This window comes from Mixophyes fleayi, chromosome 2, assembly GCF_038048845.1.
Source record: "Mixophyes fleayi isolate aMixFle1 chromosome 2, aMixFle1.hap1, whole genome shotgun sequence".
Lineage (NCBI taxonomy): Eukaryota > Metazoa > Chordata > Amphibia > Anura > Limnodynastidae > Mixophyes > Mixophyes fleayi.
Window position 1 is genome coordinate 284,462,265 of NC_134403.1, and position 144,179 is coordinate 284,606,443.

The window sequence follows — 144,179 nt, forward strand, 5'->3', positions numbered from 1 at the left end:
AGTGTCCATTTTATCACATTTATTTCTATCAGTTTGAATCATTAATTACTTTTTATATTTCGCTATTAGTACATTTTAACTTCAAATTATTAAAGGAGTATCTTAACAGAATTAGGAATTATTAAACCAATTTATCTTTAGACCAATGGAGTGCCCCATGTGATCATTTCTTTTTTTCTGTCCTACTTTATCCTATGCATGTTTTTTGTTAGCAAGCGCAGTACAAATTTGTGTCTTTTACAATACACGGAACTGAACAACACAATACCTTCAGAATTTCACTGCAATGTATTGATTAGGCGCTCTTCTGGGTAAATTATACCTCACTTCTTATTCTCTTTAAAGAATAAAACAATTCATATATTCATTGCTAAAAAAACAGAGAACAGCCGCCCTCTTATGGAATAGTTTGTCCTATATCCAAAATGGTGAAGACAATTCACAAGAAAAAAAAGGGGGACAAAGAAAAGTGTGAATGTGAATGTGAAATAAGGTTGAGAAAGGAATGATAAGATCTTTTAGTTCTTTAGCCACTTATACTTCAATAAATTCTAGGCTCTTTATGCCCACAATTCACTGATGTAGTTCAAAGTGCAAGTGAGTTTAAAGACGGACATTTCTTGAATGCAAAGCAATATTCCAGCTAATTGCCAACCACTGGTAACCAACCTTCCAATTCCTCCTTTAGTGTGAAATGAAAATCACTCCTCCTGCTGGCTCCTTTTTAATCAGTCCCCTAAAAGTGAGCAGGATATTCTTACCTGCAGGTCCTTTTGTAGCAATACTCTGGCCAGAGATTATCTCTAACATTCAATGCTTGCAGACTCTTGTGGCAATATCCGCTCACCTTTGTAAATAAGGACCGTACGGAGATACAAATAAAACTCTTTTAGTTACAGCTGTGGGGGTATTGAGGTGGTAATAAGTCCATCCAGAAATCAAACTTTAAAAACCGCAAATGAAGCATAAAACCTCCTCTCCACTGCAAAAATGTGGTTTCCTCAAAGAGTTTTATTTGTAACTGTAATAAATGCTTCTGCAGGGAATAAAAGACTGGAAATCTGCGCGGTACAGCAAACTTACGATTGGGCTGCTTCCAAGCTCACTCCGCTATCTCTAAGTTCCACTGATGCCGGAAAACAGACAACATGACGTTTCCTGCACTTAAAGAGGCCTAGGTCTGACCAAGGTTCCTCTAGATCCAATAGATTCCATGTCTGGTGAACTGCCAGTACCAGATCACCAATGCCCTGACTCCCTGATGGTTCAGCCACCTTTCAAATTATTTTCCGGTTTCATGAATCCTCAATCTATAAATGAGAGGAGCTTTGTGGACCTAGAACAAGACTGGTAAGTTTTATATAATAGTTGATGCTGAATTGTTTGGATTTAGGTTCTTTTCATCATGTATATATACATACACACCCATTCACATATGGCTCAGCGTATACTATGTATTTTAGAACACCTAGGTACAAAATGTGTTTATGTGGCACAATGTTTACTCCGAAATAATAGCATACATACATCCACTTGGAAGTTTTTCCCTTGTCTGACATATAACAAGGTAATGATTTGCCCCCATGACCTGCCACCTGTCTAGTAATAAAGGCAGAAGGTAGCAGCCACACCCAGGGATAACTGAGAGAAGGTGTGATTTGTTTGTTTTTTCAGAAAAGGAAAAATAATTTTCTTAGAGGATACTGTTTTGTCTATGACATACACCACAGTACCTCCCAACCATATAAATATGTATATATACACACATGCACATAAGTTCCAGCCTATACTCCTATAGAGACGCTAGGTACAGAAATTGTGATTTATGTGGCACAATGTTTACTCCAAACAACAGCTTACATATAACCACTATAACAATACTGTTTACAGTGTGAAACAAATTATAAAAAAAAGGTACTTAGCCCTTCTGTTGGCCAAGAACCAGTTCAAACGATTGGAGAGGTGAAGCCTGTCTCTGAATTACAGCCTTTTCTCCAGTCCTGACTGCAGATACGTTCCTCCCTTGTATTTCCAGGGTTGGAACATACCAACTTGTTGCAACAGGGAGCTTTTTTTCAATCGCTCCCTCTCCTCTCAGGCAGCGTGAGCATACAGGCCAAATGCGGACTTTTGCTAGCATAATCCCACTGGCCACTTATCTATAGCTATAGTTTTTCCAATAGCAGCTGCTCCGTTTTTGGTCCGAGCCAAGTGCCCCCCTCCAATGCAGCAGGGACTTGGTATATCCAAAATTGCGCCCGGCACACAGACGCAGCGCTCACTGCCAAAAGGTAGCGCCAGTGTCTGAACAGCCCAGGGTAACAGCAATCTCCTTAATCGGTGCTGTTACCTGAAACATCCCTCCAGAAGCCTCTTCTTGTCCATGGCTGCTGCGCTCCAGTATACGAAGCTGAAAAACCTACATAAGCTGTGTATGTGCTGCTTGTAGCACATACACCTTCTAAAAAGGTAATAAGTAATATTTAAAAAAGAAATGGCTGCAGCACAGCATGCCAGAGGTCCTACTCCTCTGGCACTCAACCATAGACTGAAGTTCACACAGGGTTGCAGAGGGGATATAGCCTGTCAGCAGGAAAGTTAACTATTTGAGTTCCTACTCCAAGTTCCCACATACAACCCATGGTAAGCAGGCCCGCCACGAGGAGGTAAGAGAAAGTAAAACAAAAAAATGTAGAGCTAAAAAAATACACTTCTGTCCCAAAACCACAGTCCAAAGATCTCTCGGACACCAATTAATAAAATAATTAATCACATTTATTTATAAAAATAGAAATCCCACATTAAATAAACCAATAGTATAGAAGTTGAGTACTAGGAACTCTTGGAAATAGAACTAACATGTGTTATTTCATCAATTAAGAGACTTATTGATTAAATATCAAAAAGACATTGTACACAATAAAATGTCATTGTTTCTACTATTCTGTGGTTCCACAGTTGTGGAGTAGTCTTAATTGATAAATCTATAATACATTCCTTATCTCATATGATGTTGCTGCAAAAATTATGATTCCAATCAGTAGATCCAAATAGGATATCAAAATCATGTATTGGTAAATTGTTAAATGATTCCAATAGAATTTTGTATAGTCACATTCTTTTACTGAATATCATAACTTATACCTTTTGTATGTTTAATATTTGTATATTTTAGAGTAGTGGTTCCTAAACTTTTGCAGTTCGCGGCACCCCTCCAAAATAATTACTGAGCAGTCCTGTTTTAGAAGTTGTTGGGTCAAAAAAATGTAATAAGTATTTAGGTCAGGACAGAAATACTTATTTAGTTGTATGCAAAAAATGCCCCCTCTGCATCCAGACACACTGCCCCCTCTCACGCTGTCCCCCTCTTCTGCGGCCAGCCAGAGAAAAAAACATACCAAAACAAAAACTTACCAATCTACGCGGCATTCAGTGACAAGCTGCGTGAGAGGGGAGAATGCTGGGTACCGGCGCCGCGCGGATTGGTAAGTTTTTGTTTTGTTTGTTTTTTCTCTGGCTTGCCCGCGGCACCCCTGGGAGCCGCGGCGCACACTTTGGGAACAGCTGTTTTAGAGTGATCTCAAGCAAGAAACACTACGCAAAAAGGTGTACACCATCATGTTAACAAAGAACAACACTTATGCAGCAGAGCATGCCTATAGATACAGATGATTTCAGGATCCATTCTGGCCATGTGCCTTTCAATTATGTTAGATTCAAATGACTGAACACAGGGAAAAGGGAATCTTAAAGCTAAACAATTTTTCTTACAAAATGGGTATGCTTCCACCTTTGCAGATTAGATGCCCCTACAAAGCTGTGATTGTCAGCTGTTATTCTAAAAGGGACTGAAACCTGATAGCTTGAATTTGTCAGTCTAAGCCAGGTTATCATTCTGGATTTTACAGTACTGCTAAATAAGAATTGATTAAACAAGTTGACTGTTCCTTTTATATTAATTCACAAACTGCAAAGAACTTAGGGTAAAAAAAAAAAAAAATATCAGGAGACTAATAGGGGTACTTCATAAAGTTCTCCATAAAATAAGGTACCACTGACTGATTGAAGTTTCTTTACATCTGAAGAACTGATGCTTCTAAACGCAGAAGACTACTTAGCCTAAAATACAAGTTGCATACAATAAAACAGCTTGTAGTAATATTCACAAACTTGCAGGTGCTTATCCCAACATAAAATTTGTGATTAAAATTGTGATTGTATGTGATTAATGTTAATGTGATTAGTTCATTAGCCAGAATTTGTCTAATTATTTATATATCAGTAATTCATTTATTTTTTATTATTGTTTACTTATTATTTTTTTTATATGAATTATTTTATAATGTTATATTAGCATTCAGATTTTTATACTCACATGAGGGTTTATTATGTCTATTTGTCTTTTTCTGTCAATGATTGATAAATTAATAATTGAAAGGTTGACCCCTAGCCATCAGTATGTAATACTTAAATACTCTGATAGGAGATTATCACTTTATTATATTTATTATGTTATGTTCATCTTTTTGCTACCAATAAATATTGTCCTCTGCGATCACTGTGGTTCCAAAGCACATAGGTTTTATTCGCAAAGTATATTAAAAAGCAAAGTTTGGTAAGCATATGCCTGCTAGTTACATCACAGAGATATACAGTTACAGTTGTAAGGTCTTCATTCATAGGTCAAAGGTTCTTGCACTCTCAGGTACTCAACGTGGCATTGGTGAATTCCTCTGGTCATTGTTCTTCAAACTGCCAGATGGTCATTCCTCAGGTTCCCGCCACTAGATTTGCATAAATTGGTTTTTATGACACCTGTGTACTGGTTATTTGGTGTATGAAATATTGATATTATTTATAACTAGCGTTCACGAGGTGTGAACGCTACACAAGTAACACCAGAAACTTTTTCATAAAATTGTGAGCAGATTGATACCAAACTCAATGTAATTCAGCTGTCAGAAGCATTATTTAGCTTTCAACCCACATTATAATTTATATGAAAAAGATTGTAGACTACATTTTACTAATAAATAAATGTGGATTGGAACCTTAATAAATGTGGATTATTTACAAGTATAAGTGCGAATATAAAGGTGTTATTAATCCGTGCGATTGTATCATAACACGTGGCGTACTAATCGCACGGTAAAATAATATTAAATTGGTTTACTTTATCCAATTTTTGACTTTCACAAGCCACCCTTTGAAAATATACCCATCACTCTCACCCTAAGAATTTATTGCAGGATCTCAGCAGTATGTTTCATTTTTCTGTAATGTATGTCCCCCTTAGTATGACCACACTGTCTGTGGATATCAGTGAGGTTATCATAAAAGAGAGTCACAATCCTAGAAATTATTTTCTTTTCTTTTTTTCTACAGAACATATACCTTTGGAGCCCGGAGTTAACCTTTAGTATGCCCTTCACCCACATATGTAATACATTATCTGGAAGGATATAAGGTACTATAAAACATGTGACATAAATATAGAATATTCTACTAAACTTCTTCATGCCTAGCAAATCCATCTGTCTGAAGCATATCTTATAACTTATGACATTTAAATAATACATTTTTCACCGATAACGTCATCCTATGTCTGTTAACATAATCTTATTTATGATCCTCCTTCAACCTTTCTAATTAAATGCACTCTTAATAATATCAACGTGTTTTTCATTAACATTTGTGGGTTGGGCTATTGTCTGTTGATTCTGTCATATCTTCCAATATTCACGTTTCTTTGTACGTGAAATGGTGATCGACCTGCCGAATATTGGGAAAATTCAAAGTAAGGGACCGAGCTGTATTACCTTTCCCCTACTGGCCTTCCACCCCATAATTCAAGTACCTCAAAAATATTTAGTGGAAAGAGAACTAGTCCTCCTTAATTTAGTCTCTGAGGCACGTGAGAGCACAACCAGCACTCAGTTTGGTCTAAAACCTTTACCCACCAAAAATTAAACATTTTCATGGATGCCCGCTCAAGTCCAAATTATTACTGGACTGCCATCGCTGGATGCACCTTTCTTCAACTATGGGGTCAAAGTACTTACAGACATAATACTCCTCACACTGTCTCCGAGATCCAAGGTTAGCAAAACTATTCTTTATCCCTGAATTGAATAGTGTAATTGGCTGGACCGATTGTGCAACCAACTTCTCATTCATCCTCATCGCTACTTGAACCAGCCTCCACCATCTGTTCACCATTGAAAGAATTGACTGTCCTGGAAAGAGAATAAGATGACACACCAGAAAGGGAAAACAGGAAAACCGCTGCTCCATGCTGGATAACAGTCTTTGCAAAGTCCTTGGCTCAGGTGTTATTAATTGCAATCTTGGATCTCCCGGCAGATACACGAGTGTCACTCTCGGCTGTAATTTGAACCTTACCTGGGTGTTGACTCCTTTGCAGCCTTTCACTGACATTGTTGTAAGTTCTCAAATGTCAATAATACGTTAATAATAATACGTTATGTAGAGGCTTCAAATATCGTTGTTCCTATAAGAAGGCAACAAGGTTGAATTTTCTTTGCATCATAAGTCGATAACCTTGTAGCCGATTATACATCATCACTTCCATCTTGATTGAAGAGTTCTTTTAAACATAACTCAATCTCTTTATCTGTGTTCAGTTCTGAGTCCTTTGGTTCCTTTAAGCTGGGGTCTTTGACCTGTTTGCAATGGGAGCTGTGGATCCAAGTGCCTTTCTTTGCAACCTTTACAGCAGCATCAGTCGTTAATAGAACTTGTCTTTAGTAGGACCATCCCATCGATCTGTAAGGGAACCAGAGTGTAAGAAATTTCTTACCATAACATAGTCTCTAGGTTGTATCTTCTGTGCAAGAGCTGCTTCTGGTTGAATGTCTTTGTTCAAGTGTTCTTCTGGGCCTTCTGAAGCTTCTGCAACTGTTCAGACAACTGTATGACATATTGAGCAGTTAGATCATGATGCAGCTTGAAGTTAGTCTGTAGATTAATAACGTATCTTGGCTGAAGTCTAATAACAGTTCATATGGAGAGCGATTAAGAAGAGGTTTAGAGGTGATTCTAATACCTTGATAAACTAAAGAAGTGCCATTCCTGTTTCTTTAATAAGCTTAGTTATTCTTTAATTACTCCATTTATTATTTCATCTTATTTTGAAGCCCCCCAGGATGTGTGCTTTTATCAGACCCAGACCAATCCAGGGTGCCAGACAATGCACTAAAAAGAGGCATTATAATTCACAGCAAAAAGCAAGTTCACTGAACTTTGAATCCAATTCCCCAAAAATTATAATATAGTTAGGTGGGTTGTGTACCATTGTCCAGGCGTGAAAAGCCCGACAGTACTTACCCCAGCAGGAGGAAACCGAAGAGCTGCTCTCCGACTGACTGAAATGACTGACTATACCATGTACCTTGTACACGCATTGCCTCCTTAAATTATTACCCGAACAAGTCGGATCACATTGAGTCTCTTCAATGTGATGTCAGCAACCGCTGCCGGTTTCTTCAGGGGCCTCAATTGAGAAAAGTCACCCTTGTAAGCGGTCATTCATTTCAGTCAGTCGGCGAGAAGCTCTTCGGTTTCTTCCTGCCGGTGTAAACATTGTCGTGTTTACTACAGCCGGAAAATGGTACCCAACCCGATCTAATACTAGCATAGTCACCATGGTGTCTGTGATCCGCCTTGCAACTGAGTGACAGCTTTCATACTTGTTTTCTCTTGCAAAGGATTGTATAACAGTCAATTGTTGTAAACTACTAGTAGTCTTCTTCTTGGTCTGCTTCTGGGATGAAGATTCACAGCCAGCAGCAGCAGTGGGGCCAACGCTCAAGAATTCATCTGAGGAATCCAGGATAGTGGAGGAGTCATCTAGCCTTAGCAACTTGGTTGCAGCACGATCGCTACTGAGGATATTGATGAGGACGGTGTTGTGGGTATAGATTGCAGGCGTCGGGATCTAGCTGAGAGAAGGGACCTAGCTGATGATGGACTGCGTGTTATTTTTTTTTAGCATAAGTTTATTTTCCCAACAGCTTGCCATGAACTTGCTTCAAGTGGCATAACATGGATGAGGTTTCTAGATGGTTATGGTCACTACTGCTACTGACTGTGACTTTACAAACACTACAAATGGCTAGACAACTGTTGTCAGGATTTGGGTAAAAAATAATTCCACACATAAGAGGTGGATTTTTTGGTCTTATGCCCAGGCATGACAATGGCCTTCTTCTTATCACGCGCAAGAACTGCTTCCACTGGTGCAGGACTTAAACAACATCTTCCTCATCAACATACTCATTAGCGTCAGCTACACAAATATCCCGTTCATTCTGTTGCAATTCCAAAGTGGCATCCTCACTTTGTGCATCACTGGTTACACTTGGGCTGTTCATGCACACATTTGCAAAAATGCTGAAAGGGGCCTTCTTTATGGGTACACTATCCGAAAGGTCAGGATTACACATAACACTCGTGGATAGACTCTCCTCACGGAATTGTGTCATTTCTGAATCTGAACATACATTTTCCTCTAATGCCTTTTTTCTTCCAGCTCAGCTTTTACACGTAAAAGTATTTGGACGCCACTTTTGGAGTCCAAATGACAAGGTCTTGCTTGGTCATGACTGACCTTACAAGAAGATGTCTCAGTGACAGTTGCAGAACTAGCACTCAGAGAAAGGCGAAGGCCTCATTCTTTTTTTGCCACTGCGTGTGTAGAATGGCATGTTGGCAATTGTATTTTTTTTCTGCAGATAACTTTGCCTGGATTACAGGTCTTTTTTTCTTGACCAAGGTAAAAAGGTGTTTTTTTTTACATTTTAGTTTCCCCAACTTAAAAACACTATGCAAATTAACATTGGCTTTAGCAGATGACGTAGAGAGATTACCATCATCATGACTGGTGCCAGCAGCTGCATGGTGCTCCTGGTCTTCTGTGAATAACACAATACAATGTGATTGCAGATTAAGAACAACACTGCCAACCCTTTTATTTCTATTTCAGCAATGACAATTAGCAATGGCGCTCTCCTGAATGTCACTGAAGACTGCTACCCCTCATCTTTATTTGCTACCTATGACGCTGTCCAACTGCACTAGAGACTGCCAAGAACTGTGCTACCCCTTCTGTGTCCCTTTTGTGAAATGGCGCTGAATCACCGTGGAGGGCAATACTTCTAGAATCCAAATCTCGCGAGATCCGAGATCAGATGACATAACAATGACGTTCTGCCTTGTTTCCAATTCCGAGGGCACGCAAAAGTACCGAGACGTCTCGGCTCAGTACTCGGATCTGCTAAGTTCGTGTGTGTTCGGTTCTCGGGGGAACCGAGCCTAAGCATCTTTAGTTTTTACCTTGTATGATGTGTCCTCCATCCTTTGTTGAGAAACAGAAATCCGTAGGTTTGCTAACAACCCCTTAGCTGATACGTCTGTATGTATCGTATGAAATAAAGAGTCTCTGATGTGATAACTTGTGCTTTGGAACCACAGCAATTTGCAAAACATATTAAAGGGCAAATTATTGCATGCATACGTTTGCGAGGTCGGCACAGACAAGCTTCTATTAGAACGCTCTGGTTTCCAAAGCCAGAGATGAACAATTTATACACTGTACAGTCATAAAAAGCAGTGACATAAAGATACAGTACTAAGGTACACATCCATAGGTTGATGGGTTATGACGGTCATTGCCTCTTGAGGTGGAGGTATCATCTTTCCATGTGTGGCCAGGTGTCCTTCCTCAGGCTCCTCTATAGTTATATCTACTGTTCGTAATGTGACAATGCTTCATAAATGCTACCGGAAACGTTCTCATGCGATCACAAACAGAATGAGATCAAATGCAATGCAATTAACATGTTGGAAATATTAGCTTCTTCACCACATTATATTTTATATTAACTGAAAGATTAAACTTATTTACATGTTGATACATTATGACTCAGTTGCGTATTAATTGCTAGGGATTACCTGATTGGCAAATTGTTTTTATCCCCAACTTTGGGGACCAAAGGAAATATGAGGTTCAAATATTGTCCATAATTTTTGAAGAATAAAAAAAAAAATTGCTAATATGTCCTACAGTGACAAGAAGGTGTAAGGCAGAGTAGTACTACTAGTGACTTTCACTCAAGGTCAGAAGCCTGCCATAACCACTGCTTCTAATGGATTTAATGTAGTGGCGTTCAGTACAAATCATAACATTTACAAATACAGACTGCAAGTTTTCAGTGTGGTGCCAGCTTAATATCCCATCAAGTGATCTCTTTCACACTCCCTCCCTGATTAAATCAGTTAAGCCCACTTCTCCTAAAAGCATAATAATTTCTTATTTTTATAGTACTATAGAGGAAAGATAATGTTCCTACTATCATCTCTAAATATAATGCCCATTATAAAAACTACTAGTCCTTGCTGGACTTATTAGTTTAATGGGTGAGGTTTACGTGCATGTTATCATTTTGCACAGTGTGTCACTATTGTTAATTTAAAAGGACCACTCACCTTAAATGTGAATTGCTTTAGACACCTACTTCAACAATTATGTTCTAATTTTAAGAAGTCTATTAGAACTGTAGATATATGGAGTGGATTAGCACAAGATGTTAATTAGGATAACAAATGGAGTCTCAGAATTTATTATTGGGAGGGGGGTGGAAGGGGGCACGTTTGTAAAATCAGCAATACATTTTACTGAGAAACACAGAAGTGACATTGGCACATTGACACCTGAAGTGCAAGTTCGAGAAAGGAAGAGTTGAGCACCAAGTAAACGTTATGGCAATAAAGTCAACCTACTTTAGTGAAAATCACAGTAGACCCACATTTGTAAGCGCTTATAAAAGGCGTAGGAATATGATGTCAAGAAATCCCCAAAAAATAAAAAAATAACGGGATTTATTCTTACGATAAATCTTTTTCTCCGAGTCCATCTGGGGGACACTCCTTGACCATGGGGTTGAGTCGGGGGGAGGAGTCTGGCACCCAAAGAGTTAACTTTTTTCAGCTGACAGCATATCACCCCCGCTAATTCCCACATACCTCAGTTTGATTACAAAAGCCATTAGGAAGATAGGCCAACCAAGACACACCACTCAGAGGGGGGAGTGGAGACAAAAAAACAACGAAAAGTTGGGGGGGGGGGGGAAATCGGAGTGTTCCCCAGATGGACTCAGAGAAAAAGATTTATCGTAAGTATAAATCCCGTTTTTTCTTTCATCCATCTGGGGGACACTCCTTAACCATGGGGACTTACAAAAGCAATCCTTCTGAAGGGTGGGAGCGCTCTGATCTCCTTGCATGCAGAACACTACGGACAAAAGAGGCGTCCCCAGACGCAAATATATTAAATTGGTAGAATTTCGTAAAGGTATGGACCGAGGACCAGGTGGCTGCTCTGCACAGCTGGTCCGCCGTGGCTCCATTACGAGCCGCCCAAGACGCCTCAACCAACCGGGTAGAATGGGCAACAATACGTTTCGGCACAGGGAGATTAATACTTTGGACATAAGCCTCCCTGATAGTCAGGGTAAGCCATCTGGCAATAGTTTGCTTAGATGCTGGCCATCCCCGTTTGGAATAGTCAAACAACACAAATAGAGACTGTCTTACGTATCTTTGCAGATCTCTTAACATATATACGTAATACCCTCACTACGTCCAAATATTTGTCTTTGTTCTTCTGTTTGGTTCTTGTCCAGCAACCACCAGCTGAGAACCTACCTCCTCTACTGGTACCTCGAGCACGGGAATGCTCCTCTGGGATGGGACCCTGCCCAGGGTAAGGTCGCGAAAGATGTCACCATCTTTCCCAGCAGCTTCAAAGACCTGGCTACTGACAGCCTCTTGTCTGACAGGATCCTGCCTGTCCACTCCATCTAGGACCTCAACTTGTCCTGTGGAGACAACCTTCTGCTGAGTACCAAGTCCCTCCCTAGTCTCAAGAAACTCATTCTTAGACAAGGGATTCTCTGTGACCCTTTCAGACTCTAGAAGTTCGGTCATAGACTGAACAACTCGTCTAGCCTTAGCACCCTGAATGGGTGTGACTAAAACCTTTTCCCTTACTGGAAATTCTAAGCCTGTATAGCTTCGTCTGAACGAAGCAAATCGACAGCCCTGAGCTCTTTCTGATTTGACAGAAACCAGCGAGGTAATTTTTTCCAAAACCTGAAGTGAGCTGGTCCCATGAATTCTATCACGATATTCTGGACCTACTCGTCTACCGAGGACCCTGTCTGCTGCCGGGCAAACCCAAGCAGCCGTCCTCCCACCCCACCCTCTGGAACCAGAGAAGGGTGGTAGTCATGCCACTGGTCTATCCGGCAGCTTGGCGGAAGCAGCTCTCCACGCCACAGGGGCAAAGGATGACCTTCCCCTACGGGACTGTCTCCTAGATTCCACGGCCCCTGGATCGGTAGTCTGGCCTCTGCCAGACCCGCCCCCGTAAGGAGGCTGTCTGAAGAACGAAACCTGGGCCTAGCCCTAGGTCTTGGAGTATTTACAAGCAAGGACGTCTTCTTGCCCCCTGAAGCCTGTGAAATCAAAGAGTCTAATTCTGGACCAAATAACTTCCCACCCGTATACAGGATGGATTCTAATGATCGTTTAGACTCTGAATCCGCATTCCAAGCCCTTAACCATAACGCCCTTCTAGCTACTACAGCTGTAGCTGAAATAGATGAAGCTATGGAGGCCGAATTATGGGCCGCTTCATACACATAGCCTGCTGCCTCCCTTAGCTGCATGGCCAGAGGCAGTAAATCTGAATCCTGCAAGGCAGACTAACTGCCCTGCCCAGACTTTCATGGCCCTAGCTACACAGGTAGAGGACAATGCTGGCCTGAGGCTAATACCGGCGGCCAAGAAGATAGACTTCAGCAGGAATTCTAATTTCTTGTCAGTCGCGTCCTGTAAGGTCGCTGACCCGGGTACAGGTAGTGTAGTCTGATGACCAATCTCGCCACAGGTGTATCTACCTTTGCCACCTGTTCCCAACGGGTCATATCCTCCTCCTGAAGGGGATACAATACACCAAACCTCCTTGGCATAGAGAACCTTTTATCTGGATATTTCCAAGAGGCCTCTACAGTATCCCTCAACTCAACTGAGGGAGGGAACCTGACCACCTGCTTAGAAGCCTTCTTAAAGAGGGAGCGGTCCAAAGACTTTGTCTCCTCTACTTCAGCAAACCCCAGGGTCTGACGAACTGCTCTTACCAGATCGTCCATACCCTGGTGCCTAGTTTCCTTCTGACTCTATAATGGATACATCTGAATCGTCCAACAATTCCCCCTCCTCCTCTGAGGAACTCTCAGAGTCTGACACTGACCACAGCGCTTTAGCGGTTTGTCTACGTCTTTTAACACTACGCTCGTGTCTGGGGTTCTCCAGTAGATGGGTAAGCCGGTCCAGGCTTTTAGCCACCGCTGACCAACCCACCTCTCCCATCTGGGAAACCCCCGGGAGGGCTGGGGAGGGAAATACACCGACCCCTGGGGAAAATGACTCATCTGTCATTCCTACTGTTATACCCTGAGAAACCACAGATGTAGCTGGGATCTCAACTGGTTTAGAGAACAGATTTACAAGGGTATTAACTCCCTGTGTTAAGGCAGCCACCCACTCAGGAGGATCTACCATTATGGTGGAGGTGTCTATAGGCTGTTTCACAGGAGCCACAGTGCAGGCTGCACAGAGCCCCCCCTGATCCAGCCGTTCACTTGTTAGTTTAACATTACATTTTGAACAGACATTATGTTTGGTACGTGTTGTTTTGCTTTTATCTGCCATCACAAGATAAGAAAAACTAAATCACGTTTCAAAATTCACAAACACTTCTCCAATTTATCAGAAAATACAGATTAGGTTATATTAACATATCATAGTATTTCTGATTATAAATAAGACAGGCTTGGAGAACTTTATAGTTTTCTCATAAACAACAGTTCTCTCAACACATCATTGTCTTATAATATACATGTCTACATATGCACACACATACACAGAAGAAAATAAAAGTGATACTCAGCGGGGAAGATATGTGTCAACAGTGCACTGCTCTTCAAATGACTGCTGCAACTGTCCTCCTTTTGAAGCTTGGCGCCAAAAAGGGATCTTCCATGTGCTCTCTCAGCGGGGGAGGGGAAGAGGTGTTTCTCAACACATTCCCCTACCACTGGAATCTTCTTCTGTGTCTCTGCTAACAGTGATTTCCCCAATCTACTTAGGTGAAATCCTGTTGCTTTATCTTTCTCACATTTTGCTACCACACCGCAAAAATACAGGTACATATTTATCTATGAACCAGTCAAAAGATAGCATTTCTGTTCCTTTTCCTCTATAGAGTATAAGGTATAATTTTTTTAGTCAAGCTGAAAGGCTGCAGCAGGTTTTTCAGTAGTGACTGCAATTAGCACAGAACACCTGGGCCCATTTAGCATTACATTTGGAACAGACAATATGTTTGGCACGCCCAAACACTTCCACAACCTTTATCAGAAAATACAGACTAGGTTATTTAACAGATCATAGTATTTCTGATTAAATAAGACAGGTTTGAAGAACTTTATAGTTTTCCTTAAACACAGTTCTCTCAACACCTCATAGTCTTATAATACACATGCATATACAGAAGAAACAAAGTGATACTTAGCGTGGAAGATGTGTGTCAACAGTGCACATTGCTTTTAGGATACGGATAACGAATCATTCTTAAGAAACAGAGGACCAGAGTCTGTTTTACAACAAAAAAAACAGTAAGACTGAAGACCTGGGCAAAAAAAACAAAAACAAACATTTTTTTCACTTATTTTTAAATAAAGAAACAATACAATTGACTTGTGTATGTAGTATACTTAAAAGGGAATTAGTAAAAGGGGGTGTAGCCTAAAATTGTGGAGCACATAAAATGCAGCAGTGTGTTTAGTCATTGATCAAAATGTGATAACAATACTTCTTGCGCTCAGTTACTCTTTTCATTAAACAGTCTGACAGTGCTTGGTTTCTAGTAACAGGTCCTTCCACATCAAAATCAACATAGGGTTTCAAACTGACCGTTTCAGATTAAAATTGATTTTCAATACAGCCATTTTTTAAAAAAACATCTTCAAAACTTGTTCATAATGTTTTTCATAAATCCCCAAAGTTTTACTTTGGGATCATCTGCTACAGAGAATTCACTTTGGACTGTATTAAAATAATAAAAATGAGAACTATCAAGGCCGATTCATTACTTCTATTTTTTTTCTCCTTAAACAATCTCTTTAATGTATATTATGTACGATGACAGCATGAGAATACTGAAATATTTAAAACATTTTTGATAATTTAATATCTGTCACATTTTAAGAATGTTTACTACTTATCACCACCATTTGGTGGTGCTGCTTTGAATGGATGGTGCTACTTGATGGGTTGGAACTGGCTGAAGGCTTCATTTGATTTTTAGCATTTCCATTTCAGAAAGGGTGTACATTCGACCTGTTGGACTTAACGGATTCATCTTACACAGATCATCTACCACAGCAATCTATAAAACATCTGGCTCCCCTGGGTATGATAAATATGGTGATTGACTAGCTGGATGGAGAAATGTCACTTTCACTTCATTGATGTTTTCATCTTTCTCCAGAATAAATGTGAGCCACTATTTGTTGTCATAGACAGCAGTTACGTACCCTCTGGTGTCAGCAAGTGGGAGCTGATACTACATCTTGAGGAACTGAACAACGACCCTCTTGCTTTTATCAAAGTCTCCCAAGTTGTTTTCTGCAGCTGACACAAACGTTTGGAATTTCAGAATATAATTTACACATCCATTCTGAAACAATTCTCACCCCCTTATTAGAAGCGTGATTACCCTTTTTAAATGGGTTGAAATAATAAATGTACCTGTCAATTTTTTCCCCATCTTTATACTTCTTTACTTTTCTAAAACAATTTAAAACACGACAAACAGGCTTGGACTGGGCCGATGGGGAGTCGGGGGAAATAATTCTCATGAGACTCTGCTGAGAGGTAAGAGGAGCATGTGCAGAGCTCTGACTGGAGGAGTCCATCACATGCTTTTCTGACCTCTGGAGATCAGCTGCAGCCTCATGGGAATTATTTCCCCGACTCCCCCACAGCCCAGTCCAAGCCTGCTGTGGTATTTAAATTGGTTTAGAGCTGTGCCTTCTCTTCTCTGCCTGGCTGGTTGACTGAAGCTTCTTCTTGTGAGTAGTGTTGCTCCCAGTATGCTGTCTATCTCCCTCCCAGCACCTCTTCAAGTTGCTGTTCCTCCCCGCTCCCAGCACACATTCTCCCAGTCCGATACTCCACAGTAATTAAACACTCACTTTTTCAAATGTGATACAAATGATCCAAGGTCAGGTAACGTTTGGGTGGGATTAAATTAGTGAAGGGGCTTTTCTTCACTAATTAAAGCCCACCCAAACCTAACCTGTCCCTGTAAAAGGCAGACCTATTCCAACACAACTGAAGCATCTTTCCATGTAGAGTACATTTCTACTTAAGTTTACACACCTGTACAGAAATGGAAGCAGGCGGTCTCTGTAAAATCTAGTCCTCAAACACACCTGAAGAGGAACGTGCAATCCTCTACTGAACTGAACTGGAAAAAATATTGTTTTGTTGGTTCTCTCAGATGAATAGTGCTCAATAAAAACAATTTTCATTAATCACTCAAAACTGAAAAGCTCTTGTAGCAGATGATCCCAAAATAAAACTCTGGGGATTGATTTATTAACAGTACAAACAATTTGAAAGGTTTTTCAAAAATTTTAAAAATATGGCTGAGAAAATGTTTACATTTTTATTGAAACATAATGCGGCGTTATATATCATATGGAAGCCCATAAAAAGAAATGTAAAATGAGACCTTGCCCAATTCGTTAGCTCAAGCAGGTGAACTACAATTAAAATTTTAAAAAAATGTTAAAAGCAGGTTTTAAGGCGTATAACTTCAACACCAGTGCACATAGTCTAAGATTTGGGGGTTTTCTTTACACCAATAACAGCATTTATTGTAACAAATTTAATTGAATTTAGAGAATGTAAGGTAGAATGTTCTCTAAAATTGTGTTGCTTTGATGTGAAATGACCCTAAACAAACTGTAAGCAGCCTGTGATTAGTTAAGTCCATTTCTGCTTTCCTAGTACTCAATAGGGGAGTAAAATGAACAGTTATCACTAGAGGAAGCTTCAGGTTAGAAGCTGTCTATGCAAGCTGAGATTCTAGATGTGTCCATCAAAATAAAGATAAATCCTAGTTTTTAATCATATGGACAATAACCTTAACTGTGATAACCAAACAAAAGACTAAATAGAAGCTAACTTTGGATTTTTTGCCTGTGTCTTATATGAGCCTCTTAGCCATGCTGCCACAGAGCTATACAAATTGTGGGACTTAATAAAATTTCAGATAAATACATTGGAAGAAATTTATGAAAAATAAGCGCACAGGGAACCTGTGGTGCTGCCTTCAGCATCCAATGCTCAGGGAAACTAGTTTTTCGGTGCACTAGTGTTAATGTCCCCAATAAAAAACATGTTTTTTAATTGCAGTTATGTTTCCATAAATATCCTCCAAATTCAGAAGATTCTTCCCTCTCCACTAGTTTTTTGCCATCATTTTTTAGATAATGCCATATTTTGCAGTCACTATACCAACCAACCACCATACTGTTTTATGAAGGACATTTGTTTGTGGACCAAAGCATTTCCTTCAAGCTGAACACAAAATGTTATTGCAGGATTAATGAACAAATATACCACAAAAGGTCAAAGCTGTACCACGAATAGCGAAAAGTTGCAAATTATACATTGTTTTTAAAGTAGATATAATTAATGGAATTTACAAACCTCTCATCCTAAAGATTTGCTGTTTCTTAAAAAGTTTATGATATTGAGTTGACTTATTTACACTGACATGCTAAATAAAATTATTGTTCCCGATAAGTCGTTTTAGTGACTTAAAAGTATTTTATTATTTTTTTAATAGGCTTCTTAAGTTTATAAATCTATTAGCACACAGCACAGCCATAGAAATATGTTAACAGAAACACTTAAAGGAAATTAAATTAGTTCATTTTGGATGTAAAAGTTAGATTTTATTGAACTATGCCAACTTATCAAGTATATTACTAAACTGACTTTCATGTTAGAAATACATTCTTAATTTGTTTGAATTCCTAAATGAAAAATTGTTAGAACACAAGTTGTGAATTCCTCTCATTGTATTTAATATAAAATAAACGTAACATCATGTAGCATACCTTTAACGTGACAATACAACCTGTTGTAACAATATTTAATTGTTAAATATGCAGTATTGTTTTGATATTACAAATGGTATTAAACTTTCAAGCATCACCACAATGAATTTAATGTCATACTGTGTTACACTCCCAGGAGGCAAGTAATGTGTCTATATGTGGATAAAACACCATTACATCGCCACCCTCTGCTACCCTCCCTAATATGGATTTTTTTTTTAAAAAAAGGCCATACTATACTTTTTTTACTCTATTGACTGCCTTCCTCTCAATCAAAATGGATAAAGGTGCACATTGTTGTACGTTAAAAAAAAACAAAAAAACAAGACGAGTGGAGGTTTGAGCACCATGTGGACGAAATTTGCAGCCAGTGGAGCTCAGAGGTCATGCAAGAAATTTTAGGATGAGTGATGCGTAGGCGGGGTGGTCATATTGGGATGAGTAATGCGTAGGCGGGGTGGTCATATTGGGATGAGTAATGCGTAGGCGGGGTGGTCATATTGGGATGAGTGATGCGTAGGAGTGGGTTGTCATATTGGGATGAGCGATGCATTGAGGAGGTGGTCATATTGGGATGAGTAATGCATTGAGGAGGTGGTCATATTGGGATGAGTAATGCATTGAGGAGGTGGTCATATTGGGATGAGTAATGCATTGAGGAGGTGGTCATATTGGGATGAGTAATGCATTGAGGAGGTGGTCATATTGGGATGAGTAATGCATTGACGAGGTGGTCATATTGGGATGAGTAATGCATTGACGAGGTGGTCATATTGGGATGAGTAATGCATTGACGAGGTGGTCATATTGGGATGAGTAATGCATTGACGAGGTGGTCATATTGGGATGAGTAATGCATTGACGAGGTGGTCATATTGGGATGAGTAATGCATTGACGAGGTGGTCATATTGGGATGAGTAATGCATTGACGAGGTGGTCAGTGATTCTGTATATATACACATTTTGGTTGCTAAAGGATGTTTTAATTCAAGTGTATATTTCTAATTCCATGTTATTTTATAAATAAAAAAACACGTACTGGTTATTACAGTGCTGCCATCTTGTATTTGAGTTTTGAACAGCTCAAGTTAGTTTATTATGTTGAAATATTGAGGATGCAATATTCATTTTAACAGCAATGTACCTTACAAATGTAATGAGCAAATTTTTGGGGAACATTTAAATTACACTGGGTTGGAGATTTGTTCTTAGCAGCATCTTTTTTTCTGTAAAATGGAAATGTCTATTTGATTTGATTGTAATTGTACCTTCTGGAGGAAATATATAGGCTTGGTTGGTTAAAGTAAAATGGTTAGTATTTGTTTTTCATGTCTCATCCATTCTTACATGATTTCCAACATGTCTGTTATTCAAAAAGATGTTAATGGTGGCCCTAAATCGTAGAGACCTGGTCTAAAGGACCAATATGCAAGTACTAGGGACCAATTCTGTAGGGTTTCTGTTCTCAAAATTATTTGGGGTTTTATTTCAGGAATTAGTTTTCAATGGAATGGGGATCGTAAATACTGTTGCCACCTCTTCCATACATGTGTGGCATGTGCATTACCTACCCCCTCTAGCCTCTTTTGTTTGGTGGTTTTTAATCAGGTAATTATAGAGATGAACAGAGAATATAATAAGCAAAAGGCGCTTAGTGTTTTTAGTATATACCACCGAAGTTGTGACAATTCAAACCCAGTATAAATACATATACACCATAAACAAATGTAAATATAATGAAACATACAATTTTATACAGCAGGCAGCTCCTTTGATTTAGCACTCATTTGCAAGTGCCCAAGTATTTCTAAAAAACAAAAGTAGAAGTGCCACACATAGTGTATTAAATAAATAAAAAATATAAAAGTTCTCAGTGAAACGGCAAGTGAATTAGCCTCGTACCAAAGAACAAATAAACAGCTTATCTGTAATTGAAATTCCAGACCTCTGTATAATAGAGATCCTCTGATGCACGATCTTTATAACTCCTGATATTGAAAAGGCTAAAGGACTCAGAAATAAACCATTATGGCGCAGTATGCCTAAACAAGGCTAAATTCCAATTCTTGTCAGTGGGTAATCTCATAAAATCATAGACAAGATGGATCCATACTAAAAAATGTATTAACAAAAGGTAAAAAATGCGCTCGTACATAATGTATAACAAATAAAGGCTTATCTGTAGATTTCCCGGATGCTAAACAAGGATCCCTCAAATCCACCTGGCCAGGGTAGGTATGGTCACCCACAGGAAAGGAACAGAAACTACTTATCCCCCTCGACGCGTTTTGTCAATTGACTTTATCAAGAGGGTCCAGGATATGCAGATACCGCATATCCTGAATTTCAATCACAGATAAGCTGTTTATTATTTGTTCTTTGGTACGAGGCTAATTCATTTGCCGTTTCACTGAGAACTTTATATTTTTTATTTAATACACTATGTGTGGCGCTGCTACTTTTGTTTTTTAATTATAGAGATGATTTTAGCATAACATTATTTTTATTTCTTTTAAATTTTATTAAAAAAATTACTTTTGGTCCTGTGTTGAAGGGCTTGGGAAGAAGGACACTGCAATCAGTTCTGAATAATGTAGTTTAGGAGACAATTAGTTTTTTTTATCATTTGATGTTTTAATGGTCTATACTAGATATTTATTTTAGGTACTATTCTTACCATGTACCTGGGTATACCCATCACTTGCATAGAAGGGACACAGTGAATAAAATGAAACAGCCAACACAGGCTAATTTGCCTATCTGCCCAGCAACCAGATCTTTGTCAGATATTACAACATATGTTTAACGCTTGGTACACACTACAGGTTTTTACCCCATTATTGGGTCAATCACACCTTAGGTCAAATATTGCATTAGTTTGTACACTCCAACGATCATGTTTCACCATACCAAAGCACATCATATCGTTTGATTTGATCTTATAAATGGACTAAAAATCTCTAACAGATAGAACAATGTTGCTTCAATATTGTGGTGTGTACGCACTCGGCAGTGTAGGCAGATCTCTATAGCGTTTACAGAGTCACAATCTTTTCAGCAGATGGTTATAAGAGATAAAGAGCACAGATCTGAAGCCAAATCTTGTAAAACTTGTTTAGTGTGTACACATGAACCGGCATGCTGATCAGGATTTTGTCATTGGTAAAATCTTTAACGATTTCTCATCGGCAGAAATTTTGTGTAGTGTGTACCCAAGCCTAAGTGTGGCCAGATCTGTTCAAACTCAGCCCAAACCAAAAAGGATACTTAGCACGGTCAGACTGCATGCAGAGTCTGATGAGGTCATCGCCCAACCACATGGGCGATAAATATCTCAGATCCTGATCAGATAATTGTCAAAATTTTCGACCTACGCACACTGCATGAATTGATATAAATGCACTTAGGGCATGGACAAGAGCTTTTATTTTAAAACCAGTTATGTGCCATTTTGAAGCAGAGAAAACACATTGACAAAAGTACACCAATGAGTGTTTCATGTTAGAGAGCAAACTATATTTTAGAGAAAATTTACTGTGTCAAAATTTTAGCACTGGGTAAAGTAAAATTCTAACAGGAATTGTATTTATTTTATTTTTAATATATTATAGCTTTCTCAAATGGCCCCACTATCTAGAATTTGGGGTTTGGCCTGCAGTTGATAACACATTACACCTGAAGATGTTTTGGGATTTTATACTGCTTCTATTATACAATATAGCATATAACTCTTAGCAATTACACCCAATGAACTTAGAGAGAGACAAATAACCAGACTTTACAACAGTTTTTTGACACTACATTTTCCAGCAATTAGAACATTATTTTAATCCGCACCAGGCAGTAAAAACTGCATTTTAAACAAATGTCATATGGGCCTTTAACAAAACAAAAGTGCAAGTTGTCTTATGTAAAAGAACCACTAGGAACATTCACTAATATATACACAAACGGTTCACAAACTTATTAGAACAAAATACATTTGAGATAAAGCTAGGGCCATAGGGGAAGTTTATTTTTCTATGCACACTTGACTCCCTGTCTACCTAAAAAGACACTTCATGAATTGACAGATAACAGAGAAATAGATTTCACTTAGTCATATAGCAAATGTAAATATAAAATAGTGAATATAAGAATTTATTGAAAAAGGTTATGTTATCTCACCTTCCACTGGGGATATAAAAATCTATTTTGTAATGGATCAAAACCTGCCCCACCTCGTCTCTAAAGCGGTGCTAAAGATATAAAGAGTTAAATTGTCAACCATTCTGCATATTTTAGCTTGTTTCAACAGTGGAATTTGGCCTTAGTCAGCAACAGGCAACCTGAAACACTTCACGGACTGCATGTTCGGCTCCCTACCCCTCAAAAGGGCCGTACATTCATTCATTTAATATCAGCAATAAGTTAAACCAATAGATTTAATACAAGAAAGACACCTACCTGTAATAAGATATCAGCAGGTATTTTAAACAAGTGGTACAAGATATAACAAATCTGACAAAGCAGGATGGAACTGGGGCCAGATGTGAAGGTCTGTTGTCCATCACTGCCATAATTGTTTAGTACTACCTCAGCCACACAGCAGTATTAATTACACCAGCTCTATTAATTATTACTATAAATAGACCTCAAATTCTGTTGCTGAAATTCTGCACCTCTCAAAAGTTTTTTCTCAATCTTAACTTCCTGCATTGGCTGGGGCATCACTGTGCTAGCATACATACTTAGTGAAAAGGAATATATAACTGTCTTGCACCATATTAAATGGTGAAAAAAAAGTTAACTTACCTTCAACAAAAAAAAAAAAAAAACAAGAACAAAAACTATAAACCATAAAAATGAAGAAATCCTGTGAATTTCATAAATATATGTAAACATTTCCCTAACCAGAGCTTATTCTGACATCTAAAATTGGATTACCTGAATGGAAGGACACCCCCCCCCTACAGAATGAAAGTTTTTTTGTGCATAGGAAAACCATTTCCCCCATAGAACATATGTAAATATGATGACTTATGAAAAGAAATGGAAAACCTTTACATTTATCATTAAACAATAGTTTCAGAAGATGAGAACATGAACACCACCATAGAGAAGTTTGACATGGACACAACATTGTAAAACTGTCAAATAAAAGTTGATTGGGTAAGCTGCATCAGCTATCTCATAGGCTTCCATTCGATAACCTTACCCAATGTTTACTTTCAAATGCCTTTAGGTGGTGGTCCTCATGAAGCAGTAAGTATTTCTCCTTAGGATCTCTTGTATAGAAAACTTCTTCTACCAACTGTACTAATTGGGGGCATGAAGGGTCAATGACTAAACTGTTGTTGAGCTCTGTGTAAAACATTAATGGGCGCTCAACTGCTATTGTGCAACCATGATCAGTAAGGGAAAGGAGGGCATAAGTGAGGGTTGCTTAAAACGATTAAAGGATTTATTGGGTTTCTTCTAGCAGACATTTGACCATTAAGTGGTTTTGTAAGGTTCTGCAGTAGTAGTAAGCTCTGCATCAAAAACATCTTTAAGAACACACGCAATCATTAAAAACAACTCTGAAAAGGCTGTTGTCCAGAGACAGTTAGATTCTATGTACAAGTAAGACACAGTGAGCATAGCAAAATTATACATTTGCTAAACTAATTAAAAAGGTTAAGGAAGACAAAGTAATTTTGTAATTCTCTCAAATGCACTAACAGTTTCCATCTATTACTCGATTGGTGTTAAAATATGATAAAATCAAGAATATTTAACCAGTAACTTAATTTATTTTTCCTTGCCTTGGATGCAAGACAACAGCAATAGTTGACAATCTGTTGTCTGTAATAATGCAATTTGAATTTACGAACACTTATTAGCTTCCTCATATATACATAGCAAAAGTTAATGTTTTTATGATCCAAGTTAAACTGTTTCCTCCACAAAATATATATCTATATATCAGAACTTTGAAGGATAACGCACTCAGCTAATCACTCAAGTTTAAAAAAATAAAATAAAAAATGGAAATGGAGAATGATTAAAAATTAACCATTCAAAAACAATCTAAAACCTGTACCATGTTTCTTCACTGTTCCAGAATTTGAGCTACAAAGCAGCCCGATGAGTAGAGGAGAAAGTGTTACAGTAAACACCATGTACTGGTCCAATCTTCAAGAAAGAAATAGATTAACAAGCAACAACAACCACCGAGTCCACATATAGTTCTGTACAAAGAATGGTTGAGAATACCAAACCAAAAGGAATTGTCCTCAACATTTCACAAATTCTAACCGAGATTACGAATAAACTGTTCTTTGAGACAGTTCAATCAAGCCTCAAATAAAAAAAAATAAAAAAAAAAGCAAAAAAACAAAAAGAAAACAGAAAAACCTAAACAAAAGTGACAATATGTCTCCTCCATTTGTCTTCTTTAAAAGAATGTTCGTCTCTTCTGTACAAACATTAGTTGGTCTAATACTGTCTAAAAGCTGCCAGCTTCTCCTTGACGGTAGCTGGTGTAGGCGAGAAGATATTCCAGGAACACTTAAATAAGTACTTCTTTAAAGTTAGTTTTTTTTTTCTACAGAAAAGTGTAAAGTTCAGGGCAATCATATCACTTTATATGCACTGGCTTCTCATCTGACTTTAGACGTTTTCTTCGAGGCTGTACAAAATCCTCATCTGAATCCTCTGTTATTTCAGCATCATCGTCCTCTGGTTCAAATTCTGCCAATGGTTGGAAGGTTCGGTCAGGGTAGATTTCTGGAAGTTTGTCCTCAAAGTATAATGCAACAGCTTTTCCTGCTTGGGCCACTTCGGAGTCATTCTGTTGGACAAAGAAAAGAGAATTCACCTGAGGTTATGCATAGACTTCAGTCAAGTTTGCATGGTTTGGAAAGCTTACCTGCAGATTAATTTCTTGTGTTTCTGCATAAACTTGAACAACTTTCATCATCTAAAAAGGACACCAAAGTCAAAAAAGTGAAAATCATTTAATCTAAGTTTTATATTTAGGGTTTCACTACAAAACAAGGCCATAACACAGTAAAAAAAAATAGTTATGACCAGACTGCAATTTAAAAATCTAAGCTGAATTTTAAATAAAATACAGTTCCTGAATATGGCAGTAATACAATATGGTAGACTGAATTCACAGTCCATCTAAAAAATTATAGCATTCTATGCTGCCATGTCATGGGTTTTACTTTCAATAAAGTAATTTTTTTAAAAATACAACTGCACTTTGTTTGGGGGTATATATGACAGCAGTCAGCAATGAACAGATTAAGTTACATGGTATACCGACCACCTCAGCAGATGGGTTTAAAAAACAAAAATAAACATTAGAATAAAATAAAAAAATTACTTAACATCTTAAAAGGTATACGCAACAGTGCAGTCTGAGATTGACAGTGGCCGTCCCATTCACTTTAATAGAAGTGTTAAGGAATGCCAGCTTTTGCTAATTCAGCAAAGTAGGCCAAAAAGGAGCCAGTCGATGTAACCCTAAGGAGAACATTTCTGTTCTATTTCTAAAAATATGACCCCAAAAATATAATAAAAAAATAAAATAGAATGCAGAATTAGTGGGAATTTCAGGTCTTAAAAGGGACAATTCCACTTTATACAAAAAAGAAAAAAGTAAAAGATTACCCACACCCTGCACTTAACATTGTGGTTTCCAAGGCAGGGAATTCCAACCATCAAATGCAACATATTAGCAGATTAGTGTTACAAGTTGCCTATAACCCTCAAATCCCATTATACCAAATTCAGGATATCAGAGGTGGAGACTGGGGAAAGAGCAATACACAGCTAATGCTACATGGGTGCTTTCTGTGCCTACATATTTTAGCCTAGAGAACTCTGTACTCGTAAAATTAGAGATGTACAGCGTTTGATATTTCACAGAGATCAAATTTTGTGGCACAACAGGTCATTTCACAGAGGTGGGAAATTCTGACAAACCAGTTCCTGAAGAATTTAAGGTCTATGAAGAGAGCTGGGAGGACTTAATTTTGCTCCATGGTGTGAAGAGTCTGCCAGCAAAATGTGCAAAACCTTGCAGCCAAATGTGGTATGAAGAGTATACCAAACAATTTGAAAAATTCTGCCCATACCAACATATAAGCAAAATATACAAATTGTAGAAACTGCCAATGTGACACCAGTATTAGTCACAAGCTATGAATATGTGCACAGAACAGAAACATTTCCACAAGCAAAATCGGTATTTTCACTTTCTGAAACATCTACTAAGTGAGGATTATTATTTTCAGTAGTATGCAGTATTCAAGCTAGAACTTCCATGTCAGACACCAATTAGATTCCACCGTTTTAGGATTTATGCAAAGGGCGTTCATAGGGTACCAGCAACTGCGTTTAAACAGACTTCTTTATGTGCACCATTATTGTGGGTACTTAACGGATTTATTTATTTATGTAAACAGATAAATAGCCTACAACAATGTAAGGTATTGTTTCCAGATGGAGCAGATATTAGAGGGTTGGTAGGATTTTGGAATGGAGCATTTTGACTTCTGGTCATATTGTTTCATGTACTTGATGACCGTTACTGCTTATGCCTTAGCTAAACTGTTTGGTTATGATAATCAATGATATGATGTATAAAAAGATCACAAAGAAATGGTATGAAGGAAGACTTGAATAGACAAATATGTGTCTAGGATCATGCATATAATCAACAATATTTATATGCATGCTAGATAATAGGGAATCCGAACACTTCAACAATACAGAAAATATGAGCAAATAACTGGTGGATAAGGGTATTTATAAACATCAAAAACATTCACTACGTCTCGAGTCATTTTATAAATATATAGGGACATTATTTCTTGGTAATAAACAAAATTAATTTGGACAGTATTTTTGTAAATTTTGCATACAAAATTATCAATTTATTAGGATGATATGTTTTCTCATTACTTATGCGCTTAGTCTAGGTATTAAAATATTAATTTTCATATCAGGCCTTTTCTCGCACGTATTATATGTATTTTATGTTTATTATTCTATATGTAATTCCATTATGGATGCAACACTTAAATGTAAAATGGGAATTAGAATGCCTGTTCTGAAAAAAATGCATTACATTGTATTTCAACCACATGTAAAGAATACCAGATGAATAAATGAAGCAATTTTCTGCTTAATGATGCCACTCGAACATTACATTTACAGCAAATGAATATGGAGTGACAGATTTGTGGTGGCCACTGGCTTTAACAATAATCATCTTAAATGTACATATTATTTGCAATTTAGAAAATAAATAAATGACAAGCAAAATGTGAGTGAAAAGCAGAGGAAACAAGCAAATGGAAATGCCATCACATGCAGTGAACTCTGCTGAGAAAAGAACAGCAATCAAATACATAAAGTTAAAAAGACCAACATACTTCGTTGAACCTTTCACAGTTCTTAAATATTAGCCTGACATCTGCAACAAAGTCTTCAGGTGTCTGGTAGTGTTGAGAATGTTTCTTCTGTAGTTTCTTCTTCACTGTGGACAGATCCATGGGCTTCTTAATTATTTTGTAGTAATTTGGTATCTGTAATTGAAAACACACATTCTGTTGGAACATTTTTTTTTTTTAATAAGGGTCCAATAAGCTACGTCTGTTAGCTTGCATTTGGTTTTGCCAAAACTGATAAATATATGTTTAATAAAGAATCCGAAGGTTGGTTATTGATATTTTCAAAATGTGGAAACTATTTTAAACTTCCAGTGAACTAAAGTAGCCACAAATATTTAGTTAGGGCAATTAAAAAAAAAAAAAAAAAAAAAAAAGTTTACTAACCCTATTTTTAGAAACGTTCTTTAATATTTATAATAGATAAAAATGAAAGTAAAAACTACTTTCCTGTGTTTATAACAAAGCTATAAATTATCCATACATAATATGCAATTGATCTTTAAGTTATAGCTATATTGTCATCTGTCTGCATGGAAAATAAATTTCCCCTTGTAGCTGGGAATAACCACTGTATTTAGCTATGTAGTTTTCTAAACTATGAATAATATCGGTACTTTAATTGAAAAAAAAAAAAAAAATAGGATTTGAAATATTCTGCAGTGTCCTGACACGAAAATTATATACATTAGAGAAGTGTTCAATTAAAAGCCAGAACTGAAGACATTTGATTTGCAGCACCACTATATACCTGAATTTGCATCGCAAGCCAATATGATGGGATTTACGTACTGAAGTTGTGAAGAAAACACCAACAACTAAAAGTAGCCAAATGAAAGCCTTCCCATAGTATATATAAATCTTACCGAGGCAGGAACTGGTTCTTGAAACTCGATGCTCAGCTCATGGCAGTAGAGATATAGGAGAAGGCGCTCACATTTCTTAACAAAAGAAAAACAAAACCTTTGAAATGTCATAGCTCAAACCAAGCTGCATCACTTGACTGCTGATATACCACTTGTCTGGTCTCAATAATACAGTAAGATACACATTGAATACAAAGCAATAAAAGTTTTGTGGGGTTTTTTGCCTTCTTTTTACCGTTACTTTTTTTTTTACTTTTACTACTGTGCACAAGGACCAGGTTCCACTCTTATGACTACACTTTGGCTCCATCTGTGTTTTGTAAGCAACCAACTGGTCTTCGAGTTGGTGAATGAAAAAAACCAAAATTGGTTTACAAAAAAAAACCCCACCATGAAATGATGGTAACATTGGATAACAATTTGCATCGTAAAATATTTTATATATGTACTAGGAAAGGCACCTCAGTCACTGTATGGTGTAAATCTGTATCTGAAAGCATTCAAAAACTATTAACACAAAGATGTATCCAAGAAAAAAATTTACACAGTTAAAGACCTATAAATGTCACATGATTGAGGTGCTGGAGGTTAAACCATTATTAGCTGCTTGTTGCGCACACTGTACATTATCACCTTTTCTAGCCCATACAGTTCCCCAATTCATGCAAACAATTTTTGTTGCAGTGAAGGGGTTGCAGGTGCACATATTAAACACAAATGGTTTATTATTAGAGAGTATATAGATATCTCATTAGATAATTGAATGCTGAAAAGCACACTGCAGATTAAAGTGTGCATATTGTCATATACAAATATTGCAGCCACTAAAAGTGCGCTTCGCCATGAGAAAAGTTAAATTGTTTAGGCAAGGGAACAAAAAAAAAAATAAAAAAATGGATTTCAATATAAGCAACAGTTGTATATACATTTTTTTTTGTAATGTGGTGGAAAATAAGCACGAGGAAATAGACATGCAGGTGATAATTCCCCAGGGATTCTGATGGATCAATAACTAAGTGTCACTAATCCATTTTAAAGGGCAACCAACACAAAGAAGAAATATTAATGCATGGAAAAGGGCACACCTTGAGATAACTATTTTATTGGTTGTGCATACTTTCATAAAACATTTTCATCATCTTTTCCAGTTTTCTTCTAAATTATTGCTTTAGTAATAAAATCACTGAAAACAAAGTATATACTCCAATTTAGAAATTAAATCAAGAGCAATTTTGCTAAGAAATTGAAGGGCATTACATTGACAAAGTCAGAATACTTAACTATGCAGAGCCATATGGGAATGTACATTATGACAGCTAATGTACGGAATCTGGAAATAATTAGAAAGTGAGTGCTCCTGCCCATCAGATTACTATGGTTACAGAACATTTTCTGCACCAGTGTTTAGAACTCTGCCATAATGTGCTTAGAGGATTATTCATGTTAAGGATAATTGACAAATTATACCACCATTTTGCTGACCATTTACAGATAGCATATATAATAGAGATTTAATGGCTGCTGCACACATACCATTTGGTCCACAGGACTTAAGCCTTGTACGGTTTTCCCTTTCTTACTGTGTTGAGAGTTATCACAATCATATTCAACTTCTGGTTTGTTCAGATCTCTACAGAATGTACAGATCCATTCACCACTGATTAGAATGAAAAAAAAAAAAAGAAAGAAAAAAAAAAAGTATTAATGTGATATTATTTAGAAGACTGGATATTAGGTCTTTACTATTTCTAACAGAAACCATCATGTGCAATAAGAAATCTGAAGTCCCTACCAATGGCAAGAGAGGAGACCTAGTGTAATCTTATAACACTTCTATTCTTGTTTCAAAATTTCAGTCTGCAGCTCCCTTTTAAATTGCTCCATCCACACATCAAGAAACACAAGAGGCACATACGACACAAGTAAAAATTAAAAACAAAAATTTTAATATATTAGTCACACGCAGCTGCATATAAAATATACTAGTAAAACAAGAATCCAGGTTACCAGTCTGAAAGCTAACAATGTGTTAGTAAACATCAGATCAATAGCTTCTGTGTGCTTTGAGCAGATCAGTATTACAGTTATAATGGTGTGCCCCTACACACCATTGTGATGTACTAATAATTTTAAAATAAAGTCATGAAAACAAGTCTGTACATGCAGTTTTAGGCATTAGCATTGAGGTTAGTGACAATATTTCTCTGCACATAATGTAAAAAATTAGCTCCAGGCACAGATTGGTCAGCTCCTATGAACAGTGCAAGCAACATTCACAAATAGTAGTCCAATAAATAAGTAAACAGAGGTGGCAAGTAGTCACAAAATTCACCTTGACCAACAGAACAAAGACTGATTGTTCATTGTGTCAGTGAAGGCTTTATTTATTTTTTTCACTTTGTAGACACTCGGAGTTAAACCCAATAAAAAAAATATGTTATACCTTGGGAAACTAAGCAGTGTTGGTACATGACACGTGAGGTGAAACACTTTTGGGCACTTTTCACAACACAAGAGGTCTCCTCCATTTTGGCACACAGCACACCAATCCTCATTTGGATCATCATCTTTGTTTGTCCCATCACCTCCACCTCTTGGCGACCGATGCACAGAGCTACGGACAGGGGATTTTCCATTTACAAGGCTCCCATGTGATGACCGCTCACAACTTCTGTTTGTGCTGTTTGGCTCACTCTTTACATGATTTTCCAGATTGGCCAAGGCTTCCAGATCACTTTCAAGGTGCAAGGTGGTGGTGAGCGGCGGAGTCAGACTGCTCTCTGGACTGCTTAGCTAAAGAAAAATTAGTTAATACTAGAGACATTATATACAAATACATTTTCACATACAAATATATAGCTGTGGTCTTAAAATGGCATTCCAAACTCTTAGCTACTCAGATATAGTTAGGAATCATGTTAGAAAGTAGAAACAGCTTGTACTGGATACTTATTTGTGAATTATATAGTGCCTAACAGAGCCTAATATAACTAGCAATGCTGGCAAGCCGCAACTTAAGGCCTGCCATAGAAGTACTGTATGCTATCTTTGCATGATAAGCTTACACATTACAAAACACATGTATTGAGTACACTTTAGTTTTGGTTTACCATGCATGCGCTTCGTCGTCCATCCTCAGCCTTCTCTTGCTTAACAGTTCCTGAGAAGCTACACACATCATCTTCTGTCCCAGGCTCTTGCTTAACCTTTACAGGATCTGATTTGAAAGCATTTCTATCAATTGTTCTACCACTTGAGCCACAACTATAAATTTGGAAGAAAAAAAAAAAAGTTAACCAACAATATTTACACAATGCCATCCAAGTTGACCACCAGCAAACCAATAAAACCTAAACAGCAGAGGGATAGATCTATAAGCATGCCACTAAAGTGCATTAAATCAAGTTTATATAATAAAGAAAGCCAATCCTGGGAAATGTCATGGCTTGTAGTTTAGTTTGCGCAATTACAGACCTGCTAAATGTATTGTAAGCACTCAAGTGAAAACTATTGTATTACAGTTAGCCTTCCTATGAGCAATGTACAAATTAGACACTGCGAAAAACAAAATGGACACAATCTCTTTCCAAATACACCCCCCCCCCCCCACACTCTTCTGTAAGCAAATATGGAATAAGTAAAATTAAGACATCAAGGAAGAAAGGGGAATTTAAGTGCAAATAATGGACCAAAGTATGTATCCAGCTTTTTGTCACAGGCTTTTGAAGGCCAAAAAAATAATAAAACTCCAATCAGAACAAAGACCACAAACTGGACAGTAGATTGTATAAAGAGTTAATCCAGAAATGATAGGCACAATATAAGCAAAGTGTGTCCTCACCTTCCTCTACTGCCTGTGCTTGATGTACTGGGAGGCCTCACTGGTGTATGCGAGTTGGATAAACCTGAGAATGGGAGGCAGAACACATTCTATGAAATATATAATATTTGCCATTAAAAACTCTTAAAATTTCTATTTTATTGCTTGAATTTTAGAATAGCATCCAGCAGATACTGCTTAATGTATCCAAAAAGTAATAAACTAAATCCCTTTTTGAAGGGCACACTATTTTGGACATAATCAGCAAGCCACCATCGGCCATAACACAAAGTGTCAGTAAAAATGACAGACCTACGTGTTTCAAATACATTGGTTATACAGTAACAACACTTTTTGCAGCAACACATTTACTCTGCATAGCTGTTTTTAACAATAGCAAAGCAGTGGAAAAGGAAATTAAAGTTATATGGAATAAAACCTACTTTTCTGCAGAGGGTGGCAATACAAATAATACAGATCTATTGTGGTGGGAACTGCACAACTCTGAAATGGACTTAAAATTGACAAAGAAAAAAATAACTAGCTATCAACAATGCATCAGAACACATCCTGGTTCAGCTCAGAGTAAGGACATTTATGTGTGTTCCCTCTGTCCCCAAAGTAAACGAGTGAGAGCTAAAAAATTTCTCTGTTCAAGGGGGAAAAAAATAAAAATCTTGTTTTGCTGAATTATCCAGTTGCTCTTTGAACCTTCCTGTCTACATGTGACAATTCTTCTAAGCAGTCTATCTTCACCAATACACCCAACACAGGAATCCCCGAATCACTAGAAATTTCTCACCATAAATAAATGGAAAAGCATTTTTATTGACACTGTCTCCAAGGCAAAAAGGCTCCCCCATCTTTTGACGTGTGGACTGACAATATGAGTCAGCCTTCAAGCTCACCTGCTACAAAGGTTGCATATGAAGCTTAAGCCAGCTGCTGGTATGGCTACCAACATTCCCTGGAACCTGCATATGAAGGAGATTGTGGAATGTCCCTCAAAAGCCTGCAGCTTTAACTCCTGTATTTTCTACTCTGACTGAAAGTTTTTTACCCCCAGGAAAGTTTTGAGGATGTGCTGTAATTTATAATAAAGTCCAGTAATTCTAGATAGCAGTTTACTGTTATGATACTGGAACAACTCCACCAAGTTTTCTTTCATCAGCCAATTGTTGAATGACATACTTTGGGGTGGCTTCCAAATCATTCCTGTTGGTGTAAATTACTGGCAAGGCTGATCGAAAGAGTGATTGGCAGGCATGAGTTAATCTGAACCTGAAATGCATACTTTCTTGGAACTCTATGTACCCACTTGCAGTGAATTTTTGGCATCCACAAATCTTGAGGCATTTATGGGATAAATAGGACAGACTTGGTCTCCTTATCAACAAGGTCAGGAGAAAAATACATCAGAATTGGATTTTTTTTCTGCTTGTGGGGTATATAACATTTGACTATTATTGATTGAACAGTCTTCCTCTACCACAAGTATTTTGGGATCTAAGGCTGTTCTCTATTATTTTGACATCTAACAACATTTTACCTGTTAAATGCAACCATCGCTCCCTCCTGGCGCAAATAATGCTTCTTTGGCAGACTGTCAATCAATGTTCAGTTCATTATCTTCCACATAAAGTATAAGTGACAGAAAACCTGCTTCCCATTGATTTGGCCACAGGTTCCTTGCATAATGCAAAGGAGACCTTCCATCACCAATATTACTTATAATGAGGCATCACACAGGTAATCAATACTCTGTATCAAAAATTTGCATGAATACAAGTTGTAAATCCCTCAGGACAGTCTGATACATGGCAAGTCCATTCATTTTCCTGGATCGTTTTGCATTTGGTTCACACATGAGGACATTCAACAACATTTCTTAAGTCAGGTCTTTGCATAGGGCATTTCAAAACTCAATCTCTTCTTTTTTGTGTGTTTAGGGCAGTTGTGATGCATGATACGCATACTTAATGGACACATGCTTTGAAGCATAAAAAAGTACCTCAACATTAATCTCCTAGAGGAATTGCTGGTACCCTTCAGAATCTGTGCTTTTCAAGGTTGTGACCCAATTAGAACCAAAGGCTGCAAAGCAACCACAAATCATAATATGCACACAGGCAGGTTCCTTTAGATAAGAGGTGGGCAAACCAGTCCTCAAGGGTCATCAACAGTTCATGTTTTTAGGATTTCTGTCTGTAGAAACAGCTGGGATAATTACTGACCCAGCCAAATAGATTAACTCAGCTGTGCATGATTAAAGAAATCCTAAAAACATGAACTGTTGATGGCCCTTGAGGACTGGTTTGCCCACCTCTGCTTTAGATGGAGGACTGTTAGTGTGCTTTTCCAAAAATAGGGCAACATTTTTAAAGAGGAAGTTTCAGGTTGGCCAAATATTTTTAAATTAAGGGATGTGATAAATGCGTTTTATTTTGTTTCTAACTAAATGGAAAACAATTCTTATTAAACCTTGAATACAGTGGTTCTAATCTTCCGTTGAAATCAGTAACATACAAATATCAGCCACAGCCTTATTTGGGTGCTTTTACGAGACGTTAGTCTCTTTAAAAGGGATACTAACCTTGAAATGATTATTTTACTTATATTGTATACAGACAAGTAAATGTGAAAATACAACGTTTAATGTACTATGGAGAGACATTTCGGTGAGACAAAAACCAGGCAGATGGTAATGTACACATTCTGACAAGGGTTTGCTTTGCTTTCAATATTTCCCTCAGTGTCCAGAAGTATTAACGCTCTGTAAAATACAATATGGACTTCTGTTGGAACGCTCATTAAGTACATAATACAGATTGAGATGCGTTCATGAATGTGCTACTAACGCTCTGTTAAACAGAGAACAAAGTACAAGGTTTTGACTGCTTTTAACCTACACTGTTGTGCTACCAAGTATACAAGCCTTTAGATTGTTAAAGTGCCCAGTTACCAATAACTAAACACTGAGGGTCTGCGAGAAAAGCAATATACAACTCAAAATTTCAAAGTAGATACAAAATCTTAAAATCCCATTGAAATGTCCATCAATAAAGTATTTACCAGTTGATCCAGGTGACATAGCAGATGGTCCCGGGGAAGGGTTCATAGTGCTTGTTGGCTGTGGGAGCTGATGACCAATTGAAATGTACCTACTTAGTATGTTGTCTAAATTACTTGAACCAGCATCTTCCAGCTACAAGAGAACAAATATGCATAAGAGGTTTGGGTTCCTTATAAGATGCAAACAATTTAAAGTTACAGTACATACAGTTAATGTATTTACAAACGAATACTACACATAAAAGTTTATGATAATGCGGATGTTATTTTTAAATAAAAGACTTCAGAATTCTTTGCTGCTGACAAAGAGAAAAAATAATTAAAGGATAGGATCAAGAACAAATATTTATCGTAAAAAGGAATAAAGTTTAAGGCCATGAATGTGTATTTTCTCAAACATGGGTACAAAAGACGAAAATGGTAAAATAAAATTGCACAAATGATTTTGCTAAACATGAAGGAGAGATTTCATGTATAAAGAAATTTTAAGGGAAACTAAATTTCCCATGCTAAGTGGGGGAAAGCACAAAAAGGTAGGACAATGAGATTTATATCTGCAAGTAGCGCTGTAACTATAAAACAAACAGATTATGTTAATGCAGTGCTTAAAAAAAAAATATATGTTTGAATTTCTTTGTATATAACAAGTGCATAAGAGGAAGGGTCATTTTATCAAGAATTGATTTACACGTTAAAAAACAGTTTTTAGATGCTAATTAGATGTTAAATGAAAGCTAGTCATTTTAAATGCAAGTATATGAAAAACAATTCAGCAGCATTAACTCTAGTACTGCAAAGCATAAAATTAGGAGCAACAATGTTCTGCAGTACTGGAGTTAAATCTGTGACTTTACCAAACAAAGGATTTTATGGACTATTGTGAACCTCTGAAAGTGACAGAGATTCCATAACGTGCAACAAATTATGGCTATTATGATTCAACTTTACAAGGTTATCTTGGACTGAACAAGTATCCTCAGAGCAAATACATAAACAAACACAGAGTCACATACGGCAAATTAATAAAAAAAATAAGGGGGTGAGGCAGAGAAATTGTGTTAGCGCTGCATATATATATCTATATATATCTATATATATCTATATATCTATATCTATATCTCTAAGTGAAGAGTTAAATTACAGCTTCATTGCTCTTTAAATGTCTCTTCTAGATCATGACCAGACCATAGAAGTTCAAATAAAGGTGACTGCTCTGTATGGAGAGAAGTCGGTCCAGTGTTTAAGGACCTCAAGGCTGATGACAGAGCATGGGTGGGGAAAAGGAGGAGAACATGTTCAACTTTCTGCCATCAATGACCCATTGGCAAAATGTATGTGTGCATAGCCTCAGCATCTCTTCATAGAGATCAATGAACTCCATGAGAGCTTGTCTCTCTAATAAAATGCATGTAAGCCTCAGTCCACAGTCAAAAATGGGAAAGACTGTAAATAGCACCCATGGACATAGCTTTATGATGGAATTCCCTAGGAACTACAGTTCTAATGCTAGACCCCAATCCATACAGATAAATTAGGAGTGAGCTATACCAGCTATGCTAAGCAAACATTTCTTATTGTCCATTTAATATGAATGCCACACATCCACTTATAGGTGGTAACTACGGAAAATAATGTCAAATACCTAAATGGCATGTATAAGTAATATTACATATGCACAAGTAAAAAAATCATGTTTGCACTAGCAAATCACCCACCGGCTAAAAATAGAAATCTCTTTTTTGGCTTGGATGGAGGTAAAACTATTTGATGCATTTCATGTTCATAGCCATGCTGTAATTACAGGTATTTGTCATCTGCTGATGTAAAAGCCTTCATTAAATCTGATGTGAAACTATCCCAACAGATAGATGCAATTACATTTTAACCACATACATGTCAAGACAACTCCATAGGCGTATCTAAATACTTGGAAAGGGTGTATCTTCAATTATATAAAAGAACTCAAGAAACATAGTAGGATCAGAAAAGCAACGAAAACGGACAACTACAATGTTCTGTCTTTCTGAAAAGTATAGCTTCTCACTTGTGAAAATATAGAAGAAAAATAAGAAACCAAGACACCCACTAAAACAGGCACAGTAAACACATTTCACTGCAGAGGTTTGCGATGCACTATATGAGTTACAGACCGCGAAAGGTTTAGTTCCTAAAGTATAAAACAAATTGGAGAAACACTGATAACTCTTTCAGTTCAGAGATATTTGTTTAAAAATAGAAATTCCAGAATTAAGCATCAATATGGTCGGTTTCTTTTGGTAAAAGGGAATGAACCAGAAATATGCAATAATACTTATGTTGCACCTTAAATGTATGGTAAATTAGTTCCTGAAAAGTGGAAGGAATTATTCCTACATTTTCAATATTCAACCATATGGAATAATCCCGAGCCTGTAGAACACATCTGGCAAAGCAATTGTATAGTTCATGTAAGCTTCAAACACCCACAGACACAAACCTGTATTCCAAGAGCAACAAACTGTACTATTAACAGTCCCTTAATGCACACCACTCAGAGCAATTGTATACACAATAGCTGAGGATTTCCTATTTCAGGGACACATTTTATTTGTCTCCGTGACCATATTGCATGAACCAGTATATACCAGTAAAGCGACATGTTTTGATGTTGCAATATAAAAGAGTTCACTGTTTTCAGAAATAGCTGATTGAGTCAATAGATGCCACACATTCATCAAAAAGGTTGAAAAAAATAAATATTGAAGACATGGATATTAGACTGGTGCACAAACCTGGATGGGTGGGATGTCTGGCAGAGAGGGAAGGTTCTCTGGGTTTGTTACAGATGGAATTAACTCTATAGAAGTAACAGATGGACTTGTTGGGCCTCTATTTGCATTTGCCATGGATGCTGTGGTAGGACTAGTTGGATTAATTGTATTATTGTGGATTGAGACGACTGGAAATGGACCAGCATGCCCAGGGTTTGAATGATGCTAAAGGAAAAAGAAAAGAAATTAAAGTATGTTTTGCAGACATCCAATATAAGGATCACCACACCATAAACAGTTTACTCTAGCAATCCAGAGAATGAAAACAAATATTTTTCAAACAAGATATTTTAGTTTATTGAAGAGCTTTTTATATGCACTCACACAAAAGGAAATGCTGTATGCCTCAGTCTGGCATAAATATGCTACATTCCATATAAGTAAAGAAAGCAGCAGCAGTCTTAACCCAAAGCCAACCAACCATGTATACATGGCAACATTTCATATATCAATCTAGAGACAGAGCTCTTATGTACTGTGATCTGCTGACACTAACAGCAGCTCCAACATGGCTGCCATTTCTCCCCACATCAACACCTGGCCACATTAATATATAAAACCTGGTCAGCGTGTATTACAGATCTGTTGGATTTAAAAACAGAATGGCATCCTGGCTGGTTTACAAAGCAATAGGTACAGTTCGATTGTTTGATGGACAGCTGTGCAGATGAGAAAGTGGTTGAACAGGTGAATATTCAAAACAAGGAGTCCATATAATTACTGCCGAGTAAAATTTAAACCAGGCCTGTCCAACCTGCGGCCTTCCTGATGTTGTGAAACTACAAGTCCCAGCATAACCTTCCAGCTATCAACAGGTTGTCTACTGGCAAAGCATGCTGGGGCTTGTAGTTTCACAACACCTGGAGGGCCGCAGGTTGGACAGGCCTGATTTAAACCTTCAGCAAAAAATCCCACTGTGTAAAGATGAACATTTTGCACATTTCATTAATATGCTGCTTGTGTCTAGACAACTTTTATTTTTCTTTGCAGGGTTCAATTTTAAGGTTTGCAGCCAGATAGATAGATAGATATAGATATATATATATATATATATATATATATATAGATATATAGATATATATATATATATATATATATATAAAAATACATGTTTTGTCTTAGCACATCAATGTTCCATAGGACTGAAAAACCATCCTCATAGAAGTATTCATGAAAAGCCGGCTGACTATATGTTTCTATATAAAAAAAATGAAGCTCATCAGCATGATGTCTATATTTTCTTCTTTATCCAAACAAATTTGTACAAGTAGACACACATTTACATGTGTCTAATTCTAATGAACTTGCTGTCTTTTTATTCTTACAGATTTTGGGGCAATGTACCATTACAAAATTATCCACAAACAGGAGTTTACATCAATGTGTTGTATAAAATATTGTCAAGATATTTTGGGACCAAGTCAAATTGTAACTTTTGCCACAAACACAGATTAAATGAGAAAAGAACCTACAGTGATGCTGGAAATTTAGAGTGAGTTTCTAATTTACAAACCTCATCTGGATACATGGACTTAAATGGAAGCGACAGTCCCTCATCGAAATTATTTTCTTTTTAGCCCTAACTGGCTAAGTAGAGCACACAAATGTGTGTATACCACCAAATAAATTGGCAAATATTTTAGAAAGAACAATGAAAATCAGAATGCTAACCTACTTATAACTGTTTGATTAAAAATAAAATGTTGATTATACCAAGACAACTGTCAAGTGTAAACAAAAATAATGTATTCACCTGTCTTTGGAGATGAGGTTGCATCATTGAGTACTGAGGTCCATTGTGACGAGGTACACCTGGCATACGATTGGCATTCTGAGCTGCATTCTGTGCCATTCTCATTTGATGCGCTTGAAAAGGTACGCAGTTCATATTATTTCTCTGCATGCTTTGCATGCTGATTAACCTTGGAGGCTGCAAAAGGTTTCAACCTCTGGTTAGTACTGTCACATAATATGTTACAGTGCTTAAAGGTTGGCAATTCCAACCGAATAGCAAACTACCGTTGTAAAACAAATTTATCAAAAAATATTATTAAAATGTTCATCTCTCTCTCTCTCACTTGACACAATGTAAAGAAACAAGACACCTGGATTCTAATTATGTACTGGATATCCTGGATATACCTAGTGAACCTTTCCAGAAATATATTCCTCAAGATATTCATAACCTGTCAGGCCATCATGCAATTCATACAGTCTTTCTACAGGATATAACACTCTGGTACAAGTAATACACTGATAATTGACTCATTCAACAGCAACCACTATTGTAAATGGTCGAAAAACTGTAGAAGCCCTGTCCTTTAGCTGCTGACAAAACAACCATAAGACAGACCTGTTAGAAACTTAAGGACGTAAAAATTTATTTTAGCAGGGATTCTTACATTATTCTTACCAAAAACATTTTCGCAGGTGATCCTTATTTACTAGGTAAACTAACGAACTGCCTCAGTCACACTTGACCTGACAATGCAGTTACCATTTTTTGCACATTTAAACTCTAACATGTATTGATAATGTTATTTACAAAACATTTGCTGCACTTCTTTGCAAAAAGATTTTAAATAAAACATTATAAAACAGCAAACTGCATTTGTAATAAGAAAATAAGTGTTTCACAAAATTTGTATGCAAAACTTGGTAAAAAGTCAATTCAACTTTCAATTGGAAGAAAGAGCACGATCAAACTTCTTTAAAATCTATGGTGAAATCATTAGTGTACAAGTTCTGTTCTCTAAAACAATTTAGAGATGACATAACTAAGGAACTTTAATTAGTAATATATTAAATTCAATAGTAGTATACTACAAAACATTAGCCAATGTAACTTATTTAAAGAAATGTGTCATAACTTGCCATTGTAGTCTTTGGGACAAACCCTTCTCTCCATTGTACTTGCCTGTTGATGCATTGCTTGAGGGCCAGATGGCCTTTGATGCGGTCCAGGTGGTTGGACCATCCTCATTTGCTGGAGCTGCTGGTGTTTCTGAGCATACACCTGCTGTTGCATATGCTGGAGTCTGAGTTGTGCTAGGTTAATTTGTGCAGGGGCTTTATTTACATGGTTTGTTGCCTGGGGAACTTGACCAACCACCACATTGGGCGCATATGCAGTAGTTGGCTTATTTTCAACAATAAGATTACCTGTAAGAAACAAAAAGGATAACTCAAGTAAGGGCTAGCTGGAAATTGGGATCATTACAGAGGCAGAAATACTAGAAAAATTATGCATATAAAATATCAGAATACTCTACTTTACATCATATAATAGAAACAATGACACCATTCTACAAACTGCAATAATATAAAATAATTAATTTTTTTCTTTTTAAGAGGTGCACAATCTGTGTTAGAGCACAGCAGGTGGGGTCCCAGAATCTGCTGTCACCCAATTCAAAGCTATTTAACACAAGGATGAACACCATAGTTCTAGCCTTAATGCATCTTAGTTATAAGGCATTTTCTGGTATGAAGTCCAAGGGGTATATTTATTAAACTGCGGGTTTGAAAAAGTGGAGATGTTGCCTATAACTACAAATCAGATTCTAGCTGTCATTTTGCAGACTAAGTAAATAAGTAGAATCTACTTGCTATAGGCAACATCTCCATTTTTTTCAAACCCTAAGTCTTCATACTGTAGAAAACAGTAGTATACATTTTCATCAATTCGTCTACAAGAAACTATGACTACATGAAATTTACTGTCTGTAATGGTTTCAGCATGTAGTTAAATCAGAAATGTATTGCAACACAAGTTTTTGCAACTTTTTTTCTCCATTATATATAAAATTATCCTTCTAGAGTCACAACTAACAACATTGCAAGTACTTGTCATTTTCACCAAAACCAATACTACATTGTAATGGCAATACTAGATAGACCATCTCACATGTAAATGTTCAATTAACTTGACTTTAACATTGTGCAAACTAAATTTCCATCTCATTGAATTAAGCCGCAATGTGTGGTTGCTGTCCTAAATACACCATTTCTATGACTAAGGAAACCTCTCAGCTAATAAGAAACAGGCAAGACAATACCCTGTAAACAAGCCATCCCCGCTTTGCTAGTGTGCAGCTCCTCCACCAGGTGAGGTCATACCTTCTCACCGCCACACGCTGTATAAGCGTAGGATTAAGAAGAAGCATAGCAGGCTCAGGCAGGGAGCCACACATCTCAATATACAGTATATCAACATGTAAACTTAGTGGTATTTATTATTAGAAGTAAAACAACTCCCGAGATGTTTTAAGGATCCAGTTATCATTTGGAGTAATGTATGTTGAAGGGGGATTCTGTGTCATCACAAACCGCATCCTTGGTTTTTCTCCTTGAGGATGAAGTGTGCAGTCTCCTATCTATATTAACATAGTTTACCCACTATTTGATTGATAGCATTTTTATATGCAGTCTCCTGTATATCGATTGATCCCATTTTCACATTTACAAAGTTTTCTTCTAGCAAACAATGGCCGAGAAAAATCCCCATTCAGAGAGATGCATTTACTATTGAGAGAAATAGTATTTAATCAGACCGTCGGATGGACATCAGATGGCCCTTCATAATTTCCAGCTCCAGGTCCCTGCACACAACTACATTTTTCTAGAACTGGCTAAAAACACACATTCAACTTTAGCAACACTTCTTTAATACATTTAGGATATTTGGTTTGGGATACATTTACAATAATAAAAGAGAACAAAACAAGTTATCCAGCCACTGACTAGAACTTACAATTATGAAGATTCGCTATTTCAGCTGTAACATTGGACTAAGAATTTGAGACAGATCGGGGAAGCTTCATTTTACATTGCATATTGCTCTATACAGAAAGTTTACTGTACGACAATTAAAAAGGGTAAAAAAAATAAATCACTGTTGTGTAAATATTTAAGCATGATTTAAGAATTTTTTTTCCAGACTACAGACCAATCTTTTCAGACTGCAACTGTCAGGTTCACTTTATATAAAGTCCTGCAGGATTCCGCTTGCTAGAGTAACTGGCACTACTCTCACATTTAATCATACACATTCACCTCAGGTTGTCACACCATTACTGTGCCTGTCCAACAGGGATACTTTGACGCATGTCACAAGCAGACTTCTTAGTGATCTAATGCAGTTAGAAAAATAACACTCCAAGCTTGAGTCTGGCAACAGTATGAAATACTATTTTATACCAATTATGTGTAATTCAAGCACAGTGCTATCTCTATCAGAAATTAAAAGGACATTAAACTAGAAGTCACTTAGTTTGAAAACAGGGTTATACTTCTGAAGGAAGCTGTTCTTCAAAATGTACTTTTTAAACACATACAGCGCATATCATTTGATAAGGTAGTGAAATACAAATACTGGTAAAATAAATTTCTGTATTTTATGTATCTTGCTATATAAAGCAACCTTCATTTGTCATGTCATATTTTTAAGAAATTCTACGGGCAGGAATTAACGATACAGTCTAGCACCACTGTTCAATAATTACTTTCCTATACCATTGGTAAGTTACACAAATATTCCTTATAACATGACCATTAATCTCACCCCACGAGCCTATGTGTGATCCTTGACGCAGAAACACCCTTTGTTCCCCACAGACTATTTAAATCATGTTGCATACATTTAAAAACCAATTCCAGAATATGCACATAATTTACAAAACACTGCAAAAACTCTAGTTCATGCACTAATCTCCCGCATTGACTATTGCAACTCTCTCCATAGTGGTCTTCCCCAAATCAGACTTCCCTACAATCTATTTTCCAAGAAAGGGCATTGATATTCTTTGCAAATCGTTTTTCCTCTGCTGAACCACACGGTCAGTCTGTACATCGGTTGCCCTTTTTGTACCTAATCCAATATAAAATACTTCTACTAATCTACAAGGCCATCAACAAAACTGCATACATCACCTCACTTGTCTCAAAATAGTTCCCAACTAGACACCTCTATTCTGCACAAGATCTGCATCCACTCTATGGAATGCCCTCCCTCACACAATAAAACTTTGGTCTGGTCTACAAACATTCTAGTGTTCTCTGAAAACCCACCTCTTCAGGCAAGCTTATAAAATGACTAAACTACACAAGGTTACCCTATTAAAACTCTTTACACAATTCACACGAGTCAACAACCCTCTGACCCCTGACCAACACTGCTGTGTGACAGGATAATATAGAATACAAATAACATTTTAGCTTTGCATACCGGCTGGACCCAAATGCAATATGCAGACTTAACCTCATGTGTCAAACGTCCATGGTCCCATAGATTGTAAGCTTGCGAGCAGGGACTTCTCATCTCTTTTATTAATGTGTTTGCCCCAATTGTAAACTGTTACAGAATTTGCTAGCGCTACATAATAATGAGAAATAAAGCCAGTACATATTTTCTCTGAAAAGATTTCTCCCTTGTACCGTATGGATTGCCTGTTTAATTTACCTATATAAAAGTACAAATGGACATGCACAATTGTGGTTCTCTCCATGCTAAAAAAACACAACCCAATATCCTGGAAAGTATTGTGCAGTAGTGTTAAAATTCAAAATATTTACCAAAAGAGCTGTAATCCCATCTCAAGTGCATTTTCAATGACCTGCAAGTAGGCCAATGTTATATTGTGATCTAAATTAACTTGCCAAAATCAGTCAGCCACACAGTAATTGTTCGTTGACAGTACAATACACAATAAATCAGACACCTCGATCGCAACCAGGTTCACTAATTATCTGTAAGAACTAATTTACAAATATGCATGTATAAACATGGACTTTACACTGAACATAAACATTGTATTTTATTCAGAATATCCTGATTTGGCCCCAATGAAGGATATCCTATATATCTGTTAAAGAGGCACCCGCATTGATAAATCTCAAATAATTTTTTTTTCAAACATGTCAAATTGATTATTTTTGTAGAGGAAGAGTCTGTCACTACCATAAGTATATACTGCTGACTACCTAAAAATCCATTTAATGGTGCTCCCATGTTCTGTCTTACCTCATATGCCTTGCTTCCAATAACAGGTTTTGCGAATACAGCACACTTATTACAGTAAGATGAAGATAATAAAGGATCCAACAGAACACAGGATCTCTGTCAAGCAGCTGTCAGACCTCACTGTTGTTCCAACCTGTTGCGCTATCTAATAAAAGTATTGCTAGCCAAAAACACTTCCTTCTCTTAAAAGGCAGTGTAAACAATGGAATGATACAATATTTATGTTTAAAAAAAAATAATTCTATGAATATGCTTCCAGTCCTTTTAATACAGTTGTGTTGATATATTTTTTTAAGAATGATTTTATATTCGTGAAAAAACGTAAAAATTGTAAACATTTTAACTTTACCTAAATTAACTACATTCTTTGCCCAGAAGGTTGGATCACAATGAAATCGTATTGCTCCATTTGCTGCAGGAACCGGGTCACATCGCGCCTTTAAGATATGACGTAACTGGAACGTAATCTGGAAGAAAAGGTTACAGGATATTTAAAATTGAAGAACAAACCATTTGATATTAAGGTTTTCTCAGTTGACCAAATACAAATACTGCAATTAAATTAGTCTTATTAACTTTGTGATTCAACAACATTAAGTTATAGAGTTTACTTAAAACCTCAAATCCACAGAGGTTTGTACCTTGTATTTTCTCCAAGATGAAGTCTTAATAGCAGCTAAAAATCTTGTTTCAACACTATGCTTGATCATCATTGGTCCAGGAACTGTTGGCCTAATATAGCATCATGCTTCGAAAAGTGGACACCAACAATTAAAATATATTCACACTAATACTAGTGCTAAAAAGGTAAAAGACCCACATACTCTGTGAAACAAGGCTGCATGTCCTGTTTCATCACTTCCCATTTATAGTTTGTTTTTTCAATCTTAATATAAACAGTTTAGTGTGTGTGATGGTTGGTTTTTCCTTTTTCTTCCCCAAAGTCATTAAGTGTCTGGTACACTATAAAATGTTTCTTCCTTATTTATTAACAGTTTTTACTTTCAATTTAGAGATAATTATGTTATGGCTTGTTCTACACTGCGAGTGCTAAATCAGTGCATTATTTTTGGAATGAGACTTACCAGACGTTTGCTGTATAACAACGCTGTGCTGCTGCCACTTGCTATAGCCCAGTTTGTGAAATTCATCACATGTTTCACTTGTCTGGAGAGGCCTGTTATATCATTTTGTTGCTGTACAAGTTTCATCTGTCGTTCCTTTGTGACACTCTGATGAAAGACAATCCAACTGGTTATTCATATTCTTTTAATACATTAACACCACACCTGTAAGTGCCTTCACAAAACAAACAACTTTCATGCCAGAACTCAGACTATAAACTTATTTTCAGGTTAATCCATTCTCTGTTTGGAAAAGCAACTCATAATTTCGTTTATTTTGCCAAAATAAAAGCCGCTTTATTGCTTAATGCCAGTGGTCCACCTTTTCCCATTGCACCGTATTATATGGACAGCCAGTATTAGGCCACAAGAGATTTGCTTCTTGCCTTTGGCAAGAAGCAAATATTGCCCTAGGCAAAAAAAAAATAATCAGTTATTATATAAACTTACATCTACCACATTTTGCTACCTAACCTCACACAATTTCTTCTTATTTTTTAGGTCCAACTTAATTTAGAGAGGCTTATATTTATAAGAAGAAAAAAAAAAACCACACACAAATCACATTATAACAAGAAAGTCAAGATGCATCAAGAATGCCTTTATACAGGTAACAAACTCTAAAACCTATAGATGAATGTAAAACTCCTAAGTAATATTCTTCTATAAGCCAATGTACAGGATACATTCTGTCTTCTAGATTTCTCCCAAGGTACAAAAAGGTAGCTTGATATATAGTCTGATTATGCAACACAATATGAGTACTACACATGGCTCTACAGAGCTAAGCAGCAAAGTTGATTGCAATACCATAAACATACAGTTGTCTACAACCTTGCTTGCTTAAGCTAGCAAGCGATTGAAGCACATGAATGAGACTTTGTGCTATTCAAAAGTTCTTGTAAAGACACAGTGCACCTGTACAGCCTATTCCAAATCAATAAAACTATTTCATTTGTGCAACATTTATAATACAATTATATACAGCATAGTCTAAAAAAAAAAAAAAAGATGACACAAACATTTACAGCATTTGTACAATTCTACAGACCAACAAAAAAAGGAGACTTTAAAAGTGATCATTGATCCATGTAAACACATACTAATTCTGTGTCCAAAGGAATTTAGGGGGGGGGGGGGGGGGGGCTAGATAAAAGCATAATGTAATTAACCGAAATAACTTTAGCAATATTCGGCTTATAGTGTAAAGTAGTAAATTTGCATCAGGAGAACTTTATTTAAAAGGATTTTGTTTTCATCCAGAGGGGTCACAAAATAGAGCCTAAGACAGGGATACCCAAAGTGGTCAATATCAATCATCAAAGGGTCAATAAGTCAATCAATGGAGTCGATAAACCGCAGGGGGTCAAAATATGATAACAAATGCCTGGTGGGGCTCAATTTTATACCTAGAAGTGTCCTTGTGGGCTGCCTAAATTTATTTCTTCTCTCACTGTAAACTTCATTCCAAGATTTTAACTCAAAATAAGTGGTCTAAAAACTAGAAGAATTTCCTGCCTTCAAAATATTGCGTTTCCTTAGCTTCTGAATTCAAGTGGTTTAGAATCCTTTCATGAAGTTGCTCTTTTAAATACTGCTACAAAATACCACATGTTCTTGAAAACCTATATTATTTATGAAGTTATCTTTATATTGTATTTACTTTTTATTATTATTTTTGCCTGGGATCACTAAAGGACTCAAAAAACTTTTGGGAACCCTTGCCCTAAGGTCTGTTTTGTAAATATGACCCCATCCTGCTTTCTATATACACTCTTTACTAAAGTGTACATAGAACTTAACTGTCCTGAAGCTCCTGCGATCATCTGGGGACCAGTCAATAGTTACAAACTGAACATCAAGTTTGACCCCAGATATGCATATAGACTTTCGAACTACAGCGTTCAAATCTAATGTCGGCAGGGTGACACAGATGACTGTACTTAAAGTTATCCTTTAACTCGTCGATAGGTGTCAGTCATCAAGCTGGTTAGGCGTGAACAAAATGTATAATTTGATTAGTTAGGCTTTTCTTTTTTGTAGCAGAGGCAAACTATAGTAGTCTATAAATCTGAATATGCCCCTAAACATGTTAAAACCTGACAATTCAATTAAGTTTCTGGTTTGCGGGGACGCGTCGTAACGGGCCAAGAAGTCAATCCACTTTACCGCAATAACAGATTTTCCTGCGCACCCGCATAGGGTTTTGTAGAAAAATATGCGTTATTGCGGTAACGTATTACCGGCAATATTGCGCAGGTCCCGCAGTAACGGGCGTTACTGCGGACCGGAAGCCTGATTGAATATGCCCCTTAGAGTCAATAAGTCTGTTTTTTTCTGTTGTGTTACTTCTGTGTTTTAGAACTCACACCTCTAAGCCAAAAAAGGATAGTCTAAAACCAATTATGTAAATTAAACAAGACAAGAGTAGTCATGTCCAACATAATATGAAAAACTGGCCATGCTAGCTATTAAATTAAAAAAAATGTATACAATAGCACAAGAAAAAAAAAAAACAGATCAACGAGCAGTGAAAGCATGCATTAGTGCATTAATATTCAAATGGGTTTTACCGCGATTCTCAGACTAGTGAATAAAAATCTTATTAGCAGATTCAATCTCTCTCCATAAAGTAAAGGATAGCATGATTTGACAGAGTAAATAGTGTTTTTACAATATTATTTGCAATGGAAAACTAAGCATAACGTATTCAAAACAGAATTACTGAGACGGAAGTAGAACAACTTACATTATTTCCATATATTTGCTAAATTTACTTAGTGTCTATAGAAGGTAAACATCCATTGATCAGGACACAAATGAAGGTAAAATTTCCTTAAAGTCACACACTGTAGTTTGAATCTACAAGCAATAAAACTTTGATTTCTCTTATTGGTAATCTAAATCATCCAATCGGAAGGAAACGGGGGACACAACACCATTTCTCTCTGTTGGCCAGGGAGGCAGTTTTGCTACCTCTGGAAAAGCAACACCAAATCCCATGAATGACACATACTTATTAAGAAATGTACCAAACTAGACTGTCAGAAATGATTAAAAAAAAACACCAATTAAAAACAGATGCCTACACATTCATGTTTTCAAATAAAATACAACTGAAATAGCTCTGCACTCATAGTAAAATAACACTTCCACATTTGGCCATACCCACTATACCGTTTAGATATCGATATTTAAACTGTCATAATAAGAGTAGCTGTCTTACATCTAAGAATCCCTTCCTCTCCCCATAAAAAAAAAAAGTCAAAACAAAAAGTAGAAAAACGTAAAATTAAAATAAAATTGATGATTAGACACATCACTAGAAATTCACCCCATAGTATATTGTACTTTATTTTTTTAATGGATACCTTAATTTGCAACTGTTAATGACTTAGTTTTGTGTCCACAATCATTTACAGAGAATGTCATAATTTACAAATGGTTACCAACACATTCCACAAGCAATAGTTTACTATGCATATAGCAATTGCAAAAAATTACTTTCAAAGTAAAATCACAGTGCTTGATTAACTGTCTTCCTGGGGTTCACATACACATTAAGGACACAAGAAGTAGACTATAAAAGATACATTTATATAGATTTTTTTTTTCTTTAAGTTTTAACGATTAAGGATTCCAGTTACATTTTAATTTCCATGACTGCAAAAAATGTCAGAGTAAAAAACATTTATCCTACCTCCAGCTGTTGCAGAAGAGATTTGCCCTTCTTATTTATTTCGTTTATTAAGGTGAAGATAGCCACTTTAATTTCCTGCTCCACTCTTTTATTGGTTTCATTCACTTCTTTTATCCTACAGAACACCAGAAATAATGAGATATTGAAAGTGACCCATGTTTGTATCATGTCACTGTATATATTGCCGAGCAAGATGAAAATCTCACAAAACACAAAAAAAAAAAAAAAAAGAAAGGAGGAAAGATATTGGGGGAGACAAGAAGACAAGACCCTTTCCTCTACAGTAATGGCATCTTGACCAGAAGGTTTGATATTCTCCCCATGCCCCCGGAATAAGGAGAATATTGAGACCTAGGCAATCTGCTAGATTGGTGGTAGGGATGTGCTATAAATGATATTTGAACTTTTAATGTAATGGAACTCTTCCAGACATCTAAAATGTGTTACATAGTGGGAGCAATTCCTGGATTACTGGCAAGTGTTGTTCAAAACAGAGCCACTCAACAAAATTGTGATTTGCCGTAAAGTGGTGCTTCTCCTCCAGGACCACAAAAAATTAATGTTTTAAAGGACTTCATTAATCATAAAAATGGCAGTTAATTTGACAATGTCTGTAATATACCAACTACTTCCACAGAGGGAAACATGAACTGTACTATACCTTCCTTTAGCTGTGAAATGTGCCATTTTTGTTACTTATGAAAATAGTACAAAAACTGTTCTACGGTTGATACTAGTTTCATGCATCTCATTAACAAAATCAATGAATTGTTGAATAAATAATCTAACATGAGTGCAGTAATGTATTCTGTATCTGAATTTTAATTACATCATTAAAAGTGTTAAATGTAATGCTGAATAAAAAGAGCAGATTATAAAAATATACTTTATAGCATTTCTCGGTATAAATCATAAGTGATGTTTTCAAACACTCATTTATCACTTTTAAACAAACAAAGGCCTCTCACATGGAAGTTTAGGTTTTGTTTCATACTACACCCTCTCAGACTATAACCATTGGATAGATCAGAGTTTCTCCAATTTTGTGAATTAAGTGTTTTTCTTATTGTGTTCAAGAAAGCATGACTGAGATATCAATGGAGAAACTGAAAAAACAATGATCACATGTATAACCGCACTTCCATGAAACTTATTCTAAAATCTCCCAATCTACATTGAACTGTAGTAAAACAAAATATATAAACGGTTTCATACATATGCCAGAAATTACATTCAAACTGAATAAACCACATTTATTAATTTAAAAAGTGTGTAAAACTACCTGTTCTGAACCTGAGTAGCAGCAAAATGCACATAATTCTTCTTTTCAAGGAGCTTTGCCAGGAGGTTTTCAATGGCGCCTTTCTGGTTCTGAAAAGCCTCCTCCAAAAATTGGTACCTGCCAAAAGAATTTTTTAAAAAATAAAAAAATAGCACATACAGTTCTATTATCAGATAGTTATCAATGGTGGTCTAATGAGGCTTTACAGCTTTACATGTGTGTTAGTTGACTTACACATTAGAAACAAAAAAGGAAGACCAATAAAAAAAAAAAAAAAGAAAGAAAAAATGACCCTTCAGAACTGGTCACGGAGCAGTACATTGTGCGGCATTTCTGTAAATGTCTAGTCTCTTCCATGACTCAGATATTAAAGGACTAATACTGTGGCCGGCTCGTGCAGCGGCCATCTTGAGATGGACTCCGACATCGGGAGGATTAATACCCGGCGGTGGGGTTAAATCACCAGCGCTAGGCACCGCGTGAATAAGCTCGATGTTTAATTGTTATACTGTAAATAAAAATGTATTTTATGTGTGCACTGCGTGAAAGCAATACCCGCCACTGCAGCAAATGAAGGGTTAAACGTAGCGCCATGTAGTTAGGTAAAATGTATTTAATGTACAGGCGCTGCAGCGCTGGTAGTTAGCCGGCATGCAGCAAGGGTTAACCCCCGGCACTGAGTGAAGCTATGTGTAACTTTAATGTGTGTATAATGTAAATGTGTTTAAATGTAGGATGTATGTGTATGGCATGTGTATGTATAATTAAAATGCACTCACCTCGGGCCAGAGGGAACTGCAGGAGCAGCCCTGGATCTTTCACCCCCTGGCAGCCAGTTTCAGTGGCTGGCAGAGGGGCTTCGACAGTAGCCTCCTGGATGCAAGTATATCCAACTAGTGCAGCGCCTCCTGGGGGACCCGGGAGGCTAAGTCAGTCACTTGTTGAAGCTCAAAGAGCTAGCAATGGGGCAGGGACTGCTGCCCCGAGGTCTGGCTGCTCTCCCCTGGTACTACTTTCGGCCAGGGGTGAAAGCCAGACCTCAGTACAGGGTCCCTGGAAGTAGTTTTGGGTGGGAGATTTAAAAGATAAATTTCTGCACAAGACAGAAAGGCACCAGGGAGGAAAGTGGGCTGATGCCCCCCTCTCCCTGGCAGCTCGTGGACAGTGGGCCACTCCCCCTCTGCCACTAGCCTCTAAGTAAAAAGGTGTTAACCTCATTGGGCAGATTCACTTGCAGGCTGCATGAATCAGTCCAGATTGGTTATAGAGACAGGGGCTGGATTACCTCCTGCCAAGCTAGCCTCCAAAAGCTGTATAAAAAGAGCGTTTGCATTGAGATGCATTATTGTTCCATCTGACGTTCTGATCACTGGTACCTTCAACCAGTGTGAACTGTGCTTGTCAGGACACTTGAGCTAAACAAACATCACTTGCTTCAAGATCTGCTTGACAACTTCTTCCATGCTGTAATTTCCTGTGATCTTGTGACCTACAAATGAGACCCAACTCTAATCCTTCTCCGGCTGTTCTGAGGTTTGGATCCAGCTTTCCGGTACCACAGCACTGTCCACTACCCAGCAGCTCTGGCAAGTGGGATAGGCCAGGGGGAATCCATCCACAGCAACTCTGATCTATAGGAAGAGGTTAAGGGTACCAGCTCAGGTGCACCAGCAAGGGGGTACACTAGTAGCGACAGTTATACAGAAGAACTGCAATTCTGGATGCTGTGAAGGAGTCCAGTGGTGGCAGCAGCTTAAGCCCCTCCTAATGCGGTTAGAGGGCGCATTTGGGATAAAGAAAGGGAACGGTGGCAAAGTAAGCCCAGCCACTTCCCAAAACAGACAGGGTGGCATAGGTAGTCCATCTGGTCCCAAATGCATTTAAAAAAAATAAGCTAGTTTACAGAAAATATTGCTAGCCAGACTGGTCTAATCCCACAGAAGAGCTACTGTAGCACAAGTTGCTGAAGAAGTTATTGCTGCTATGATAAAAAGAATGGGCACGTGAGCACCAGAACTGGGCCATGGCACAATGGGAGAAGGTGGCCTGGTCTGATGAATCACGTTTTTTTTTGACATCATGAGGGCGTCAGAGTGTGTGCGGGCCGTTTACCTGGGGAATAAATGGCACCAGGATGCACTATGGGAAAAACCAGGCCAGCAGAGGCAGTGTGATGCTCTGGGAAATATTCTGCTGGGAAACCTTTTTTCCCCCATATTGCTTCCTGGTGCATTTATGTGGATATTATTTTGACACATGCCACCTACCTAAACATTGCTGCAGACTAAGCACATCCCTTCATGTCAATGGTATTCCCTGATGGCAGTGACCTCTTTCAGTAAAATAATGCACAATGCAAAAATTGTTTAGGAATGGTTTGATAAACATGACAAAGCGTTCGAGGTGTTGACCTTGCCTCCAAATTCCCCATATCTCAATCCGACTGAGCATCTGTGAGATGTGCTGGAGAAGGTCCGAGCCATGGAAGCCGCACCTCACAACGTACAGGACTTACAAGATCTACTGCTAACGACTTGGTGCCAAATACCACAGGACACCTTCAGAGGTCTTGTGGAGTCCATGCCTCGATGGGTCAGAGCTGTATTGGCAGCCCAATGGGGACCTACACAATATTAGGCAGATGGTTTTAATGTTATGGCCGATCAGTGGATATACACATACACAAACATTCCTATACCATGACAGAAGTTGAAATGCGTGGCACTGTGTAAACATTTGCTGGGCAACATAGTGCAAATTATTGTTCTCGCTTTTTTAGTGGATAAAATTGGATGCTCCTTCAAACGGGCACTCAAAACTCACCTGTTCCTCAAAGCCTACCAACAATCCACTTAACCCTTACCTCGTTGCACCTTCGCAAACATCCTTCTCTTGTTCTCCCCTCTCTCCACCAGCCCCACCCTTCTTTCCCTTACTTTAATGGATCCCTCCTGTACCTGTTTGTCCACCCTCCCTTAGGATGTGAGCTCGTATGAGCAGGGCCCCTCTCCCCTCCTGTCTCCATACCTGTTCTTCTACTCCATCTTCACTCATATGTCTGCCCGGAGTTCTGAAGTATTGGTACTTTGTGTTTATTGCTGTGTACTATGTCACCCTGTATGGTCTCCTGTTTGTATTATGTACGGCGCTGCGGAAACCTTGTGGCGCCTAACAAATAAATGATAATAATAATAATAATAATGGCTGCAGTCCAACTTCAATATTAATCACAGGTAATTATGAATGGTGATACTTCGTTCAGCTCTATTCAAACCTTTGCACAATATACCAATTGCACTGCCAGGACTGAACGATTACTGCAGTTCTAGGCAATGCACATGCCATACATCATCTTTTGAAAGAGCAATTGGTACCATTAGTCAAAACTACAGGTGCATAACTAGTATTAATATATCAATAGCTAACTGGATTTTGAAATGCTGCACAATGGTTGATTACTTTCTTTTTTTGCCTGAAACTACATATCGAATACAAATCAAAAGCAGCAGTTGAGCACATTGGAAAACCAAAAACAGAACATCTTTTGTCCAAGAGTTGGCATATATCACTGTTGTCTAGTTTGATTGTGACTCTACACACTTTCGCGATATGCCTACATTGTTGGTCATGAGTAACACATTTGCCCTACATTGTTCCATCAGTTTTTAAAATCAAACGATACAACGTGCTTTGGAACAATAAAACCCGACCATGGGAGCGTACACAGTAATTTGATACAGTCATTTATCGTGTAATCTACAAGATAATTGGTTAAAAAACCTGCAGTGTATAACCAGCTTAAGTATACAAAAAAAAAAAATTACTAGTCAAGATATGTATGTATAAAAATAAAAAAAGTGCTTTACGAGTCCCTGTCAATTAATGTTACAAAATTGAAAAGGTTTTTAGTAAATCGATATCTACACATGTGACAACAAAATAATCCCACGTTTGAGAATGATGCAACAAAAATCACTTTGGCTTGCCAGTGTGTGGCCAATTTATAGTTTGTAGAAATTCACAAGTTACCTGTGTTCCTTATGCTCCAGAAGCTGGCAGTCCCGACACGTCAGTCTGTCACAAGTTTCACAGAACAGTTTGAGATGCTCCTGTTTATGGACGGGACAGAAAACCGGACGCTGACCTGAAGCTCCCACTGATTCTACAAAAAGAGAGATGCTAATTTGCATATCGAAGTTGGTTTAGCGGTAATGTAGAAGGACAAAAAAACCCTCTTCTTATTCCCACAAAAGTGCCTGCACATCAGATCACAAAATGCTCACCTAACTCAAGCAGTGGTTGAACCTATGGCTGACTTATCAAGCTGGTTCGAAAAGATCTCCCACACAGAGTAAAATGCTATGTATACTGCCAATATACAGCACTCACTGTGACAGCAGAATGACTAGGTAGACTAGAAAGGAAGGTAACTTTCTGGGAAGAAGGAAGGCTCACTTTTTGGAATTCGTAAGAGCAGACATTTGAACTGATGCTGGACACATTGATTCAGGTAGTGTTCCAGAATATTTCCACAAATGCTGAACTGGGTTCAGATTATCTTTTAATTATAAAAATGCCAGCATATTACATAGCACTGTACATTGAGGGAATGATGCAAACAAATGATCTATACCAGGATGTAAAGACAGCCTTGGCCAAAAAAATAATACATAAAAATATATCTATATCTACAGTATATCTATATCTTTGCAGGGTTACAATTGTAGCTGTGGTTAGTGATATATTATCATTGATATAGCCACTGTGCTAGTTCCTACCCCAAGCCAGTTGGCAATTACAAATACTGTACTAGATCCTGACTTCAGGCAGGGGTTGGATACGTTACCGCGATTGTGAAAACACCGACAAGAGTTTCTCCGACATGGACAGCGTGAACCTGCCATTGACGACAGACTGGTAATCCCGACCGTTTCAGAAACAGACCTCCAGTAATCGCGACGATTCAGAATCCTGGCACCAGTAAATGATGCCACTTTGAAGCCCGATGATCTTATTTGTGCAGTTAAGGCGGTAATGCAAGCAAGCGGCGACTGAACATTGTACCCCTTAACTGCACAAAAAGTAGTATTGGGCTTCAAAGTGATGTCATTTACTGATGCCGAGATGCTGAATCGCCACGATTAGTAGGTCTGTTTCTGAAACGGTCGGGATTACCAGTCTGTCATCAATGACAGGTTCACGCTGTCCATGTCGGGGAAACGCTTGTCGACGTTTTCGTAGTCGAGGTAATGATTACCACTGCCAGGCAGTTGGTGATTACAGGTATTGTGCTAGTTCTGGTCTCCAGATGCTTGGCTAACAAGGTCATGACCAAACCATTGGGCAACCACATGTCCCCCTAGAAGACACCGCGCTCCTGTCTGGAAGGAAATGCTGCAAAATTGGGCGAAGATAATCACTCCACACTACGAACTGACTATTCCCTATTTAAAGGAATGACTGCTCCCAAAGTATGCCAGAAAAATATACCCCATAACATTACGGAACCATCAGATGAAAGTTAGAACAAGAGGATGAAATAATAAGAGAAGATTCATAAGAAGGAGACTAGTGGACAATGACTAAAGATTAATGTTTATTATTCACAGGCAACTAAAATATAGTGAGCCTATAAGACGCTCGTATTAAAAAAAAAACAACAAAATCATAAAATCAGTCAGTCAATGTAGGTTATTAGCACTTCTTGGACCAACCAGCTGTCTTAATATGGATGTTATACCACTAACTAGTAAAAATAACATTTTGCAAGATTTCTTGATAAGTGCTTAATACAAAGTCATTTTACAAATTAGTTACCAGGATATTTTTTTATTTAAGGACATACAGAATATCCTTCAGTTACTCTGTACATAAAAATTGTTCTCCTGTGCAATAAATGACAACACGTAAGTTAAAAACACAGACTTAAGTCTTAAATAATGAAAATCATATTTCTCTATTCAACATATATTTCATTAGTAAAAATAAAACAATAGTTCTTGTACACAAAGCCTTTAAGATCTCAGGAGATAAGTCATGTCTTACCTGAAGATACATCTTCCTTCTTCGTTATCATGTGGTCCTTCGTGAATTTAACCCTTTGATGTGCTTCTATACAAGTCTTACAGAGCCATTCCCCACATTCCACACAAAATCCAACAGCACTTGCATTGTCTTCACAGCTCGTACAAACCTATTTGAAACAGAAAAAGCATTTAGGTTTTGCACTGGAAAAAAATAAATATTTGGGACCATAAATACTTTGGTTATTGTGAGCCTATACTATTTATATAAGTGGAGACTAAGGGGTATATTTACTAAACTGCAGGTTTGAAAATGTGGAGATGTTGCCTATAGCAACCAGATTCTATCATTTATTTAGTGCATTCTACAAAATGACAGCTAGAATCTGATTGGCTGCTATAGGCAACATATTCACTTTTTCAAAACACCAGTTTACAGAAAACTTGGGCGTAGATTTCTAAAAAGTGTGCCACATAGTAAATTGACTTTCTTATGCGGTTTATTACGGATTACAAAACAGTCTATATACATCAATTTTATGCATGTCGACGGACATGAAATATTTTCTGTAAAACATTGCATATTATGTTAGTTATTTAAATGTTAATAGTAAATAAACAGGCTAACAATGCTCTGTAGAGGCAAAACAAAATACAACAGGCCAAAACTAGGCAGAATACTTGTATAAGCTTACCAAACAATATCTTTTGATTCAAGCATGACTGGGACATTGACAGGACAATTATTTTACTCATGAATAGATCTGCCCAGCACAAACTTTTCAAAATTTACCAGTCTGTCAGTATAATCTTTAGGGCATGCTGCCTTTGAAGACTGCTTTGGCTATATTTACAGTACTTTTATCAAATGGTTGACAGACCCTGAAAGGCTGCCTCTTTATTTTTTGTCCACTAGTTATTTGCTAAAAGTACCATCAGTATAGACTATGTGATCATTATATGCATCTATCTATGATCTATATTTCTCTACTCTGTTAAAGCTATTACTCCTGTGGCGAGTTCAGACAACAAATAAGATAAAAAAACAAAAAAAAACACAGGCCCGATATTTGGAGACTTTGCTGAGGAAATTTAAACAGCAGTGTGTTTAAAGGCAGTTTTAAATTTGCCTGGCAAAGTCGGCGAATAACAGCGATTTGCTAGAATCACAGATTTATACATTTAACCCGTGGTCTGTGCATGCAATTGAGAAGCGTCAAATCCATTATTTTAGGATTCGGTCAAACAACAAGTCCATAGAATATCCAACTGAACTTTATCTAAAAGATAACAGTTTATCTATAAGAATTTTAACATCTGGAATAAAAATAAAAATGCATTAAAATGTTCTATAAAATCATAGGAAAATCTGAGACATTTAGGAAATTGAAAATTAAGTTTAGAAGAAAGAAACCTTAGTGTCAAGCTTAGTTTTCTGATAAAGTTCATGTTGTACACTATAAAAAAAACAAAGGCTTATTTTTACAGGCGAACACTCAATTTAAATTTAACGTTTTCCATGCTTTTGGGTGTGGGGAACATTACTACTTAATGTGAATTTATTAATGTAATATCTCCTTCTAAAACACCAGCTGCTCCTCTCCTACACACTTATCACCAGTTATTTATATAGTGCCATCATATTATGCTGTGCTATACAGTACAGAGAATATTTCATCACTGCCTGCCCCATGGGAGCTTGCAGTCAAAACTCCCTACCATACAAACACACTACACTAGGGTCTAATTTGGCAGTATCCAATTAACCTACCAGTATGTTTTTGGAGCGTGGGAGGAAGCCAGAGCACCTGGAGGAAACTAATGCAAACACTGGGAGAACATACAAACTATGTACATAAGAATCCTGGTTGCAATCAAAGACAAAGTCCTGCACTGGCAGCAATTCTAACCATTGTGACACTGTGCTGCTTGTGTTGAATATAGTCAACTATGTGACAATTGGTAAATAGAAGAAAAAAAAAAAAAAACAGCTGAGTACAGCAGAGCACTTTATACAGCTTGAGGCTGTAGACCTCTATAGAGCAGCGCTTCTATGAATGCTGATGGTACCAGCACATTTCTAAGCAATAAGCAGAAACAACATTTTGCATGCCAGTGTTTGTGTGAACAGTCATCTCCTGTTCTATTTTTCCATATTAAAAGATCACTAGATCGAAGCCTAAAATATAATTTCCGTGTAACAGATACAATTAATAATATGCAGTAATTTACTATTAATGGGAGATTAACACAAGTGACACGTTTAGATCTGTAAAACATGACTAGTGTATTTATACATGTTTTATTTAACAAGTGTGGATATAATTATAATGACAGCACATAAAGCTACACATGTATATACTGCACTGAACAATGTAAATATGTATGGATTCAAGATGATTCTGCATGATGGGTGGTGCAAAGTAAATTTTTCCACCTGTGCCCACAACTTGCTAATTCCACCTCTACCTAGAACATTAAAATGATTTTAAACATTTATCTCTATATATTTGCAAGAGACAAAACCAAAAGGGACAATGAGGTAGAAAAGTCCCTTTAAAACCTGTAAGAAATTCAGTAATATAAATGTCATCCAATTTTTGGTGATTGTATCTGTCCAAGACAAATATATATTCTACCTATATATCTATATATAGTTTTAAAAGCAACTTTTATTTCACCTTTATTGGTTCTACACAAATAACTAATATTTGTAATAAGATTTAGTACACATGTTTCAACGGCTCCAATTCATGTGGCAAATAGAACACAAAAAAGGTGAAATAAGGAATAAGTCGTGCTCTGTTTGTATGCATGGACTATGAGAAAGCATGACAAAGCAAAGAGTGCATGCTGCATTCATTTCCTTTAAAATGTATAGTAAAGTGTGCATCAGCCATCAGTTTATCAAGGTAATGAATGACTCTCTTTTCTTGTATGGAGAAAGCAGGCCACATGCAGACTTAACACTCAAGCATATGAGCTATAAATAACTAAAGATACTACAAAAGTAGGAAACTATAAACATAACCGTTCCTTGAATATACAGTTTATCCAATTACACATTAAAAGATAAGTGATGAAGGCTTGAAGTGTAAAGACTACTTTGTCTGATGGATTTAATTATGTAACCGGTTTGTGTGTTGTCTGTTAACCTTATAAATATGAGAACACCACAGGTACATAAAATGAAAAAGTGAGACGATTTAATGCTAACGTGTTTGGGTTGAATATCAATTTTTTTTCCACACTTTCTTAATGCCCATACATATATATATTTTTAATCCACTATAAAAAAATGTTTCATACTATGTTTTTGGTGAGGTTTATTCCCATATCCTATGATATCTAATCAGTATAACAGACTGCATTCAAAGCTCAGGCTAGGTACACACTACACTGTTTTCAGCCAACTATTGGGCCAATCAGACGATAAACGACTCATTGGCCCGATATCACAGTAGTGTGTACCCTGGAACAATGAACGATCAACGTTCCAAGGCACAAATTATCATTTCAGCCGATTGGTCGTTCTGTTTAAAATATGTAATTCAGCTATAAACATTGACGGTCCAATTCTGCAGTGTGTATGCATTTTGTAGAATTGGACAGACATCAGGAGTTAAGCTCTTTGCAGCAGAGTCTCAAACCTGTCAACAGCTTGCAATTGTCCAGTCTCTAGGTCAATGATCCTGAAGGTAAATCTCCTTCCCTCCTCTTATATTTTAATATCCCCCTCCTTTTCACTCACTGCCTGCTTTTCTCTGCCCCTCCCCTCCGTCACTGCACTCTTTTCTTTCACTGTATCTGTCCAGCCTGTAACCTCAATGTAACCTCAGCAGCCAAATCTGAGTCTAAAGGCCCCAATCCTGACCCCACGCATGCTGCCCATACCAGCAGGAATCACCCGACGTCTAACAACTTGTGACTTGTAGCACTACAAGTCACAAAAACAGCTGCAGAGGCAGATTTATCTAAAGCACATCACAAACCAGCAGATCCTCTCGGTCAAAAATGTTGCAGATCATGTGTAGGAGTTTCACTTTCTGATCTGCAAACTAATCAAACTGACGCTTAAAACACCTGTAGACAATGTTCTCACACAGATCCTCCTTGACCTGTCCGATCCTAATCTCCTCAGCACACTTTCTGCAGAGGAGAGGGGGGATACAATTAACCCCTGCATTGCCAGCCTTACACTCATATACCTTGTGTGCTTAGCCTTATAATCATCAATTGTGTAGAAATGGCAACAGGGGAGGGCTGCCAAATTTTAGCCCAGTGGCGCAAGACTCGACTCTGCGGCCTATTAGGAACATTTTGAAGGGGAAAAAATGCAGATGGCCCAGTGACCCAGCCCGAGGTAGCCCAATATGGGACTGGCCCCAGCCTAGCCTGCCCCTGAAGGGCAGCAACAGCAGGCTACACAAAGGGAATTACTGCTTGTAACATGGAATGTGTGTGACCACCTGTCACTGATCTCGTCTCACCACACTTGTAAATCCTCTGAGCTGCGGCCGACTTTAAGACAGATGAAGAGCACCAATTTGAAGGTTATCTGGTATAGTGTGTACACATGAATTGGCGTGCTGATCAGGACTTTTTTAGGCAGTAAAAAATTGGTAAAATCTCTTTGTCTGAATCACTGAAATAACTTCTGGTATAAATTTATTTAAAGCAAGTAGCGCAGGGCACTTATTTATATAATTGCACTTATTTTTGATATATTTTGAGATAGGAAATCGTTATGTCGAAGACCAGGGTAGAAATTAGTTTTTTCTATTTTAACCTTTCTAACGCAAGTACCTTAATTCTGTGGTATATATCTGGTACAATGAGCCTCTGTTTACAAAGTCTTTTGTGTATTGGGATGTGTTTTGTATGGAAGTGTCATTGTTTGGGATTTGTAAGGTTGCTAGTGGAAACCTCCAATTTGGCCTATGGGGAGGGAGTCTGATAGCAGGAAAAACCTGCTCTGGCCAAAGGAACAGCAGGTTTTGTCAGAGTGTTCAAACCTTTCTGAACATTGTGAACAGCATGTGATGCATGACATCGCAGCGTCTCTAGAATTTCATAGATAAATTTCATAGATATTGTTGGCTTTGCAATGCATGCAAATCCATGTTTGTGTAAACATATTACATAATGATTCTAAAAATAGCCCGTGTCTAGACTGTATTAAAGGGACTGGCTTGTATTGAAAACTTGTTCTTCTGATTTCATCTGACTTGAGTGAGCACTGGTATCTTTATCCAGTGTAAGAGCAAATAAACATCTTGTTTCAAAGACCTGCTTGGAAACATCTCTCAATATTGCTGTATTCATGTGACCTACAGACTAGATCCAAAATCAAATCCGTTCCCGGCTGTCCTATGATTTGAACCCAGCATTTCTGGTACCACCGTTCTGCCTGCTGCTCTGCAGCCCTGGTCAGTGCGATAGGCCAGGGAGATCCATCCACAGCATCCCTGATCCAAGAGGTTAGGAGTACCAGCCCAGGTACACCAGCAACAAGACACGCTAGCAGCGTCAGCTACCCAGAAGAAACCCGGTTCTGGATGCCGGTATAGGAGTCCAGTGGTGGCAGCATTTGTAAGCCCCTCCTACTGCAGCAAGAGGGCGCATATGGGATAACGAAAAGGAACAGTAGCAAACTAAGCCCAGCCGATTCCCAGCAACAAGAGACAGGGTGGCATAGGTGGTCCATCCTGTCACAAATGTATCGTTAGAATTTTGGTGTAGTGTGTACCTAGCCTTAGTGTCTAAATTTGCTCCCTGGGCCATCTACAGTGTTCATTTGATTGAACTTAGGAGGGTGGGAGATTCCCTTCTTTTCTGTTTGGCTTCCCACTAGGCACAGCACACTTGTACAATAGTGTAGATAGGCCATTCTTCTTTCCAAAAGCTGGAAGAAAAGGAGACTACTACTCAAACAATAAATTTTCAGTGAACACATTCTTGCAAATATTAATATATAAGCTTAGCAAGTGAATGCCTCCACGCCAAACTGCCTTCGTTTTCAAAATGGACACTGCCAATGTGGCACATATGGGAAGTGTTTATTTTACTAGCCTGACAGGCAGATTTTGTTCTAACCAAAAAAGAAAAAGGGCGATAAGACTTATGGATCAGGGTCTTCTTAAGTACCCATACTATGTCATGTTGAGTGGATTTCCCTGTAAGAAAATGTTTGACAATTGTAAAAAGTAAGATCTGGGTATGAATGGAGAAAATTCACGAAGCATGCTTTGTTGAAAGACTGATGGAGGATGGAGATCTATCCTATGTTTCACATCTTTGCAGGTCAGGAAATCATTGAATTGTTGATTACTCTACAGGCACTCTATTTCTTCCAAAGTCCAAACCAGATTGAAAATAGCCACTTAGCAGTTTCACATGTAGGATTAGATGAATCTTATATAAAAGGTTAAAGCACATCTTCATTTGAGAGGCTTGAATTCCTTTTATACTGCTTTATTACTAATGATTAAGCGGTTTACACATTGGACCCTCTGCAAACAATTTTATTTTTAGATAAAAATTATGAGCAATTGTCACATAAGCTTCTTTTGATGTTTTGCACAGTATAAGGTTATTATCACTTACAGTTCTTTAGTGTCAGTTTACTATGCATAAGTCATCAGGAAAAGAAAATTAAATGCCACTAGCTACGTCAAAGTCAAGTGTACAATGTCATACCTGCTCAGACTTTTCATCAGTGCTGCTTGGGGATTCAGATGTGTCTTTCACAAAATAATTATCCACTAGATCTATTTGTCTGCATTCTTGTCGGCAAACTGGACACCGTATCACACCAACTGTAAACACAAAAACAAGTTAGAACAAAATCAATGCAGGTATTTTGATTGGACTAGTTGCACTATAGACTGTAGCATAGGATGCTAGTTTACAAGCTTAGTTATCAAACAACCCAGTCAAAATCTAGACTAGTTTCTATTTTTAGCATTAAGACCCTAGGGCCTGATTCATTAAGGATCTTAAATGAAGAGGATTCTTATTTCAGTCTCCTGGACAAAACCATGTTACAATACAAGGGGTGCAAATTGGTTTTCTGTTTTGCACATAAGTTAAATACTGACTGTTTTTTTATGTAGCACACAAATATCAATTTTAAATGTCAGTGTACAAATAAGCTATCAAGTATTTGCGTGCTGCATGTTAAAACAGTCAGTATTTAACTTATGTGCAAAACAGAATACTAATTTGCACCCCTTGCATTGTAACATGGTTTGTCCAGGAGACTGAAATAAGAATCCTCTTCATTTAAGATCCTTAATGAATCAGGCCCCTAGTCTCCAAGCAATCACATGCTCCCAACTAGAACAAAACTGACAACAAAGCACAAAATGATTAAAATTCCCCACCAAAGATTTGTGGGTATATACATGGACACTACAATGAGAAAGTCACTTGTTCTGTGACTAAACAATATTGTTCAATTGATGTTACACTTATTCAATGATTGTGACTTTAAATGATTGTGACCCAAGCCTATGCCTTAAGATTGGTACACAACAGAAAATTTCTCCCGATGTGATCTCTCGCGATTTTACAAAACGGCAAAGTCATGATCAGCATGCCGATTCATGCGAACACACTAATACACGATTTTGCATAATTTACCTTCAGATCTGTGCTCTTCATCTGTCATAACCATCTACTGAAAAGATTGCGACACTAAACTGTATGGAGATCTGCCTACACTGCTGGTTGTGAGTGCATACATACTTCAGAATTTGCCCATCATTCCATCTTTCAGAGATTTTTAGTCTGATTTATGAAATCAAATGAAACTACACAATGTGCCTTTTGTACAGTAAAACATGATGGGAGTGTACACACTAATGCAATATTGGACCCAACAGTCATTTACAGTGTAATTGGTACGACAATCGGGTGAAAAACCTGTAGCGTATACCTAGTCCTACTACCAGGGCCACCGAGAAGTGTGGGGGGGGGGGGGGGGGGGGGGAGGACCCAGCAAGAAGAGAGAAGATGTAAAATAAGCCAATACAAAGGTAACTAAAGGAACGGAGGCAAGGGGAGGAAAAAGGGGGAAGAAAGACAGTGTGATTGAAAAAGGGGGGAAGCAGCATGGCAGTGTGATAAAGGGGGGCCAGGTGAAGGGGGGGCAGCATGGAGGGTGCAGTGCGTGGTGATGAAGGGGCACAGTAATCTGTGTGATGGCACAAGGGCCTTGTGGCAATGTAGTGTGAGGTAGGTGGTGGCTAATGAGGGCTATTTTGTTTGTGGGGCAATTTAATAGTGGGTACTATTAATTTAAGATTGGGTGGTTTGGGGGCTATTGAATGTGGGGCATAATGTGTAAATAATAGTTGCGAGAAATAGGTATATTTCTGAAAAGTAAGTACTATTAATTTATTGCTGGGGCTGTTTGCAGGGAGGGAATTGGTTAATTTATTAAATTTTATACTATTGTTTTAATGTTGGAGCTTGAGGAAGGCCTAATTGTTACTTGTGTGTGCTATTGATTTAACGCCGGGGCTGGTTGGAATTTTCTAAATGTACCCCTTTTTTCCCCCCAGATAGGGCCCCCAACATTCCAGGATCCAGACAAAACACAACTAAAGAAAGCAGCAGCCACAGATGGTTAAAATGACAAGAACAGGTAGGAGAGAGCAGGACAGTGTGTGAAATGTTGTGATTCTAGTGGGACAATCCCAATTTTTGTTGACTGTTCTGCCCAATGTATGGGGCAGGCCAAGATTATTAACTCTTTATATACACACACTGCATTCTTTCTATACTACACTATGGTGCTAGATGTCCTGAAAGTCAGGAGTACACAACAATGCAGGTTTCTTTTTGTAGGAGGGTGACCTAGCGTTTTTCACCTGCTAGCCACGCCCCCAATTGTATGAACACAGCCACAGATAAATTTTGCTAAGCGGTGGCGCAAAGCTAATTACCATGCTCAACTATAAGGGGGCCAGATGAAGTTGTTGTACCGGAGCCCTGAATTCCTCTTGACAGCCATGCCTACTACAATGCACTTGACAAAATCTTACAGCAAGATTATAAAATGGGTCTTTTGCCCCCCAAAAAAAAAAAAAAAAAATGCAGAAATCATCTTAATACCTTTAATAAAAAATCGTAATTAAAACTGCATTATCACTTCACACCTCTACCCACTCTAAAATAGAAAACTGAAACTGCAGAGCCTGTCAAAAACAGCTGCAAAGAGAATGGGAGTAGTAATTTAGTAAAATTGTTACCATGGGTCATAATGCAGCTTTAAAAAAAAAAAAAAAAAAAGGAACATGCACACCTCAATCCATTCCCATCCAATTATAATTCATTCATGACATCGCTCCATTTGCAATTATATTGATTGTATAACAGTCAAGAGTGCTCAAATAGAAATGGAATAAACCGAATCTTATATTAATAGTAAAGGCTGAAAATGCCATGATATAACATTTTTCTCTTCATTAACAAGGTGTGAAATATTTAGCCTAGTTCAGCGACACTTTGGTTAGGAATCACGGTCTTCAGAAAAAGTATAAGGCACTACACAGATCGAAAACAGAAATAGAGTAATTTTATACACTAGCGTTGTTCTAATGTTTCAGTAGAATGCATCGTTAACCCCATAATAATTGACTGTTTTACACCATAATAGTAAGATCAATCTTTATAACTTATTCAGCACACATAGTAATATTTCATATACAGGCATGGAATCTTAACTGGAATGCTGGAGTTTCCTGTATATTTTCGGTGTTCTGCAGCATCATGACTAAAATGTACAAAACAAAATACACATATTTAAAAAAGTCCTGTCTTATTCCACACAGCCCCTGTCATTCTCCTCATTAAGTTGTATAGTAAAGGTCTCCAAAGCTACTCAAAAGAGGAATCCATCTAGGGGACACTACTCACCATGAGGTATAGAAGGACTGTGGTGGGAGTAAGACAATTATGTTTTTGTCAGTTTCTTTTGCCCAGCCTGTTTCCTCCCCTCTATGAGTTTCTAGCCCTCTATTCAGTTTATAACTAGCTAAGCCCTAAAGATAGCACTAAAGTAACACTCAAACAAGAACCATACAACCAAAAAACCAACAGAACACAAGGGTGGGGAGTGCAGTGTCCTTCTCCTTTTGCATTTGAGGGACACTGTTTACCAAGGGGAGGTTCCAAAGATGCCCCCCCTAGGGGTGGGTACGCTCTGACACTTGTGCACGCAAAACCTGTTAGCTAAACCTTTGGAATCTTTGGAAACAAAGACGTTGAACCTGTAGAACATGGATGGAAGACCAGGAAGCTGCCCAACTGTTCGACCGAGGCCCTATGGCACGTTGACCTGGAGGCGCTCACATATTGAGTCTGTTCAGAAACAGCAACTATATAAAGTTGGGTTCAATAAACATTTCTACAGCTTTGTTTGTTTTTTTAATAAAAATATGTAAATTGTTGAACTACTAATTTCAGGCTGGTTGTTTCAAAATGACCTAGGAATTGCGGAAAACCTGAACAAAACTGTGTCTATTTAATGTATGCAATATGTAAAAAGGGCGATATGCCATGTAAGAAGAGTTTGCTGAATGAAAACTATTGTGACTGCATCACTGATAACTTATTATTTGTGACTGGAGCATGTGGTAATTTATTGTAGAAATGTATTTCAATCAGAGGTGCAGGCACCAATGTATAATTTGAAATTCACTTATCGTGTTACATTGGGAAGTGTTTTGTATGGACGTGTCATTGTTTGGGTTTGTAAGGTTGCTAGAGGAAATCTCCAATTAGGCATATGTGGGGAGAGAGTCTGATACCAGGAAATGCTAACTAAAGCTGGGTACACACTACACTGTTTTCGTCCAATAATCGGCTCAAACAGCCGACATACGACCGCTCGTTCAAAAGTCGGGTCAGTGTGTGCAGTGACACGATGGTCGAAAGTCTGCCCAAATGGACAATTGTCGCCTCATTTGGTTGGTCGTACCGTTTAATATTTTCGTTCCAATCTTGTTTTCGCTGTGTAGAGTACGAAATTAGTCATTGCTCACAACATGGCTGTAAAAAGTCGCTAAAGGGACGTCCGCTCTTCCCTTTATCGTCCTAAACAAGGCTAGTGTGTATGCAGTCCATGGACCGAGCGATCGGACCATCGGTCGCATGTAAAATCGATCGGCATAAAAAGTTGGTCGAAATTTCTGTAGTGTGTACCCAGCTTAAGTTTTTTGATGAAGTGTAAAATGCTTTGGCCAAAGGCTCAGCAGGGGGTCGTTACTGTTTGGCCTTTTGTCCATAGTGTTCAAACCTTTCTGAACATTGTAAACAGCATGTGATGCAGGGAATCACAGCAAGTTATAGAATATCACAGATAAGTGTAAATATTGTTAGGTTTGAATTGCATGCAAATCCATGTTTGGGTAAACAAATTGCATCCTGACTCTAAAAATAACAGCCCTCAAGGGGGCTGGTTTATCCAGTGAGGCTGCGCTCAAATGTGTATAAAAACAGCACTGTTTTGTATTAAAAGTTGTTCTTCTGATTTCATCTGACCTTAGCACTGGTACCTCCAATCAGTGTGACTGCAAATAAACATCACTTGCTTCAAAATATCTTCCTTGCTGAAAATCCTGTGACCTACAGATTAGACCCAAAATTTAATCCGTTCCCGGCTGTTTCTAAAGTTTGGACCCAGCTTTTCAAGTACCACCGACTGTAGTACGGTAGTACTGCTACCCTGCAGTTCTGGTCAGTGTGATAGGCTAGAGGGGATCCATCCACAGCAACCCTAATCCATAGTAAGAGGTCAGGAGCACCAGCCCAGGTACACCAGTAACAGGGTACACTTGCGTCGTCAGTTACCCAGAAGAAACCCGGTACTGGATACCGGTAAGGAGTCCAGTGGTGGAGGCATTTGTCAGTCCCTCCTACCGCGGAATGAGGGCGCATTTGGCATAACGAAAAGGAAAGGTGCTAAGTAAGCCAAGCCGGTTCCCAGCAGCAACAGTCAGGGTGGCATAGGCCGTCCATCTGTCACAACTATCCTTTAGGAAACCAGGGATCAATTTTTCTAAAATATTTCTGGCTTTTCTAGGAGCCTTGCACTTTTCAAATTTATTTAGGTGATCACAAAAGGTAAGCAGAACAGCATTATCAGGCAACTCAATAAAATTCAGCAAACGTCTCCCATAATACACAAAATATGTTTAACAAATGAATTCAAGCTATGAATGCCAAACATGCCAGCACTGACTGTTCCTCTGAAAGCCAACAGTCTTTGGACAAAATGTCGACATTTGTGCAGATATCATTTGAAAATAAACTGCAAATGAACGGTAATGCTATAAATAGTAACGTAGGAACAAGACCAGCTCAGCACATGGTGGCTTAGTGTTTACACATTTATATTAGGTTGCGTTGTTACTTTGTATTTTATGTGCATTTTTATTTCAAGTAAACAAAGTTTTAAATAAACACTTGTTTACATTTGATGTAATTATAAATTAACCCTATTGGCTGCAACATGTTTGACAGACAAGCCAAACATTTCTGTATGCATGGCAATAATTCCATAGCAACCAAATTCACTTCGGTCTCCTTGGGGGAACTACTAAAAACAAAAAAGAACAATGTTTACTAAAGATAAACCTACATCATTACAACATAAATGAAAGCAAAAACTTTATGTATGGTTTCCTAGAGCAAACTAATTAACACCTTTAGTTAGATGTTGCTCTGACTACATAAAAACTGAAGAGGCTTCCAAGATAAGTAGGCAGTCAAAACAATGGACATGCTTGGAAATCATTGTCTGTACCTGCAATAGGGCATTCAGGAATTGTTCTAGTCTTAATATGTTAAATACAGGCGTTTCTATGATAACCTCTTTTATGTTACTGTATAGTTTTACTGTCCAACAGATTATTGTTGTAGTCAGAGATGCCACTAAATTTCACAATTATAACACAACATAAAAAATGTTCCCATGCTATACAATGTATATTAGAGAACTAAACTAAAATGAAAGTTGGAAAATTGATCTAATCCTGAAACAGAAAAAAAGATTCTGGTATTAAACTGATTACTCAGACAGAATACACTACACAAAACAGAAAACATTTTAAGTTATAAGAAAGCACGGATTACACTTTTTGAAAAAAAAACAACACTTATTAAAACCAAAGTTTGAAACTTGTAGTGATGCAGTGTTTCACATTGTACCAATTTAATTCCAATTTTCTCTACTGGGAAAAAGCTATCAGGGGCTTTTACTTTTAAGTGGGCCTGAAGGGAGACCACAAATATATCAAAACAATATATACCCATTATCCCTTAGAGGTAAATTACATACACACCTGAAATCCATTACATGAAAACAATAGATTTTAATAACCATGTCAGCCTCCCAAAAGAACTACCCAATGTTTGTTTACATGTAAAACTAGAAAAAGCAAGGTTATAAAATGACTAGGAGTTAATTACTTATCCGTGGAAAGCAAATGTTTCACCACAAAAAAATAACCTACACAGAAAGTATAAAGATTGAACAGTTTTTGCATGACTTAAAACTACAAATTTATGCAGTATTCTGCAACACAAAAATAAAGTGTAAAACAGACTATAGAGATCCTTTAACATATAAGAGGACTAACGTGTTGTAAACAATCTGTAAGATCCATGAAGGACATATGGATTTAATACATGTAGTACCTATAAGGGGGGGGGGGGGGGGGAGGAATCTCAATATATAACATAAATGTCACTAATCACCTAAGCGATGAAACCAAAGTTGGTAATGTGAAGGTCTTCATTGACATGTCTGCACAAAGTAATCCAGGTCACACATGCTGTGATATCAAGCAACTGGTCAGCCCCAAACATCTGTGTCCCATTACTGCCGAAAGGTGTGTAGCACAAGCGCCAAACAACAGCTGGACCTTATCCAACTGTGCTAATAATGTGCACCCAAATTGGAAAGTAATTCTGTCACACAACTATTTTTCCTGACTTACCTTGCATGGGTCAATGCAGTCCCCATAGACTTCTATGGGTACTGCGATGTGACTCAGCTTAACAAGTTTCGCTTTTCACCGCCACCCTTAAAAAACAAACGCCATCTTAAGATGGCATTAACCTTACAGAAGCAACCCTATGGCTTAAAAAGAAACTCAGCATCTGCAAAACATTACAGAAATTACTTTTACAATATATATATTTTTTTTAATACAGTCTCCTTTAAAACATTCCGGATTTGGTGCTTTCTGTTGACAAGTCTTGCCCTAGAAATAAGAAAGAAATTGGTTTTACAATTGCTTTAGCCTAAAAGCACCGTAGGAGGTTGTTACCATCCTTTCATGTGTAGCTTTCATCCTGTGTCTTAAAACCTGTCAGAATAACGCAACCAACAAGTTTTAGGATATATCAGATTGGTGTCAATTTTGTTAACTTAATCCAAGTTTGGAAAACATTGCATCCATATACTAAAATATCTGATGTAATATCTCAGTCTTTGCGGAGCCATCTAGAGTCAAGGGGCAGTGTTACCTCCTGCTAACACGTGTGTCCGAATGTGTATAAAAGGAACACTGTTTGACCATGCAATGTATCATTTTCATTCTGACTTCTGGATGATCACCAGTACCACAAACTGGTGTGTAAAAGTCCTTGTCAGGACTCTTTGCAATAAACCATCACTGCTTGAAGATTCTGCCCGCTACTATAACCTTCTGTATCCTGTCACCAACAGATAAGAGCTTACAATCTAATCCGCTCCCCGGCTGTCCTGTGTTGAACCCAGCATCTGTGTCAATGCTCTGCCTGCTACCCAGAAGTCCTGATCCATATTAAGCAGTCAGGAGGTACCAGAAAGCCCACAGCAAAGAGGCATTTCAGCAACTATACCAGCTACCCCAGAGGTACGTGGTTCTGGGTACCGCAAAGGATCCCCAGTGGTGGCAGCTGAATTCTCCTACAACTATTGCACAGTTGGCATTCGCAGTCAGCGAGTGTCTGGTGGCAAAGTGACACCTGTAGGAGTCGTCATTAACAGTCAGTTACCAACGGCGAGAAGGAAACCAAGATAAACTGCGCAGGAAGGACATCCCTCTGTTCCCCCTACAGACCGGATGGTGAAGTAATAGATCACTATATAGATATATATATATATATATATATATATATATATATATATATATATATATATATATCTATCTATATATATATATATATATATCTATATATCTATATCTTTTCTTTTTCCCCCTTACAGATTTTCTAAACGTACGGCATGATGCATGATTATAAGCAACCGTGCAAACCCCAAATAAAAAAAAAAAGTTTCCTGTTTGTAGGCACACAGATTTAAAAAAATAAAAAATAAAATAAATTACTCTACATCAAAGTGCCATGATGTCAAGAGGAAATTGTTTCACAGTTTGTTCTCTTTACTCACCTTGGGCTATATGTTATATTCAGCTGATCAGTCTCCTGTTGAAATAGATCTGCTATGCCTATGTACTCTGTAGAGCACTGCATAATATGATGGCGCTATATAAATAACAAAATACTTGTTAGTAAAAAGATTGCATTCTTTAATTCTGTATTCCACTCACTATAAAGAGTGACAATAAATTTGCAAAGCCTTACAGATTCAACTTAAGTTCCACTGCTTTCATTTCAAACAGGTTCCGGGGAGGAAAAAAATAAAACCAACGAATAAACCTACAAACCTAAAAAAAAAAAAAAAAGACAAAGTAGAACTAAAATCTAAATTGGCAAGACATAAGATAATTTTCGCCCCCTATTACACTGTCACGCTCATTGTGTTGACTTGCATGATTAACACACACTGAATTATTGCAGAACACCAATAAAAACGACCAAAGTCTTTCAATCACAGGCCAGAGCTGTCTTATACCCCATTCATACTGCACCAAAATCCCGGGTTTTTGCCGGGGCGAGCTCAAACGACCCGGGTCTTGGTGCAGTATGAATGGTACAAGTCAAAAATCCCGGGTCTAAAAACCCGGGTCTTCAACCCGGGATTTACCGAGGGGTAATTCCCGGTTCGGACCCGGGTTGCCTGCACTATGAATGGTGCAACCCGGGTTTTTCAACCTGGGTTGCACAGAAAACAAGCCGATTGGCTGTCTGCCTGTCTCTGGAGGATGATGTCATCGGTGGGAGCCCGTGGAAGATTCGAGAAGGAGAAGAACACACTAGTAAACATGAACTCTGGGCTACACAAAAGTGAGTCGTCGGCCATGATGAAAAGTAATGTGGTAAACAATCACCACCCACTTTTGCATCACCTTTATGCGTCAAAAAACCAGTCACCTTTCAATGACATCACCATTTTTCAGCCAATGAAAACTGCTCTGGTGATAACTCCCACAAATTGCCAGGGCACAGACTTGTGCAGTATGAATGGGGTCAACCCGGGAAATTTCTGGGTCCGAGATGCAGTATGAATGGTGTTTCTGAGCTGGGACGCTCCGAGCCCCGGCAAAAACCCGGCTTGAAAAACCCGGGATATTGCCGGGGCGGCAGTATGAAAGCGGTATTACACAAGGTACCATATGAGCAGTGTCACTCCATTCAGCCTGAAGACCTCATTAATGAACACCAAAGGAAGTCACCCCTAGAGGCTACTCACCACTGACATTACTGTAAAGGCCTGCAGACGTGGATATATGCAATCATCCAGTAATTCATATTTTGTGTTAGCCAACGGGCTTAACCAGCATGCTGCGGTCACTAAAAATTGCTGTATTCATGTAAGGGGTAGGAATCCTACCTGAATAGAATTTGCAACACAAAATGATGTTTAGTTCTTTCTAGGCTTCTATTTGCTCCAATTATCAGCGCTAAAACTTTCATACATAGTTATTACTTCTGCTCAAATGTTGATCCCACCTGAGCCAAATCTCGACTTAGGGGTTTTTTCTTTATTATGTTCACTTCTCTAATATGTGCAGCTCTAAATTTCTATGCCAGTCCATGTACGTTTAAAAAGCATAAGATTGGATGGTGGGGGGGGGCTCTAGGGAACAGTAGATGCACTTACACTGTGCGGAATGGCATTTAAAAATGATGCATAAACAGGAGACAAAAGGAGTTTATTTCTGATGTTACGAATTTATGCACTTTTGAAAGATATAGCACTTTAACCTTTTTCCCCCCACATATATTTTACCATGTTATGCTGTTATATGAATGAAACCGCTGTGGAAAAATTACTTCCAAAAAATAGAGCAGGTTTCATAGGATACGCATCTTTCAAGCTCAAGACAAGGCACTATGAAGATTTGCAGGGAATTAACCGAAACAAAATTTGTATACTATTCCCAATATTGAGCTTGCCATTAAAGATATTATTTTAATTGCTAAAATAGATTAGTAGTGAAACTGCATATATATTAGGAAAGTTTAGTATGGAAATGTCTGCAATCAAAAAAATGTGTGTGAGATTCTCGACGATTCAGGAAATATTTGATCCTACTGAAAATATCAAAAATGTGTTAAAACTACATCAGAGTGAACTATGGTGGGGAGATTTGCAGACTCAGGAACTCCGAGGTGTATTGATATTTGCGTTTGTCTTTGTACGCATTTATATAGTATTTGTCAAATGTTGTACAATCTGCATACATAGCCCGATGAAGATGCATCCCCTTCATCCACATTGGCAAACACTAAATGTTACTTTGAAGTAAACTGATATCATTAAAATAGCGATGTGAATAATACATGAATGCTTTAATGAATATACAGATGGAATGCAGTTGAGACAAAAAGAGGGAGTGAGGAAGAATAAATGTTAGGTCTCATTCCCTTAAAGGAACGAGGAAGCGCAACAGATAGGTTTGTTTTAAATATGCTGTTTCATATACATAAATATTTATTTTTATATTTAAGAACTTTGTTATTAGAAAGTAACATATGCTTCAATATGTTTCAGATGCTACGATGGGTAATTCTCCTTTTGTAAGTATATAAATATCAATCTTTTGTTGTTGGGGCAGAAAAGAATGGGGGGCAGCCAATGTCTCTATTACAAGAAATGGTAACTAGCTATAAGAAGATGTATATAGAAGAATTAGGATTACAACCACCAAGCAATAGAGGCTGCAAAAATGTGCAGTGAACGGAACCAAATACATCAGACATCATTTGGGGCTATTTAAAAATTCAGACAAGAGATGAGAGATCACTGAATGACATAACTATCTGAATCCTATGCAATACAATAACTGAGGGCCTGTAGCCATCTAATCTGGTTGCAGAGTCTATTGCTTGACCCCCAGACTGGTGTAGAAATATTGTAGAGGCAAACACATTTTTTTCTCCTACCATACGATTTAACTGCCAACTACGTCTCCTGAGTTTTTATTTCAACATTCTGTTAAAAATCACCAAAATGAGAAACACTTGAACCTTAATGATGTGCTCCCTCTTTCCACACTGAAGGATTATAAGAATGAGAATACTACTACTACTACCACTGAGGGGAAATCATCCGGTCTAGTGAAATTTTCATCTGCAAAGCCCAGGTTTACAAATTACCATAACCAAGGTGCTTTGTTTGTAATAAAACTAAGCTGAAGTCTATTTTTTGTGGAGCTGTATAAGACAAGGCAAAATGCAAAGAACTGTAGGAATACAACTTTTCTTCTAGTTTAATTAAAATGCTTTAACAATAAATCAAGAAGCATTCATAAAAGCACACTTTTCACTAACAGTTTTGAATTGAATTGGAAGAGTCAGATTAGTAAAGTTTGACAACACTACAGAGATTATTCTGTGAAGTATTAGAGTTACACTGCATGTGAATTACCTGTGAATGAAGGGGCAATTGAGCTAACAAAAATTGAAACAAAGAGCTTGATTGATTATTCTTAAAAATATTACATGGTGCTTTTTTTTTTTTAGAAAAGATTCAACATGGTTAATCAAGTCTTGGATAGTAGATATGACTGCAAAGAAATTTTCCACTATGTCTTTGTCCTGGATACTTAATATGCAGGGGGATGGATGTACACAGTTCTCGCAAACAATGTATTATCCACCAAAATTGGTATTACATAAACCCTCTTGCTCAATATTTCTAATTTCCAGAAAGGTTACTAAACCATTAAAAATAGGATTAAAAATAAACAGAAGATATGAGTTTTTCTAGGGAACTATACAAGAGAAGATGCAAATTTTATACTGCAACAGTGTTAAATTTATTTAAAAAATAAAAATAAAATTACTGAGTTGTTGAAAATTACTACTGTAGACTACTCCACAACTGTTGCTATATGAGCAGGACCCAAGTGTGATAAAGAACCCTTTTTCCATCTCTACCACTGTGTTCTTCAGAGATTTATTGCCTCTCTGTACACTCAAAGAGATTTATTGCAGCCTGCAGAACAATAAATCACTGAAGAATAAATAAATCTAGTGAGCAGACTATGAATCCACAGAACTGGGCAGAGAAAGGATGGCAGTTTCATCATCATAACTCATTCACTTTCACAGATTTCTTAGTGTATCATTAGTGCTGTGCAAGAACTTGGCTGTTCTCTATTAGTAAGAGGTCACATGGTTTTAACCAAATTATTTGGAGGAAGGAAATTGTAGGTTAATCTTAAACCATTCAGGACAAAAAAAGAATAAAGTACTAAAAATACCATGATACTAAAGTTTCCATCCTTCAGTTAGATTCCTATACTGTGCAGGGCTTCAAAAAGCAGTAAGCCATTCTGGGGACACAATTTCTACTTCTTAAAGTGGGACACATCACACACTGGAGTAATCTGCTCAAGCACTTGACATTGTGTAATGCAAACCTCCTTTCTGTCTAAAAATCAAACAAATCTGAGGGCAGAAAGCTTTAGGTTTAGATTCTGGACCAGTACATTGCCCTATAGTTTTATATATACATATACAGTTAAAACACACAGTTAAATAAAATGACTAATATACAATGTATTATTTTTCATGGAACCGTTAATTTAAGACTAATCAATTTAGGTTGCAAAAACAATGCATTAAAAAAAAAAAACTTGTCATTTGTTTTACAAAGGACTACTTTTCATTTTCGTTATTTTTCCTTTTGTGAGCACTTTCACAGCATTATTTGGCAGCACACATACAGGTGCTTACTTTTGGCTGTAACCCAATATAATCATTCCAGGCAAACTTGCATTCAACCATTCAATTGACTGCTGAAAGGACCACAACTGCAAGAAGACATAGCAAGTACTATGAACTATTTACTATGAACTTTATGTGTACTTCTCCTTTAGGTACCTATGATACCTTTTTAAAGTTATGTTCATTTTGCCGATAGCAGCTTAAGCTGCACATACAACAGGTCTGTCACAAAGGAGTGCTGTAAAACATTGTAGAACTAGAATTTTCACACTATACAAAAAGATAATGACAATATTTTTGTAACAGTGTTTCATTTGTATTTGAAGATGTGTCACATCACCACAAATGTTTGGAACCACTATAGGGAAATAAAGGAAACTTCATAAAATTTACAATGTCAACTAGATACATCCTTCTGTTAAAGATGCAAATGTCACCTTTTATTACGGGACAAGACTATAAATCAGAAAGATAAAAATATACAATATAAGCTAATGGTGATAATTATGTGCAAATGTATATTTGAGGGTCTGACCCATGGGTACACTAAATAAACTCTACTTGACTAGCGCATATTGTAAAGGTCACATCACTTTGTATAAAGTCTACCATATTAAAAAAGAAAATATGATTCTAAAAATAACTCTTGCATCTCTTTTACAGATGAAATAGGGCAAAGCAGTGCCATGAGCCTGAATGATAGCCTTATCTGACAAAAATGCTGTGTACAGGTTGGTGGTAGGTTAGCGATGTCACATCAAACATATTGGATATGTTTTGCGAATTCAGTGTTGTATACTATTAGCAATTATTGAGAAGGAAATACTTAAAAACTAACAACATTTAGAGGAAGCATTAAAACAAGATAAAAAAATAAAAAACACATTCTAAAGTTATAGTTCATGAACATTTTAAAAACAAACACACACACACCTTCCCATATATATCATACAAGTTAACCCGTGCATGACACTCATGCATTCTAGTCAAATCGAGCTACTTAAGGTGTTAAAAAGGTTCTTGTCATGCATTTGGGCCATAGCCCAGGCCTCAACCACTCCCAACTGTCACTTCTCCTTCAAGAAATATATATATATATATATATATATATATATATATATATATATATATATATATATATTTTATTTTTTTTAATCTTTATAAACACTTAACAATTAACAAATTAAATTAACAAATTAAAAACATCTTAGTATACCAAAGTTCAGCCCTTTCTGAATTTTTTTTCCACACACACTAAGAATTTAGTAGGTCAGTGTATAACTCTGCCCAGCAGGTGGCGCTGCAGCTTGGTTTTATTTTTTACACACACACACACACACACACAGACAGACTAACACACGCCACTAGACATTTATATATTAGATACACAAAAAACAGTACTTAAATGTCATGCAGGGGTAATTAATCTATGTACTGAGACTTGTAAGTTTGACTGTTTTCACCAAATAGATAGTATTAAGGGCAATTAATACAGTGTACACCAATCTAGAGCAAAGCTTTGGAAATGGTCCTCAAATTTCACCAGCTGTGTATCTTTTGGAGGATCTCCACACAGGTAGACAGACTGTTGGAACATCAGTTATTCTACATATGGTTAGTTAATCCCGGAAAAGTATTAACTTGAAATTTGAGACAGCACGACGAGTTGAGATTGTATGCACCCATGGGACTACGTACACATGATACAGTTTCATATAATTCTCTGAGTTAATGGCACACAAGCAGATGAAACATAGCTGTCCTCCAAGTAGATCATTGAAGCAGGTACTGAAGGTAATGCACGAGAACAGACTGGCTAGTCAGTGCTGTGGATAGATTGGGACACACTTGAAAGATTATTTACACTGCTGTCATAATCAAATTCTTTAACTGAAGACTAATATGTTCCATGGTGGCTGTTGCTAGCCACTAGGAGTAATCCACCATGAATAGACTCCACCTATCTCTAATTGCATAAATCAACTATACATGTCACTATAAATACTACTGAATCATGAAATATTTTACTGTTTTATGCGTACTCTTGACAAATTATAACACAGGGATTAGCAAACAACCATCACATTTCGAAAATGACCCAAGATATGAAAGTTTAAATACTGACTAAAACATAAAGGTGCAACACAATGTAGCAGTCCTATTTATCAGACTTCATAAGCAGATCACTGGTGGGAGAAAACTGAATTAAGATGAACTAGCATTATATTAAAATTAAGGCTAGTAAATAAACCTAAAATTAGTTCAAGAACATTAGCAATGTGTTCAAGTAAGACCACACAATTTTACGAGAAGCAGATCCAGTGAAGCTTTGAGAGAAATCAACAAGAACAGACTATGCCATTAGCAATATCATTGCAAAGTGCAGGAGAGATACACATTTCAAGCTTGGATACTAGCGTTAAAATCATAATTTACTTCAATGAAAAGATGTCATAATGTCAACAACCATCCAATGCTTCAAATGTACCGGTATACTATATTTACAAAACAAATACACAATGGAACAATCTTATTGCAATTATGCCTTAATTATAAAGCATCCCTTCGAGTACAAAGTTAAAATGTCTAATGTTCAACATACTAAATATATGCGCCACATTATCAGAATATTAAGTTTTGTTTTTTTTACTTGTGACCTATTGATCACTAATAATTGCTGTGCCTTTTCTGAGATATTCTAAGCAACATCATTGTAGGTATTTTTTTGGCTGATTACTGTAATATTGTAGTCATTCATTACCCTCATCAGATATGTTTTATTAGCTCCATTAGTATTAAATATACTGCAAAATAAAAAAAAAAGTGTGCAACACAGAAACAAAACTTTGAATTTATTTTAAGAAGGATGTCAACTAAAATGTAATGGGATCCAGCTGCTGCACTAGCATTTTAAGCAGAAATCCATATTGTATACAGTTTAATTAGGAAAATGAGTTGCTAAAATGAGCCAAACAAGTTCTGTAGAACAAGTACATTGGTGACTTTAACACACTGAAGAACAACCAATCCTACTACCTTAGCAGGAGTAGCACCTGAAACTCAGAAGGACATAATGCTCTTTTATAGTGTCTTTTTTTGTTGACAGAAACTCTCAGGCACTTACAGCAGCAGCAGAATTGTGGTCATAAGACAGGCTTTTCTTTTACTTTTGTAAGCTAGCCATACAAGTCACTAATAATTTGGGAGTGGAGAGAAGAAATTTACAGCATTACATTTAAATTCTGATGTTAGAAGGTTGTAACGCTGACATAATAATGACATTGTAAGGGAAGGAGGGGGAAGAGTGAATTTACAATTTAGATAAAGATAAAAACAGACTCTTAAATTAGCAGTGGCAGTGATAATAGATCAGTTATACCACTTTCATACTGCCACCCCGGCAATATCCCGGGTTGTTAACCCGGGATATTGCCGGGGCACAGGGCAGTATAGATAACAAGATTCCCGGGTCGGGCGGGTTCATACTGCACCTGCCCGACCCGGGTTTTAGAGAAAAAAAAAAGTGTTAAAAGATTTTAATAAAAAAAAAAAAAAAAATACATACGAAATGTTTACTTAACTTATTTTCAGCCAGCGGTGTCTCCGGTGCGTTGCCGTCTGTCAGGGGGACCTCTGGGTACTAAAATGACGTCATTTCTAATGGACTAGAAATTACGTCATTTTAGTACCCAGAGGTCCTCCTGACAGCCGGCAACGCACCGGAGACACCGCTGGCTGAAAATAAGTTAAGTAAACATTTCTTATGTATTTTTTATTAATTAAAATCTTTTTTTTTTTTTTTACTTCACAATTTTTTTTTTTTTACAGTATGAATGGTGAGACCCGGGAATTACACGGGTTGCACCATTCATACTGCAGGCTAGCGGGGTCCAACACAGGAATTACCCCTCGCAAAATCCCGGGTCTAAGTCCCGGGATTTTAGACCCAGGATTTTGTGGTTGGACTATTCATACTGCACCAAGACCCGGGTTTTTCAGTGTGCCTCTGCAAAAACCCGGGTTTTTGGTGCAGTGTGAATGGGGTATTAATTTGCAATTTTCTTCTAGGTCAAGACACCCCCTCCCCCACCCATGGCACCATGTTGGCCACCACTGCTCAACCTTCAGAATCCCAAAATAAGGTTTGATGGAATAATAAGTGTTACATTGCTTGCTGGCATGTCCAATAGTGACATTGACAATAAAGGAGAATGTTTGCAGATTTTATTTCTGGTTGTGATGAGAAATCATACACAAATGGGTGAATAGTATATACAGTAATGACTGATGACAATTTGATTGATGAGGATAGGATGAAATCAAAAGAAAAATTAGATTGCCTGTTAATTTCACTTCATTGATTCCCTCTAAGACAGACACCACTAATGATTTAGTCAAGCAGAGAATGAACAGGAAAGAGAAAAGAAAAAAAAGTCACCCAGGTAGTAAAGATCAGCTCCTCCCTTCCTCTACAGGCTGCCGACTCTTGCTATGCACAAGAGACACAGAAGAAAAATGCATTACAGAAGGCAAGACATTAAGATGCCATGGAGAGAATCAAGGAAACAAAACATGCAATAGTGCTACCATATCTTCCTTTAATGGCAGCCATCACTAACGGGGAAAGCAATTAGTTCCCTCTTTTGGGCTGGGGTAATTAAAGCCTGCAGGATTTTTTTCTGCAAAATCTTTCTTCTGATGTGGCAGTTATTCAAATCTATAATGATTGGTAAAGATATGTAAAGAGTTACCATTTACTTGTTTTACACTGTTTTGTTGTGGCTTGTGCTTTCTCTGCACATGAAATGCGGATGGCTCTGGCAGAAAGGGCTTTGAGAATGCTTGGAGCCTCCATCCCTTTTAATCAGTATGCCTAGATGACAAACTCAAAGCCATCTAGGCAATATAGCTTTAGTTGGAGCTGGACCTTTGAGAGCTCCCTCTGGTAACAGTGTCTTTTGGTTTTCAAATTGTTTTGGTTCTGTCCAGGTATATAATAAGAGCTGCAACCAAATCCAAAGTGTAAAAAATGTATTCTTTATAATTCAAAGACATGGGACAAAAAAGCAGAAGAACCAGAAAATTACTTCTGACAGTAATTGAGGGTTGGTTCTCAGGACCATCTTGTCCTTAAAAAAAAATAAAAAAATTTGCAAGGCTCCTGGCACCATATTGCATGACATTCCCCATTCATCCTGACAGAAGTAATTGTTATCAAAGAGAATAGTTTCAGAATTTCACTGCTTAAGGAATATTCATGAAGAGATTCAAAAAGGTGTTTTTTCTGTTATGGCCTGATGGATTAGATTTAAAGTTCCATGGTGCTACAATAGATTTTAATGGCGGTCTGGTTTGTTCACCTCTCTGTTAGTAGCATTTGATGAACTTATCCTCTGCCAGGCAAGCATACCTTCAGAAAAGGAGTGCAGTGCAGCAAAATGGACTTTGAGAGTACTCGGACTAGCTTTTGGTCTTTTTTCTGGAGTTTTTCCAGGACCCTTTAGACCAGCGATAGAAAACATATATGCTTCAAGGACCGGATGTACGGCCCTTCAAGTGGGCCATACAATATTCTTATTTTCAAGAGAAAATCTGCTCTCCCCTTTTATCAAACCTACACAGCAGGCCAGGAACATATTACACAAGTTTCAGGGTAGGAGGAAATCGGCATTGCAGGTTGAAAAACGGAAGTCTCCAAAATATAGAATAGTACTTTTATTATGCTTGCACAGATCGTGTCATAAGCAACAAAAATTCATCTACGACTATGTCATGGAGAATTATATGCTGGTGGACCGGACAGTGTGCAAATCAAGGGGGGGGTTATGTCTGCCGTTTGCATCATTCAAGAAGATTCAAATCTCAGTCTATGCAAGTACTTTTTATGCAATATTTTCAACAAATTTTGTCTCTACTACACTAGGACAGTCCCCTCTTGCCCCCTTTTTCAGGGCATAACGGTAGCTATATACATGAGAACAAACTAAACTGAATTTAGCAAACCAAGCTGAATGCCCATTTTCTTATTTCTGAGACATATGCAGCTTTTTTTTATACACTTATTTTGTGCACTACACAGTGCTCTCTTGTATTCCTAATTTCAACTCTAGATTGGTCTGCTTCCGATTCCAGATCTTCACTAAGAAGCTATCAACATTATGACTTTGACAATCAAAGTATTTCATTGTACCTATAAATATGAGATCTAAGTGCTTAGCTCTATTATTGATTAACCTGATATATTATGCGCATCACACTATAATCCCAAAGGGGGGGAAAAAACTGATGCAAAATTTGTCTGTTATGAACTCCTTATAGTTCCCATCCCCCCTTGATGCAGTCACGCGTTAAGGAAAAAAGTTGGACAAAATTTATATGGAGACAAAGTAAAATCAGAGTTTCAATTGGTTGAAGAATGCTGAGATTCAGGAACTGAAGCCACAGCAAAAAAAGCCACAGAGATGCTTATCGAGCCATTCCGGTAACCCCCTGCTGCTCCAATTGAAGGAGTTCAGTAGGGTGGTATATCCATAAATGCTGGTACAAGATAGAGGAGCTCATGTCCAGATGCTGCTCACCTATGAAGAGTTTGCTGCAGATGTATAAACCCATGAATGCCAAAAAGTACACCCCACTGCACATTTGTTTATCCACGGAAAGCAAAACTACCTCCCTGTGACTACCATTGTCAGTTCCTATCCCTCTTTGGCCTTGTGATATTCGTTGAGGTGGCGATAGTGGCTGAGGGGGTGAAACTGCAACATCTCAAGAAGCAGGACAAGATTTATCAAAAAGAGAACAGCACCTACACATACAATGATGCTGTGCATGTAAAACAAAACAAAAAACAAGTCGCCGTCCTACAGGAAGGAGATTGCGCTTTGAGAAAATCTACATATAACATGTCACACGATCAGGCACAGGAATATAAAGGTTAGCTTAAGAACTACATGTATCCATTCATGCACAGAAGCCAGCAGGAGTGAACTGGTGCTTGTTCTACCACTATAACACCAAAGTCAATAGTAATGAAGGCAACATATCTAAAACGTGTGTCTCCTACACCACCCAAAAAGTGTCACCAGACACAGAAGTACACTCCCACACCGCTACTCAGTTCACAAGTCTTTAACAAAAACAGTAATTTGCTCAAAGACTGTAGGAAACAATGTTAACAAAAATATGGTATTATATCAGTACAGCACAAATATAGCTAGACCTCCTTATTTATGAATGTTGCCACCAAAGTCAAGAAGCTTACGGCTAAGCCTCGGGCTCCAAGTCTGGTTCCATTATCAGTCATGTTACCGAAAGCATTGCTTGAGGACACTGCAAGCTTACCAACAGTACCAGAACCCTAAGGAATCTGAACAGTCTTAAGAGTTATTGCTCAAAACTTATAAAAAGTTGTATTTATAACTAAAATATATGGAATTAAAGTAGTATGGTAAACAGGTTTACAATCAGAAACGAAAACAGACAAACTAGCAAAGTCTTTAAAGCGGGTTAATAAACACATTACACAAAAACTTAATTCCCCTAATTAATGCTGCTGCTCAAGGAAAAAGTCGTTCTCACAGACCTGATCACCAATGGTGGTGCTATATTAATAGTGGATAACCCCCCCACTATATATAATATATACACAAACACATTTTTTTGTAGAAAGATAATGTAGAATTGAGGAACTATAGAAGGTGTGTTTCCATTGGACATCAATAGAAAAAACACGGATTTAGGCACCTGCAATACTTTTTTTTAGGCCCACTTGCTACCTGGTTCCTGCAATATGCCCCACTATGCATGTATGTATATGTGGTTAATTATAGGGGTCAATTCAGCTATACTGAATGCCATGTGTGCAGTTCAATACATGGCAAAACCAGGAACAAAAAAAGAACAGTATCTGCAACTTTCCCATTTTTACACATTGTTGTTGGTTTCAATGTTGCAGTTGATCACTAACCTGCTGTATTCTGCTGCCCATTTACTAGTTTTCCACGTACTAGCAGCAAGAGAGATTTTCTCAAATAGCTCTCTAGAAAGGTATGCAGTGTTCTACCCAGCACTTATTTCCCTGGGTGCTCCAACTGGCTGTTTTTGCTTGCCACCCAGCTCTTGGAGCCCAACAGAGTCCTATTATAATAGAATAAACCATTGTTTCTCCAATTAGAACAGGCACTATGTGAGCAGTACAGCCAGCAGTGTGTGTTAGACCATTGATCACCAGTCTAGCCAGTCTTGACTGGTGTGGGTAATAATCTGCAACATTTTTCAATATTATTGCAAAGTAACTACCCCCATCCGGCTACATTTTAATGTCACCAGGCTGGCAAAATTTTCTGGGGGGAAAACTAGGTATCCATGTGCAGACTTTTTTTTTTTTTTAAGAGCACAAACTGTTTAAACAGATATATACAGTTAGATGACCTGTATTTAGTCCAATGTGTTGGATTTAGAGTGGTGAACAAAATATAAAACAATCTGTTTTCCAACTGGCCTAGACAGGATTTGATGTTTTTGATATGTCAGATGCAAACAGTTTTATAAATGCAGGAATACATTGCTTGTAATAATGACCAATGGCTAGCTTACATACAGCTAGCTGTAAATCACAATTATAAGAGCAACATGAAAAATTAGATAGACCCGTGCTGACAAACCCCAACCTCTGTAGCTGGAAGAGCCCCATTTACGTCATTAACAGCCATAATTTCATGAGCTAAAAGAATTTCTATAAAGTAGACCCACCAGAACTTGCTTCTGTACAAAATTATGCAGTTGCCTTAGGGATTATGCTTAATCAGATATGCACTTTTATATGAAGATTAAGGAAACTGCCTATTATATTCAAGGAGGTTAAGTTCAACTCCTAATATAAGATTTATGCAATTCCCAAGAATAAAAGTAATGTGGACCTGATAATATTTTGCTTAAGAATACAGTTCTATAAAGTATTAAGCACTCCACACATACAATACAAAATATGTATTCATTGTTTCAAGCTGTAAGTACAAGATTAATTCCCTAAGGGGATGGAGGCAGGGAGGAAAGTGCCCTGTAATGTGCATGGTAAATCAAAATACTTTTATCTCCCAGGTGTGTACCAGATTTCTAAATACACGTGACTCTGGTCAGTCTCACTTTTACAAAACCTCTGGGCCTTGAATCCAACCCCAATGCAGAAGATGATCTTCAGCACTTTGTTACATAGCATTCAATTTGAACACTATATTGAATGATCAGGAGCCCAGCAGGCAATCAACAGCACTCGAAGCAGCGACTTTCAACAAAGCTGGTGCTTGTGGTCGGAGAAGATTTAGGCTGGGGGTTGAGAGGGGCTTGGTTATCTTTGTAGTGTTCTGAGTCCACAACAAAGTTCTACTTTGAACTGCTACAGTGTGATATTCACTGAATCAATCAACAGTAGCTTGTATTTGTTTGAAGAGTACAAAAGAATATTTTCTTCCAACAGATGTATATTTTGATAATACAGGCCTTATAGGGATGTGAGCAATGACTACTAAACCTTCAGTGTTGGTAGGTAGTCTTGGTGGATTCAACAAATGTACATGGAGACCAACTGTATACTTTTCTTACCTTGATTTAACTACTAGATTCTAAATAATATAACTTTTCACACCTCATATTAGCGTGGTGCCTTTGAGAAACACTATATTTTTCATATTAAACATTTAAAATACAGCTGTTACACACTTTGTATGCACAGACCAAATACCCTTTGCACACAATAGACAATTTGGCTTTATCGTTTTCTTTGCAACAGAATAAATGGACCACTGAATTAAATGTGATTAGGAAGCAAACAAAATAAAATTGGAAGAAAATTTTATATTCACAAAAAAAAAAAAATGTACTTATATTTAATGTAGTAATGGCCAGAAAGGGAAAACTTTGACACGAGTTGGCCAAGTTAACATGTACTGCAATACATTGAACTAACATTACTTATTTTTAATACAGAGTAGAGCTTTAAGTAGTTAGAATAGCACTAATATTGTATTTTGTGAGAGCAACAGATAAAATGTGTATTATATATAGCCCCCTCCAATTCTATTCTATAAGGTCGGATATACTGATGTTGGACCTGGCTTGCAGTCAGGTCTTCAATTGGGGTTCAGGTCAGGGCTCTGTGTAGGTTCATCCACAAAAGACCCAGGAAACAATTTTTTGATGAAACTATCTTTGTGCATGGGGACGTTGTCATACTGAAGCAGGGAAGGGCCTTCCCCAAACGTTTAACACAAAGTTGCAATCACACAATTATCTAGAATGTCATTGTAAGCTTTAAGATTTTTCCTTCACTGGAACAAAGGGGGCTAAGCCAAACCACCAAAAACTGCTCCAAAGCATTATCCGTTCTCTTCTAAACCTCACAGTTGGTAGTAGGTTTTGGTTAGGAAGAATTCTCCTGGCATCCGCAAAACCCAGATTCCAGTCAGCCATCTGTTGCGCACAGAGACCGCGCCCCCCCCCCCCAGTCAGCCATCTGTTGCGCGCAGAGACTGCCCCCCCAGTCAGCCATCTGTTGCGCGCAGAGATGGCCCCCCAGTCAGCCATCTGTTGCGCGCAGAGACTGCCCCCCCAGTCAGCCATCTGTTGCGCGCAGAGACTGCCCCCCCAGTCAGCCATCTGTTGCGCGCAGAGACCGCGCCCCCCCCCCAGTCAGCCATCTGTTGCGCGCAGAGACTGCCCCCCCAGTCAGCCATCTGTTGCGCGCAGAGATGGCCCCCCAGTCAGCCATCTGTTGCGCGCAGAGACTGCCCCCCCAGTCAGCCATCTGTTGCGCGCAGAGACTGCCCCCCCAGTCAGCCATCTGTTGCGCGCAGAGACTGCCCCCCCAGTCAGCCATCTGTTGCGCGCAGAGACTGCCCCCCCCAGTCAGCCATCTGTTGCGCGCAGAGACCGCGCCCCCCCAGTCAGCCATCTGTTGCGCGCAGAGACCGCGCCCCCCCAGTCAGCCATCTGTTGCGCGCAGAGACCGCGCCCCCCCAGTTAGCCATCTGTTGCGCGCAGAGACCGCGCCCCCCCAGTCAGCCATCTGTTGCGCGCAGAGACCGCGCCCCCCCCAGTCAGCCATCTGTTGCGCAGAGACCGCACCCCCCCAGTCAGCCATCTGTTGCGCAGAGACCGCACCCCCCCAGTCAGCCATCTGTTGCGCAGAGACCGCACCCCCCCAGTCAGCCATCTGTTGCGCAGAGACCGCACCCCCCAGTCAGCCATCTGTTGCGCAGAGACCGCACCCCCCCAGTCAGCCATCTGTTGCGCAGAGACCGCGCCCCCCCAGTCAGACATCTGTTGCGCAGAGACCGCGCCCCCCCAGTCAGACATCTGTTGCGCAGAGACCGCGCCCCCCCAGTCAGCCATCTGTTGCGCAGAGACCGCGCCCCCCCAGTCAGCCATCTGTTGCGCACAGAGACCGCGCCCCCCCCAGTGAGCCATCTGTTGCGCACAGAGACCGCGCCCCCCCCCAGTGAGCCATCTGTTGCGCACAGAGACCGCGCCCCCCCCAGTCAGCCATCTGTTGCGCACAGAGACTGCCCCCCCAGTCAGCCATCTGTTGCGCACAGAGACTGCCCCCCCAGTCAGCCATCTGTTGCGCACAGAGACTGCCCCCCCAGTCAGCCATCTGTTGCGCACAGAGACTGCCCCCCCAGTCAGCCATCTGTTGCGCACAGAGACTGCCCCCCCAGTCAGCCATCTGTTGCGCACAGAGACTGCCCCCCCAGTCAGCCATCTGTTGCGCACAGAGACTGCCCCCCCAGTCAGCCATCTGTTGCGCACAGAGACTGCCCCCCCAGTCAGCCATCTGTTGCGCACAGAGACTGCCCCCCCAGTCAGCCATCTGTTGCGCACAGAGACTGCCCCCCCCAGTCAGCCATCTGTTGCGCAGAGACCGCGCCCCACCAGTCAGCCATCTGTGGCGCAGAGACCGCGCCCCCCCAGTCAGCCATCTGTTGCGCGCAGAGACTGCCCCCCCAGTCAGCCATCTGTTGCGCGCAGAGACTGCCCCCCCAGTCAGCCATCTGTTGCGCGCAGAGACTGCCCCCCCAGTCAGCCATCTGTTGCGCGCAGAGACTGCCCCCCCAGTCAGCCATCTGTTGCGCGCAGAGACTGCCCCCCCAGTCAGCCATCTGTTGCGCGCAGAGACTGCCCCCCCAGTCAGCCATCTGTTGCGCGCAGAGACTGCCCCCTCAGTCAGCCATCTGTTGCGCGCAGAGACTGCCCCCCCAGTCAGCCATCTGTTGCGCGCAGACTGCCCCCCCCCAGTCAGCCATCTGTTGCGCGCAGAGACTGCCCCCCCAGTCAGCCATCTGTTGCGCACAGAGACTGCCCCCCCAGTCAGCCATCTGTTGCGCACAGAGACTGCCCCCCCAGTCAGCCATCTGTTGCGCACAGAGACTGCCCCCCCAGTCAGCCATCTGTTGCGCACAGAGACTGCCCCCCCAGTCAGCCATCTGTTGCGCACAGAGACTGCCCCCCCCAGTCAGCCATCTGTTGCGCACAGAGACTGCCCCCCCAGTCAGCCATCTGTTGCGCACAGAGACTGCCCCCCCAGTCAGCCATCTGTTGCGCACAGAGACTGCCCCCCCAGTCAGCCATCTGTTGCGCACAGAGACTGCCCCCCCAGTCAGCCATCTGTTGCGCACAGAGACTGCCCCCCCAGTCAGCCATCTGTTGCGCACAGAGACCGCCCACCCCCCCGGCCAGCCATCTGTTGCGCACAGAGACCGCCCACGCCCCCGGTCAGCCATCTGTTGCGCACAGAGACCGCCCACGCCCCCGGTCAGCCATCTGATGCGCACAGAGACCGCCCACCCCCCCGGTCAGCCACCTGTTGGGCACAGAGACTACCACCCTTCACATTTTTAGCAAGGGTGCTCAACTGGCCTCCCTCAAAGGCTTTTTTTATGTCACCAACTGCACCATATTAGGAATAAATGTATTTACACTACAAGAACATACATTAAATGTTGACAGCTCTAATGTAGATGTATTATTGGGTATATCGTGCTAATGGATTTCCTCTTAAATAGTGGTGAATTTAGAAATACACTCTGGGTAGGCACCCACAAACCATGAATAGGTAATTATCACTCAACTTTAACCTTGCACTACTTCTAGATCATGACTCACCTGTCATAACTTTTCACATAAAAGATGTGCATGATCTCCTGTTGTGAAGACACATACTCAGTTATAGCACAGAATGTTAAATAAAAATGTGGGACTTCATTATGTCTTCATATTCTATTTATTATTACATGAACATTAAATGTTCATCCGTTTGTTATGCAATACCTTGAATGGTCATTAACATGCATCCTGTAAACAGGTGTGAGCTTCCTCACCCAAACACCTGAGTTATTTCAGAGTGAAAACAATTCTAAAGCACCAATATATGATCTATTCTTTTTTTATGTATAAAAATACACTAAACTAGATTTAAAGATTACCACGTTACTTTTGAAATTTCACACCCCCCTCTATAAATAACAGTTTTCCATATACATGGCTTAATTCCTGTACTAAATATTAAATGCAGCTTATAGGGGAAATACTATAAAACAGAAAACATTCAACCAGGTAGCATCCCTAAATTCCAAGGGACAAATTTCAAACTACAAAAAAAAAACTATTACATTTTCACATTATTAGTAGCGGTGTGCACCGGGCACTTTTAGTGTTTTGGGTTCTGACTAGCTTGAGGCTTTGGGTTCTGATTTGTTTTGCCAAAACACCTGACGAAAGGTTTTGGTTCCGATTTAGGGTTTTGGGTTCGGATTTATTTTAAAAAAGCATAAAAAGCGCTAAAATCCATTTTTTTTTTGTTTTTTTACACTGCTACGCTTTTATTAACCTCAATAACATTCAATAACAATCATTTCCACTAATTTCCACTCTATTCTGAACACCTCACAATATTGTTTTTAGTCCAAAACGTTGCACCAAGGTAGCTTTCTGGACTGCGTAGTGGAGTGGCCCCGGTACCCAATTTGGTACCGGGGCCACAATACCTCAATTCCACTGCACATATGGCTGCTCCTACATCCTCTGCAGCATATAGAGGGTGTAGTTTGAGCGCGTCACAACCTCTTGTTTGAGGTGATGGCAGGTTCAGGCTTTTCTGATGTTGCTCGAGTCTGCGGTAGGCACTGCAGAATGCCAAAAGTGTCCAGCAATTTTGTGGGCCACCGCAAGCATCTCCTGCACACCCCTGTCACTCTTGAGGTAATGCTGCACCACCAAATTAACGGTGTGGGCAAAACATGGGACGTGCTGGAAATTGCCCATATGTAATGCCCGCACAATGTTACTGGCGTTGTCTGACAGCACAAATCCCCAGGAGAGTCTAAGTGGGGTAAGCCACTGCGAGATTATTTCCCTCAGTTTCTCTAAGAGGTTGTCAGCGTTTTGCCTCTTATTAAAACCTGTGATACACAACGTTGCCTGCCTTGGCACGAGCAGCCGTTGTGGATATGCTGCTACTGATGCAGCTGCTGCTGTTGCTGCGGAAGGCGATGCATCTACCAGTGGGCTGTCACAGTCATATAGTCCTTTGTTTGCCCTGAACCACTTGTCCACATGTTCGTGGTTAAGAGGACAGTGGGTACAACCGCATTTTTCAGAGCACTGAGGACACTTGTTCGTACTTCTCTGTACATCCCGGGTATCGCCTGCCTAGTGAAGTGGAATCTCGACGGGATTTGGTACCGGGGACACAATACCTCCATCAACCGTCTAAATCCCACTCCACTGATGGCGGACACCGGACGCACGTCTAACATCAACATAGCTGTTACAGCCTCAGTTACACGCTTTGCAATAGGGTGACTACTGTCGTACTTTGTGGTCATGGCAAACGACTGTTGGACGGTCAACTGTTTGGTGAAAGACGTAGCGTTCTTGCGACTTCCCCTCTGGGAAGATGACCGACTACCAGCAGCAACAGCAGCAGCGGCAGTAGTAGGCGTACCGCTGCAGGATTCCTCAGATGAATCCCGTATTGAAGAGGACTCTGTCTGGCTGGGGACATGGCCTGCAGGACTAAATCTGATGGAGATCGTGGAGGAAGTTGACGAGGAGGGTGTTGGTGGTGTGTATCCAACAGGACCAAGGGATTTTGGTGTCCCTGGACTGCTGACGGTCCTGGCCACAGGTCCTGAACTAAACACTGAATTATGAAGGTTCTTCAGGTGACGTATAAGGGAGGATGTCCCTAGGTGGCTAATATCCTTACCCCTGCTTGTTTTAGCTTTACATAAGCTACATATGGCCATACATTTGTTGTCCGGATTGGGATAAAAATAACTCCAGACAGAAGAGGTGGATTTTTTGGTCTTCTGACCAGGCATGACGATGGGCTTTTTCATCCCATGGACAACAACTGTTTCCCCCCCTGGTGGCTCATTTATGATAACCACATCAGCATGCTCCTCGTCAAGTTCCTCCTCAGCGCCAGCTACATCAATATCCTCCTCCCGATGTACAACATTCACACCTTCATTCGCCAAATCTGTAACTGGACTGTTGGTGATTCTTCCAGCATATGCAGAGGGTGTGCTGCAAATAGTGGAAGGAGCCACCTCTTCCCCTACAGTGATGGGAAGGTCATGCTTCGCAACCACCAACACCCTTGGACTCGCTGGACTTGGACTAGTTGTTGGTGACAGCTTAAGTCTCTTAAATTTGTTAGAGGGGGGGGGGGGGGGAGGAGTGCTTAGATCCATGGGTGAAGCTGAACCACTAGTCATGAACACGGGCCAGGGCCTAAGCCGTTCCTTGCCACTCCGTGTCATAAATGGCATATTGGCAAGTTTACGTTTCTCCTCAGATGATTTTAATTTTCTTTTTTTGCTAAGTTCTGTCAACTTTGGGTTTTTGGATTTTACATACCCTATACTATGAGATTGGGCATCGCCCTTGGCAGACGACGTTGATGCCATTTCAGCGTCTATGTCAATGTCTTGACTAGTGGCAGCAGCTTCAGCATTAGGAGGAAGTGGGTCTTGATCTTTCCCTACTTTATCCCCCTAAACCACACACACTTTGGAACTACAGAAACAATGAACATAGTAATAGAAATGGCAGTTCCTCTTTTTTGGGACTGCAAGAATATATTGCTCTATAATATTTTTTATACTTTTTCAATTATTTTTTTTACATTTTTTTAAAGATTTTTGGCTAATTAACAAATTGCTATGGACTTATCAGAAACAAATACAGGACAAAAGTACCACTGGACTCAGCAGCACAGACACTGGCCAAAGCACCACTGGAATCAGCAGGACAGAGCATTGGAAAAAGTACTACTGGACTCAGCAGGACAAAGCACCACTTGAATAAAGTAATCAGCAGGACAGAGCACTGGACAAAGTACTAATGGACTCAGCAGGACAAAGCACCACTTGAATAAAGTAATCAGCAGGACAGAGCACATCAACCTCCCTCTTCAGTAACCACAGGGAGAATGAAGATGGCGGCCGCGAGCGGGGCATTTATGAGATCAGAGTCTCGCGAGATCCGACGCGAGACTTGGATGTCATAGCCTCGTTTTGCATTCCTTGAGCGGCCGGAAGTACCCGAACAGTGCTCGGATCCCGTCGGATCCGCACTGTTCGGGTGGGCTCGGATTAGCGAAATCCCAGCCCACTCATCTCTAGTTATTAGTAATCAAAAACTAGAAACAATCTGTCTAGATGTATCTTAGCAACACTACTAGTATAGTGTACATTTTAGAGAAAGATGTAATAATGTTGTGGCTTTTGTCTGAAAAAATAAACACAATGTGGGAGAGTCTATATTGACCCTAGCTCATTAATGGCCTACAAAACACATTCTAGAAAATATACCACATACAGATCTTCAAGAACACAAATACAACGCAGAAATAAAACATTCTGCTTAAACTCACTAGTGAAAAAAAAAAAAGATATCCCTTGGCAAACAGTTCAAGCTGCGGTCCTAGACTTTGTATTCTAACATGCAGTATTACTATCCATATAGTGTATGTAAACTAACATGCTTAAGAGGTGAAAATAAATAACATTAACCATGTTAGTCCACAATAAGCTGCATGAAATGAGTCAAAAGATATAATCAAAATTGCATTTACCAATAAAATGCACACTTCAATAACATAGGAAAACAGTACTACTATTTAGAATAAAGCTTCAAAATAAAAAATATTTTTCTCAATTTTTAACAAGTATTTTTTTTAAAAAGATAAAAAAAATGCACAAAACCTACCCACCATACTGAACTGTGATGTTAAGATGCAGACAGCATCCGTTCATTAAAAAAAAATTCTATTGCATTATTACTCAAAGTCAAATGGTATGTTGCAATGACACTAAACATGTGACTGCACAGTAACAATTGTAATTAAGTTTCTGACAAGCAATTCAAGAGAAAATACACTAGCTTCTCACAAGGACTTTCAGAAAGAAAAAGCATCTAGGAATACACCGCAGATCTGACATTTCATATTTTTGGGGAGAACTATAGGGCAGATACTATAACCCATTCACACTTTTATAACACAAAGTACAGGAGGAGTACAGAACAGTAGCTGTTTTCCATACTAACCAAAGAAACTGCAAGATCAAGCTGCAGTGTTAATATTGTGATTAAACAAATTAAGATGTCACAACATTCCACACAACACATGGCCAGCACACTGACTTCAGAAACAAATTCACCGTTTAGGAAAAATATAAAACCCAAGAAAGCAACAGTGTTATGACACCCGAGACAAAGCAATAAAGTTCAGCATGGTATCAGTAGTGTTGTTTTCCCCACACACACACTAGTCGCCACACGGACAGAAGGCAGCATTTGTGATCTTAGCTATTTAATACTACTCTACAACAAGATAGAAAACAAAGGCTATATTTATGTTTAACAACAGCTGGCTCACATCAACATATGCTGTGTTTAGAAAGCATCCTCCAAACCAGCAGTGCAGCACCGTCTGCTCACTGGGAACATCACATGTTATGTGCCAGTGCAGGGCACCACTCATGTTACACTGCCCCACAGTACGCTACTCTCCCGCATGCGGCCTCTCACCTTGCTGGATGTCCCCGTTACTGCCGCCGGGAAGCGGGACACTAAGCTGCCTCTCAGGATCCGGTAGGCAGCGGCGGCAGAAGGAGTGCAAGCAAGGCAGCAGCTTAGGCTCCGACTCCCGGCACTGTAGGCTCTGTTTGCACACCGCACATGTATCCAGCAGGTTCACCACTCCGGACGACGTGGAGGATGAGGCAGAAGAAGAAGAGGCCGCGGAGGAGGAGGGGGCCGGGCTCTCCTCAGCCGGCGTAGCCACTGGCACAGCTGGGGCCGCAGCTTTATCACCGTTCTCTGCCTCCTCCATAGCCTGGGCCTCGGTTCCCGCAGTGCTCCCGTCCTGTCCGCTGCCATTGTTATTGTTGTTGCTGCTCACAGAGCCGTCCGTCTCCCCGCCACCGCCTCCTTTGTTGTCCGCCATATTTTTCCTCTTTGAACCCCTGAACTGACCGCTTCGCGACGCCACCAACGCACGTACACTACGCCGCCGCAATGAGGGCCACCCTCTAAACCCTTTTCCCTCCCCTCCTTCGCCTCTAACGGCCACGGCGGAGTGACGTCACTGGGGACGTGAGGGACAGTGTGCATAGCGCAGGCGCGGTGCAGGGAAGGACTAGGTGGCGGAGTGAGTCTGCGCAGAATGGGGAGATCGGTGCTTGCGCTTGGTGACTCCCGCACGTTGATACTCCATCCTAGAGAACACTAGGGACACTTCATAGAACATACAAATGTATGATTGCATATTTTATTATTTATACTCTGCTTACAATCCCAATATCCCACCTCTTTCCCTGTGCAAAATCAGGGGTGTCCTGCATAACATCGGAGTAACTGAGCCATACATAAGTATAACCAGTGTGCTTTAAAATTGATATGCAGAGAGTTGATGTGAGTGAGTTCTCTGTACATCGCTGCGGAATTAGTGCCGTTATATAAATAAATAAATGATGATGAATAATATCAATTTATTTGGAACTTTGTAAGGAGATATTATCGGAACTTTTGCAAATTGAACATTTGTCATTGCGAAACTAAATACTGACAGAAAAGCTATCCAGGAACTTTTGCATGGTTGAAGCTTTGAGTTTCTATCTTTTGCTAATTTTGAGATATTTAACTGTTAAAAGGTGACATTAAAGAAACGTGAGAAGTGCATGCACTGTGTTAACGTGAGGAGAGGCAGAGCCATCACTTAAAATTTTAGCAACTGGGGGCCTATTTATCAAACATTCCCCCTGTGTTAAACCAGTTTTCGGGGGGTTTACTATGCTATGTATTATTGGATATCTGCTGCTTTGCATTTCCTATCATTCTTCTGAGCACTCCCCATAACAGTCTATGTCCCATTACTTTTGGTGCCTTAAAAAGTGGGAGACACATATAGAAACATATAGTAATACCTACACCGTTCACCTGATTTGGATGTAAATACCCTCAAATTAAAGCTGAAAGTCTGCAGTTAAAGCACATCTTGTTAGTTTCATTTCAAATCCATTGTGGTGGTGTATAGAGCCCAATATATGAGAATTGTGTCATGTCCCAATATTTATGGACCTAACTGTATATATATATATATATATATATATATATTTATATATATATGTGTGTGTGTGTTTATATATATATATGTCTATATATATATATATATATATATATATATATATATATATATAGTGCTAGTATGAAGACTGGGTTATATATCATCCTAAACTAAGTAGTATATTTAGTGGAGAAAAACAGTGCTTTTGGTGTACGACTATTAGCAGTGGAACCCAAAAAAAAATTAGATTCTATGGGCCTGAGTCATTAAGGGGAGTAAAGCATAAAAAAGGAGTAACTTTTTATCTGGGCAAAACCATGTTGCATTGCAGGGGAAGGTAAATGTAAAATGTGGGGACAGATTTATATTTTGGGTAGGGCTTGTCCTAGATCAACCTTAAATTTCAGTGTACAAATAAAGCTATTAAGTATTTGTGTGCTAGATGGAAAAACAGCCAGTATTCAAGTTATGTGCAAAATAATAAACTAATTGCACCCCTTGCATCGTAGCATGGTTTGTCCCAGAGAACATTTACTCCTTTTTTTGCCTTACTTTCCTTAATGACTCAGGCCCTATGTGATAATCAACAGCAGAATCCCTCCAATAAAACACTATATCATACTTGGCAACTCTCCCGGAATGTCCGGGAAACTCCCACATTTTGGGTGGGTCTCCCGGACTCCCGGGAGAGTATGACAAAATCCGGCATCTGCCAAATTAGGGCCAAAAGACGGCGATTCTCGGGTATCGCGGCATTTGGCCCCGCCCCCACTGTAAAATGACGCGTTTGCGTCATTACGTCACGGGGGACGGGTCCAAAATGATGCGATTTTGGAGCCCCGCCCCCCCCCCGCACGCCCACCTCCCCCACGGCAGCTCCCGGAAGGCAATGGCAGCAAGTCGATAAGTATGCACTATATTCTAAACTTTTTTTGTATTTTTAATACTGAAATTGTTAAGGATCATTCAGTGACATCTATATTAAGTGGGGAAAAAAGGTGTTTGCGTGAGAAGTTTTTTCTGGGCATTTTCAACATTTAGCAACTGCATGTAGAGCATCGTAGAGGTCATGCCACCAACTGAATTTCTAATTAAGTTTTCACTTTTTCACTTCTATCCAACTCTAGTATATGAGATTGGTCCTCATAACAATGCACTTCACTTCACTTTTTTGTCCATCAGTAATGTTAGGGTAATTTTACCTCTCCTTTATCAAGTCCCTTCAGATATCAGTGAGATAAGATGCTGGTTAACCAGGAGATCAGTAATCAAGACACAGACATACCAATGTCAAGATAGAACTGAGCTGGGCTCGTTTATTTCTGGCATACATTTATACATGAAAAAGCGTTTGATCTGGTTATAGAACAAAAACACATGATTGATATTTTCCTGAGTAAATATAAATCTTCTGACAAAGCTAGTTAGTTCTCTTCATGTCACTTTTATGGGTTCTTATCAACTTTCACTGGAGCCAGTACTCCCAATGTCCTCATCATCCATTATCCCATGTCCTAGGCCTCCATCCGGGGTCTTTGAGATAGTTCAAGGCTGGAGCTGGTGATTACACTGAATGTATTTTTAAGGCAAATACCAAGATTTTTAACTCCTTCACATATCATTATTACCATCATCATTGAGAACCTAGAAATGCTCTCACAATCTCCCTCCTTTTAATAATATATATAAAAGGTTAAAAATGTTAAGGCCTGAAATGGTGACACCTAACGCAGCCCAGACTACTTTTGTACAGTCTCTTGTGAGAAAGCAAGGGTCTTTCACCATTCACCCAGGACCGAGTACAGATATCAGCACTTCTGCCCCTGTTTATTCAAAAAGTATCTTTTCTTCATGCCTCTGCTGTAATCTCTGTATATCTTTTCTGAAAGTACATGACATATACCAGTTCCATCCTATCAATATGATCAATACCACAGTGATAATGAGTAGTGGGTGTAATGCCCATACACAAACACTAGTGTTATGCTGCAACATACATGTTTGAAATACTGCAGTTTGTTGTGGGCAAACAGGTCCCATGTCTGTGTTATCACAGAGATCTAGGTTATGTGTCCAGTGTGACCAGCGTCGTCTTGCAGTGTGATGGGTGCACCCAGGAGTCTCGGTTCTGGAGTTTCACTGATGTGGGGGTGGTCAGCAAGACCTGATACGGACCCTCGAACCTTGGTTCAAAAGTTCTCCTCACGTGTTTCTTTAAGTACACCCAATCGCCAGGTTTCAGCTTATGCGGCTGTAGGTCTGAATCAGACTCTGGAAGTGAAGAAAATGCTAGAACATACAAATAGTTCAAATGGTCAGTTAGACTTCTCATATATAGTAAAATCTCCATGTTTATGTTGTAATTGCTGTGGATAATAACACCCTGTCTTTGCTAGTGTTCCAAAAAGTATTTCATAAGGAGACCGCTTGCTATTCCTATTTGGCACAGTTCTTACACTGAACAAGGCTATGGGCAGGCATTCTGGCCATGGTTTTTTTTTTATTATTAGTTCAGCTATGATTTTCTGAATCTTCAGTTTCAATGTCCCATTCAACCTTTCTACTCGCCCACTAACCTGTGGTCTGTACGGCACATGAAAAGCTTGCTGTATGCCTAGATCTGTCATTATGTGTTGCATTATTTCCCCTGTGAAGTGTGTGCCTCTATCTGATTCAATTACCTCAGGGACACCATACCTGCACACAATCTAACCAATCAGTCTTTATGCAGTTGCTTTTGCTGTTGCCTTGGCTACTGGCCAAGTCTCCGGTCATTTACTGAAAAGATCTGTACAGACTAGAACATATTCATATATTCCAGATTAAGGCAGTTGTATATAGTCTATCTGTAGTCTTTGAAAAGGATAAAAGGCATTTGAAGTTGTACCTTGTGACGTTTTTACCCTTTTTCCTGGATTTGAAGTTCCACAGATCCAGCAGGCCTGAACATAGTCTGTAGCAGCATTATTGAATCCTGGAGCTATCCAATGCTGATGGACCCCGCTAGTCATCTGTTCCTTCCACAGGTGTGGCTGTCCATGAGCTATCTGTGACATGGAAGGGAACAAAACCTGTAGAAGACAAAGTTTATCATTCAGTTTCCACATACCAGCGCAATCTTCTTGTGCTCCTAATCGTTTTCATCTTTCTTTCTCCAATGGTCCTGTTTGTTGTTGAAACTTTTTAAGATCAGTGTAGTCAGACATTTCTTTCTGTACTGTGTATACTTCTCTTTCAGGTTTTCTCTTACCCACCTTTTTTTTTTTCCTGCATCTGCGCAACGTGTTCCCTTTTGAAACAAAAGTCTCATTCCTTGTATGTGCTTCTATTTTAATTACAGCAACCTTGTGTGGCAATTGCAATGCTCTAAACAAGTTTCTTATTAGACTGGCATGCTGTGCGTCCTTACCACTAGAGGTCTTGAAATCTCTGCTCTTCCATATTGGACCAAAGTCCTGCGTCACTCTCCAAGCATACCTGGCATCCGTGTAGATATTGGCAGTGGTTCCTTCTGCATATTCCAATGCCTTGAGTGCTATCAGTTCAGCAGCTTGTGCTGACAGTATCGATGGTAGTGGTCCTGAGTCAACTACTTCATTTTCTGTAGTCACCGCGTATCCTGTAAATGGGGATCCATTATCATAATACCTGGAACCATCTACAAAAAGTTCATACACAGCATTAGACAAGGAAGAGTCTGTGCTTTCATATCCATAAGAGCGAGGCAATCATGTGAAAAAGAAAAATTGTGGTTAATATTTTCACCCAATTCATCGTCATCACCTTCACTATCACAATGTCTTTCTTCTGACGGCTTTTGTTCTTCACTATTATTCCCTCCTTTTGAATCTTGAGATTCATACAATAGGGGTAACAATGTTGCTGGATTTAATACTGTGCACCGTTTGACTGTGACATGTGAAGCACTTAACAATGCTACCTCGTACTTAGTGAGTCTGGCTGCTGAAAGGTGTTTTTACCTGTTGTATCGCTTGTACTCTTTGTGGCGTCAGATGTTTAGTGCCATGTGAAATGCAGTGTTCTAAGAAAATTACCTTCTGTGCTGCTTGGGGCTTGGATTTGGACACTCTGCTGTCCTGCTGGGCCAAAAAGGTTAGTAGAGAACCAGTTTCTTCTTTACACTGTTGATCACTATCAGCAGCTATCAACAAGTCATCAACATACGGCAGTAGTCGGGTAGTTTCAGGATAATGTGGTAACCAACCTTGTAAGACACTTGACATTGTGTCAGAGAATTCTGAAGGTCTGGTTGCCCCTCCCTGGGGCAATCTGGTCCAGCAGTATTGTGTCCCTTCATGCGTAAAAGCCAGCATTTTCTGTGAATCGTTAGTTATTGGTACAGAAAAGAAAGCATTTGCTAGATCTATAACTAAACCGCATTGATGTAACAGGAATTTGGTTCAGCAAGGTATGTGGGTTTGGGACAATGGGTGCGTTCATAACCAGTCGTTTATTTATTTCTCTGAGTGTCACGGGCACTAGGAGTCTTTGCCCAGGATATCACCAGATGATGGACTTACCAGAGTAATATAGTTGGTACTATGGTTCTCTGGTAGCAGGGTGACAACGGAACAGGAGAAACAGCAGATGGTGAGAGAATGCTCGAGGAAAGTCTATGACTAGCAGCAACTGGTAATGAGTAGATGAATGTACACGAGGAACCAGATGGACAAGGAAACGTGAGGAAAGTCAGTGGTCTGCGTATAGCAAGTTGTACCACTGCTATAGTGAGGAGGAATGTCAAGGAGTAGCGAGGAGGTAGTGAGAGTCAGCGGTCTGCGTATAGCAAGTTGTACCGCTGTCTATAGTAAAGGAATGGAATCCAGGTGAAGTAGGTAACGGGGAAGTCAGTGGTCTGCGTATAGCAAGTTGTACCACTGCTTATGTGAGAGGATACTTGAAACTGGTGTCACAGGGAACAGGAGTCAGTGGTCTGCGTCAGCAAGTTGTACCACTGCTATATATATGTGAAGAGGGGCACGAGGAGATGAATGTAAAGCAGAGTATACACGGGGTACACAGAACTTGATCCCACGATGATATCCACAATACAATGATAACTGACAAGCACTGCTTGAAGTATACAAAGTCACAATAGCTATCCAGGCAATAGGAAACAAAGTCAATGGTAACAATAGCTTCAGTGGATAGGAGGCTCCGGAGGAGAACACAACTCAGTCCAGATGGATATGCAATACAAAAGCAAAGTCAATGGAAAGTATGCATACCGCGGTTCAGGAGAGCAGGCTGTCAGAGAGACGTGCAGGGATACCTGAACGGCTGAAGGCCGGCAGGAGGAGAGACCACTGGAGGGTGGAAGCGGTAATCAGGTTGGTGCAGCGCACGGCAGGTAATCCTGAATCAACGAAGCAATACTCAGGAAGTAGTAGTAAGTGGAACTGGAAACATGAAGAACACGGGAGAGTTGAGGCTGACTGGTATCCAGTAGTAGTGGTGGAGGCAGCGGAGAGAAGGCACGCTGAACACGGGAGAGTAGAGGCGGTCTGGAACCCTGTAGTAGTAACGGAGGCAGCGAAGAGCTGACACGATAAACACAGGAGCGTTGAGACGATCAGGAACTCTGTAGTAGTAACGGAGGCAGCGGATAGGAATCAGCTGAGTGCAGGCACGATGAACACAGGAGAGTTGAAACGAACAGGAGCTCTGTAGTAGTAACGGAGGCAGCGTATAGGAATCAGCTGAGTGCAGGCACGATGAACACAGGAGAGTTGAAATGAACAGGAGCTCTGTAGTAGTAACGGAGGCAGCGGAGAGCTGACACGATAAACCCAGGAGAGTTGAGACGATCAGGAACTCTGTAGTAGTAATGGAGGCAGCGGATAGGAATCAGCTGAGTGCAAGCACGATGAACACAGGAGAGTTGAAGTGGTCTGGAAACCACAATAGCAGTAAACAGGAATCAGCAGAGTGTAGGCACGATGAACACAGGAGAGTTGAAGTGGTCTGGAAACCACAATAGCAGTAAACAGGAATCAGCAGGAGCTGAATACACGAGAAACACAGGAACACCTTCAGAGGCTCATGGGGAATGAGACTCCAAGATCAGGCAACCAGGTAATGATCACAGGTGGTTTAAATAGGGAGGGTTGCCTGATCATCCAATCAACTAAAAGCAACAGGAACTGAAGGTTTGATAAGGGCTGCACATGCGCAGACCCTCAGGATGGCGGACGGCCACGGTTCCTGAACACACGGGAAATGGCACTCACAGTCCGGTGAGTGACAGTACCCCCCCTTTTAAAGGTGGGCACAGAACACCTGGAACCGGGTTTGTCCGGAAACTTGGAATAAAACTTCTTAAGAAGAGCTGGAGCATTGAGATCTTCTACTTTGATCCATGACCGCTCCTCAGGACCAAAGCCCTTCCAATGAACGAGGAAACGAAGAACTCCTCGCGAAATTTTTGCATCCAATATGTGAGTAATCTCAAAGTCCTCCTCCTGATGAACTTGAACTGGCCGAGGTGCTGAAGGAGGGACCAAGAAACGGTTGATGATAAGAGGTTTGAGCAAAGACACATGGAAGGCATTGGAAATACGAAGGTTCTTAGGAAGTAGAAGTTTGAAACAAACTGGATTTATCACTTGAATGATCCTATACGGACCAATAAAACAAGGAGCGAACTTCATAGATGGGACCTTCAAATGAATATTTTTGGTTGATAACCAAACACGATCTCTGATTTTCAGTGGTGGGATAGCCCGTCTCTTTTTATCTGCAAAAGACTTATATTTGGCAGATGTCTTCTTTAAACAGGTTTTGACCTGAGACCAAATATTTTTGAAGGTCTGACAAACAGTCTCTACAGCACGAACTTGTGTGGGAGGGAGGGCAGGAAATTCCGGAAAAGACGGATGGTGACCGTAAACCACAAAGAATGGAGTTTTAGAAGATGACTTATGATACATGTTGTTATGAGCGAATTCAGCCCATGGAAGCAAATCTACCCAGTTGTCTTGGTTGGCTGAAGAGAACATCCTTATAAAAGTCTCAAGATCTTGATTGACCCTTTCGGTTTGTCCGTTTGATTGAGGATGGTAGGAGGATGAGAGTGATAATCGGATACCCAAGGTCTTACAGAGGGCCCACCAGAATCTGGAAACGAATTGTACTCCTCTATCTGAAACAATCTCGGAAGGACATCCATGAATACGGAAGATTTCTTTGATGAAATAATCAGCCAGAGTAGATGAAGAAGGTAAACCGGTCAAAGGAACGAAATGTGCCATCTTCGAAAATCTGTCCACCACTACCCAAATAGTATTGCACTTTTTACTAGGAGGAAGATCAGTAACAAAGTCCATACTAATATGGGTCCACGGCTTGGAAAGAATGGGTAGTGGTTGAAGCAAACCCGCTGGAGTTCTGCGGGGAGTCTTAAACTGGGAACACAAATCACACGCAGCCACAAAATCTTTGACATCTTTCCTCATAGAAGGCCACCAGTAACTTCGAGAAAGAATCTCAAAGGTCTTGCATTCACCAGAGTGTCCAGAAAAACGAGAAGAGTGAAACCACGAAAGGATTTTCTTCCTAAGAGCAGGAGGCACGAGGGTTCTCCCAAATGGTAGCACCTTAGTGGAAGAAGCAGCCAGAGAAACACATTTGGGATCTAATATAGAGTGGTTGGGACCATCTTCAACGTCTGAGGACATCACAAAAGCTCGAGATAGGGCGTCTGCTTTTTTATTTTTCGCAGCTGGTTTGAAGGTTATGATTAGTTCAAAACGAGAAAAGAAAAGAGACCATCTTGCTTGACGAGGATTCAAACATTGAGCAGACTGTAAATATGACAAATTTTTATGATCAGTAAAAATTGTCACAGGATGACGAGCTCCCTCCAACAAATATCTCCATTCCTCTAATGCTACTTTTATAGCCAGCAACTCCTTGTCCCCGATGGTATAATTCTTCTCCGCAGGCAGAAGACCCCGAGAGTAAAAGGCACAAGGATGGAATTTTTGTTGCTCCGATCTTTGGGAGAGAATGGCTCCTAAACCAACATTAGAGGCATCTACCTCTAGGAAGAAGGGAAGCGTCACATCAGGCTGTCGAAGAACAGGAGCAGAGGAGAAGGACTCTTTGAGAAACTGGAAGGCTTGAAGAGCATCAGAGGATCATTGTTTAGTATTGGCCCCTTTACGAGTTAGGGCCACAATAGGAGATGCAATCGAGGAAAAATCTTGAATGAAGCGTCTATAGTAATTGGCAAAACCTAAAAAACGCTGAATTGCACGAAGAGTAGTTGGCTGAGGCCAATGTAACACAGCATTCACCTTTTCTGGGTCCATCTGAAGACCAACTCCGGAGACAATATATCCCAGAAATGGAATGTGGGGCAACTCGAATGAACATTTTTCTAACTTGCAGAATAATGAATTTTTCCGGAGTCTGGAAAGGACCTCTGCCACATGTTGATGATGAGAAGGCAGGTCCTGCGAAAAGATCAATATGTCGTCCAGATAGACGACGACACAAACATATAACAAGTCCCGGAAGATCTTATTAATGAAACCCTGGAAAACAGTGGGGGCATTACATAACCCAAAGGGCATTACTAAATATTCATAATGCCCGTCTCTGGTGTTGAAAGCTGTCTTCCATTCGTCACCGGACCTGATTCGAATTAAATTGTAGGCACCACGAAGATCCAACTTGGTAAAGATCCAGGCTCCCTTGATACGATCAAATAACTCAGTAATTAATGGAATGGGATACCGATTTTTGATAGTTATGGCGTTAAGTCCACGGAAATTTATGCAGCGGCGTAATGACCCATCCTACTTTTTTACGAATAAAAACCCTGCTCCAGCGGGAGAGGTAGAAGGTCGAATAAATCCTCACTGGAGATTCTCTTGAATGTATTCAGATGTAGCTTGAGTTTCAGGTAACGAAAGTGGATACACACGTCCCCTGGGAGGAGTCTTGCCAGGTTGAAGATCAATCGGACAGTCCCACGAACGATGAGGAAGACGTTCAGACTGAGTTTTATCAAATACATCGGCAAAAGAAGCATACTGAGGAGGAAGTCCCGGTGAACAAGGTGAAATGGAGGATTGCTGTATTTTGAGAGGAACGACTTGAGAGAGGCAACGATGATAACATTCAGACCCCAAGACGTAACTTGAGGAGTGTGCCAATCAATCTGAGGAGAGTGACGTTGAAGCCATGGAAGGCCTAATACAATAGGACTGGTAGTAACAGGAAGAATTAAAAATGAAATTTCTTCCTGGTGTAATACACCAATTTGAAGGGTTACTGGAGATGTACTCTGGGTAATGAGACCATTAATTATGCGTGATCCATCGATAGCAGTCACAGTAATAGGTATTTTCAAAGTAATCACTGGTAGGGACCATTGATTCACGAGGGATTTAGAAATAAAATTTCCTGCAGCTCCAGAGTCAATAAGTGCTTGGGACTTAAAGGATTTGGTAGCAAAGGAAACTAACATCAAAAGCACAAACTTTTAATTTCATAGAACATGGAGAGGACTCCAGGGACCCTAACTTCACCTCTCCAGAACTGGTTAGGGCCTGGCATTTCCCGATTTTTTAGGGCATGAATTGAGCATATAAGTAGAATCAGCACAATAGATACAAAGTCTATTTTTTACTCTTCGGTCCCTCTCCTCTGAAGTTAATTTGGAGCGACCTATCTCCATGGGTATCACCAGAGATGAAACTGGGCGAACCTGAGGACTTGAGCGAAGAGGTGCTTTAAATGAAGTTGTTTTTTCAGACTCTCTTTCACGAAATCTCATGTCTACACGGTGACAAAGAGAAATCAAATCTTCTAGAGAAGTAGGTAATTCTTGAGTAGTCAGAGCATCTTTAATTTTATCAGAAAGCCCCTGCCAGAAAGCGGCAATTGACGCTTCAGTGTTCCACTGAAGTTCAGAGGCTAATATCCGAAATTGAATGATGTACTGGCCTACAGTACGAGAACCCTGACGTAGACGGAGGATGCTGGATGCAGTGGAAATAACACGACCAGGTTCATCAAATACACTTCGAAACGTGGAAATAAATTTGGCACTATCTTGCAATAATGGATAATTTCTTTCCCACAGAGGGGAAGCCCATGCGAGAGCTTGTCCGGAAAACAAGGAAATGAGATAGGCCACTCTGGAACGATGAGTAGAGAAATTGTGAGGTTGAAGCTCAAAATGAACTGAGCATTGATTTAGAAAACCCCTGGATGTTTTGGGGTTTCCATCATATTTTGACGGAGTAGGCAGGTGAAGCGGGGAAGCAGTAGACACCTGGGATGGCACTGGGGAAACGGAGGAAGGCACAGGAGCATCAACAGTAGCTGTGATATTTTGCACAGACGTTCTTTGGGAGGCTAACACCTGGTAACATTGCAGCAAATGTTGTTGGCGAACATCCTGTTGTTCAATACGGGTTTAGCTGTAGGTTCCGCACCTGGGTCTGTCATGGCCTGATCTTACTGTCACGGGCACTAGGAGTCTTTGCCCAGGATATCACCAGATGATGGACTTACCAGAGTAATATAGTTCGTACTATGGTTCTCTGGTAGCAGGGTGACAACGGAACAGGAGAAACAGCAGATGGTGAGAGAATGCTCGAGGAAAGTCTATGACTAGCAGCAACTGGTAATGAGTAGATGAATGTACACGAGGAACCAGATGGACAAGGAAACGTGAGGAAAGTCAGTGGTCTGCGTATAGCAAGTTGTACCACTGCTATAGTGAGGAGGAATGTCCAGGAGTAGCGAGGAGGTAGTGCGAGTCAGCGGTCTGCGTATAGCAAGTTGTACCGCTGTCTATAGTAAAGGAATGGAATCCAGGTGAAGTAGGTAACGGGGAAGTCAGTGGTCTGCGTATAGCAAGTTGTACCACTGCTTATGTGAGAGGATACTTGAAACTGGTGTCACAGGGAACAGGAGTCAGTGGTCTGCGTCAGCAAGTTGTACCACTGCTATATATATGTGAAGAGGGGCACGAGGAGATGAATGTAAAGCAGAGTATACACGGGGCACACAGAACTTGATCCCACGATGATATCCACAATACAACGATAACTGACAAGCACTGCTTGAAGTATACAAAGTCACAATAGCTATCCAGGCAATAGGAAACAAAGTCAATGGTAACAATAGCTTCAGTGGATAGGAGGCTCCGGAGGAGAACACAACTCAGTCCAGATGGATATGCAATACAAAAGCAAAGTCAATGGAAAGTATGCATACCGCGGTTCAGGAGAGCAGGCTGTCAGAGAGACGTGCAGGGATACCTGAACGGCTGAAGGCCGGCAGGAGGAGAGACCACTGGAGGGTGGAAGCGGTAATCAGGTTGGTGCAGCGCACGGCAGGTAATCCAGAATCAACGAAGCAATACTCAGGATGCAGTAGTAAGTGGAACTGGAAACATGAAGAACACGGGAGAGTTGAGGCTGACTGGTATCCAGTAGTAGTGGTGGAGGCAGCGGAGAGAAGGCAAGCTGAACACGGGAGAGTAGAGGCGGTCTGGAACCCTGTAGTAGTAACGGAGGCAGCGGAGAGCTGACACGATAAACACAGGAGCGTTGAGACGATCAGGACGATAAACACAGGAGCGTTGAGACGATCAGGAACTCTGTAGTAGTAACGGAGGCAGCGGATAGGAATCAGCTGAGTGCAGGCACGAGGAACACAGAAGAGTTGAAACGAACAGGAGCTCTGTAGTAGTAACAGAGGCAGCGGATAGGAATCAGCTGAGTGCAGGCATGATGAACACAGGAGAGTTGAAACGAACAGGAGCTCTGTAGTAGTAACGGAGGCAGCGGAGAGCTGACACGATAAACCCAGGAGAGTTGAGACGATCAGGAACTCTGTAGTAGTAACGGAGGCAGCGGATACTAATCAGCTGAGTGCAGGCACGATGAACACAGGAGAGTTGAAGTGGTCTGGAAACCACAATAGCAGTAAACAGGAATCAGCAGAGTGTAGGCACGATGAACACAGGAGAGTTGAAGTGGTCTGGAAACCACAATAGCAGTAAACAGGAATCAGCAGAGTGTAGGCACGATGAACACAGGAGAGTTGAAGTGGTCTGGAAACCACAATAGCAGTAAACAGAAATCAGCAGGAGCTGAATACACGAGAAACACAGGAACACCTTCAGAGGCTCATGGGGAATGAGACTCCAAGATCAGGCAACCAGGTAATGATCACAGGTGGTTTAAATAGGGAGGGTTGCCTGATCATCCAATCAACTAAAAGCAACAGGAACTGAAGGTTTGATAAGGGCTGCACATGCGCAGACCCTCAGGATGGCGGACGGCCACGGTTCCTGAACACACGGGAAATGGCACTCACAGTCCGGTGAGTGACACTGAGATCGTGAATTAACCTGAATTCGGGAGCTCCTCCCTCTTACTGTTCTCTTTCCTTGACTGGGAATAAAGGTGTATTTAAAGGTGATCGACACTTCTTTGCTATACCTTTGCCTTGGTATTCTTGTAATTGCTTTGTGATTGCTTTATTCTGTAACAAAGTCAAAAGATATTGTTTAACACATATTAGTAGTGTGTTAGGTTTTAGTATAAGTTGTACCGGAGCAACTTTTAACAGTCCCACATCAGTTTTTTTCCCTTGTACCATATTTTCTCAGGTACATCCTTCAGCCACTGTGGTAGTGGTGCCTCATCTTGAGATGTGTTTTCACTTGTTTGTTTCAAAAACACCTGTACTGCTGCTTCTATCTGATTAGTTATGTTGTCTGGAAGTTGACTGGTGTATTCCATCCCTTCTGGGGTATATTTAATGCATGCTCTCATTAACTGTAATATGTCGGCACCCAGTAGATTTACAGGACAAGTGTTTGAAGTGAGAAACTATAGGGACAGGAGTACAGTCTTTGTTTACTTGTATCTTAACTTTCTTACTTTTCCTCAGGTGTATAGGCTGTCCTGTCAACCCTGATGCTTTTACATAATCTGAGGTCACTTATTCTTGTGGTACTTGATCGTGTCTCATTACTGTTTGGCTTGCTCCTGTGTCAATTAGGCAGTCCAATTGTTGACCAGTGGGCAGTGTAATTTGCACAGTAGTTCCAGGCAGCTTACCTTCTTCAGAGGTGTTTACAAGAACTGGACAAGGTGTTGACAACGGGGAGCCATATCTTCATTGATTGCTGCTTATGGTGCCCTGGGGACCTTCGATTTCTCTTTGGTGCTGCTGCCATTTCTTGTATTTCCTGCAGTCCTTCTTCATGTGACCTGGTAATTTACATCAAAAACATCTGCCAGTCATGTCCTCACCTTGATTCCTTTGTCTTGCACTTACTGTTTCTGTTCCTTTTGGCTGCTGCCTTACTTGCCATGTTCCTTTTCCTTGTACCAGGTGTACAGTTACCTGAGGAGTCTTTTGGGCCTTCTTTTCCCTTTTTTTTTTTCTGCTTCCTGGTCCTCCAGTCCTTTAAGTACCTGTAGCAATGATTACATTTTCATAGACAATGCCTCAGGTCTGACTGTAAAGAGTTGGTTCTTACCTCATTCTTTAAACCATTCAAAAACTTTGTTTTCAACATTCCTTGACCATCTGGGGTTTCTGTAGAAAAACCATCATTTTGTCTGGTAGTTAATTTATCCAAATACATCCTTACTGAATCATTTCTCTGTGTTATGTCTAGTGCTGCTGGTGCTTTTAATTTTTGTTTATGACACCACCATTGTACTCTGGCTAGAAATTCAAGACCACTGTTATACGTATTTCTTTCTTCTACAGGGGGTGCAGGATGAGTAATAGCCCCCCTGTCACCTTCTGGTGCGCTTGCTGTTAACCCCTGCTGTTAATTATTTGAGTCATCACTCCTATTATTAGCACCTTCGGCAGTATTGGCATCAAATTTTGGGGTAGGCACCCTTTGTATTCTGACTGGATACATATTAGTGTGAGAATGCAATACCTGCTTTTCCGATGTTAATCTCCTTCTCACCCTCTGATTTGTTGTTTCTCTTTAATGGACTGATATTGTGATCCTTCAACCGGCTTACCATCATTGGTATCTTGTAAACATTTTCCTGTAAGAATTATCTGTACAAGGAGGTGCATTAGATTCCACATTGCAAACACTGTCTCTCAGGATAATCATTTATTTCATTATTAGCAGACTGAGAATGGATTTGACTTGGGGTTTGAAATGTGATTGATGGAGTGTTACCTGCGTCCACTGGGGTCACTGAATGAGTTTCTAATTGTGAATGCCCCTTTTGTGCTGCTAACTGTACTATGTGACCTGCCTGTTGAGGTACTAGTGGTGTATCTGGTCTATTGTCTGGTTTCTGCAGTGGACCTGCAGGGTCCACATAAGGCGGTGGCATGTCTAATAGACCTGTACCTATGTGTGCATTCTCTATTTTTTTTTTTCTCATCTCTAATGATACTGTATACCACTTGTTAACCACATCTGCTTGTCCTTTTCTGCTTATCCATGCTTTATTGGTGTTTTGAAACCTTTTCCACTTTTCTGGATCTAGTGTGCCCTCTAATGGGAAACCTGCTTTGTCAAATATTTGTTTTTAAATATTTGTTGTCGATTATTTTTTTTTTAGAAATTTCTTTACTTCTCTGTATTCCTGTACCTTTGTGGGTTTTATAAACCCAACAACCCTGCTAGCCTGTGCACCCTAGTATTCAGAATTGATCAATTTCTGAATATACTGTACTGTTGGGTTGCTTGGGTTGCACTCTTATAGCAGTTATCTGTATTTTACAGAGAATTATACCTCAATACCACCGTTCAAAAACCTCTTAATTCCTTCTATTCTGGCTGAAAAATATTTGCATACTATACAAAGAAATATAATCAAAAAACAAACAATAATAACAATTGTGCAAATCTCTGTTGCAGCTGTAACCATTTTTGCTTTCTTATTTCATAATCACCAGAATATCCTTTTACAATTTCATTACGTAACCCAGGTTGTAATTTCTTTATACTGTACAGACAGAAAGGCTTCCCTTCAGAGGGTATGTGATTAACTTGCCAATATAGTAACACTAGAGACCAAAAAATACACTATATTTTGCTGCAATATATATCATTATTTAAATGCACATTTAACATACAATAATATTGCTTTGCATCCACAACACATTCAAAAACAGTTCTATCAATTACAGCTTCCAGTGTAGAACAGTATCATCAGAATGCTTTCTAAGTATAATAGCACATGAACAGTCTGAGCAATAACCAAATGAATTATTAAAATGCGATCATGTGTAAATTCAACCATATAGTTAGCGCTTTTTATGCTCAAACAGATATCTGGGTTCAGGAAATCTCTCTTACCATATACAGATGAACAGCTTTTAGACACACAACAAGAATACTGGACAGAGAGTAAATCAGTGGAAAAATCACAGCTGAATTTACTCACCGTACGGGTTTGAGCTGTGTGTGATTCTAGCTGATGCTGCAAGCGTTATTTGTCATCTGTATAGGATGTCCGAGATCCCGGACGAGCCCCCACGTAATGTTAGGGTAATTTTACCTCTCCGTTATCAAGTCCCTTCAGATATCAGTGAGATAAGATGCTGGTTAACCAGGAGATCAGTAATCAAGACACAGACATGCCAATGTCAAGATAGAACTGAGCTGTGCTCGTTTATTTCTGGCATACATTTATACATGAAAAAGCGTTTGATCTGGTTATAGAACAAAAACACATGATTGATAATTTCCTGAGTAAATATAAATCTTCTGACAAAGCTAGTTCTCTTCATGTCACTTTTATGGGTTCTTATCAGCTTTCACTGGAGCCAGTACTCCCAATGTCCTCATCATCCATTATCCCATGTCCTAGGCCTCCATCCGGGGTCTTTGAGATAGTTCAAGGCTGGAGCTGGTGATTACACTGAATGTATTTTTAAGGCAAATACCAAGATTTTTAACTCCTTCACATATCATTATTACCATCATCATTGAGAACCTAGAAATGCTCTCACACTAATATAGTTCAATAAATAAATAATAATTATTAAGATTTGCAATTAATAAGTATTTCAATGATAGGTGTCACTAATCAGCTATGATTTAGTAGTTTAATGTATATAACACAATATTAACTATGTATGGATGGGAATAATAATATCACTTAATAGTGGAAAATATATTTCTACCTATGCACTATAATAGCATATATAAATTTTCACTAATTAGACAGTTGGCGATTGTCTGAATTGGAATATAATTATTACAGTGGTTTAGGAGTATAAGATTGCTGCACAATGGATATTTGAATACACAGTACCATATGTTTCTTGAATAGCCATGGATGTATGGCCCTAATCCATTCCTCATATTCACAAGCATTTTATTCGTAATGCTACTTAAGAAACGTGTCCTTCCACTGGAAAAAGAAAAATTACCTACAAATATATTCAGTAATGTTTGTAACTGTTTTATCGGTGAGAGGTGAATGGGCCAATAAGAACACACTTGTAGGCGGGGTTATGCAGGTACTGAATCAAGACCCGGATATTTACCAGTAACCCACTAGGATGACAGCCAATATAGAAACATTTTTACAGTCATACAAACCTACTGCACAAAACACTGTTATATATTATCAGATCGGGAAACTACGGTTGTTGATGAATGCCCATTCAATGTGAGATGAATGAGATTAGTCCATCAAGACAGGATCGTATTCTGTCCAATGGCAGCACCCTGAGAGGCGGCACTACGTAGTTGCTGAATCGCTATTGTTACTAAAGCATGTCGATCACACAAACCCCACGCCTACTGAAATCTGTCACGTCAGAGAGAAGTTGTGTCTCTGAGAGTATAAAATCCCTGTCTTACCAGACGATCGGTTAGTCCTTGAAAAAGCTTAGCGAAACGCGTGTCAGCGCTTACTGGATGCTTGCATTACTTAGTTTGATTAATTTATTATTAGAATAGACCAGTGGTTCCCAAACTTTTGCAGTTCGCGGCACCCTTAGAGTCTCCAAATTTTTTCAAGGCACCCCTCCAAAATAATTACTGTAGTTGGGTCAAAAAATTGTAATAAGTATTTAGGTCACGACAGAAATACTTATTTAGTTGTATGCAAAAATGCCCTTCTGCATCCAGACACTCTGCATCCAGGCACACTGCCCCCTCTGCATCCAGGCACACTGCCCCCTCTGCAACCAGGCACACTGCCCCCTCTGCAACCAGGCACACTGCCCCCTCTGCATCCAGGCAAACTACCCCCTCTGCATCCAGGCACACTGCCCCCTCTGCAACCAGGCACACTGCCCGCTCTGCATTCAGGCAAACTACCCACTCTGCATCCAGGCACACTGCCCCCTCTGCATCCAGGCACACTGCCCCCTCTGCATCCAGACACACTGCCCCCTCTGCATCCAGACACACTGCCCTCTCTCACGTTGCCCCCTCCTCTGCCCTCTGTCACGCTGGCCTCCTACTCTGCCCTCTGTCACGCTGTCCCCTCCTCTGCCCTCTGTCACGTTGTCCCCCTCCTCTGCCCTCTCTCACGCTGTCCCCCTCCGCTGCCCTCTCTCACGCTGTCCCCCTCCTCTGCCCTCTTTCCCCCTACTCTGCCCTCTGTCCCCCTCCTTGGCCCTCTGTCCCCCTCCTCTGCTCTCTGTCCCCCTCCTCTGCTCTCTGTCCCCCTCCTCTGCCCTCTGTCCTCCTCCTCTGCCCTCTGTCCCCCTCCTCTGCTCTCTGTCCCCCTCCTTTGCCCTCTGTCCCCCTCCTCTGTCCTCTGTCCCCCTCCTCTGCCCTCTGTCCCCCTCCTCTGCTCTCTGTCCCCCTCCTCTGCTCTCTGTCACCCTCCTCTGCTCTCTGTCCCCCTCCTCTGCCACGATCCCTCTCACTCTGCCCCGCGCCAGTCATAGAAAAAAGAAAGAAAACAGAAACTTACCAATCCGCGCGGCGCCGGGACCCAGCAGCCTCCTCTCTCCCGCAGCAGCTTGTCACTGACGTTGATATTCAGTGACAGCTGCGTGAGAGAGGAGGATGCTGGGTCCCAGCGCCGCGCAGTTTGGTAAGTTTCTGTTTTCTTTCTTTTTTCTATGACTGGCCCGCGGCACCCTAGTGACAGCGCCGCGGCACCCCTGGGACCCGCGGCGCACAGTTTGGGAACTGCCGGAATAGACCCATAGAAAGCTGTCATGCCGCAACAATGCTCTATACTAATACTTGAGGCTGTGTAGATCATATTGATACACTATAGAATAGCCATCTCTATATAGTGCTACACAGTAATCATCAGCTTATCATAGGGTACTTAGTATGAGAGGCAATAGTTTTTTACAAGTATCTGATATATTAGATTCTCTCGGCTACATGAGCATATATATATATATAGATATCCTCAGTACTATTTAGCATTATATTATGCCTAATTTTATTTTAGGAATCATATAATAAATATTGTCCTCTTCTAAAATGACAGAAGTATAATAGCAGCGCATCCAGAGTTTTAATTCACACTAACATCACTAATTATTTTGCTAAAATTTAATCTAATTTTAATATACTTTGAATAAAAGTTATATTTTATTTAATCTATGTTCTCTCATCTATTATGGTTATATTTGATCTGCGAATCCTAGTGCAACAAACTAATTAACTTCTAGGCTATCCTTTCCTTTGTATGCCACAAACTTAAGTAAGCCCATTAGATAAACAACAACAATACTATATGGACAACAGTATATGGCCACACCTTATTGAATTGAGGTGATTCAATCAGACAGGTTGCCAGAGGTGTATAAAATCAAACACCTAGCCACACAGTCTCTATTTGCAAATGTGTGATACAAAATTGATCATTCTGAAGAGCTCAGTGACTTCAAGCGTGGTACTGTGATAGAATGCCACCTTTGCAATAGGACAATTTGTGAAATTTATCCCTACTTGATAGTCCACAGTCAACTGTAAGTGATATTATTAGAAAGTGGAAGCGTTTAGGAACAGCAACTCACCCATGAAACGGAAGACCACATAAAATAACAGAGCGGGGTCAACTACTGCTAAGGCGCATGGGGCATAAAAGTCACCAATGCTCTGCTGATTGCATAGCTGCAGAGTTCCGAACCTCCACTGGCATTAATGTAAGCACAAAAACTGTACGGCGGGAGCTTAATAGAATGGGTTTCCCTGGCCAAGCAGCTGCATGCATGCCACACATCATCAAGACCAATGCCAAGTGTCGGATGGAGTGGTGTAAAGCACACTGACACTGGACTGTGGAGCAGTGGATACATGTTCTGTGGAGTAACGAATCACACTTCTGTGTTTGAAAGTCAGATGGGTGAGTCTTGGTTTCGCAGATACAGGGAAAACATTACCTGCCTGACTGCATTATGAAAGCTGTGAAGTTTGGTGGAGGAGGGATAGTGTCATGGGGCTGTTTTTCAGAGTTTGGGCTAGGCCCCCTATTTCCAGTGAAGGGAAAACTTAATGCTTCTGCATCCAAGTCATTTTGGACAATGCTATGCTTCCAACTTTGTGGCAAGAGTTTGGGGAAGGCCCTTTTCTATTCCAACATGACTGTGCCCCAGTGCACAAAGACATGGTTTGATGAGTTTGGTGTGGAAGAACTTGACTGGTCCACACAGTGCCCTGACATCAACCCCATCTAACAAAAACGGAGATTGCGAGCCAGGCCTTCTCATCCAACATCAGTGCCTGACCTCATAAATGCTCTACAGTATGAATGGGCACAAATGCCCTCAGAACCACTCCAACATCTTGTGGAAGCCTTCCAAGAAAAAGGTGGAAGCTGTTATCGCTGCATAAGGGAGACCAACTCCATATTAAAGTATATGTATTTGAAAACAATGTTGTTACAGTCCCTATTGATGTAATGGTCAAGTGAATACTGTTGTCCATATAGTATTTATTCATTTTATATATACATATATATATATATATATATATATATATATATATATATATATATATATATATATATATATTGTGGCAAAGAAGGATATTTGCCACAGTTCCCCTATAAGGGAACAGGTAGGAACACAGTTAGTCTGCAGCAGCATGCTGCAGACGGTTACGTTTTCCCTAGGTTCCTCTTTTAGCACATACACAGATGTTCCATGTGGGTGTGATTGGCTGCTAATTAACAGATAAATGGTTCAGCATACCTGTGTGCGAATCCTATGAATGCTGGACCTTCTCACTATATATATATATATATATATATATATATATATATATATATATATATATATATATAAATGTATATATCTATATATGTGTGTGTATGTATATATATATATATATATATATATATATATATAATATCTCCTATATCAATACATTATAAATTCATAACTGCAACGTATATTTATGTGTATGAATTAGAATATTTACAATAATGCAAAAATATAATTTCAATAACATAATCTTACATACGATACAAATAATAATTATTATTATTTATTTATAAGGCACCACAGGTTCCGTAACGCCGGATACATGAGCAAGTGACAAATAGATGAGGTAATACATATCAGTAGCACAGATTAGTGTGAGTAATGCTATGGGGACTCACACAATAGCTAGAGAGGACCCTGAATGCGAGGGCTTACATTCTAAAGGGAGGGGTGGTTAGAGACAGTAGGACCAACTGGTGGAAAAATGTAGATGGCAGACAATGAAGAGAATGTGATGGATAGAATGGTTAGAGGTGTTTGGATAGGCGAGCTTGAAAAGGTCAGTTTTGAGTGAGCGTTTGAAAGACTGAAAGTTGGGGGATAATCGAGTGAGATGGGGTAGGGAGTTCCAAAGATTAGCGGCAACACGGCAGAAATCTTGGAGGAGAGCATGGGAGGAGATAATGAGAGGTGAATTGAGGAGGTCAGAGGCAAAGCTGAGTGGCCAGGTAGGTATGTACCTCGAGACAAGGTCAGAGATGTAAGGGGGAGAAGTGTTGTTAAGGGCTTTATAAGTGAGAGTATGGAGCTTGAACTGCATTCCGAAATGGATAGGGAGTCAATGAAGGGATTTACGCAGAGGAGAAGCGGAAAAGATGCAGTAGGAGAGGAAGATGAGCCTAGCCGCAGCATTCTGTATGGATTGAAGGTCAAATGTGCGAAAGCGAGGCAGGCCAGTGAGAAGGAGGTTGCAATAGTCAAGACAAGAAATGAGTTAATGGACCAGGATTTTGGTTACTTCCTGAGAGAGGAAGGGACAGATTTTCGTAATGTTACAAAGGCAGAAGTGACAGGATTTGGTGAGGGACTGGATATGAGAGGTAAAGCTGAGGGCTGAGTCAAGGGTGACTCCAAGGCAGCGAGCTTGGGTGATGGGAGAAAGAATGATGTTGTCAACCAATAGATATTGGGAAGAATAGCAACATTGGCAGGAGGAAAGATAATGAGTTCGGATTTGGAGATGTTGAGTTTCAGGAAGTGCTGTGACATCCAGGTAGTTATAGCAGAGAGACCGCTAGATAACTGGGTTAGGACAGCAGGAGAGAGGTCAGGGGAGAAAAGATAGATTTGCGTGTCATCAGCATAGAGGTGGTATTGGAAGGCAAATATTTGAATTAGTTCACCAAGAGAGGTGGTGTAGATAGAGAAGAGCTGAGGGACAAGGACAGGGCCTTGTGGAACTCCAATAGAAAGGGGAAGGGGGGAGGGGAGAGTCAGAAGCAGACACACTAAAAGAGTTGCCATAGAGGTAGGAGGCAAACCAGGAGAGAGATGTTTCACAACGACCTAGGGAGTAAAGGGTGGTGAGTAGAAGAGAATGATTGACAATGTCAAAAGCAACATAGAGGTCGAGGACTATGAGAAGAGAGAAGTGACCATTGGACTTAGCTGAGAGTATGTCATTTGTTATTTTAAGCACAGTTTTAGTAGTGTGAAGGGGGTGGAAGCCAGACTGGAGAGGGTCAAAAAGAGAGTGGGATAAGAGAAAGTAGGTCAGACGATTGAAGACAAGTGGTTTGAAAATTTTAGAAGCAAACTTAAGCAGAGATATGGGACGATGGTTGGAGAGAGATGATGGTTCAAGGGAAAGTTTCTTGAGTACAGGAGAGATAAGATAATGCGTGAAGGCTGAGGGGAAGATACCAGTGGAGAGAGGGAGAGGTTAAAGAGGTGAGCAAGGCGACCACAGGCATTGGAAGTGAAGGAGCGGAGGAACTTGGAGGGGAGAGGATCAAGAGGACAGGTTGTAGAAGAAGAGGAGAAAAGATAGAGGATCACAGGCACAGTTGCAGGAGGGTAGGAGTCAAGGGTGGCAGAGAGAGTGATATAGAGGACAGGTGGGGGAAGCAAGTCTGATGAGAACAGATATAATTGCAGATTGAGTCAATTTTATTTTTGAAGTAAGTGACAAAGTCAAAAGCGGTGATAATAGATGACATTCTGTGTGTAGGTACAATATCTTATTAATTTTGTTGCAGCACTTAGAAACAGTAAGTGTTGAAAAAGCAAAGTTTCTTTATTTCCCAAATATGCAATGCATAGAGTCTTGCTTCTGGACAGAGCAAGACTGATCACAGATTACAAAGACACATGTTTTAAACATAAAAACCCACCTCTCCAACAAACGTCACTATTCATATCACATCTTTTGAAATAATACACAACAGATGTCAAGAATTCAAACATAAATACCTTTGACAGACATTTCATCTGAAATAAAACCTATATGCCCAGGTCAAGGAGCATGTGTGACCTTTGTATTCCTAAGGTTTATGTCCACTTAAAACATCTGGCATCAATTGAAATATACTGTAACATAAGACCCCCTATACAGACACAGAGGCACAAAGAAAGCATTTAACCCTATACATGAAATATAGACATTGAATATATTCTATTTAAACACATATAATGCATTAATAATATTTCATCCAACTTATATAGTTGTACCAAAATTCAATCCATGACATCACTCTCTCTGTGAATGGAATTCACCCACATTAACCTTTAACTAAAAAAAACACTTCAAGAACAAAATAAATATTCTAAAACAAAAATAAAAAGGACAGAAATGTCCATATTCTACATATATACAAAAACCTAATTATCAAGAGAGAAATTTTCATTAAAGTTGTCATGCAAATATCCTTTTTCCTTGATATTTTTCAAAGCAGTAGATATTTTTCCTTGTGATTCTTACACAACATTAATCTGTAAAGCTTTAGTTCCAACCTTGCACACATTTCCTAATATACCTGGTACACATTTTAAAAGTAGATAAATTAATGCACATGTTATTACAAAAATAATAGCATATTTTCCTAATGTCCAGAATAAACCTTTCCTCCATTCTGACACTCCTGAAAATATACCTGTAAACCAAGTAGAAGGATTCTACCAGGAACTTTCCAACCAGTCATCACTATCTGAATCTAGATCTTTATTGTCTATTCTGAACGTATCCTTTATTTGTGCGATATTTAACATATATTTATCTATCTCTTCCTCCAGATTGTTAGTTATGTTCGTGACGTATGTACTGCAGTGAACACCATAAACAGTTTCTAATGTTGACAATATCCACTACTTTGTGCAGTTAAATAATATAATATTAACTTATGTTGAATTAATTCAGTTTTATAAGCTTGAAGCTCTTTGGAAACATGCCTGAAAGTGTCATCATAAATTTCTGTAATATTATCCAACAAATCAGCTAACTGTTCAATTGCCTCGATATTGTTTAAATATCCAATATGTTCATGAGTGAAATAATTTTCAAAACCCACTTGTACTTTAATTGAGTGTTCTATTTTAAAAAAAAATATATTTAGCACCTATAGTTTTTATAGATCTCCTTGTTTTATGTTTTATATTCTAAGTGATAATGTCAGTCAGATCCTAATGTTCCATTACAATTGTACCAGGAATTAATTCACCAATAAAACATATACTTTCAGAATTTGGAAGTAGCCATTTATATGCTCGCCTTCAACATATGAAATACAAATTCTCAGGAAGTGTATATGGTATATCAGACATTAAACTATGAGCTGCCTCATAGCCTAATTCACAAGTGGTCTGATTAACAGAATGTCTCGTCCACCTAGTTACATTTCCACTTAGTGTTACATTAATCAGTTCTTCAATTAAAATTAGGTTGTTAAACTGTGCAATCCTCAAGCATTCTTTAATGGCTCCTAAATATATTTTTGGTACATTATAATTCACTTGCTTCTGTTGAATTGTAGGATTACCAGTTTTTTTATAACATGTTGTATTTTCATGTTTCACATTATAATATTTTATCAACTTTATATGCGGTGGCATGGAAGTACTGTACTCTCCCTTAGTCTTGGTGCCACATTTTTTCTCACCTAATTTACTTTCATTTATTGGAAATGATATAAGTCCAGCGTTATGATGTCTATGAGGTACTTGAGTACAAACCCAACACTCACTAGTATTAAGTTCATTTGCTATCAATTTATGAAACACATCTATAGGATGTTGATCATGGAAATAATTAGGCTCATCAAAACACCATTGTGCACATTGTTTCTCTGAATGACGCTCACAATATTTACAAATACATGCTTAAATTGGAGGTATATCTTTACAACACTCATGTGATGTAGTTTCTCTTTTACCTCTCTTTTCCAAGGTCCTAACATTATTGTTCTGTTGCCCATTTACAGGTTTGTAAATAAACAGTTCAAGAAAAAGACCAATTACAAATGTCATTAGTGTTAAAATAAGTAGCAATGATCATAATTTCAAATTTGATTGAGGACCTATTAACTCTGAATACCAGTTTCTTTCTGCCTCTGGTCTTTTCCTCTTCACAGGACTCCCATCCCTTGACTTCATTAGGTGAATAGTGTCTTGACTTTGCAAGGGCTGAGACATTATTATGGTCTCAGAAATATCCCTTACTTGTAGAATAATAAAGGTGATAATTATCTTCTTACTTGATCAGGATCAGTTGCCTCTTTACAATGGGAAGCATGTATCCAAATACTTTTCTCCTTGACTTTTATCGCAGTTGGCGTTGTCAATAGCAAAAGATATGGACTTTCTCACCGATCAGTCAGCGAACCAGATCTCAAGAAACTTCTTATCATCACTCAATCTCCAGGATGCAAATTATGACAGGCTCCTTAATTGGAATTGAATATGTGCCTATCACAGCAGCTTGAATCTGTCTTAACTGTTTAGTAAACGATAGAATGTAGTTAACAGTCACATCATTAACTTGGCTTTGACCGGTATTGCAATTCAGAGTCAAATTAGGAATTTTTCCAAACAGAATTTAATATGGTAACAAATTGAGATGCCCCCCGATGGGTAAATCTAATAGCATGTAAAACTATTGGTATTGCGTCAGGCCACTGCATTCCTGTTTCCTTAGATATTTTAGACAGTTTATTTTTAATAATTCCATTGTATCTTTCAAATTTCCCACTAGACTGCGTGTGGTACGGTGTAAAAAAATTGTTGTTTTATACCCAGCAATTCACACATTTGCTTAAAAACAAGTCCAGAACAATGAGGACCTCGATCAGAAGAAATTACCTTTGGTATGCCACATCTACATACAGATTCTTGTACAATTTTTTTAGCTGTAACATTAGCAGTGCCTCTCGCAACCATGTAACCTTCAATCCAACCAGAAAATTGATCAATGCACACTAATACATATTCTAATATCCTACACTTAGGAAGTTGGATGAAATCAATTTGAATTATTTGAAATGGACCGTCAGTTGGTGGCAGGTGATCAGGTATTGTTTTTACTGCCATCCCTGCATTACTCTGTAGACAGATAATACATGAAGCACAGTACCTGGCAGCTATGGCTGAAATCCAGGTGCATACCAATTCATTTGGACTATATTCTGCATAGCAGTCTTACCTGCATGGGTCAATCCATCACTCATTTGTGCCAATGCTGGCAAGAGTGCTTTGGGAGTGACAGGCTTACCTCCCTTCCCACACCAAAGTCCATATTTATCAATTTGGCGTCCTGCAACTTCCCATCGGGCTTTTCCTGTGAAGAACAACCTTTTGCATCTCAATTAGTTCAGTTTGATCAGGTATTGCAATATTTAGTATTTCAATACTTTCAACAATCTTTGTAATGTCTTTTGTGCTGCTTTCTTAGCAGTTAAGTCAGCTCTATGATTTCCTTTTGTGACATAATCATGTCCTGTCATATGCGCTTGGCATTTAATAACTGCTCCCTCTTTTGGTAACTGAATAACATACAGTAATTAATTTACAATTTTATAATAAGTAACAGGTGTACCATTAGCTGTGACATAATTTCCTTGTCGCCATATTTCGGCATAATCATGAATGACACCAAATCCATATTTACTATCTGTGTAAATATTTACCGTTTTACCCTCTGTCAATTGGCAAGCTTTAATTAATGCTTTTAATTCGGCGATCTGGGCAGAATGTGGAGATGATAACTTTCAGAATATACAGTCATATTTTCATCTACAATTGCAAATCCTGACTGTAATGTTCCTGTATCATTTTTCCTATGGCAACTCCCATCTACATAGAAAACCAAATAAGGATTCTGCAATGGTATTTTATTTAAATCTGGTCATGATACAGTAGTTTGCTGCATGTACACAACACAATTATGCAGAGATGAGCGCACTCGAATTTTGTGAATCCGAACCCACCCGAACCTTTCTGATCCGAGTCGGATCCGAGACAGATCCGGGTATTGGCGCCAAATGAAAACTTGAAACCGAGGCTGTGAGTCATAATCCCGCTGTCGGATCTCGCGATACTCGGATCCTATAAATTCCCCGCTAGTCGCCGCCATCTTCATTCGGGCATTGATCAGGGTAGAGGGAGGGTGTGTTAGGTGGTCCTCTGTCCTGGTAGATCTCGTGCTGTGCTGTTTAGTTCTGTGCTGTGCTGTTTAGTTCTGTGCTGTGCTGTGCTGTGCTGTGTTCTACAGTATCAGTCCAGTGGTGCTGTGTGCTGTGCTCTGTCAATTTTGAGTTCAGTGGTGCTGCTGGGTCCTGTGCTGTGTCCTGTTCAGTCCAGTGGTGCTGTGTCCTGTGCTCTGTGCTTCTAAGGGCATAGTTATTTCCCCATTATTCCCAAGTGTTTTAAAAAATAAAAAAAAGTTATAAAAAAAATACAAAAAATAATTTAAAAAAAAATTAATTACAACAAAATTTGCAAAACGAATCCTGCAGTATAAGCCCATTGCTACTGCAATATTACCAAGTTCACACATTCAACAGTAAAAGTTCAGTGGTGCTGTGCTCTGTCAATTTTGAGTTCAGTGGTGCTGCTGGGTCCTGTACTGTGTCCTGTTCAGTCCAGTGGTCCTGTGTCCTGTGCTTCTAAGGGCATAGTTATTTCCTCATTATTCCCAAGTGTTTAAAATTTTTTAAAAAAGTTATAAAAAAAAATACAAAAAAATAATTTAAAAAAAAATTAATTACAACAAAATTTGCAAAACCAATCCTGCAGTATAAGCCCATTGGTACTGCAATATTACCAAGTTCACACATTCAACAGTAAAAGTCCAGTGGTGCTGTGTGCTGTGCTCTGTCAATTTTGAGTTCAGTGGTGCTGCTGGGTCCTGTGCTGTGTCCTGTTCAGTCCAGTGGTCCTGTGTCCTGTGCTTCTAAGGGCATAGTTATTTCCCCATTATTCCCAAGTGTTTAAAAAATTTAAAAAAGTTATAAAAAAAAATACAAAAAAATAATTAAAAACTTTTTTTATTACAACAAAATTTGAAAAACCAATCCTGCAGTATAAGTCCATTGGTACTGTCTGCAATATTACCAGGTTCACACATTCTGCAGTATCTTGTGCTACATATAATGGAGACCAAAAATTTGGAGGATAAAGTAGGGAAAGATCCAGACCCACTTCCTCCTAATGCTGAAGCTGCTGCCACTAGTCATGACATAGACGATGAAATGCCATCAACGTCGTCTTCCAAGCCCGATGCCCAATCTCCTAGTACAGGGCATGTAAAATCCAAAAAGCCCAAGTTCTCAAAAAAAAAGCAAAAAGAGAAACTTAAAATCATCTGAGGAGAAACGTAAAGTTGGCAATATGCCATTTACGACACGTAGTGGCAAGGAACGGCTTAGGCCCTGGCCCGTGTTCATGACTAGTGGTCCATCTTCACCCATTGATCATAGCCCTCCTCCTCCTCCCCCCCTACAAAAAATTGAAGAGAGTTATGCTGTCAGCAACAAAACAGCAAACAACTCTGCCTTCTAAAGAGAAATTATCACAAATCCCCAAGGCGAGTCCAAGGGTGTTGGTGGTTGTCAAGCCTGACCTTCCCATCACTGTACGGGAAGAGGTGGCTCGGGAGGAGGCTATTGATGATGTAGCTGGCGCTGTGGAGGAACTTGATGATGAGGATGGTGATGTGGTTATTGTAAATGAGGCACCAGGGGGGGGAAACAGCTGATGTCCATGGGATGAAAAAGCCATTCGTCATGCCTGGTGAGAAGACCAAAAAATGCACCTCTTCGGTCTGTCTCTTCGGACAACCAATGTATGGCCATATGTAGCTTATGTAAAGCTCAAATAAGCAGGGGTAAGGATCTTGCCCACCTAGGGACATCCTCCCTTATACGTCACCTGAATAACCTTCATAGTTCAGTGGTTAGTTCAGGAACTGGGGCTAGGACCGTCATCGGTACAGGGACACCTAAATCCCCTGGTCCAGTTGGATACACACCAGCAACACCCTCCTCGTCAACTTCCTCCACGATCTCCATCAGATTGAGTCCTGCAGCCCAAGTCAGCAGCCAGACTGAGTCCTCTCCAATACGGGATTCATCCGAGGAATCCTGCAGCGGTACGCCTACTACTGCCACTGCTGCTGTTGCTGCTGGTAGTCGGTCATCTTCCCAGAGGGGAAGTCGTAAGACCGCTAAGTCTTTCACAAAACAATTGACCGTCCAACAGTCGTTTGCCATGACCACAAAATACGATAGTAGTCACCCTATTGCAAAGTGTATAACTGCGGCTGTAACTGCAATGTTGGTGTTAGACGTGCGCCCGGTGTCTGCCATCAGTGGAGTGGGATTTAGAGGGTTGATGGAGGTATTGTGTCCCCGGTACCAAATCCCGTCGAGATTCCACTTCACTAGGCAGGCGATACCAAAAATGTACAGAGAAGTACGATCAAGTGTCCTCAGTGCTCTGAAAAATGCGGTTGTACCCACTGTCCACTTAACCACGGACATGTGGACAAGTGGTTCTGGGTAAACGAAGGACTATATGACTGTGACAGCCCACTGGGTAGATGCATCGCCTTCCGCAGCAACAGCAACAGCTGCATCAGTAGCAGCATCTACAAAATGGCTGCTCGTGCAAAGGCAGGCAACATTGTGTATTACAGGCTTTAATTAGAGGCACAACGCTGACAACATATTAGAGAAACTGAGGGAAATTATCTCCCAGTGGCTTACCCCACTTAGACTCTCATGGGGATTTGTGGTGTCAGACAATGCCAGTAACATTGTGCGGGCATTAAAGTTCACACATTCAACAGTAAAAGTCCAGTGGTGCTGTGTGCTGTGCTCTGTCAATTTTGAGTTCAGTGGTGCTGCTGGGTCCTGTGCTGTGTCCTGTTCAGTCCAGTGGTCCTGTGTCCTGTGCTTCTAAGGGCATAGTTATTTCCCCATTATTCCCAAGTGTTTAAAAAATTTAAAAAAGTTATAAAAAAAAATACAAAAAAATAATTAAAAACTTTTTTTATTACAACAAAATTTGAAAAACCAATCCTGCAGTATAAGTCCATTGGTACTGTCTGCAATATTACCAGGTTCACACATTCTGCAGTATCTTGTGCTACATATAATGGAGACCAAAAATTTGGAGGATAAAGTAGGGAAAGATCCAGACCTACTTCCTCCTAATGCTGAAGCTGCTGCCACTAGTCATGACATAGACGATGAAATGCCATCAACGTCGTCTTCCAAGCCCGATGCCCAATCTCCTAGTACAGGGCATGTAAAATCCAAAAAGCCCAAGTTCTCAAAAAAAAAGCAAAAAGAGAAACTTAAAATCATCTGAGCAGAAACGTAAAGTTGGCAATATGCCATTTACGACACGTAGTGGCAAGGAACGGCTTAGGCCCTGGCCCGTGTTCATGACTAGTGGTCCATCTTCACCCATTGATCATAGCCCTCCTCCTCCTCCCCCCCTACAAAAAATTGAAGAGAGTTATGCTGTCAGCAACAAAACAGCAAACAACTCTGCCTTCTAAAGAGAAATTATCACAAATCCCCAAGGCGAGTCCAAGGGTGTTGGTGGTTGTCAAGCCTGACCTTCCCATCACTGTACGGGAAGAGGTGGCTCGGGAGGAGGCTATTGATGATGTAGCTGGCGCTGTGGAGGAACTTGATGATGAGGATGGTGATGTGGTTATTGTAAATGAGGCACCAGGGGGGGGAAACAGCTGATGTCCATGGGATGAAAAAGCCATTCGTCATGCCTGGTGAGAAGACCAAAAAATGCACCTCTTCGGTCTGTCTCTTCGGACAACCAATGTATGGCCATATGTAGCTTATGTAAAGCTCAAATAAGCAGGGGTAAGGATCTTGCCCACCTAGGGACATCCTCCCTTATACGTCACCTGAATAACCTTCATAGTTCAGTGGTTAGTTCAGGAACTGGGGCTAGGACCGTCATCGGTACAGGGACACCTAAATCCCCTGGTCCAGTTGGATACACACCAGCAACACCCTCCTCGTCAACTTCCTCCACGATCTCCATCAGATTGAGTCCTGCAGCCCAAGTCAGCAGCCAGACTGAGTCCTCTCCAATACGGGATTCATCCGAGGAATCCTGCAGCGGTACGCCTACTACTGCCACTGCTGCTGTTGCTGCTGGTAGTCGGTCATCTTCCCAGAGGGGAAGTCGTAAGACCGCTAAGTCTTTCACAAAACAATTGACCGTCCAACAGTCGTTTGCCATGACCACAAAATACGATAGTAGTCACCCTATTGCAAAGTGTATAACTGCGGCTGTAACTGCAATGTTGGTGTTAGACGTGCGCCCGGTGTCTGCCATCAGTGGAGTGGGATTTAGAGGGTTGATGGAGGTATTGTGTCCCCGGTACCAAATCCCGTCGAGATTCCACTTCACTAGGCAGGCGATACCAAAAATGTACAGAGAAGTACGATCAAGTGTCCTCAGTGCTCTGAAAAATGCGGTTGTACCCACTGTCCACTTAACCACGGACATGTGGACAAGTGGTTCTGGGTAAACGAAGGACTATATGACTGTGACAGCCCACTGGGTAGATGCATCGCCTTCCGCAGCAACAGCAACAGCTGCATCAGTAGCAGCATCTACAAAATGGCTGCTCGTGCAAAGGCAGGCAACATTGTGTATTACAGGCTTTAATTAGAGGCACAACGCTGACAACATATTAGAGAAACTGAGGGAAATTATCTCCCAGTGGCTTACCCCACTTAGACTCTCATGGGGATTTGTGGTGTCAGACAATGCCAGTAACATTGTGCGGGCATTAAATATGGGCAATTTCCAGCACGTCCCATGTTTTGCACACACCATTAATTTGGTGGTGCAGCATTACCTCAAGAGTGACAGGGGTGTGCAGGAGATGCTTGCGGTGGCGCGCAAAATTGCTGGACACTTTCGGCATTCAGCCAGTGCCTACTGCAGACTAGAGGCACATCAAAAAAGCATGAACCTGCCCTGCCATCACCTCAAACAAGAGGTTGTGATGCGCTGGAACTTCACCCTCTATATGCTGCAGAGGATGGAGGAGCAGCAAAAGGCCATTCAGACCTACACAGCCACCTACGACATAGGCAAAGGAGTGGGGATGCGCCTGAGTCAAGCGCAGTGGAGACTGATTTCCGTGTTGTGCAAGGTTCTCCAGCCGTTTGAACTTGCCACACGAGAAGTCAGTTCTGACACTGCCAGCTTGAGTCAGGTCATTCCCCTGATCAGGCTGTTGCAGAAGCAGCTGGAGAAAGTGAGGGAGGAGCTGGTAAACCATTGCGATTCCACCAAGCATGTAGCTCTTGTGGATGAAGCCCTTCGTACGCTTTGCCAGGATCCGAGGGTGGTCACTCTTTTAAAGTCAGAGGAATACATTCTGGCCACCGTGCTCGATCCTCGGTTTAAAGCGTATGTTGTGTCTCTGTTTCCGGCGGACACAAGTCTACAGCGGTGCAAAGACCTTCTGGTCAGGAGATTGACCTCTGAAGAGGACCGTGACATGCCAACAGCTCCACCCTCATTTTCTTCCACATCTATGGCTGCGAGGAAAAAGCTCAGTTTTCCTAAAAGAGCCGCTGGCGGGGATGCTGATAACATCTGGTCCGGACTGAAGGACCTGCCAACCATTGCAGACATGTCTACTGTCGCTGCATTGGATGCTGTCACAATTGAAAAAATGGTGGAGGATTATTTTGCTGACACTATCCAAATAGACATGTCAGACAGTCCATATTGTTACTGGCAGGAAAAAAAGGCAGTTTGGAAGCCCCTGTACAAACTGGCTCTATTTTACCTGAGTTGTCCCCCCTCCAGTGTGTACTCGAAAGAGTTTTTAGTGCAGCGGTGAACCTGGTCAGTGAGCGGCGAAGGAGGTTGCTTCCTCACAACGTTGAAAAAATGATGTTTATAAAAATGAATAATCAATTCCTCAATGAAGTACAGCACTGCCCTCCAGATAGTACAGAGGGACCTGTGGTTGTGGAGTCGAGCGGGGACGAATTGATACTGTGTGAGGAGGAGGAAGTACACACTGTAGGGGGAGAGGAATCAGAGGTTGAGGATGAGGACAACATCTTTCCTCAGTAGAGCCTGTTTAGTTTGTACAGGGAGAGATGAATTGTTATTTTGGTGTGGGGGCCCAAACAAACCAATCATTTCAGCCACAGTTGTTTGGTAGGCCCTGTCGCTGAAATGATTGGTTTGTTAAAGTGTGCATGTCCTATTTCAACAACATAAGGGTGGGTGGGAGGGCCCAAGGACAATTCCATATTGCAACTATTTTTTTGGCATTATGTGACCATTCAACAGTCGTTTGCCATGTTAAAAAAGTAAAAGAAAATGTCAACAAATTACAAAAATTTAATCAAAAGTTAAATGCCCTGTCATTATTTAAAACAAGAGGGTTTGACATGCTAGAATTAGTGTAGTGTTAATATGTTATAAACACTACACTTGGAACTTGGAGGAGGTATTGTGGGCCAGGTATCAAATTTAGTACCGGGGCCACCCCACTACACAGTCCAGATTTTTTTTGGGGGAAATTCAGACCCGTGGAGGGTTTTTTATTAATTATATTGTGGTGACCACTCCTCTACGCAGTCCAGATACATTTATTGGTGGAATTCATACAAGTTCAGGGTTTTTAAATTATAATGTGGTGACCCACTCCTCTACGCAGTCCAGGTACATTTTTTGGTGCGATTAAGACCAGTTGATGGTTTTCTTATTATATTGTGGTGACCCACTCCTCTACGCAGTCCAGATACATTTATTGGTGCGAATCATACAAGTTCAGGGTTTTTTAAATTATATTGTGGTGACCCACTCCTCTACGCAGTCCAGATACATTTTTTGGTGCGATTAAGACCAGTTGATGGTTTTCTTATTATATATATTGTGGTGACTCACTCCTCTACGCAGTCCAGGTACATTATTGGTGCGAATCATACAAGTTCAGGGTTTTTAATTTATATTGTGGTGACCCACTCCTCTACGCAGTCCAGGTACATTATTCGGTGCGATTCATACCAGTTGAAGGTTTTCTTATTATATATATTGTGGTGACCCACTCCTCTACGCAGTCCAGGTACATTATTGGTGCGAATCATACAAGTTCAGGGTTTTTAATTTATATTGTGGTGACCCACTCCTCTACGCAGTCCAGGTACATTATTCGGTGCGATTCATACCAGTTGATGGTTTTCTTATTATATATATTGTGGTGACCCACTCCTCTATGCAGTCCAGGTACATTTTTTGGTGCGATTAAGACCAGTTGATGGTTTTCTTATTATATTGTGGTGACCCACTCCTCTACGCAGTCCAGATACATTTATTGGTGCGAATCATACAAGTTCAGGGTTTTTTAAATTATATTGTGGTGACCCACTCCTCTACGCAGTCCAGATACATTTTTTGGTGCGATTAAGACCAGTTGATGGTTTTCTTATTATATATATTGTGGTGATTCACTCCTCTACGCAGTCCAGGTACATTATTGGTGCGAATCATACAAGTTCAGGGTTTTTAATTTATATTGTGGTGACCCACTCCTCTACGCAGTCCAGGTACATTATTCGGTGCGATTCATACCAGTTGATGGTTTTCTTATTATATATATTGTGGTGACCCACTCCTCTACGCAGTCCAGGTACATTATTGGTGCGAATCATACAAGTTCAGGGTTTTTAATTTATATTGTGGTGACCCACTCCTCTACGCAGTCCAGGTACATTATTCGGTGCGATTCATACCAGTTGATGGTTTTCTTATTATATATATTGTGGTGACCCACTTCTCTATGCAGTCCAGGTACATTATTGGTGCGAATCATACAAGTTCAGGGTTTTTAATTTATATTGTGGTGACCCAACTCCTCTACGCAGTCCTGGTACATTATTCGGTGCGATTCATACCAGTTGATGGTTTTCTTATTATATATATTGTGGTGACCCACTCCTCTACGCAGTCCAGGTACATTATTGGTGCGAATCATACAAGTTCAGGGTTTTTAATTTATATTGTGGTGACCCACTCCTCTACGCAGTCCAGGTACATTATTCGGTGCGATTCATACCAGTTGATGGTTTTCTTATTATATTGTGGGGACCACTCCACTACACAGTCCAGAAAGATACCTCGTTGCAACATTTTGGACTAATAACTATATTGTGAGGTGTTCAGAATACACGGTAAATTAGTGGAAATGCTTGTTATTGAATGTTATTGAGGTTAATAATAGCGTAGGAGTGAAAATAAGCCCAAAATCCGAATCCAAAACCTTAAATCCAAACCAAAACCTTTCGGCAGGTGTTCTGCGAAACAAATCCGAACCCAAAACATCGCGGAAATCCGAATCCAAAACACAAAACACGAGACACCAAAAGCCGGTGCACATCTCTACAATTATGTGACTCATGAGCAAAATGTGTAAAATTCTGACTTTCACTCTTATATGTATTCTCGTCATCTGATTCACTTAATGTGAAATCATTATCTTCTGTATCCAAATATACCTTCCCCTCTCTCTGAACCTTACAAGATTCAATATCAGAAGCAATAGGCATCAGGGTTGCAGGGTTTAAAGCATTGCATCTGATAAGTGTAATATTTGGAACCATAGAAAGAATCAATTCCCATTTTGTTAGTCTGGCATTTGTATCATGTCTAGTCATATGGCAATTTAAAAGCGCAGCTATTGCACGTGGAACTTGTACTGTAAGTGGGTTTTCCAAAACTATATCAGCACATTTGTCTACTAACAAAGCAGTAGCTGCGACAGATTTGAAGCAATTTGGAAGCCCGCTAGACAGTGGATCAAGTTGTTTACTGTAATATTCAACAGGCGTGGTGGTATTCCCATGGGGCTGTGTTAAAACACGAGCAGCATGACCTGAATGTTCATGACAAAACAAAGTGAATAATAACTAATTTGGTATACCCAATGCAGGTGTCATCAAGAGTTCTTGTTTAAGCTGTTCAAAACAACTTTTGGTAATATCAGAGTGAATGAAAGGTTCTTTAACATCATCAATTGTAATTTCATACAAAGGGGTAGTTAAACTTGCATAGTTTGATATAAAATTTCACCAAAATTCTACACAACCAAGAAAACCTTGTAATTTCCTTTTGTTCATTAGCAAAGTTAACTCATGAATGGCTTGTATTCGATCGGGTGATAAATGTCTTTTTCCTTTAGTTAAACTGTCCTATGTATAGGACCTTTAGACTGCACAACTACATTTTATCATTTGACACTTTATATCTAGAATATGTCAAATAAGTTAACAACTCGCAAGTGTCTGTAAGAGATGCCTCAAAAGAATCAGAGCATAGCCACAAATCATCTACGTACTGGAAGAGTGTGCTCCTTTGTGAAAAGCTAGTTTTTTTTAAATCAGCTGCTAGGGCTTGGCTAAATATAGTACCACTGTTTACAAAACCCTGCGCCCTGAGCCCTAGTCCAGGTGTACTGTTCACCCTGATAGGTAAAAGCAAACAAATATTGACTATCCTCGTATATAGAAATAGAACAATAAGCAGAATATAAATTAATGGCTGAGAAAATCTGGGCTTCTGGTGGTATTTGCATAAGAATCATTAGAGGATTGGGATGTAAGGGTTCAACTGCTGCATGAAAAGCTCGTAGATCTTGAATTACCCTTTGGACCAGTCTACTCTCAGGGGGAGCATTTCTTCAAACTTCCAAACTGCCATTGCAAGTTCCCATTGTGTATCAATATCAGTCCTTGCATCATTTTTAGGGGGTTTGAAAATTAGCCTCATTCTATTTACACTGAATATTTAAAGTAGTACGTTCATCTGAGGTTAACAGAGCATGAAACAATTGCAGTATATCTGAAAATGTGGGACTGTGTTTTATATAATTTTTCTAATTTAATCATTACCTTTGCAGGTTTAGTTCTATAATCTTTATATTTAGTAACAATTAAATTAAATTCGGTTCTTCTCCATGGGACATGTGCTATACTCTCTGCACCTTGATCTGTAGTTATAGTTCTTAAAGGGAACATGTAAACATCAGGGAATTTTTTATGTTGTGTTGAAGCACTTGTAATGTTACTTGCAGATATGTTTGCATTATCTTTGCAGAACGTCACTGGCGTAAATCTTGTGCCTCTAATGATTTCATCACATATACTGATATCTACCACTCCTACAGAAATGCTCTGGACACTGCTAAACAAGCATACTACCAATCTCTCATCTATGCTCAGGCTTCTAACCCTAAACTTCTCTTTAACACATTTAACTCTCTTCTTAATCCTCCTGCCCCAAATTCTCCAACTAACATCAGTGCACAGGATCTTGCTTCCTATTTCAAGGACAAAATTGATAAGATCAGGCTTGAAATGGTATCTCCCTTGACAAGCAATCTGCTCAATTCCTTTGTAGCACCCTCTGACACTCTCTCTTCATTTGATCCCACAAATGAAGAGGAAGTTTCTACTCTCTTCTCATCTTCCTACTCTACCTCCTGTCCTCTTGATCCCATTCCCTCACAAATTGGTATGTCCCTGTCTCCTGTGCTCATTCCCCCTCTAACTAAAATCTGTAATCTATCTCTTTCTACTGGTATTTTTCCATCACTATTCAAGCATGCAGTGATTACACCCATTTTAAAAAAACAGAATTCTGACCCTAACTCTCTCATAAATTACCGCCCCATCTCCCAGCTCCCATGCCCCTCCAAGCTTCTCGAGAGAATTGTCTACACACGCCTCACACACTTTCTTACAGCAAACAACCTATTGGATCCTCTTCAGTCAGGCTTTCGCTCTCAACACTCCACAGAGACTGCGCTGACCAAAGTTGTCAATGATTTGATCATAGCAATAAATAATAACCAATACTCTCTTCTAATTCTCCTGTATCTCTCTGCTGAATTTGACACTGTTGACCACTCTCTCCTCATACAAATGCTTCAATCCCTAGGTCTTGAAGGCACTGTCCTATCCTGGTTCTCATCCTACCTATCTAATCGCTCTTTCAGTGTTAATTTCTCTGGATCCACCTCTGCTCCGCTTCCTTTATCAGTTGGAGTTCCACTAGGCTCAGTCCTAGGTCCTCTGCTATTCTCTATCTACACCACTTCTCTTGAAAACTAATAAGCTCCTTTGGATTTCAGTATCATCTCTATGCGGATGATACACACATTTATCTATCCTCTCCTGATCTTTCACCATATGTGTTGTCTCGCGTTACTGACTGTCTTTCTGCCATTTCATCTTGGATGTCTTCTCGCCAACTCAAACTCAATCTTTCAAAAACTGAATTAATAATATTCCCACCCAAAAACAGAAGCTTCCTGCCTGACATTTCTATTTCTGTCGATAACATGACCATAAATCCCACCCCGCAAGCTCGTTGCCTAGGTGTAATCCTTGATTCACAACTGTCATTTATTCCCCACATCAACTCTATATCTAAATCATGTTACATACACCTAAAGAACATTTCCAGAATACGCACATATCTGACACAAGACACCGCAAAAACAATAATTCATGCACTCATCATCTCCCGCATCGTCTATTGCAATTCCCTCCTTACTGGTCTTCCCAAAGTCAGACTTGAACCCCTACAATCTATTTTGCATGCAGCGGCTAGACTGATTTTCCTTACAAACCGTTATTCCTCTGCTGAGCCACTCTGTCAGTCTCTACATTGGCTGCCTGTATTTCAACGAATCCAATATAAAATTCTTCTACTAACATTCAAGGCCATCAACAAAATTGCACCGACATACATTTCCTCACTTGTCTCGAAATATCTCCCTACTCGACACCTCCGTTCTGCACAAGATCTACGTCTCTCCTCCACTCTCATCACATCCTCCCATTCTCGGTTACAGGATTTTTTCCGGGCTGCACCTACTTTGTGGAATTCGCTCCCACACACAGTAAGACTTTCCTCTAGTCTTCAAACCTTCAAGCGTTCACTGAAAACCCACCTCTTCAGACAAGGTTATGATATTCCTCAACCATCATCTTAATTTCCCTAGATTACCCTATTACCATCCTCTACACTGCTAACGCAAGACAACAACCTTCTGACCAACATTACAACACACATAACCCACTCAGTACTTTTACCTTTGCAGTCTGGCTGGTCCATTGTGCAATATGATGTAGCACATGCCCTTGTGTTTCTAACTCCCATTGTCCTATAGATTGTAAGCTTTCGAGCAGGGTTCTCTTACCTCTCTGTCTGTATGTATTACGCAGTATTGTCTTATTAATGTTTGTTCCCAATTGTAAAGTGCTACGGAATTTGCTGGCGCTATATAAATAAATGTTGATGATGATAAGGGTTTTTTTAATTTCTGTAACAGAACCTCCTACTGCTCCCCTTACCACATCCTCACTGTCCTCATCAGAAATTTGGGATTCATCAGAACTTACAGGAGTTTTATCATCTCTTTTTGTTTCTTCCACAATTCTGTCTCCCAGTGGCATATCTATTTGATGATCTACTTGAAGAGGCAACTGCGGATATAGCCTTCTCTGTGCCCCCATTTACAATAGGTAATAAATCATATATTGGGTCTTCTTTCTCTCCTGGTGCACTAGGAGCTTTAACTGCCATATATTGATCAATATATACGGAGGCGGGATTGTAGCCTCAGTTAAGCATAATTGCAAGACTTGTACTTCTTTACTTTTAGAAACACTTTTTCCTATTTCCCCTAAAACATTGAAATCAAAATTTCCATTCAATTCAGCACACCTTGTTAACCATTTATGCATGTATTGAACAGATTTCTTTCCATATTTATGGAAAATTATTGCAGCCAGACTCCCAGGTGAGATCTCCAAACATTTTGGCTTCCCTGTGTGACTACATTCTGACCCATGATGCAGCTTAATCTTTTCTTTATAGTCCAACCTATTCAGTATCTGCACGACGGTAATAGGGCTATAACCACTATAGAATGTATTACACCCCTTTATAGGCTTCAGCCCTTTAGGGAATCACACTTTATCTTGTTATATAAAACCTGGTGTTACCACACACACACACGTTACATACATTGCTATTTAAGGCCTTATAGTGTACTTTTCTATGTGGTTTTTACAGTACTTTAATGTGGCTTGGGGCTATCTATTCCTCCTTTAAGCGTTAACCAGAAGTAATATTTGAAATTAAAATCTCTACCAGACTCAAGCCATGTCAAGGAAGTCCAATCACACACACATACATGCAACCTGTCATATTATGGTTAACAAGGTTAAACAGTCTCTTTGATAGATAAACAGCAAATGAAAATTCTAACTGGTACCAAACCTTTACATATATATGTATACAAACATAAACAATTCAAAAATACAGCTGCAATTTCACACTTACATAGATAAATATAAATACCTTTTCAGCAAACTCAAGAGATTAGCAGACAGAAGTATATAGTCAGAAAGATAAAATATTACTTTTGTGGCCACAGTTGAATATATAGTTTGTCTCCCATCTCTGGATGTGTTGGCTGATCGTTATTTACAGTTCTCTCAGTGGGACCTCCATAAATGTTGCAGCATTCAGAAGCAGTAAGTGTTGAAAAAGCAAAGTTTCTTTATTTCCCAAATATAAAATGCATAGAGTCTTGCTTCTGGACAGAACAAGACTGATCACAGATTAGAAAGACACAGATTTTAAACATAAAAACCCAATCCTCTAACAAATGTCACTATTCATATCACATCCTTTGAAATAATGCACTACAGATGTCAAGAAATCAATTACTTTTGTCACACATTTCATCAGAAAGAAAACCTATATGCCTAGGTCAAGGAGCATGTGTGACCTTTGTATTCCTAATGTTTATGTCCACTTAAAACATCTGGCATCAATTGTAATATCCTGTAAGTAAGACCCCCTATACAGACACAGAGACACAAGGAAAGCATTTAATCCTATACACGAAATGCAGACATTGAATATATTCTCTAAACACATATAACACATCAATAATATTTCATCCAACTTATATAGTTGCACCAAAATTCAATCCATAACAAATTTCTTGCTAATTAGGTATATGTGCCTGTGTGTGTGTGTGTGTGTGTGTGTGTGTGCGTGTGTGTGTGTATATATCTCAGAATTCATTACAATTCACATGTTGACTGCATTATCTCCATCTTAATCCTGATTGCACTATAGATCTATATAAAACTATTCTAGTACATATACTCTTAATGAAACTTCTTCTTACAACGCAAAGTCACCAACCAAAATGACTGACTTAATGCTTTGTTACAAGCACATGTTAGCTCAAAGACCTAATTTACTAACAATGCAACCTTCAGCAACAGGCCCTTAGCTTATTACAACCAGTATTAGCCAGTCCGCCATAAATGTCTCTCTATTCAACAGTTATCATACAATGTTCACTAATATTTCTTTAGTCTCACAGGTTGTTAACACAAAACCATATGGCAGCCATTACATATATAGGGGGGGCGTGATGAGAGCTAGCAAGGCAGATTATACAATACAGTGTGTATCTTTATCTAGCAGATATTTACAAGCTATATTATACAGTGTTACACAATGCAGTCAAATACAATGCAGCTATATTTTCCAAGTAAGTTTTCCCAAAAGTATATCTTCCTAAATAATAATATCTCTTACTGTTCAGTTACAAACAAACTCATTTTAAAAGCTATACCACATCGTCTGTGACTCTAACAAAGCTTACAACACAGATTTTTATCCCACAATAACCTCTTCGCTTACTTCCAATAATATCACTTAACAATAATCACAAACAATGTAAAGACATTCTTTGTCTTTCAAATCTTCCTATTAAAGCTCCCATAGTATATAAAGACATTTACAGTATTTCAAATGTTCCTACTGTAGCTTCCATAGTCTATAGTTTTAGCATTTAAACACTAGCAATCTTTGTAAATATCAGTTTGCTGTCATATCCAACAGGGACATGAGGTCTATTTGTAAGACATAATCCAACTCCTAAGATATTACTAATTTCAAAACCCTTAATGTCCTAAATCACAAAATCTACCAACGTATTTACAACAACATAGCTACAGATATTTCTAAAACCCAAAGAATATAATTTAAAACATACATCATTAGTAACCAAATGTGATCTGGTCACAATTCAGATACCAACACTCCATGCTGATTTATGTTTTTCAATGTAATTTACCCTTAAACTACTAACAATATACAGTGTACATTTTAAGACTCATATTTAAGACTATTTACTCATGCTCAGAATGTCACCAAAGCCCTATTAAAGGGCTCATATATAGAATACCGTTCTCCAAATAGAGAGAGAAATCCTGTATATGTGTCTACTTCAAAGTCCAGTTAACAAGAAGAGCTATCTCTAAATGTGTGTGTATTTTCCAGTTCATCCCCTAATGGTAGGCGGAGTCCCAAAACAGACTGCTTGTCCTTAAGACATGTTAATTAAGCAGCTAGCAGCTTCAAAATATTTCAGCATACCATATAAAGTGTGTGAGGCGGGGGAGAAGCCAGCTCTTTCAAATTATTTTGTGTGGATGGAGAATGTCAAATATTAAATTCTTTCTCAGTTATATTCGTAATATTCAGAATCAGTACCACAAAGTTAGCCCAAAATCACTCTATTATGATTGGCAATAGAGTCTACATTCTGAGAAATTAAGAGGACAGAATTTGACACTTGAAAAGAATGCATGCATAGATGGAGATGTGATGGCTGACAATTTACACTATCTGATGGAGTTAGAGAACCGTATAGACTGGTTAATTACTTTTTGAATTGAATTGGAGAAAACAAATGCAACAATGGCAGTTATACAAAATCCTACATTAAGGTGAGAGTGAACACACAACCTCAACTAGGGACAGTGGTATTAGTAGACATTTAAATGATGATGAGAGGGCACAATGGTAAATGCTGCAAGTCAAGATAGCATTGTCCTTGGGTCTAACACATGTTGAAAAAGAGATGCGCATTGTTTAGCAAACCAAGCACATCAGCGACAAGGACTGCCACTTTTGTGGCTGAAGTGCTTGATTTGTTTGGACCCCCACAAAAGCCAACATTTTGGTTGTTGAACTGGAGGATAAATAGGGATGTCAACAAATGAATCATGGGCATTTGGATAACAGTGGTCACTGGTCATCTTCCTGAATGGTGCAAATGTCAATGTTATCATCACTCTCATCATCAGCAATGTCTAAATCAATTATATTTTTATTTAAAAGAAAGAAGATACACCAAGTAGGTAACTGTTATGAGCATATGTGACACATTGGAGAGGCTCAGCAGCTAAAAAAAACATTTTAATTCATTTTACCTGTATTTCACATTTTAATTAAATTTGGATCAACCTTTCATGATTTTGGGACAAAACCTGTAATAAAATCAAAATACAAAAGGCCTGATTCATTAAGAAAAGTAAGTTAAAAAATGAGTACGTTTTCACCTGGATGAAACCATGTTACAATGCAAGGGGTTCATGTTAGTTTATTATTTTGTGCATAAATTAAACACTGGTTGCTTTTTCATGTAGCACACAAATACTTGATAACTTTATTTGTACACTGACATTTAAAGTTGATCTAGGACGTGCCCTTCCCCAACTATAAATCTGACCTCACATTTTAAAATTTACCTCCTCCTCCAATACAACATGGTTTCGCCAAGGTCTCCTATTCTTAGAGACTGGTTTGCATCTGTTTGGAGGGTCTCTAGGAAGAGAAATGTGCAATATAGCAACCAGACATTTGCTTTCATTGTCTAACCACTAGTGCACCTTCTATTTGTATATACTATTATTACTGAATGATATTTTATTAAGCTCACTTTTGGATCAAGGTCATTGCTGATGTAATCTTAGATATTGAGTGATCAGTGATGTAATAAGCTTTCAATAGTGACATTATTAATTATGTGATTTGTCATGTGATTTTATGATTGATGTACTTATGGGTTTAACCAGATAATTTTGAGTGTAGCCTTAGCCAGTGTTTCCATTTACTGTTTTTTTCCACCTCGTAAGAAATTTTATCCTGATCAGGAAATTTTTGGGAAATCAGTAAATAGCTGTAAAATCATAATTGACAAACTCTCGTGGAATGTCCAGGAAACTCCCAAAATAGTGGGTGATCGTCCAGTCCCCCAGGAGAGTCTGGCAATTCCCCTAAAGCCGAGTCAGACAGAAGCATAGGGCAAAACACAGCACGATGACACTATTCATGTCACCACTTTCTGCACACTGGGAAGAAGAATAAGTAATAACTACCTCTGTATGCTGGAGGACTGTGCCCATTTTCTTTAACGTGCTATTTATTAGCTTATTATCAATGAGTAGCACATCAGTATATTAAGAAATGTTATATGTCCTAATTTATTATGATATGTATCCTGTGTACAAATTATAATACATGGCTTTTCAGTGAGATAAACTTTAAACAACTGTTAAAACACAGTTCGGTGTGTATTTATGCAGGACAGTTGTAACCTCATTATTCCTTTTCACACTTATGTGAAATGTTTTGTGAACCTGGAACAAATGACTTTGAAGTGTTTCTAATTAGCTAAATCCACACACCTTCTTACTCTGCTACATTATAGAAAAATCGTATAATGGGTTTGTTTGTGTTTGAGTTGAACTGAGCGCATGTAGATGCAAATGCATGTAATTCACTAGCATAAGTAAATATGCATATTAATTTTGAAAAATTATATTGCTTTAAAATTCTATCCCGACCGTTAAAAAAATGCATAGCATACTCTTCCATAATCGATACATAGTAGAGTACATACAACCTCCACACAGAGAAAGGGCGTGAGTCAGGAATAAAACTCATGACTCCATTGTTGGAAGGTGGATTGGCTAACCACTAAGGAAACATTCATTTTGAAAAACGAGTGATAAGCTCAACAATATAGTATGCGTGCTACAGATGTACGTGCTAGATAATATTACTCTTAGTTATTATTCAAAAATATATGCCAATTTTGATCCACACAGGTACCTTAGTGGTTAGCACTTCTGTCTCACAAAAATGGTGTCATGAGTTCGAATACCAAGCATGGCCGTAGCATCTGTGTGCAGCTTCTGGCCTTTATTCATTAATGAAAGACACACAACAGGAACTTTGGCCAAACCAGCCCATGTTTTGCTTTTGCAAGGGCTAGTATTAGGATAGTATTTATCTAATAAGGAAAGTAATGGTTTGTTACCATGTAACACACATGTACTTGTTAGCAGGGCTGCCAAGAAGAATTCAGGGCCCGGGTACAACAAATTCATGGGGCCCCCCTCATAGTCAAGTAAGCCCCAAAAAATTTTGGCACCGCTTTACGGCGGCGCAAAAATTTTTGGGTGTGTGGTCATACATTCAGGGGCGTGGCTAGCGCGTGGCTAGCCAAACGGCGGTGCAGAAATTTTGGGAGGTGGGTCATGCATTTGGGGGCGTGGCAAACGTGCCATTGGGGCGTGGCTAACATAAAAACCACTAGGCTCTCAATTCGCCGGAGCGTCACATATGTTCAAGCACGCCTGACTTTCAGGACATCTACCACCACAGTGTAGTATAGAAACAATGCAGTGTGTACACAAACAGTTCAGTCTTGGCCTACACCTTACATTGGGCACAACATTCACCAAAAATTGGTATTGTCCCTACTAGAATCACAACATTTCACACACTGTGCTGCTCTCTCCTACCTGTTCTTCTCACTTTCTCCACCTGTGGCTGCTGGTTTCTTTAGTTGTGGCTTGTCCGGATCCAGAAATGTTGAAGGACCTATTTTGAAAAAAAAATGGCTACATTTAGAAAATTACAGCCAGCCCCGGCGTTAAATCAATAGCACCCACGATTAATAATTAGGCCTTCCTCCAGCCCCAACATTAAAATAATACTATTCACATTTAATAAATAAACCTATTTCCCTTCTTGCAAACAGCCCCAGCAATACCTATTTCCCGCAACCATCACTGCCATTAAATAATTCATAGTCACATTTAATAAATAGACCTCATTCTCCCTAAACTCACCCCAAGATTCAATAGCCCCCAAACCACCCCATCTTAAATTAATAGTCCCTACTATTAAATTGCCTCACCATCACTCTACAAACAAAATAGCGCCCATTAATTAGCCGCCACCTACCTCACACACACTACATTGCAACAAGCCCCCTGTGCCATTACACACACAATACTGTGCCCCTTCATCACAATTACACTGTACCCCCTTATGCTCACACTGCGACCTCCATGCTGCTTTTCCCCCTTCTTTTTTACTTTGTGCCTCTCTCCCACTTTTTTTATTCCTCTGTTCCTCTCTCCCACTTTTTTTCCTCCTCTGTTCCTCTCTCCCACTTTTCTTTCCTCCTCTGTTCCTCTCTCCCACTTTTTTTCCCTCCTCTGTTCCTCTCTCCCCAATTTTTTTTTATTCCTCTGTGGCTCTCTCCTTTTTTTCCTCCTCTGTTCCTCTCTCCCACTTTTTTTCCCTCCTCTGTTCCTCTCTCCCCAATTTTTTTTTATTCCTCTGTGGCTCTCTCCTTTTTTTCCTCCTCTGTTCCTCTCGCCCACTTTTTTTTCCTCCTCTGTTTCTCTGTCCCCTTTCTTTATAGTAATGTCCCTCTCTGTTTTCCTCCCCTTGCCTCTCCGTTTCTTTACTTACCTTTTGTCAACTTCTTTCTTTTCTTTTCTGCTCTTCTGTCTCCTCTTCTGTCTTCTTTCTTCCTGCTGGCTGCGGCGCTCCTCACTGACTGACAGGCGTGACTTGATGACGTCACGCCCGGCAGTCAGTGTGAATGGAGGATATTTTTTTTTTTTTATTCTTTATTTTTTCTTCCAGCTCCCAAGAAACACCCCCCCCGCGGGAAAAAAAAATAAAAAAAGTAAAAAAAAAATAGCGCAAGAGAGAAAAATAAAATAAAAATAAAAAAATTATATAATTAGCAGCGAGGGCCCGGCCCGGGCCCCCTGGCATGGCCGGGCCCGGGTAAACTGTACCCGCTCCCCCCCCCCCCTCTCGGCGGCCCTGCTTGTTAGCATGTTTTTTACTTTGTCGCTCAAACGTGATCTACTACACGCTCTACCACAATGACAAATCTGCCCTCATATTTTACATGTATCTCCCCCTCAAATGCAACTTTCTTAGGGCAAGTTGCATTTTTTTCTTTCTGACAATGTTTTAACTTTCAAAAAGGATAATGCCCCACAGGTTACATGCACATTATTATGTGCATGCTGACATTAATTATTATTATATTTATGAATGGC

The 144,179-nt window shown here is 39.5% G+C and overlaps 1 protein-coding gene and 1 long non-coding RNA gene across 2 annotated transcripts; one reads left to right on the plus strand and one right to left on the minus strand.

The window, feature by feature from the left end:
• Positions 1-2,017: 2,017 nt before the first annotated feature.
• Positions 2,018-15,921, plus strand: LOC142140405 (uncharacterized). Its single transcript, XR_012688456.1, has 3 exons — positions 2,018-2,469; positions 5,386-5,467; positions 15,466-15,921. It is a non-coding gene; the product is annotated as an uncharacterized LOC142140405 (long non-coding RNA).
• An 8,112-nt stretch (positions 15,922-24,033) lies between these two features.
• Positions 24,034-96,198, minus strand: TRIM33 (tripartite motif containing 33). Its single transcript, XM_075196293.1, has 20 exons — positions 95,652-96,198; positions 64,122-64,240; positions 57,445-57,592; positions 55,429-55,561; positions 51,400-51,516; positions 50,118-50,232; positions 46,379-46,525; positions 45,643-45,760; positions 41,190-41,434; positions 40,026-40,202; positions 38,234-38,437; positions 35,463-35,595; positions 32,412-32,475; positions 31,681-31,834; positions 31,014-31,363; positions 30,104-30,227; positions 28,571-28,645; positions 27,690-27,842; positions 25,172-25,222; positions 24,034-25,093 (listed from the first exon to the last, which is right to left on the minus strand). The coding sequence occupies exons 1-20, from the start codon at positions 96,067-96,069 to the stop codon at positions 24,881-24,883; spliced, it is 3,258 nt and encodes a 1,085-aa protein (XP_075052394.1). The 5' UTR covers positions 96,070-96,198; the 3' UTR covers positions 24,034-24,880.
• Between the last annotated feature and the right edge of the window lie 47,981 nt (positions 96,199-144,179).

Coding starts and splice junctions, on each gene's coding strand:
- TRIM33 (XM_075196293.1), bottom strand. CDS start 96,069: ATGGCGGACAACAAAGGAGGCGGTGGCGGGGAGACGGACGGCTCTGTG. Junction 50,233..51,399: donor GCTACTCAGGTTCAGAACAG/GTAGTTTTACAC, acceptor GGTGTTCTGTAG/GATAAAAGAAGTGAATGAAA. Junction 35,596..38,233: donor CAGACATCCCACCCATCCAG/GTTTGTGCACCA, acceptor GTTCTCTTGTAG/CTGGAAGATGCTGGTTCAAG.